Here is a 119,049-nt window from a genome sequence, read left to right as displayed (position 1 = left end):
AGATGGAACATGGAGGGGACTTAAAAAATGGGCATATTGCTATAGAAATCGCTGTCTGGTTACTATGGGCAACTTCTCCACTTCTAAACACCCGCACTTCAGTATATATACCCCTAGGTTGTGGGAAAGTTCACCGTAGGAGAGAGTTGTAGGGATGTAGGGCCTGATTCAGAGTTATATGAAAACCTGAAGGGGACCGTACAACTGCGATGGTTAACGATCAGCGCATGCTCAGGATCTGTACTGCGCATGTGCTGGTTAGTATCTGTGACGGCCAGCGCATGCTCGGGACCTGTACTGCGCATGTGCCGGTTAGTATCTGTGACGATGGTCGCAGTGACCCTTATGTTGCAGCATGATTGTTATGCTGTGACTTTGGGGGTGGAGGAGGTGCGGCAACATGGAGCATTTTCTAAGTGGGGGGGTGTCGCCCATTTTCAAGGAGCACGGAGGCCAGTGTCTACTTCACTGGCACCGGCTGCGTGAATTTCACGGCCATTCTGAGTAACATGAGGGTTACTGAGATGGCCGATGTTCACAGAGTGATCCCATGGCTGAGTCCTCGGACACAGCAGTGGATTGCAGAAGCCGCCAGGAGGTGTCTATTTACATAAGGCGCCTCCTGCAGCATTAGCATATTACTACACAGCGGCTGTGCAATAACCTACAACTCTGAATCAGGCCCGTAGTGTCGGAGGGTAAGCCAAGTTTCTGTAATGGAAATCAGTTGGAGAGATTTTGAAATGAATAGACCATGGATGGATGGAAGTTTGTTATAAATAGATTTTGCACAGGAGAAGTGATGGAGAGTAATGGAGAGATTTTAAGTATGAGGTGGATGGAACGTTTAGGGATGGACAAAAAGTGTGACAAGATAGTAGGAATTGCACCAGGCCCAGGGTCGAGTGTCGTCAGCAGCCATGAGAAAGTAAAAGAGCGAGAAAGAGTACATGCGAGGATAGTTTATGGGTGTGAGGTTTGTTTCTGCTTGTGTAGTTTAGTGCGTGTGGTGGATGCAGGAAATAAAACAGTTAAGGTAAACTAGTCAGGATGGATGCTGTGAGGAGTAAATAAAAATGGGGAGAGAAATAATATGCTGGACAGAGCCGTTTGGAGGGAAGTGTAGTAAAAGTAAGTAGGAGAAAGAGAAAACATTAGTTGATTAGTTGTGGTGGAGTCAGGAGCCGATTGGCCATAAGGTGAATCACAAATTTTCCCGGTGACTGGATGACCTGACAGTGCAGCTTGCCGGCTAGGGGGTATATTTACTAAAGAGAGAGAGTTTTTAGAAGTAGAGATGTTGCCCATAGCTATCAATCCGATTCTAGCTAATATATGCTAGAAGGTGCTAGTTAAATGATAAGTAGAATCTGGTTGCTGTGGGCAACAGCTCCACTTCTAAAAACTCTCACTTTAGTAAATATACCCCTAGGTGTGAGTTTTTATGTCATTTTACTTGCTGGGGGCACAGAGGGAGAATAGGGGTTGAGGCGACATTGGGGTGTGGTGTGAGTCCGGGGCTCTACGGACATGCTGGGGAACGGTCCCAGCACTGACATGTGACAGGCAGCCTGCCTATTATAGCAGAGGAGCTTGTGGAGCTCATAACCTCATGAGATGAGGCAGTCCGACTCCTTATCTTGCATTAATAATCTAAAATACAGTATCCCCAGTCTCTGAAATCTGGAGGTCTGGTCATTTTAAAACACAGGATCCCATTTATTTTTTTATACCTTTTGTACAAGAGAGAAGCAACTGGACATAGCAATAGCCAAATTAAATTAGACTGCTCATGAATGCCATTATAACTTCAGAGTTCTACAGACTTAGGATTCAGAGTACTTCTCACTTACCGCCCCCCCTGGGGATGGAAAGATATTTCTACAAGAATTTGTAGATATTGTTGCTGGACTAGTTCTGGAGCATCAAAGATGGCTGATCCTTGGGGATTTCAATGCTTGGGTTGATAATGAGCTCTCTCACCTTGGACGAGATTTCCTGTGCACAATGAATGCTCTGAGCCTCACACAAGTCATTCCTTCAGCTACTCATATAAGTGGTCACACTCTTGATCTTGTCTTCCAGATTGGATTAGAAGTCTCTGACCTAAATATAAACCCAGTCACGTGGTCAGACCACCACTCAATTCACTTCTCAGTTGCAACCCTCTCAAAATAGAACTTTACTCGTGGAGTTGACAAGGTATCGTCCAAGGAGTTGCATGACCCCCCAGGCTCTTGCAACAAACCTGGATCTTTTTGCGGTAATGGGGGTCTGTGAAATCCTTGTTCTCTAGTCCATTACTATAACAGAGAAGTGACAGCTGCAATGGATATTATCGTCCCTGTGCGTATACGACCCCGCATACCACACCATCAAGCCCCTTGGTTTGACAATAGTGTTAGTGAACTCAAGAAAAGGGGGCATAGACTTGAAAGACGATGGAGGAAGACTAATCTGGTAAAGGATAAGTTAACACTAATCAAACATATTGGAGAATAGCAATCACCCGTAAGAAAACGAGAGTTCCTTTCAAATCAGATCAAGGCAGCAAACAATTGGCCAGCTCAGCTTTTCCGTACAGTAGAGATGCTTTGCAAACCAGCATGCCTGCAGCTTGATCAAACCCTCTCCCAGTCAAGATGCAATGAGTTTGCAAAATTCTTTGCAGATAATGTATCCTCCATCCGAGCTGGAATCCCCACAGTGCCATCAAAGAATTGCCAAACTAACAAGCCTGCCAAGGTAAGACACCTGTCTCCCTGGAACAGCTTTGACATAATGGATGTAAAAGACATTGCCAAAATTATCAGAATGTTGCGACCCACCACCTGTGATCTGGACCCTGCCTCAACCAAGTTTCTCATAGGGTGTATGGACATGATTGGCCCTGTAATTGCAAAAATAGTTCAATGCTCTTTGCAAACAGGCATTTTTCCAGAACCACTAAAGGAAGCAATTGTTAGACCACTTCTTAAAAAACCTAATTTAGACCCCGACTGCATGACCAACTATAGACCTGTATCAAACCTTCCTTTTCTAGGAAAGGTCATTGAGAAAGTGGTGGCAATGCAACTGGAAACCCGCCTGTCTACCCATGATAATTATGATCCATTCCAGTCAGGATTCAGGAGAAGACATAGCACTGAAACAGCTCTGGTATGTGTGCTTAATTATCTTCTGATGGCAAGAGACAGAGGTGATTGTTCAATCTTAATCCTTCTGGATCTCTCAGCAGCATTTGATACTGTGGACCATGAGATTCTAATTGAGCGCCTGAAAAATTTCTGTGGACTGGATGGGACAGTCATTAGCTGGTTCAAATCATTTCTGACCGGCAGGTCACAGAGAGTTTCTTCTGAAGTAAACTCATCACCAGTGCCACTTCCATGCGGTGTCCCACAGAGTTCTATACTATCTCCCATGCTTTTTGCAGTCTACATGCTACCATTGGGTGAAATAATCAGATGTCATGGCCTGGTCTACTACTGCTATGCAGATGATACACAACTGTACCTGTTCTTTGCTCCAGGTACAAAGGACCCCATAACAACCCTAAATTGCTGCCTAGCTGAGCTTCAGGAGTGGATGAGTGCCAATTGGCTGCGACTGAATCCTGATAAAACAGAGGTCCTTATGATAGGTCACAAGTCAGGGCTACAGCATAGCCAACCAACAGGACTTACGCTTGGGGGATCAGAATTACAAAACACTGAACATGTGCGGAATCTTGGTATTGTCCTGGATAGTGGCTTGACACTTAGACATCAGGTATCAGCCACAATCAAATCCTCATTCTTTTATCTGAGGAACATAGCCAAAATCAAGCACTTAATTCCCTCAGAAGATCTGCCTAAAGTCATACATGCATTTATATCATGACGCCTAGACTACTGCAACGCCCTCTACTTTTGACTCCCATCAAAAGAATTGCACCGCTTGCAGATGGTACAAAACACAGCTGCCAGGCTATTAACCAACCAGCCCTGTTCCAGCCACATAACACCCATTCTCTACTCCCTTCACTGGCTGCCTGTCAGATGGCGAATTGTTTTCAAGATTGGCTTACTAACTTACAAAGCCCTACATGACCATAGCCCAAGGTACCTAAAGCAGCTTCTGATTCCGTACCGTCACACTCGATTACTGCGATCCGTTGACGAAGGACTATTAACAGTACCTAGAATCTCCCAGATCGAGCTTTCATTTTTTACGGCTCCAACCTTATGGAAATCGCTTCCCCGCACAGTTCGAGAGGCCTCCACTCTAGAAATCCTTCAAAAATAGACTCAAGACTTATCTCTTCACCCAAGCATTTCACTAATGTCCCTTGTTTAAGCTTATTTTGTACTGTAAAGGCAAATGTAAAGCACTTTGAGTCCTTTAGGAGAAAAGCGATATATAAATAACATTATTATCTCACAAGCTTTCCACCCAGACAGAGATCTGCTCTCTGCAGGTGATTATACATAAACTAGTTTTATGAAAAATGGCCTTGATAAATATGCTCCTAAATTACATCAGCATTGCAATGCAGCCCCTAAAGTACATCAGCATTGCAATGCAGCTTCCAAGTCTTTTTCACCAGCTAAACAAGAGGATTATATGTCACATGTATGTTGCAGTCCACGGTGGTCCTGAGTTGAATCCCTTACCTAACTCAGTTGCATTGGATGCGACTGTGCCATCCTGCTGCCTGCCCCTGTAGTGAATGAGGAAATCCATTGTGCAGATTGTATTTCATCCTCCTGCTCCGGCCCTCTGGCAGTTGATGCAGCTTTTCTGTGACTGTCGAAATCCCTGACAAAATCATGCCCCAGAATGTAGTGCGAAAGGCACTCTGGGGCATATATGCTGAAATTAAAAGGCTGAGATGGTGAACTTTGTTCTCCCTTGAGCACTATTTGACTGATCTGTGCAGGGGGATGGGTGATGCCCTTAAAAAAAAATTTATTGACCTTAGGGGGGCATTATATGCATAGTGACACGTGGTGGGGTGCTAACACAGTGGGGACATATGGAAGGGGGGTAATCAGGCTGATCTCTCCTTATAACACCCCTCCTCCCCTTTTTCCAGGCAGAGGAGTGTGGTGCGGGCCACGGAGGCAGCAACAGGAGTGATGGAGCCTTTGCTTCTGCTGCGGCATCCATGGCATGGGCCACATTACTCTGCCACTGGATTCGCTACTGTGTTAATGGATAGCTATCATAGGTTGGTGGCGTCACTGGGGTGTAATAATGCCAATGGGGATCTATCATCCCCCGAAATTGGTGGGGTGTGTAATGCCAATGGGGATCTGTTGCTGCCCTGGGATTTAAAGACAGTGGAGGGTGGGAGGTGATTTTACAATGGGGGCCTATGGACAGGAGAGAGGGGTGCAACCTGGGCATTTTTGTTTTCAAATAAAATATTAAAATATATATTTTAAAAAATATATTCTAAACTTAATTACAATTTTTTTTAAAAACGACAGTTTCTGAGTAGTTTTTGAAAAAAACAATTAGCCAGTTATGTGGTTACTGGTTAGGCAAGTCATTACATGAGCAATTCACGGTCAACTCAGTTCTCTCCACATGTGACCTACTCAGCAGCCTAGTTGTATAGGATGGTTGCTGCTGCTGTTGGTGGGAGTGAGTGAGTGAGATGCTCCAGTCCGTCGTACTAGTCGTAGATTAGAAATGGACCAGCGGCCGCTGTACTCCCAGCAGTCTGCTGCGCATGCTTACAATCCCGTGCCTGGCTGGGGCGTGGCTCTGTCAACCTGTCTTTCAAATCCGTTGCCCTGGAGACATGTGACGTCACCGCAACGGACCAATAACGCTGCAGAGCTTTCTCAGTTCGTACCAAATTTGAAAAGTGAGCAGCAGTAGTGCGGGGAGGAGGAAACGGTTGTACAGCGGCGGCTGAGTCCGGTACATACATTACAGACTACACGGAGGGAGCGGAGCGGCCGGCGCTATGAGGAGAAGGTGAGCGGTGATGACATCAGTAACATGGCTGACCCGTTGTAGCCCGCTAGGCACTGGCTGGGGGTGACCGGCATGCGGGAGCGGGCAATATCAAATGACTGACACTAATAATAATCTGTGTGACGTGTTATGTGGAGCGAGCAGTGCGGTAATGGTGGAGGGACGGATCGGGGGGTGCAGTGATTAGGCTGCTGGTCGATGACAGGGGGCCCGGGGTACTGGCAACCTGGTGGTTAAAAAAAAAATAAGAATAATAATAATAAAGAAATAAATAAAAAATATATATGTGCATGACGTACTGACTGAGGATTGCAGTAGTAACATGCTGCAGGACAGATCACTCGCTGCTCTCTCGATGTTGTGGAACTGCAAGTCTCAGCATGGCCTGCCAGTCTCCGTTGCTGCAGGGTTTCTGTCACAGCCTACCAGGCTGCATGGAGCTGGCAGCATGCCGCACCCCCAATGCCCTGCAATGAGTTTCTGTCGGGAATAAAGAAATGATTGTTTCTATACAAGGTGCAGAAAGCTGCGGGGCGAGGTCAGCTCTGACTATTCTGTGTAAATGAGCCAGTCCCAGGTTTCGGTGTGTCTGGCTATACCACTTCCATTTACCTATAATGGCATGCTGCACATTGTTATACTGAGTGATGGGCTCATCTCCTTACACCTTTTTCTTATACCCCTGTATGCATTGCATGTCACAATCCTTATATTTCATTTATCATCTGATTTAACATGTTTTGTCAAAGACTACTTTATGCTGGCTATAAAATAAGCACAGGAATTCTGGTTGCTGGCTAACTATTAACAGTAATTGCTCTTTGCAGTTATGTGGGGTTAAGGTAATTTGTTAATGTACATTGTGCTTTGCAGTGTTTGATGGCAAGTAGGCCCTCCCATTCTGATGTAACAGTATATTTACGTCATGCTTTTAGGACTGGATGTAGTCAGGAAGCCGACGGTCGAAATGCCGACTGTCTAATCCCGGCAGGGGTCTAATGACAGGTGTTGAAACCCCTACCCCTGTCATTTTAGCTACGTCAGGAGCCCAGCATACCGATCGAAGGAAAGCTAGCTGGGGGGGGAAGCTCCTGGGGAATACTTTCCCGGGAGGGTTAGGTTTAGGCTAGGGAAAGGGAGGGTTGGGGTTAGGCACCCCCTGGGAGACCTAAGTTTAGGTTGCAGGGAAGGGGTACTTAGGTTTAGGCACTTACAGGGGTGTAGGGGGGGTTAGGCACCCCTAAGGGAGGGTTGGGGTGGGGGGTTAGGTTAGTAATAAATATACTTACCTGTTGGGATTAGAACTGCCGTATATGCGTCCAGCGGTATTCCATACCGATACCTTTAGAACACTGGTTCTCAAACTCTGTCCTCAGGACCCCAAACAATGCATGTTTTCCTGATCACAGAATCACAAGGGAAATAATTAGCTCTACCTGTGGATCTTTTAAAATGTGTCAGTGAGTATTGAATACACCTGTGCACCTGCTGGTGAACTGTTTGGGGATCTGAAGGACATATGTATCAAGCTGATTTTTACATACAGTTTCTGCATAATTGTATGTATTGTTGATAAATCTTTGGCAAATGCTAATTAGTATTTCAGATTGCAGTCCCCATTATTATCAATGGGGACTACAATCTGACCCCTATGTACCAAAATTTCAAAAAGCAATGCTTTCCAGAGTTTAGCCCTGGTAGTTTACACTATCTTTCAGCCTATGGAGGCTTCATTAGCAGGAGAGAGTTCATTCTCTGGAAGCTGTGCGCATGCGCCGTGTCCGCTTCCACCGGAGAAGTCTTTCACTTTTGTGAAAGACTTCTACAATTCGCCAGTGATATAACTCGCCGGGACAGCGGTTAGCGCAAGTGCTGTCCCTGTGAGCACCCCTTGGTACAAAGCTGGGATATTTTCATTAAAAATGAAAATATCCCCTGTGAGATGGATACATAATTGTGGTAGTACAGCGATTATTAGTATATAGGGTATACAATCGGGAAGCCAGCTGCCTTAATACCGGCAACCGGCTTCCCGGCTGTCATATCCCGGCGAGGGATGAAATGCCGGGCGTCTAGATGCCCCAAATCCTCCCCCCCTGGGGGACTTGGGTTTAGGCAGCGGGGAAGGGGGGGCGGGGTTTAGGCACTTAGAGGGGGGATTAAGGTTAGGCACTTGGGGGAGAGGTTAGGGTTAGCCACCCCTAAGGAGGGTTAGGAGGTTAGGTTAGAGAATACTTACTTATCCACGATCAGGATTTCCAGCGCTGTCGGGCTTCCGCTGCTGGGAACTCTGCTGATGTTGGCCAGGCGCTGCCGGGAATCGAACCATGCGGCCGGCGGTATTTCATACCGATTCCGTATATAGACCCCAGAGATTGAGAACCACTGCTCTAGAAGTGTGAAATTAGATATCTTGCATGCTGAATGCCAAAAATTGAAATTGAAATTGTACTAATCTGGGAGAAGTGTGCCAATCAAATACATTGGGCTCGATTCAATTCAATGTGAATTGAATAGCGCCGAGAGGGAGCTCCTGGAGCTATTCAATTTGGTGCGCTGTATTGTAGGAGAATGCCGGTTCTTGAGCCTTAAACATGGTGTTTAGTCGCGAGAACTGGCATTCTCCAACTAAACTACCCGGCGCAATGCTGTTTCTGCGGCGCTAAGGGCAGAAAACAATATTGCTACTGTAGTTTTGTTCAATTTCTGCTTGCATCCCAGGAGGGATGTGAGAAGCGTGCTGAATGATACAGCTCCTGGAGCTCCCTCCTAGCGCTATTCAGTTCGCTTTGAATTGAATCGAGCTCGTTGAATACTAAGGGGTGCATTCTACTGTATGCATCCATATGGTACATAGGTAGCTCCTAAATTGCACATTTTAATTCTCATCCAAATGGAGCTGTAAACTAAAATTTTGAGATGTAATAGAGGTGATTTAGGAGCAATTGTACCTAATTAAATCTACTGCTGAATGTTTACTTTTCCTGGAAGAGTGCTACAAGGGGTAGTACAGTACATATAAGGGATCACCTGTTGGATTTTTACTGTGCTCCTTGTGTGGTCTGGGTTGCTTGTAAAATATCTAATCTGTATACTGCATGTATTTTCTTAAGAAATTAGCAGAGTATTAGTTATAGTCCAGTATTGCTCTAAATTTGTTTTATACACTTTTTAGAAATACTGTACTTTCTTGGGCATTGTGTTCTGAGCAGTAAATATCACAATACAGTAGCCTGGAACTGGACAAATGCCAGGCAGGTACTTATAATGCTGACCTCACCCATTATAGGCAGAATAGATCATAGTGGAAAGTAATCCACATACTCCCCTTTCATTCATTACGGTTTTCTATTCTTTCTGATGAAATAGACTGGCTTTAATATTATCAGATTCCAGTTTTTAGGACTGGGCCACATTGTTCAGTGATTGGCTGTATAAGTACAATAGGAGTTGGCTGAACAAACCAGCATATGTGGCTACTATGATGTGTTTTTAAGGTGTCCCTCCACTAGACTATTAAATTGAGCAATTGAACGACCGTTTGCAAAAATGTCTAAAACGACCAGCGATGCGCGTGCCCGCTGGTCGTTTACACATCCATCATCGTGCAAACATGCTGGTCAGCCTGACGATAACGTCAGGTTGAGGATGTTTGCAGATGATTGAGCCTGCACTGAACGACTGCTCATTCAGTGCAGGCTCATCACAGACTGATAAACGGCTGCGCGATTACAATGTCTTAATTGTGCAGTCGTTTTCATGTCTGCTAGTGGATGGGCACCATTAGATTTCAAGGAATTATCAATCTGCCTTATTCCACTTATTAAATCGTAAAACTTGCTATTTGACTTTTTTGTGGCTCATACGTTTGGCATGGTTTTTCTACCCCAATGTTACTGCAGTACATTTATTAAAAAAAATATATATATGGCAGAGTTAACATCAACTGGGGTTTGGCCTAGTTTACAGATAATTTTTCTTATTTTTAAATGAATGTGCGTAGTAACTTTTTATATTTTTTCGCACTCAATTTGTGGGAAACTACCTTTTATCATTTTTCTTTATTTCCCCCCTTTTTTAATTTGTAAGGAATAAACTTATTTGACAGCACTGACATGCACTCTATGTCAGAACTCCATGGGGCAGACTCGATTACCAGCGCGGAGCTATTCGATTATTAGGCAATTTCCCTGCACAGTTAAGGTGCCCACACACATACCGACTTTTCATCCAATTTGGCCGATTTTGACGAATCGTGACGACAGATCATGTAAAAAATGGCCAAATCAAGAGTTTCTACTCTTGATCACGATGCCAATGCTCGTCCCCGTTCGTCGTACCTCGCATCTTCAGATCTGCCGTGCTGTAGGGCAGATTAGCCAATCTGGGATACAATGCATTGGCTGCAAGATAGATCTTTAGTCAGATTGGACATTTTTAACTCAAAATCGTGAACACGACTGCCGGGGAGAGGTCAGAGGAAATCGTGTACATCGGCTGATTGGGAGCAAGTCGGTATGTGTGTGGGCACCATTATGTGCGTTAACACGTAGGTTACGGGTTATGTGCCCAGAATCTATGGGTTACTCTGTGCGGTAAGCCACCGTGGATACATTTAGCGCAGATATTCCCTCGCAGCTCCTGAGGCTGTGTGGAAAAATCCATGTTACGTGCCCCATCTAGGGCTAACCACGCGTGGTAGCAGCACTAATTGGATAGCTCAGGGCAGAAGTGTAGCCTGAATCTGCCCCCATGTAAGATGGGTACATTTCTGTTAACTCCTTCGCTGTGGGGGTTTTCCTCCCAACATCAGCTAGACTGCGGAAGACCAGTCCCACTTATCAGCAGTAGGTGTAGAACCCCCCAAAATAACTTCTCTGCTGGACCGATGCTAACTCCCTGCAGCAGCCGTGGATAATTCCAGAAGTGCCAGCGGAGCGTGCACTGTTTAAAAATAGAAAAATTAAAATGGTGGGCGAGGAGGTACCTCTATCTCCCCCACCATATAACAGAAAAATGTGGGTAGACCTGCCCCCTAACCTATCTACAAATAATTACGGGGCACCCACTTTAGAAAGGGGGTATTCCATAGATGGGGATCAACAGACAATGGCCCGTATTCAATTAGAAGCGAAAAGCCGAGATCCGCGAAAAAGTATCGCCGATTGCGACTTTTCGCCAGGTGCAAACTTATCTCCGTATTCCATCCCATCCGCTTTTCGTTTACGTGAAAACGCAGTGTAATAGGTGAAAAAGATTCGCCTATGAATAGGTGGAGAAAAAAAAGTGCAAATTCGCTATTTAGGGGTGCAAAGGTGGGGAAACCAGTCAGCAACCTTGGGACAGCCCCCCAAAGGATAACTGCGTAAAAAAAAGTGAGGAACACCCCAAAAAGGCGCTTTGAAAAAGGGGGTGAAAAAGTGCAAAGTGGGGGTACAAACTTAAAAGCTAGCGAACTAGACTTTTGGGGGGGTCTGCAAGTATGGGTGAGGGGTTTTTTTTATTTTTTTTATTGCATGTGTTTTTTACGTTTCTTATAACTTCACTTTGGCAAAGTGCTTGCACCCGTTTTCAAGTACCCTAAATTTGACAGGACTACTTATTTTCACCTAAGAATACCGCTTTATACCATTCTTCACCACTTGTGCAAAGACGCTAATTAGTGGCAATTGTGCGGACTTAAGTACCCCAAACTGTTTCATTGGGGCTAATCGGGCACTACTACATTGATCCCCAAAGTTTCAGCATCTTTTTGGGGGGTTCAGACTGATTTCCCTGATTCTGACATCACGAATCTCGGTCTTCGTGCCTTTTGGAATTGAATAAGGTGGATCGCGGGTAAGCGCACAATATGTTTCCGCGGATAAAATACCAGATGTAGGCAAAAATTCCGGCAGGCGGGAAAGTATCACGGGTGCGAGTCTAATTGAATACGGGCCAATAACTGAAACCGTAAACAACTAAAGCAAGAACCACAAAGTATTTTTCTGTGGTGTTTATAGGATGGTAAAAATGACATTTGCTTTAGGTTCCCTTTCTTGAAGTGGGGGGGAGGTTAGGTTAGTAAATAGAAAAAAATACTTGCCTGTCGGGATCTCACTGCCGGGCTTCCGCTGTCGGGATTTGAACCGCCGGCAGATCATACTGATCCCAGTTATTCTTCCCTAACATATTGCATTGTAATTTTATACAAGAGGTATATAATAGACTTACCAGACATTCTAGTAGTTTTAAAAAATAAAAAAAGATGAATTTTATCTTTGTAGCTGTAAGTAGTAAAATAAGCTAATTACACAGCATCAAGTAATTGCTCTGGGTTCCGGCCTTCCTGAGATCTGCAGACCAAGCCTGGTTCTGGGTTATATTCCGATGTGATCAGAACGCCTTTGGTTACTTTGCTATAGATATTTGAAAATGAACGCATCTGCATTCTGCAGTTTGGACGTGCATTGCTTAGTTACCTCCCTGGATTTTTTTATTTCCAAAGATATTAATTTCTTATGTATTTCCAGTTTCTAGGCGATTTGCATCTGTAGATCTGCATTTAGCACATTTTTTCCTTTGCAGTGGAACTTGAAAAACGAAGCATTTGTAATATAAGAAGTTGTGTTCTCACAGCAGCTGACTTTGAGCTTTCTTTCCAGACAGTAAAGGCAAATACGGAGTGATGTCATCTTGTCATACTAGTCCAGGCGGTCTTCGGGTGGGGCAGCAAACGCTCATAGATCTAGATTTAACCGTTTCATACCAATTTAATTTAGTCATGCATTTCTGAAGAAATATCCATGCTAGAAATACTAAATTCGTTCTGTTAAATTTCAACACATTAGCTTTCTAGCTAGAAATATCAGTTAGATAATTATTAAACTGTATGGTTAACCTTTCAATGCTGTCATTATTATGGAGCATACACAGGGTCAGATTTTTTTTTTTTAACGATTTGAACAATATTTCTTTTTTGAACGATTTTGCTAACTATTTACTCAACGATTTGAACGATATCTGAAGAAAAATGAACGAAATCTGACTGCAAACATGTCAGATAGCGTTCTCTAACAAGCGTGAACGCTCAACGTTCATCGTTCATGCTTGTACACATGAACGATTTTTTTCATCAGATTTGAACGATTGAACGATTTTTAAAATCGTTATCGTTTAAATCTGATGAAAAATCTGACCGTGTGTATGCACCATTAGTGTGCTTTCTTACAGCCTTGCATGTTTGGTATATTGTATTCTGTAAACAGATGACACATGTATGGTTTGTAGAGGTCTTATTGATTTTAAAATAGCTGTACTTGCAGTTATTGGACAAAACAAATTGGAAACTCTTAAGGGTTGAATAATTTCAGCGCGAGTTGAATAGCGCCGGGAAGTTTGTCCCAAAGCTACACAATTCCTCGTGCTCTTTAGTCCGACAGTTGCAAGTTAAGTCGGAGAATGCCGGTTCTTACAACTTACAGGGCAATTCAATTTGGAGCGAAAAGTCAGTTTTTGTGATAATTTTGCACCGACGACGTCATTTTCGCTGGTTTTGGTTTTACACCGTATTCAATTTCAAAGACTTTTCGCAGGTTCGAAAAGTCTTTGAAAAAAAAAACGGGGATAACTTTTCACCACTGAATAGGTGGCGAAAAAAAGTGCAGAATTTGTGTTTAGGGGTGCAGGCTTAAAAAAAATAGCCTGCATCCCTGGGAATGTCATTTTAAAATAAACTGTGTAAAAAATAAATATATATATATATAGGGACACCCCAAAAAATAATTGAAAATTTGGGGTGAAAAAAATTGTTTAAAAATAGGGAAATAGGTTCAGGGCTCTTCTGCAAGTATGCGGCAGATGTATTCTAGACTAGGCTTTTAGCGGCAGGTGTATATTAGCAGAATTTTTAAATAAAGACTTTAGGGACTTAAAAATATGCTAGTACCCATTTTCATGTACCCCAAATTTGATGGGACCACTTAAAAAAAAAAAAAAAAACCTCTTCTGCAACACTTCTACAATGTCGGGAAAACAGCACCTGCAGCCGCTATTTAAAACCCCAGGCTAAAATGGGGGTACCCATAGTGATCCCCCATGTTTTTACAGCTTTAGGGGGGTCCTACAATTTATTCCAGGAAAATTTCGTTTTTTTTCACAGGTTCCCGTTTTCGTAGCTTTTATATTGAATACGGGGATAAAGCAGGCGCGCCCCCAATACTTTATCCCTGGAAAATCTCCTATGTGGAGCGAAAAGTCCAGCACGGACTTTTCGCTCCCATTTTGAATACCCCTCTTAAACTGGGTGTTTAGATGCGAGAACCGGCATTCTCAGACTGAGATGCCGGCCGCGAGACTGTTAACGCCACGCTAAGCTGGAAAACAGTCTCGCGGCCGGCACTTTAGTCTGATTTCTTCTCGCATCCTCAGGTGGGTGTGAGGAGAAATCATTTAATCAACCTTACTGTGTGCAACATTGAATACCTCCGTGAGCTCCCTCCCGGTGCTAACAACAGCGAGCCGAATTGAATCTGCTCCATTGGGTTACTGAGGATCACATCGTGCTCTGTGTCATGGATAGAAATGCTGTACTACCCTGTTTTCCTTAGAATGATGGCTACAGCATGGCTGCAAAAGCAGACTTCTGTTCAAGGCAACTCAACTTGCAAATGTTTTACATATATTGGTGTCTGAGATGTCAGCATGGAGCTCTGAGGGGAGACTCACCATCAGTAAAGTGCAGATGTGCATACTCCACATTTTGTAATCTAGGCATTCTGTTAGGGTGCAGGGTAAATAGGAGCGCAAATGAAGATTGATTGCCTGCAAATTTCAACCAGTGGCACAAGCAGTGACTTTAGGCAAAACTGGTCTGACGAGAAATCTATATCCTAGTCAGGGTTGCGTTGCTTAAACTGCTCATCACACCTGGCACTGCACATTTGCCAGTGGTGCAAAGAGCGCAGGCTATGAACTACCAAGCAGTAAAGTAAGGTTATATGGCCAGCCCAATAATCTGTTGTACGCAAAGTGAAAAATAGACGTGTGGCATCATACTAAGAACTCTGCAGCCCTGAGTGATTCATTATTTATTTTTTTCTTTTCAATTGTGAATGGTTCTAGTGGCTCCATTATGATGTTGGGCGCATCTTCCTGGCCATGCTTTGCAAGTGGTCATTCACTTAGAGTACAAGCTTAATGCGTAATGCTACTTAAAGGTCATGAGAGATGGGAATGGTATGATATGTCGAACCCAACGCCGGAAGCCAGATCAGTGAAGCTCCAGACAAGTGCAGTAAGTACCATAACCTCTCCCCTTAGGGGGGGTTGGGGCTATCCCTAACCTCCCCCTCGGTGGTGGTTAACCCCCCCTCTCTGTAGCCTACCCCTACCTTGGGCTGCCTAAACCTACCACCCCCCCATCCCCGGAGAAACTAATACTTACCCGAGTCCTTACATTTGGGATGCCGATGCCGGTAGCCTGATCTCCTTCAGGATAGCGGCATCGGCATTTTGCCGGGTCTTGGGAATCCGTAGCTGGTATATCGGCCGGCATATTAGCTACTTCCCTGAGTGATTATTTTAATATGTTGCAGCATTTATTTTCTGGAGTGTCTTCCAGCGTATCAGTGCCCTCATCCACACAGCGTGCTTGGTCTTCTAGTGGTTTGAGCATGACTCTAAGATCCATATATCATTACCTTCTCAGTCATGGGGGGAAATTCAATTCAAAGCAATGTTGAATAGCTGCTGGAGGGAGCTCCTGAAGCTATTCAATTCAACACTGTGTTTGGGTGGGCTAAGGATTTCATCCCCTGGGGATGCAAGGAGAAATTGGACAAGAGTGCATTGCAGGATTTTCTGGAACAGTGTCTTGTGGGTCCCAGGGACCCCTCACTTTAGAAAGCCGGGGGGGGGGGGGGAGGGTCAGGTTAGGGGGCTCCCGGGGGGTACTTGGGGTTAGGCACCCCCACGGGAGACTTGGGTTTAGGCACCGTGGAAGGGGTGATTAGTGTTGGGCACTGGGGGGGGAGGTTAGGTTTAGGCACCCTTAAGGGGAGGGTTAGGGGGTGGAGGTTAGGTTAGTTTATACTTGCCTTAGTGCAGTCGGGATTTTCACCCATGTCGGGTTGCCGCTGTCGGGATTTGAACCATGCGGACGGCGGTAAATCATACCGAACCCGGCGAAGGTCATGGCATAGTCCATTGCGGCTCTGGCAAATGAGTTACGTGATGTCCGGAACCAATCGGAGCGAAATGCTTCAATTCCTATTGTTCCTCAGCCGGCTCTGCTTTCAATCTCCACCCAGTAGCTGACGACTAGATCCTGGGTTGGCCCTGCAGATGGATAGACTTGAAATCTTCTAGGGAGCAACATTTTTTTTTTTAATGTAGTTATCCATTCACAGAAGCACCAGGCTCCATCTGGTGTCAATTTCCTGCTCGATGAGTAATGAGAGGGGTCCTCTGGTGAGGAAGGGGAGATTTTAGACCAAGACTGGGTTGATCAGTATTTGGGAAGAGAGCCCTTCTGACAGACTGGTAGTTAGCGACTTGATAACTGCCATCCGCCAGACCTTGCAGATTGCGGTGGATGAGCCCCCTGCCTCCGTGGCTTCTTCAGACTTGAAGAAAAACAAGAAGCAGGTTATTACTTTCCTTTGCAGACGTGTTGGGGGAATCCTGGCTCAAGCCTAATCAGCGATTTAAACTTCCTGTAGGGTTCCAGTACACGTTCACTAATAAAGACAGTCTTTTGAGATTCCCCCTTAGTTAGGGGTCCCGGTTGCCTGGTTAGCAAAGGCCAAATTACTGCTACATTGAGCAATGCCACGGACAGTGAATGTGAGACTTTGCTTCACTTTTTTCTTTTGCAGGGACCACACTTCAGTCCATCTTGGCAGAGGCCTGGGCTACCAAGGCCATGGAAGATTGATCTGATAGGTTAGCACAGGCCATCCAAGCATTGTCTGATCTATTTGATCTTCTAGCCCTCCATCTGTGTTGTCGTGCTTCTTGGAATGTAACTTTTTTTTTAATTTGTCTGCTCTGGAAGTCACTGTGGCTGCGATACTGGCAGACGGACTTACTGTCATTCCAACCCGTACCAGGTCTCCCAGGTTTTGGCCCTTTCGTTTCCCAGGGCTGGCCTCTGCCCACTAGGGAATTCTTAGAGAGACACAGGGCTGGTCCTTTCCAAGTCCATGGAAGATTGATCTTATAGGTTGGCACAGGCCATCCAAGCATTGTTGGATCTATTTGATCTTCTAGCCCTCCATCTGTGTCGTCGTGCTTCTTGGAATGTAACTTTTTTTTTTTAATTTGTCTGCGCTGGAAGTCACTGTGGCTGCGATACTGGCAGACGGACTTACTGTCATTCCAACCCGTACCAGGTCTCCCAGTCTGTCAGGAGGGCTCTCTTCCCAAATACTGATCAACCCAGTCTTGGTCTAAAATCTCCCCTTCCTCACCAGAGGACCGCTCTCATTACTCATTGAGCAGGAAATTGACACCAGATGGAGCCTGGTGCTTCTGTGAATGGATAACTACATGAAATCTTCTAGGGAGCAACATTTTTTTTTTTTTTTAAGTCTATCCATCTGCAGGGCCAACCCAGGATCTAGTCGTCAGCTACTGGGTGGAGATTGAAAGCAGAGCCGGCTGAGGAACAATAGGAATTGAAGCATTTCGCTCCGATTGGTTCCGGACATCACGTAACTCATTTGCCAGAGCCGCAATGGACTGGGCCATGACCTTCGCCGGGTTCGGTATGATTTACCATGGCGTCCAGATGCTCAAGCAGTTGCTTTTTCTGGGTCTATCCCAGTATTAAGGGTGCAAGTGCTTGTCTGCTCTGTTGCCTGATCTGTTTTCTGTTTGTGGACCTCTGGAATGGGGTATCCTGTCTCAGAATATGTTCTGTATTTAGTTGGTCCTCATCCACATCAGTTATTTGTCACCCCTCTTCCACAATACCAGGTCAGACGGGCTGCATTACAGCGGGCAGAGCGTTCTCTTCTGGCCTCAGGAGTGGTGATACTGGTTCCTACACATCATAAAGTGTTGTGGTTTTACTCCAATCTTTTTCTGAAGTGGAAACTGGATGGAACTTTTTGGCCCATTCTAAACCTGATGATCTACGATTACTAAGTCGTGGGCCCTTCTGCATCCTGATTTGCCTTGGCTGGCTATGCCAGTGTGGCACTTGTTACTTGGATTTTGAGGTTGCAGCTGTTACGAGACTATGCTTCAGGCTCATAAGCTGGCCACGGCAGCTATGTACCGACAAGTGTATCAAGCTTACTTTGGGTGGTGTGAGTGTTGGGGGGTTTTGCTGCATCTCCTTTCCTTTTTACAGACCCCCATAGACCAGGGTCTGGTTGCCAGGAAACCCCCCTCCTAAGCACACACCATGACCATAATAGAAATAGTAATATAATATAATTTTACTAGTGCTGCATGTTCTCAGTATGACAAGTGAAATAATTAGCACAACCTGTGGATCTTTTAACATGTCAGCCAGTAATAAATACACCTGTGCACCAACTAGGAAATCTGGAAAACATGCACGGTTAGGCTTGCACTGCTATAGACCAATAGGGCTAATTATTATATATTAATACATTTTACAATGCATAACAAGACCGATATGTACATGTATGTCCAGGGCAGTGCTAGGCTATTCTGTTGCTCTACCAAACTTGCTCCAATGCTCTGGAATGGTGCCCACATATGTAATAAAAACATTCAGCTCAGGCAGGATGGCCCTACTGCCGCATTTAATGGCTTACTGTGATCACTGGTCCTGTGTATGCTAGAATTATGACACACAATACACTTTGTATGAGAAAATATTATAGCTGGTTAAGGGATAATTATGCCCTCTTCGTGGACTGGCCACATTTGCTCTAAAATCAAGCATATGGAACCTCCCCTCTAGAACATTTGCCACTTGACCTGGTTTTCTTAGGGTCTCCGGTTTTCTTTGCTACGGGGTTAGGTCATGTTACCGGCTTTTTGTCCTTCTAATTATTCTGATAGTCCACACCGCTTCTTGGATGTTGTCTGGGTTTCGAGGGTTTATGTAGACTGGATCACGCTTCTTCAGAAGTCGGACAATTTATTGGTCCTCTTTGATGCTAAACAAAAAAAGATGAGAGAAAATAACTCCCTGGATTCTATGCCCCATCCATGAGTTCTCTTCTTTCTTTGTTTTTCTCTTTTTTTTTTTTTTTTTAAATTCCCCACAAATTGTAATTGTATCTATTATTCGCCCTTTATCCGAATTTGCTTTCCTTTCGTATACTCCTCTTTGATGCTCATGGATGGGTCAGACCTGCCTCCAAGCAGTCAGTCACTTCTGCTATTAGACAGGCTTATGTTTCTTTGGGTGTTCCTGGCCGGTATGCAGTCGGGAAGCTGGCGGACCTAACCCCGACAGCCGGCTTCTCCACTGCTTAATCCTGGCGAGGGTTAAATGACAGGCGCCTGGCATCCCGATCGAAGTATAGCCGGGGGGGTTGGGTTTAGGGTTCCTTGGGGGTTGGGGTGCTTAGGGTTTGCCACCCCCGGAGGGGGGTAGGGGTTAGGCGGTGGGGAAGGGGGCGGTTAGGTTTAGGCACCCCTAAGGGAGAGTGTTAGGGGGTAGAATTAGGTTAGTCAATACTTAACTTAGGACGATCGGGATTTCCTCCTCTGCCGGGATGCCGCTGTTGGGATTCCAACCGCCGGGCAAAAAAATCCTCTTTGAGGATATCCATGATCTTTTCAGTCACATGGCTCTTGTTTATTGGGTGTTGCTGTGTGATGAACCATACATTGCTGCACAGAGGAACACTCAAGGCTCCAGGCAGGGGGATGAGCAAGTTATACCTCTTTCACACTGCCATCAAATAACCCGGGTTATTGCACATGAACGTGCAGCTGCCCAGGTTACTGCTCAGTGTGAAAGGGCCCAGTTGAAATAACCCGGGTCGAGCGACGCAGCATTTCAACTCTGGTAACGAGCGGGGTTGAACACTGGCATGGGTAGTTCTAGTGGTAATGCAGAAAAAAATTTTGTTGGCCACAGCCTGCTAAAGACTTATTTTAGGTATGGTCTGACAGAAAAAAGTATGTTACCTACATCACATTCTTACTATTCTTCCTTTTTAAAAGTGATTATTGCCTTGTACCAAAAGATTAAAATGTTTTTTGTAGGTAGTAAACTTTGGATTATAATAAAAATTAAATCTGACCGGGTATATGTCTCTTTCTTTAGTGAGGCAATCGCTGCTGAGTCTGTAGCATGCTTAAATTCTGCATTAGCCCGTCTTCGGGATATCTGGGAGGAAATTGGGATACCAGAAGACCAGCGACTGCAGAGGACTGATGCTGTCAAGAGACATGTAAATGTAAGTATGTAACGGGGATATTCGTTACAGAGCGATACATATTTCTAATTTTAAGATTGCTACATTTTAAAATTTTGTATATTATGGAAGTATATGTTTTGGCTTGGTTAGACAATGTTACTTTCTTCTAGCCTGTAATAAGTGGTAATACCTATGTCTTACAATAAACCCAGAGTTGGGAGCAAAGCGGAAAAAAAGTGCAAGTAACTTTGCACCTTGGTAATACCATGCTGCACTGCAGGTGGGGCAGATCTAAAATGTGCAGAGAGATTTAGGGAAACCTCTTCACTTCTAAAAACCCATACTTTAGTAAATATACCCCTTAGATTTGAGAGGGCCATGTGCTGTTTCTACTTCAGGGTCCATAGGGGGTCCACAGGGTTGACCTTGGGGTATAGGTTGGGAACCAAATCCGGGCACCACGCAGTTAAAGCTTTTAGCTCCCAGGATGCACTGGGTCCACTCTCCCTATAACCCCACCCCCAAGCCAGAGGCACCTCACCTCAGTTTAAGTTGGTGCCCGGCCGGAGTCGGGTCACCGTTAGCGCAGGGGGAGCTGATTAGCAGCCCCTAAGCTTATTTTATTTTTTTAGGGACAAAGTTTTTTCCATGGACTTTGGACTCTTCAGAGCGGCAGCGTCGGACTGTCCATAGGACGTCTAAGCTGCCGCTCCGTCACCCCGCTGGCGCTGAGACGCCAGTACAGATCTGGGGATCTCAGCGGGACCCCAGAGTCTGTACTAGCCGGACTCTGTGGGCGCCCAGGACTGCTGCCGGATCCACGGGGAGCAGGTAAGGTCGCGGATCACCGCTTGCGGTGATCCGCGCATTTCAAATGCAGTCCTGTGCCTCCGGTCTCAGGGGACAGACCGGAGGCGCCGGCAGTGGCGGCGGGCCCCCCATACCCCGTGTGTCCACTAGACCACCAGGGACTTAACGATCGGTGCAGGGAGCCGGCGTCCCGGGGGTTAATAGCCGGCCAGGGGAGGCAGCCTTCCCTGTTACAGCGGCTCCTCCCCTCAGCTCAGCGCGCCTTTCAGTATCCATAGTCTGGCGTCGCTGAGCTGCTTCCTCCGCGGGCCACGCTTCCTCTGAGGTCTCCAGCGGCCATTTTATCTCTGTGGTGCAGCAGAAATCTCTCAGGATGGCAGTGAGTCCAGTCCCCCTGCGTACCTCACCATCAGGTCAGTGTACACAGCACTGTAGCCTTCCCAGACACTGAATCTGGGCAGTTGAATGCAGTGTAATAGTGCAGTATATTATATGACATGTTTATGTATATATGTATATATCTGCATTGTATGTGACTTATGCTAGTGCTGACTGTACTTTATTCTCTCACCTGTCAGTGTATATCTATCCCTTTTCTTTATCTGCCCTAATACAGCTGTACTTAGGGTGGTTCTGAGACCTCACATTTATATACTTGTTAATATTTGTGTGGTTTGTCACATACTGTTGCGTGCTGCACGTTGCCATATTTTAGATGGAACTGTGTGTTGCATACGCTGAAAATGGGTCCCTGCAGCTAATTTTTGGCATCAGTCAGGACCAGTATAGCGCTGCTTAATATTTCCGCCAAGATTGGTCAGATATGTCTGACCAGGAGATAGAGCGTTATACTGCACCCATTTTTACTATCCTGCAAGTCATGTGCTGCAGGTGTTAGTGCGGAGGATTTGACTCATAAAGGGTTCTGTATGTGGCGTCATCTGGTGCCGGCCTCTTTCACGACCCCCTTGGGCGGTTTGTTTTCTCGGGATCCTCTCAATTGCGGATCGCCGGGCGGGCCCCATTGTTGTACCTCACTTGGGGTTACTTCACCATACTGCCCTTTTCATCTCAGGGTATCTCGCAGCTTCTTGCTCTCTTCCCCTGTGACACAGACTACCGCTCCCTGCAGGGGTTTTTCGCAGTATATGAATTCCCCCTGGTGCCACAATAGTCTGTCATTCCCCTTGCAGGGATTACCACAACAGCCACCCTGGGTGGATGTCGTTTTCTACGAAACGCTAATTGGCGTGGTTGACGCCCTGTGGTTACTTCCCAGTTGGCTCTGCCGTGAACTGGGTACTGTTCGGGGCTCTTTCCCTCTTACACGGGGGGAAGCCTATTTCAGGTATTATTATCCCTGCTTTAGGGCTGGTAGCAGGTCCATTCTGGTTAGAGTGAATGTTGACCTGCACCTGTATCATACACCCTCAGTATTGCGTGCCTTCGGGTTCCCTGTTGCTGACTAGCGGGTGGATCGCATAGCGGGACTCTGGCTGTTGCCAGATAGGAGGTGTTACAACAGTGTTTGGCCTCCTGTCCCAAATTCCCTGAGGGTCATCACGAGCCCCTCCTGGGGGGGATGGGCGTGTTACTCGTCTGATTACAGACGTTACTACGCCTCCCATTCCTGCGTGGTCGGATTCTTCGGATCCGTAGGTGGTAACTCTGCCTGAAATCAGTATACTTGCTTTCAGGAGTTGTTATCCATCCTACCATGGCTATAGCATGGTTGGTTAATACTATTGCATATTGGGTTGATGCATTTGTAACGTTTTTTCCCCTCCAACACGTCGGGGGTTCAAATGTATTTGGTCGCTCACGTAATATATGCTGTTGTCATAGGTGGAAATGCCTATATTGGATACCAGTCTCCTAACTTTCAGAGTTCCGGCTGCGACTGTATCCTCCGTAATACCCTATGGCTGCGCTCTGGGAATGCAGAGGTGCAGATACCATCTTTAGGGTTGATATTGGTTGGTCCTGACCTTGACAAGATTGTAGTAACATTGGCAGTATTACTAACGACAAGTTTACCGCTTTCAGCTATGCCCACTACAAGGCCTCAGACTAAGTCTGTTAAGTCTTTTTTGTCCTCTGGGTCAGCCTAAAGGTCTGTTTCTTCGTAGACTGTCGGCATCTACAAGGGCCGACATATCCAGTACCGAGCAGGCCTGGACTGCCAGCCGATCCTGCTTCTGAACCTACGGATATCTCTTCAGCCTGACGGGACAGGCCTACAACTGGGAGATACCGATTTTCTCAGTTCGCCCGGTATTAGTGTCAAGTTGCCGCGGCTACGTGGGTAGGAGGGTACGCCCTCTTTACAAGGGCCTTACAGATCCAGAAAGCTATGCAGTTGTTGCGGTAAGCGGAGCTAATTAGGCCATCCCCACTATCTCAGTGAGGGACTGGTTGTTCTGCTTTCTTTCTGGTGCGGTGGCTGAATGGTCCTCTTTGGCCTATTCTCTGTCTCAATTCCCTGAACCAGTTCCTAAAGCTACCTGGGCTCAGGAGGAAATCCCTATGCTCCATCATACGATGTTTGGAACCTGGGGACTTTATGGTATCACTGGATATACAGGACGCGTGCCTACGGGTACTTACAGAGACCTTTCCTCAGCATGGGCTGAGGTTTGCTGTATCACAGCAACACTTACAATTTTTCGGGCTCTGCCTGTTGGGACTGTCCTCAGCCCCACAGGGGTTTACCAGCGTTTTGGATTTTCTGACAGTTCTTCTGTTCAGTATATCCCAATGCTCCTGTACCTGGACGGCCTCCTGCTCTTAGCGGGATCACCGAGGTACTTTACGGCCAGGTCAGGATGACTGTGGCTTCTTCAGGGTGCAGACGTTTAATCAACGGGGAAAAAGTCCTCCCTGCATCCCTCTCTGGGTATTCTTCATCTAGGATCCCTGCTGGCTTCTCAGAATCTGAGAATTCTTCTGGCGTAAGACGGAATCTCCTCTCTTCCATTAGGAGTACATGGTTGTCTGCGCAGTCGACAGATGTCTTTACACTCTGGGATGCATGGTGGAATGGGCTCAGTTCCATTCCAGGCCTTTCCATAATTGGCTCATCTCCAGATGGAATGAGTTTTTTCTGTCGGATAACTGTTCAAACGATGATGCTCTCTCCGGAGGCAAGTCGGTCCCTGTCCGGGTGGCTATGGCCATCTCGTCCAGGGTTTTCTTTGCTATGGACAGTGTCTGGATCGAATCCTTTTCAGTGCAGTTGGACGTCTGTCGATTCCACCCTGTCAATTAACTTACTCTGGCATAACTCTTGTTTCCCGGTGAACCTGAAAAGGTTCAGTCCGACAGGGTCAGGACAGTGGCTTCCTTTTTAGCAACACTGTTCGTTGGGTGGCAATGACAGGTATGTCACATATTCGGACATAGTCCGAGGGTCTCCTCCCGACCATCTCGGCAGCGTTCATTTCAGGAGCTCTCCATTGGGAAGCGGGAGTCCTCAGCCGTCACGACGTGCATCCCGGGGACTAGTCTCTTCCCCAAGAGAGGTTTCATCTCCTGGTGAGCAGGGGGGGCCCCCCTGAGGTGACCCTCATGGCCTTCTGACTTTATCACACTATGGTGTTACAGTTCAGCTTTGGGGATTCTGAAGCAACCTTCAGCGACTCTTTGTCGGTGAAGTGGTCCTTCCACTTTGTGTACCTGTGTTCTCCGGTCTCCCTTCTTCCTCAAGGTCTTTGGAAGTGTTTTCAATCGAGACGGAGATGCTTTCCTGCTGGTGGCTCCTGATTGCCCCAGATGTCAGGGGTACTTGGATCTTCGGAGTCTCTACATCGATACTCCATCCCTGATGCTTCACTGCCCGGACCTGTTGTCTCAGGGTCTTTGGTTTTGCCTTGGACCTGGGTCGTTTGTCTTTGACTGTGTCCTTACAGTGGTCTTACGGCTTCCCTGGCTTTGTCATCGTTGGAATGATTAGAGCACATGGATCAGCTTTTGCTGGGACCTACCACAAACTGTGGCAGCCATAAATCTTATGGTATTGTACCTGTCGATACAATCCTCCGGTGTCCAGGATTTCCAGATATTCTGGCATTCCTTCCGGCTGGCTTGGGTTTCACACTTGGCCTGGTCTTCCTGACAGTGCGGATCTCTACACTGTCAGTATGGTTAAGATATGGAATTGCTCCACTCTGGTATCCAGTTCATCCTTTGGAGTGTTTTCTTGATTATGCCTCCATTTGTCCTCCCTAGGGACTCCTGGGGAGTAAGTAGTGGTTCTTCGTTACCTCCGGGGACAGTCAATGGAACCGCTGGTTGTGATAGCCATTACATGGTCTATTGCTTAGGCTCTCTCTTTCTCTCAGGGGGTTTATATCAACCAGGAGAGTGTCTGAATTGGGAGCGTTCTCATGTGGCTCCCTCTTCTGGAGGGCATCATGTCAGGGTGGGAGTTGCTCTCGCCCTGTGTTGCTTCTTAGTGGTTTTCAGGTTCCATATTGTTCTGGAACTTATGGTACGGCCATTCTGTCCCCAGTCCTCTCGGCTGGTGTGGCCTCATTGACTGTGGTCTGGCCTCTTTGGATTTTTGTGATCCGTTCAGGTTCCTTACGGAAATCGGACTCCTTATTGGTGGTCTGAGATTTCTGGTTTTCACAGGAAAGGATGGCCGGCCTATAACCAAATGTTGGCTGGATGGCCTCGTAGGTCTTCCTCAGGGGCCTACCCATGGGTAGGCCTTCCTGTTGTTGATGCTTGTTTTTTCTCGGGCCATGTGTGCGGCTCGCTGTGGCGCCTCGGCTGTTTTACCTTACTAGGTGGCCACGTGGTCTTCTGTCCACACCTTTTTAAGGTTCTAGGCATTGGTTTCCTTTGCCTCTCAGGATGCTTCCTTTTTGGCGACGGATTCTCCTCTCAGCACAGGAGCGTCCCCACCCTTGGTTGAACTGCTTTGGGACATCCCCAAGGTCAACCCTGTGGACCCCCTATGGACCCTGAAGTAGAAAACAAGAGATATGGTAAGAACTTACCTTTGTTATCTCTGTTTCTACGAAGTCCATAGGGTCCACAGGGCGCCCGCCCTGACGCACCTGGCTTCATATGGGCTGTGTGGCTGGTCACCGGTTTTCCGTCTCCCATTTCGGTGAGTATGGTTGAGTGTTCCAGTTTTCTCTCTCTTTTTCTCTCCTCCTCCGGCCTTTGGCTACTTACAAACTGAGGTGCCTCTGGCTTGGGGGTGGGGTTATAGGGAGAGTGGACCCAGTGCATCCTGGGAGCTAAAAGCTTTAACTGCGTGGTGCCCGGATTTGGTTCCCAACCTATACCCCAAGGTCAACCCTGTGGACCCTATGGACTTCGTAGAAACAGAGATAACAAAGGTAAGTTCTTACCATATCTCTTGTTATTGAAATTGGTTCCATCAAGTCACCACGTTCCCTTTAATGTTTTTTTTTTTCTTTTCTGTGAAAGTAATTGACAACTTGCGGTTTCTCTGTTGGTGAACCTCCTGCCTGAGAGCTCTGTGGGCCTTATTGAAGATAATTTCACTGGTATCTTGGTCAAGTAATCAATTAAATGTTAATACAACCACTAGGCCTTGTGGAAATTCTTGTAGTCCTCTGACGTGCTATTTTAAGGTGCATACACACGGTCAGATTTGTCAGATGAACCATTTGACCAACGACTTGACTACAAACGATTTTTTACTGCATTAAAATGAATGGAATTGCCCAAATCTGACTCCAAACACATCAGATGTCAGGGGCCAAATGTAATAGGGTGAGAGTTTAGAAAAGTGAGAGTTTCTGACACTTTTTAAACTTTGCCAATGTAATAGAGTCCAAAAACAAAGTAACAGAGTGAACTTGCATGTTTTTTTAGACTTAAAAACTCTCACGATTTAAAATCTCATTCAGATGTTTTCCCATTTTGAAGATAAAACTCAACCAATGTGAGAGTTTACTGTTAAACTCACATTTTCTAACCTCTCACCCTATTACATTTGGCCCCAGATATCGTTGTCTGACAAGTGGGAACGCTCATCGTTCATCTGACAAACATGTCATATATAGTGTTCACTCTAGCTCCGGCAGCAGGCATGGCGCCGGAGCTAGAGAGGGCAACGTTGTGCGTCCGGAAAAGGGGCGTGGCCATGAAAAGGGGGCGTGCCTATAAGACGCGTCCCCTTTTCGTCATCCTTGGGGGCGTGCCCGGCACTTGCGGACACACCGGGCAGCCCCCAAGCGCCGCAGACAGTGAGAATAGATGCCAGGCACATGCGCCCGGGGTCTATTCTCCGGCGGTGACCGGGTCTCCGCACATTTCTCCACCCGCGGGACACTGCGTCTCGCGGGTGAAGACGGCACCCGCAGGCTGTGAGGGCGAGGGCAGGGTGCCTTTTGCCCTCCTTCTGGAGGGCAGGGGGCCTTTTGCCCTCCTTCTGGAGGGCAGGGGGCCTTTTGCCCTCCTTCTGGAGGGCAGGGGGCCTTTTGCCCTCCTTCTGGAGGGCAGGGGGCCTTTTGCCCTCCTTCTGGAGGGCAGGGGGCCTTTTGCCCTCCTTCTGGAGGGCAGGGGGCCTTTTGCCCTCCTTCTGGAGGGCAGGGGGCCTTTTGCCCTCCAGAAGGAGGGCTGGGGGCCTTTTGCCCTCCAGAAGGAGGGCTGGGGGCCTTTTGCCCTCCAGAAGGAGGGCTGGGGGCCTTTTGCCCTCCAGAAGGAGGGCTGGGGGCCTTTTGCCCTCCAGAAGGAGGGCTGGGGGCCTTTTGCCCTCCAGAAGGAGGGCTGGGGGCCTTTTGCCCTCCAGAAGGAGGGCTGGGGGCCTTTTGCCCTCCAGAAGGAGGGCTGGGGGCCTTTTGCCCTGCTAAAACAGCCTAGCGGGAACGCTAATATAGGTCAGATTTTCCTTCAGATATCAACGATTTTTAAAATCGTTATCGTTCAGATCTGAAGAAAAATATGACCATGTGTATGCACTATTAGATAGAACAGTACCAGTCAATTTTGTGAGTTGCTGCTGAAAGCGGAATGGATGATGTATTATATGCTCTCGCTCTCATTTGTATCCACCACCGCCTGTCTTTTCTCCTTGGTCCCCTGTGATTGTATGAATAGGTTTTAGACAGGTCTTTATTTGCCTCTGAGGCGCATTTGTTTTCTCCCAAGGCAATATATGATTTTAGTAACCTTGCCTTCTAATTTAAAACTCCTTTTTATTTTTATGATAATGTCCGACTGTGTGTCCTCATTAGAGTGAGGTGGATAAAGCTGTACCCCATTTTCAAGACTTGGTCTAACTAGTTACTCATTTTATGGTAATTCTGCTCATCTCGTGTGCATTTCAGACGTTTAATGTCAGTATTTTTTTATACCTTACAGATGCTTTTAACAAGAATGATTGATGAAGAAGAAAGCTTGAAGGAACGTCTCCTAAAGAGTATTGATGTCTGTCGCCAGGAACTAAACACACTATGTGATGAACTACAACTTCCTCCATTTGAAGTAAGTGAATAATTCACTATGAATAGACAAACCGCTTCCCTGCAGCATTTAAAATTGTGATTGGATTATTACTGCCTTTAAGTGGTAAGTGGTACTACATTAAAGGGAAGTGAAAAGATTGTCATGTGTGGAGCACATTTACCAAACACAACTAAAACTTTTATTATAGTAAATATTTAAATAAAAAAAAAAATAGTTATGTATATTTGTGTAAAGAGAAAAACAGTAATTTCTAAAGCCAAAGAATGCTATGAACATGTACCTGTGTAACAGAAAGGTATAATACTAACACTTATATTTAGTGTTTTTGGTTTTAGAAAGAATAAAATGTCCCAATGGATCCACCTGTGCTATATGGCAAAACTTTTATAAATCAGGGCAGACGCCCCTCTAGAATGAAAATGGAAAGTAGAGTAGAAGGACCAACCCACCAATGGCTTTTAAGGGATAAGAGGGCAGTTACACCCATGCACCCTAAGGCTATGGTGCAGCCAGGAGCAAGGAGCCAACTTGAGTCTCCAGAATAACCGAATAAATAATTGAAATATCTTAAAGGATATTATTTGAACCTCTTTTGTGGCTCTGAAAAAAGATAAGTACATCCTATTTTTGACATGGATCTGCCTATTAAGAAGCAACCTCTTTTCTCACAGGCCGTAATGTCCATTGAATGTAAGCGGCCGGTGTCTGAAGGGAGGGGTGTAAATTTTAAGATGTCTCTTGGTGGACATTTCCTGTTTTATATAATTTTCTGAAAACTCCTTTTCTGTGCAAATGTGTGGAGTAATTTGCACTAGCTAATTTTAGTGGCGGTTATAGTGGCTCCCAGACTTTTTTTTTTTTTTAAATATTTTATAGAGATGACTGAGGGGGTGGGGTGTAATCTCTGTATTGATGCTGAAACAATACATATTGTGCAGTTGAAGTATTTCTTACCGCTTGGTTCTCTGTTTCTCAGGAGGATGATAGCACTATTCTGCAGCTGGAAAAGGATTTGCGAACACGAGTGGAAGTCATGTTGAAACAAAAAAAGGAAAGAATACAGGAACTCAAACTGTTAAAGCAACGTGATCAAGACTTGTGTGACATTCTGTGCACATCTCCTTACTATGTTGATGGGCAGCGTGTTCCAAGCCTGGATGAGTTAGATCAATTTAGGAGGCATTTGGCTACACTATCTGCGGAAAAGGTAATCATAGTTACTCCTTTTACACCAATCCTAATCCCTAAGCATTTATCTAAGCTGCAAATCTTAATGTGCTCTGATGATGCATATTCTTACAGCTTTTATTGTTCCCACCAACACTGTAGGAACGTCGTGAGGTAGAGTTTGTGAAAACGAAGAAACGGATCGTTCTGTGCATGGAGGAGCTGGATCACCTGCCTGATACTAGCTTTGAGAGGGATGTCGTTTGTGAAGAGGAAGAAGCTTTCTGTCTTTCAAAGGAAAATCTTGCAGCTTTACACCAGCTTCTTTTCCAGGTGAGGGAGGGCCTTATTTATAAATATGTTCCAATCTCTATTTTTTTATGGCAGCGTATGGAGTAACCATTGTCTGTATAATTGCAGTTAGAAGAACAGATTAGTCAAAATCAATCCCTATGCGAAGAATTACGTTCCAAAATTCTTGATCTCTGGGATAGGCTTCAGATCACTGAAGAAGAGCGGAATGCTTTGTCACTTCATATGACTGGATCAAAAGGAAAAACTATTAAAGCAGTAAGTGAAATATTTCCTAGAAGGTTGGCGTGTTTCGTGTGGACTGGAAGGGGCTTCAGTACAAAAGATGTAGAAGATATCTTTAACATAACTCCTGTTTTTCCCTAATCTGGTAACTCCTTTATTGACTTGTATATGACCTATTGCAATTCATGATGTATGGAGCCCCAACACATAATGTTGAGGGTTCATGTCCTATGCTATGTGATGAACATGCACCAATCCATGGTGTCCAGACTGGCACCTGTAATGGCGCAATAGCCAAAGTGTCAATTTTTGTTTGATTGCTAGACTGAAATGGAGGGGTTATGGTACTTGTTCTGTACATTGAAAGAGTTATTTTGAGCTATAACCTCCAACATAGGCTTTTTTAATTTTTTTAAACTCTTTATTTTGTTAGGTCTGGAGAACAAACAATCCAACTCTGTAAAAATAGAGCACAGTAGTCCTTGGAGTTTACCTTAACAATCAGTCTGAACAAATATAACACAATAAAGTATAAACTGACATAGCACACAAACTATAACTTGAAATTGATTATTTATCTTGTATACGTGGAAGTACCCCCTCCAGTTTTGGTATATCGATGGGGTATTCCCTTCTGCACTTCCTGAGGTACTTCGGTGTGCTCCTTATCTTCTGTGGGCTTACCTGCTGCTTTCTGTCCTCTCCGGGCGTGTCCCGTGCTTTGGTGCTCCTGGCTTCAGTGGCTGCCCTTCGGTCTTGTATCTGGCTGACTGCTCTTTCTTAATCCCTGGCGGTGATCTCTGTTGGTCAGGCTGCATTGCTTGTGTCCATTGCTCCTCTGATCTCATTTAGATTGTCAAAGTGGCGTGAGAGGAGTTTGGTGTAGTGGCCGCCATTTTGGGTCTTCTCTGCTTCGTGGCTGTTTCCTGAGATTCTCTGCTTGCATAGCTACGCTGGTGCTACGGCTGCACTTCTCGAATATCTCCTCATTCAAAGGCCATTCTGAGTTCTCTCCTGGTGATTCCCCAGCACAACTGCCACCTGGTGACTCACTTGCTTGTCTCCTTCTTGTTTCTGGTGGTGTGCTAGTTGCCGCCATCTTGCCGCAGAGGCTTTCTCTTTGCTGAAGTTCCTGCACTGTAACATTTACTGCTGTTAAATTGCTGGCTCCTGTGGTACAACTCCTATATTACATCTGTTTACAGTGAATCTAAAGTTGTCTGTAGCTGTGTATCTCAAACATGAATGGTTCTCTGAAACTAATCTTCCAGGCTATCCATGCCTCTACACAGAGACTTCTCAATAAGCTTGACACCATGCCAGTGGATAGAATTTCTCCCTGTTGTACCGCTCGGAAGTTTTGTGAATGGTTAAGCCGGATACTTGCCAGATTTCTGAATTTACAGTCATCACAGTTACTATGACCACCTGTGTCCTGGATTTGACGTAGCTGTGGGCCTTCAAAAGATTCACTTTGTAATTCTATTCGGTGTACTGAGATTACGGTGTTTGGTGTCAAAGTAGGCTATGTACAAGTAAGCTGGGACGCGACTGTTCCTTCCGACGCCTGGCCGGACTAATGATTTGCAGCCCATTATTAGGCCTTACTGATTGTTACTTTTTTTTTTTTTTTTTTGTGTGTGTGTGCATTTTTCATATCCTGTTCTTTTATTTTATTTCATAACATTTGTGTTATATGTATATCTGTAAAATTTCAATAATTAGCTATGGTAGGAACTCCAGTATTGTATAGTACAGGAGAGCTAGGTCTAGCATGTGGGTGGTACTCACTTAGTAGCCCCAGTCATTTTACCAACATTTAGAACCTTTACTTGGCTTGGGGGGGGGGGGGGGGGTTGGTTTGTTAGGTAAGTTTATATGTAGTGTAGTTAGGATGGGGGTAATATGGGGATCCAGGTGTATTTGTGTATGTTTATTTTGTAGGATAGGGTATATGGGGTGGGGGATTATAGGAGGGTGTTGTTTTAATATCCTGGTGGATGTGAATTATTCCTATTTCTTCTTCAGGGTCCACAGGGAGACAATGGGGTGTAGGTGGGACCTTGGAGGACCGGACACCAACAGCAAAGCTTTTCAATCCCAGGATGCTCCGGTCCTGCCCCCTATACCCCGCCCACAGCCTGAGGGCAACTCCGTTTCGTTGGTGTCCGGCAGGAGCTGGGTCACCATTTTTAACAGTGGGGCTACTTCATGCTGCCCAAGCTTATTTTTATGATTGAAATTTTTATTTCTAGTATTTTAAACTGAGCAGCTGCTCAATCACCCCTCCGTGGTGCCATGACACCAAGCCTCGGCTAGGTTCCCCCGGCGGTGCTTTGAAAGGAACTAGCTAGCAGGCTCCCCCAGACTGCAGCCCGGAATCCAGGGGACAGGTAAGGCGGGGGCCCGCATCTTTACGCAGTCTAGCCTCCAGTCTCAGGAGACGGACTGGAGGCGCTGATGTGGACACCGGTGCGCCCACGACTACACTAGACCATTGGGGCATTAATATACTGGTACAGAGGCATATTTACAGGCCAGGGGACCCGGTGGTTAACCTTGGCACAGAAAGAAGGCGCTTTCCCTGCAGCCCCGGCCCAGGGTGCCATACCACTGCGGTCTAGCCGTTCTCTGAGCCGCTCCTCTCTCACCCTCCGGGATGCAGTCAGGAAGCCGACGGTCGAAATGCCGACCGGCGGCTTCCCGATTGTGTAATGCCGGCAGGGGTCTAATGACAGGTGTCGAGATCCTGACGCCTGTCATTTTACCCACACCATGAGCCCAACGCCTGGTATACCGATCGAAGGTGGGAGGGTTAGGCTAGGGGAAGGGGGGGTTAGGCAACCCCCCCCTCCCCAGGAGACTTAGGTTTAGGCTGTTGGAGGGGTGGGTTAGGTTAGTGAATAGAGAAAATACGTGCCTGTCGGGATTTTAACTGCCGGTATTTCATTTCGATCCCCACCCTCCGCCCCCTCAGATGCGCAGCAGCCTTTTTCTGCTTCACAGGTCTCTGGGAACGCTGGGTTCAGTCTCCCTGTATACCTCTCCCACAGGCCAGGTAATACAGCGCTTTCTACTTCAGGGTCCATAGGGTATCCACAGGATACCTTGGGGTATAAGTGTGACGTCAGTCGCAGGGCACCAAAGAGTTAAGCTTTCAGCCTCCCAGGATGCACTAGGTCCCCCTCCTATACCCCGCCCCCGGGCCAAGGCACCTCAGTTTAGTTTGGTGCCCGGCCGGCGTCGGGTGCACCTGTCGGAGTGGGGGCTAGAAGAGCCCCTGAAGCTTTCTTCAGTGCAGCTGTGGCTGCACATCTGGATGTACAGCATGGACAGTCAGTTCTGACGTCCATGCTGTCTTCCCTACACCCCCGCCGGTACCAGAACGCCGGTACCGATCCGGGGATGCTGGTGAGCATCTGGGGTCACAGCTAGCGGTGGCCCCAGATGTTCCGGACCATGGCCGGATCCAAGGGGGACAAAGGTAAGCAGCGGGGTCCCGCGGTGGGTCCCCGCTGGTCACATGGTCCTAAGTCCCCAGGCAGGGGGCTCCCTGGGGACTGGCTGCAGCGTGGAGCCAGGTACTGAACCTGCGCTTTCCACTACCCCCTGGTACAGCGGACCGCAGCAGAGCGGTAGCGCTGCGGCGTCCCAGGGGTTAAATGCATGCCAGGGGAGCGCGCCTTCCCTGTCTCACAGCCGGCGCCTCTCCTGCTGCACACAGCCCTCTCTGCACTGTGCTGACTGGTCCTGTGTCAGCGCTCCTCCCCCAGGCCAGCTTCTCTCTGCTCCTCGGCGGCCATCTTCTCTGCAACGCATGGTGAACGCTGCTGGAAGTCTGGAAGGAAGCATCGTGGTCTGGGTCCCCCCGCATACCTCTCCTCCGCTGTGGCTCAGGTCTGTGTATGCAGCGCTGTGTCCTACCAGGCCCTGTGTCTGTAGTTGAGTGATCAGCGCTGTTAGTGCAGGAATTGTTATTTCTCTGCATTGTATGTGACTGTGCTAGCGCTGCCTGTAACTTTTCTTCTCTAAACTGTCAGCTTTATTACTGTCCCTGTTCTTTCTGCTAAAGCCCTTGCGGTGCGGTGCTGCAGGGTGGTCTCTCGCCTATTTAATACTTAATTGGTGAGAGAGGTCACATACGTGGTGCCATCATGTCTGAAAGTGATTTTCCCCTCCGTCTACAGTGTACCACGTGCAAAGTACCGTTAGCGGAGGGGGAGGGTAGCGCGGAGGGCCTTTGCCGGCAGTGTTTGTCCATGGCGCGGCCTATTACGGTTACAGCACCGGTACAGGAGCCGCCCTGGGCTTGTTTCGCTCAGGCGTTAACAGCTTTAGTGGGCCAGTTAGCTCCGCAGCCCGCGTTTACTCCGATGGGTTTGTCCCAGCAGTCTGTGGTGTCGTCACCCATGCAGGGGTTCCCACGACAATTGGTGGTACCCCACAGTCTCCCTATTTCCCCGCTCCCGGGTTCTCAGGAGCCAGCGTGGGTTAACTCCCTGACGAGTTCTGTACAGCACTTGTCGGATGTGTTGCAAGGGGAGTCTGTGATGCGGCCTCATAAAAGGCCGGTGGCGTCTCTGTCCGCTCCTTATGAGGATGACGAAGGGACGTCTGATGATGGGGAGATTCTGGATCCTTACGATCAGGAACCTCTCCATACTAAGGACGCTGATGCTAAGTCCAAAGTATATATTCCTGGACTTATTCGGGCGGTCCGCACAGCCTTGGTGATTGAGGACGAAGTTCCCCCAGCGGCTAAATCTAAGTATGCCTTTTTCAAAGATGTGAAGGGCGATGCCACGGTCCACCAACTGACCCGAAAGAGGAAAGACTATTTAGAGGAGGCGTGGAAACAACCTGGCAAAAGATACCAGCCGTAGAAACGTCTGGCGGTGGCTTATCCGTTCGCGGATAATTATTTTGCTAAGTGGGAATCCCCTCCACAGGTGGATTCTCACGTGACCCGTCTTGTCCGTAGTGCCACATTGCCGATGCCATCCATGTCCTCCCTTAAGGATGCTACGGACCGCAAGGTAGAAATCTGCCTGAAGTCCGCTTATTCCCTTGCAGGGGGGGCAGCACGGCCGGCTATGGCCATTTGCTGGGTTGCCGGAGCGCTGGGCGGATTCATTAGAGGCTTCTTTTGAATCCGACTGTCCGGCCGAACAGGCGGAGTTGATTGGCAATCTCCGTGATTCGGCCACCTACATCAACGAGGCGGCTCTAGACATTAGTACTCTGGTGTCTAGAATTTCTTCAGCAGCGGTAGCTGCTCGTCGCACCTTGTGGCTGCGATCCTGGAAGGCGGACGCAGATTCCAAGAAATGTCTGGAAGCGTTGCCGTTTACCGGAGAAGTTCTCTTCGGTCCGGATCTGGATAAGATTGTGGCCACGCTGGCGGCAGCCAAATCTGCTTGTCTCCCGTCGGCCGCTGCTCCTTCTGGTTCTGGACCATCGTCCTTTCGGTCATCTAGGGCCCAGGGCAGGCCCAAACCACAGTCGTTTCCTCGACAGGCTGGCCCTAAGAAATCGGTCAAGCCCCGGAAACAGGCATGGAGTACCAGACGTCCGGCCCCCAAGCCAGATGACAAGCCTGCGGCCTGACGGTCCGGGTCTCCCCTTGGGGGATCCCAGGGTGGGAGGCCGCCTGCTGCAGTTCTCCCGGTGTTGGTCGTTCACTACGACAGACACTTGGGTTCTGGAGGTGGTCTCCCACGGGTACGCCCTCTCCTTCCGGCACAGACCCCCGGCTCGATTCTTCACCACGGGTCTACCATCAGACCGGAACACGGCTACGGAGCTGCGGAAGGTATTGCACACCATGCTCCAGGCTGGAGTTATAGTGCCTGTTCCATTCTCCCAGAGGGGCCAGGGTTTCTATTCAAATCTATTTTTGGTACAGAAACCCAATGGGTCATATATCGTCCGATTCTCAACCTCAAAGCACTCAACAAGTCTTTGCGGGTCCCGAAGTTTCGGATGGAGACCCTACGGTCCATCATTCTGGTGCTGGAACCTGGGGACTACATGGTGTCATTGGACATACAGGACGCTTACCTGCATGTCCCTATTCTTTTGCGCCATCAAGAGTTCCTTCGGTTTGCAATCCGCAGCGACCACTTCCAGTTTCGGGCGTTACCTTTTGGCCTGGCGACAGCACCACGTGTTTTCACCAAGGTGATGGCGGTCATGGCGGCTTCTCTGCGGCTGCAGGGAGTCCGCATGTTGCCGTACTTGGACGACCTGTTATTGGTGGCAGGATCTCCAGAGCTCCTGTTACACCACTTGGACCTGACCATTGCACTGCTGCAACGGCACGGCTGGCTAATTAACTGGCAGAAGTCCACTCTAATCCCGTCTCGGAGGATTCTGCATCTTGGAGCCTTATTGGACTCGGGACAGCAAAGGATCTTCGTGACGGAGGACAAGATCTCTGCTTTACAGTCAAGGGTGCGCAGTTGCCTGCACAGCCGCCGGGTGTCCTTACACTCGGCGATGAGGTTACTGGGCTCCATAGTGTCGGTGTTCGACATGGTGGAATATACGCCCAGTTTCACTCCAGACCTCTGCAGCACCTGATCCTGTCCAAGTGGAACGGGCTGCCTCAGTCTCTGAAGTTCCAGACGATTGTGCTCACCCCGGAGGTTCGCCTGTCCCTTGCGTGGTGGTTAAAGACGACCCACCTCAACAAGGGACGTCCGTTCTGGGTTCCAAATTGGGTCCTGTTGACAACGGACGCCAGTCTTCGGGGCTGGGGAGCAGTTTCGGGTCCACACTTGTTCCAGGGCAGGTGGACGCCGACAGAAGCGGAGCTTCCAATAAATATCTTGGTACTCCGTGCGGTCTTCAATGCTCTCCTGCAGGCACAGCGGTTTCTCCAGGGTCACCCGGTGCAGGTCCAGTCGGACAATGCTACCACCGTGGCCTACATAAACAGGCAAGGAGGAACTCGCAGTCGGGTGGCTCTCGTAGAGGTCTCTCGGATCCTGGTTTGGGCGGAGCGCAATCTTCCGGCCATATCAGCGGTCTTCATCCCGGGAGTGCTAAATTGGGAGGCGGACTTTCTAAGTCGCCAGGACGTTCATCCAGGGGAATGGTCCCTGCACCCGGACGTTTTTCAACTACTGGTGGACAGGTGGGGTCTTCCAGAAATCGACCTCATGGCGTCCCGGCACAACAACAAGTTGCCAGTGTACGGGTCTCGCACAAGAGACGAAGGGGCGTCTCTGGTGGATGCTCTGTCTGTCCGGTGGACGTTCAGGTTCGCATACCTGTTCCCTCCGGTCTCCCTTCTTCCACGGGTAATCCGGAAATTCAAACAGGAAGGAGGGACGCTCCTGTTGATAGCTCCCGCGTGGCCCAGACGGCACTGGTTCTCAGACCTTCAGGGTCTGTCCGTGGACAGTCCTCTGCGGTTGCCGCTACGACCGGACCTTCTGTCTCAGGGTCCTTGTCTTCACCCGGTCCTGACTCGGCTGTCTTTGACGGCGTGGCTGTTGAGACGGCCATGCTGAGGTCCCGGGGGTTTTCCAGCTCTGTGGTGTGTACCATGTTACGAGCTCGGAAACCGTCTTCCGCGAGGATATACCATCGCGTGTGGCATACGTTCTTCCAGTGGTGTCGACCGAGAGGTTATGCACCGCGGGAGTTTCGTCTGTCTCGGATTCTCGCCTTCCTGCAAGCGGGACTAGATCATGGGCTTCGCCTTGCTTCTTTGAAGGTACAGGTTTCGGCCCTATCTGTCTGGTTTCACCGTAGGATTGCTACAATCCCGGATGTGCGCACCTTTATGCAAGGTGTTCTCCGTATTCAGCCGCCCTTTGTTCCACCTGTGGCGCCTTGGGATTTGGCTGTGGTCCTGAGGGCTCTCCAAGGACCGCCGTTTGAACCACTGGGCTCAGTGGATATTAAATGGCTAACAGCTAAGACTGTTTTCCTTCTGGCCATTGCTTCGGCCAGACGTGTTTCTGAGTTAGGGGCTCTTTCTTGTAGACCCCCTTTCTTGGTTTTTCATGGGAACAGGGCAGTGCTCCGCACTCGGCCCGAGTTTCTTCCCAAAGTTGTTTCCCAGTTTCATGTTAACGAGGAAATAGTTGTTCCGGCCTTTAACTCACCGGGTCTTTCCGTGGGTGAGGCCTCTTTGGATGTTGTGCGGGCCTTAAGGACTTATGTTGACCGCACTTCTTCGTTTAGGAAGTCGGACGCTTTGTTTGTCCTCTATGGCTTCTGTAAAAAGGGTTGGCCTGCTTCAAAGCAAACTTTGGCAGCCTGGATCCGTATGGCTATTTCTGAAGCTTATCTTCATGAAGGCCTACCGGTCCCTCCTTCTCTGAAGGCTCATTCCACTAGGTCTGTGGGTCCTTCGTGGGCAGCTCGACGTGGTGCCTCGGCAGTTCAGATCTGCAAGGCTGCTACGTGGTCTTCTGTCCATACCTTCGTGAGGTATTACAGGTTTGACACCTTCGCCTCTCAGGATGCTTCCTTCGGGCGGCGGATTCTCCTTTCTGCACAGGAGCGTCCCCACCCTTAAAGGATACTGCTTTGGGACATCCCCAAGGTATCCTGTGGATACCCTATGGACCCTGAAGTAGAAAATATGAGATATGGTAAGAACTTACCCTTGTTATCTCTATTTCTACGAAGTCCATAGGGTTCCACAGGACTCCCGCCCTGTCGCACCTGTGCTGCAGATGGGCTTTGCTCTGGTCACCGGTTTTCCGTCTCCCTCTGGTGAGAATGTGATTCTTGTATGTGTCCAGATCTTTGTTCTCTCTCTTCCTTCTCCTCCTCCGGCCTATGGCTTGGTAACTAACTGAGGTGCCTTGGCCCGGGGGCGGGGTATAGGAGGGGGACCTAGTGCATCCTGGGAGGCTGAAAGCTTAACTCTTTGGTGCCCTGCGACTGACGTCACACCTATACCCCAAGGTATCCTGTGGAACCCTATGGACTTCGTAGAAATAGAGATAACAAGGGTAAGTTCTTACCATATCTCATATTATTTCCTTCTAGCCACTGCGGTCTGTGTAGTTGATTGTAAACATGTAATGTTTTTCTGCATTTGTATGTGACTTGTGCTAGCGATAATCTCTATTTTCTATACTGTCAGCTTACACCTTTCCCTTTATTCTGATTTACCCTGACATACTAAGGTATATGGGGTTAACTGTACCTCACATCTCCTATATATTTGTGAGGGCTGTCACATACTATATAGCGCGGTTGCACATTACACTGTGCCATATTACACGTACTGCTGGGTGATCACCCCACTGTATCCAGCTGTGTATTTTATTATTCTTGTGGCTGGCAGAGGAAAGAATAACAACAAGCAGGCTGATGCTCCTTCTCTGGTGTCTTGTAAATACTGCTCAGCGGGCTTAGCCCCAGAGGACCTCATTCAGGATGGTCTTTGTACTAATTGTTGCACAGACTCAGGCCCCTCAGCCCCGGTGTCTCCTCCTCTGCACCCACCCTGGGCTGATTTTTTTCAGGTGCTGACAAAGATTGCGGACCACTTGGCAGTCCCCGTGGTAACCCTCCCTGTGGGATGGCCACAGCAGGTACTTCCTGCAAATCCTTTGCATCCCCCATGGGTAGACGTACAGAGTTTGGCTAATACCTCTACAGTTTTTCAGCAAATGATGCAGAAGGCCCACCCAGTTATCTGATTCTGATATATCATCTGGGGAGGCAGAAGAAGCAGACCTCTCTCTCTGACTCAGTCTCAGGAGACGAGGAACCACCCTCTAAATTAAATATACCTGCTTGTGAGAGCTGTAAAATCTATTTTACAAATGGAAGAGGAAGAACCCGCTCCTAAGAAGAAAACAACCACTTTTTAAACGACACAACATAGTTTTACTAGCGTTCCCTCACTCTGATCAGCTATCTCATCACATGAGTGAAGCATGGAATATGACTGGTAAACTGTTTCAAATTCCAAAACGTTTAAGTTCCTTTTACCCTCTTCCAGCTATGAATTGCACAAAATGGGAAGTTTCCCCAGCAGTGTATTCTCATGTAACACGTCTGGTTAAGAATTCCCCCTTACTAATACATACTGCCACCTCCTTTACGTAGATTAGATAGGCGTATAGAAGCTTGTCACAAATCCTTATACTCTTGTTTCAGGAACTATTTCTCGTCCTGCTAGGGCTACGGCCTGGGTGGCAAAAGCCATTGATCATTGGGCTGAAGCCCTAGAAGATACATTTTCCCCCTGATGCTTCAAGGGAACAACTATCCTACAGATCTCACATTAGAGATGCAGCCTCCTACTTGGGAGAAGCAGCTATGGATACAGTTTTCCTGGCCTACAGGATATCTGCCATTTCGAAGTGGCCCGTCATATTGTTTGGCTCAGTTTCTGGAAAGCAGACTCCGGCTCAAAAGGGCTCTGGAAACTCTTCCTTATTCTGGAGATATCCTATTTGGTCCAGAATTAGATAAAATTGTGACTACTTTGGCAGATTCCAAGACGGCGTTCCTGCCCTCTTACATATAATCCAAAGCCTCGGACGTCATCCTTTCGGTTCTTTCACTCTCAAGGAAAAGCTAAAGGTTAGTCCTTTCCACGGCAGCAGGCAACAGCCAAGGCCTCCAAGCCTAGGGCCACCAAGCCTGGGCTACTAGACCTCCACTTGCCAAGTCTGAAGACAACCCTACAGCCTGATGGGGCGGGCCCTCTCCCTTCTTCAATTTGCTCATGTTTGGCCTCCGATCACATCAGACGCCTGGGTAAGAGAAGTGGTCTCCCACGGGTATGCTCTATCCTTCCTAAGGCGACCCCTCAAAGCAGTACTTTTGCACAGGGCCACCATCTGACCCAAGCAAGGCCCTGCTGCTCCTAAAAACATTCAGTCCTTACTGAATTCAGCAGTAATAAATCTGGGCCCCTCCTCACGAGGCAAGGGCTATTATTCCACCCTTTTCCTGGTTCAGAAGCCCTGCTGGTCTCATCAGCCAATCCTCAACATCAAATCTCTGAACAAGTTTATCAGGGTGCCCAGGTTTCGTATGGAAACCCTCCGCTCTATTATCCTGGCTATGGAGCCTGGGGATTTTATGGTGTCTCTGGACATTCAGGGCGCTTGCCTACATGTACCTATAGCGCCTTCTCATCAACAATATCTCCAGTTTTCTATCCTGCATCAGCATTACCAATTTCAAACTCTACCATTTGGCCTCTCAACGGCCCCTCGGGTCTTTACCAAAATTATGGCAGTTATGGCGGCCTTCCTTCGTCAAGGGATCGGACTACTCCCGCACTTGGATGACCTCTTGCTGTTGGCCAGCTCCCCAGAGATTCTTCACCGCCATTTGCAGATAACAATGGCCTTCCTACAAACACATGGTTGGCTGATCAACTGGAAAGTCTTCCCTGACACCTTCTCAAAGAATGGTACATTTAGGTGCCCTCTTGGACTCTGAGGTTCAGAGAATCTTTCTAACAGACAAGATCTCCTTAATACAACATTTGAGTGTGCAGACTGATCCGCAGTTGCTGAGTGTTAATTCACGCTGCAGTGCAGTCATTGGGATTTATTGTGTCCACCTTCGACATGGTGGAGTTCCCTCAGTTTCACTACAGGCCCCGTAAACACCTGATCCTCTCCAGGTGGAACGGACTACCCCATCTACTTCGATCCCAGACGATTGGCCTCCCCCTGGAGGTTCGCCTGTCCCAGGCCAGTTGGCTACAGACATTCCATTTAGACAGGGGTCGACACTTTTGGAACCCGGACTGGGCTCTCCTCACCACGGACGCAAGCCTCTGAGGGTGGGGGGCAGTGACCGGCCAACATTCCTTCAGGGCCGCTGTACTCCAGTCGAGGCGGAGTTACCAATCAATGTCTTGGAACTTCGAGCCACCTACAGAGCTCTCACTCTGGCTCAGGATATTCTTCAGGGCAGGCCAGTACAAGTACAGTCTGACAACGCCACAGCAGTGGCCTACCTCAATCACCAAGGAGGCACTGAGTCAGGCAGCAATGGCAGAAGTGTCCCACATTCTCACATGGACCGAACGCCATCTCCTACTAATCTCTGCGGTATTCATCCCGGGAGTTCTCAATTGCGAAGCTGATTTCCTCAGCCGTCACGACGTGCATGCAGGAGAGTGGTCTCTACATCCAGAAGTCTTTCAGCTCCTGGTGGACAAATGGGGTCTGCCGGATGTGGATCTCATGGCCTCAAGACACAACAACAAACTTCCAGTATATGGAAAGGGACCCAGACACAGCCTTCATGGACGCCTTGTCAGTGAAATGGACCTTCCACTGGGCATACCCCTTTCCCCAATATCACTGCTTCCTCGAGTTCTTTGCAAGTTCAAACAGGAAGGGGGTACAGTTCTGTTGATAGCTCCGGCTTGGCCCAGGTGCCTTGGGTACTCCGATCTTCAGTCTCTCCATAGACTTTCCTCTTCAACTTCCTCTTTCAGTATACCGGTTTTCTCAGGGTCCATGTCTACATCCGGACCCAGCCTGTCTGTCTTTAACTATTTGGCTCTTGAGACATCCCTCCTAACGGTGGTCCAGACTATGCTTGGAGCACGTAAACCGACCTCAGCCAAAATTTATCACTGCATATGGCATACATATTTCCAATGGTGTGCTCCTAGAAACATGACCTTCAAATTTTTAAGGCTTCTAGAATACATGCCTTTCTGCAGGCTGGATTAGATCTAGGCCTCCGTCTAGCATCTCTGAAAGTACACGTCTCTGCTTTGTCCATCTGCTTTCAGCGCAGATGTTCACACCTTCCTGCAAGGTGTTCTACGTATACAACCTCCCTTTGTCCCTCTTATGGCTCCATGGGATTTGTCAGCGGTGCTTCACACACTTCAGGAACCTCCATTCCCCATATCCTATTTCGGACGAAATAGGATATTTCTCCCAAAACTCGTAGGATCCATGAGAAGCTCAACGACCTGTGTTTTTGCCATTTCAGCTGTTAAAAAGAAAAAAAAAAAAAATGGCACTCTTCATGAGTTATTTTTTGGGACACATCAGGTCCCGAAAAAAATCCATGATAAGTGCCGGCGTCGGGCGGCACTTCGCGGCTAATTGGATAGCCCCACGCCAATCCATTAGCAGCATCACTTTAGCGCTGTTAATTGGGTACCGCCTTTTGACTCCATTTGTGTGTGTAGGTTTGTCCTGTGTGGTGTTTTCTGCCTAAACTTTGCATTATAAATTAAGAGCCCCTGCCCACAGTTTCTCTCCTACCAGTACTCTTGACTATATTAAACTCTAGGAGAAGCATCACCAGTTCATCATATGGAAGTCATTATACCCTAACCTAGAATACTGGTTTCTCTACTATTGTTCAGACCTTGTTTCAATGTCAACACTAAGATATTGGGAGAGAGAAAAGGGGAGTGGGGGAAAGAAAATCCCAGCACAGGACTGTGGTCCAGAGTTATCAACGAGTGATATTCTATATTTCTACTTCAGGGTACATAGGGGGTCCACAGGGTTGACCTTGGGGTATAGCTGGATCTGGATCCACGGGCACCACGCAGTTAAAGCTTTTGCTGTTGCTCCCAGGATGCACTTAGGTCCATCCTCCTCTCTACCCTGCCCCCGAGCCACAGGCACCTCAGTTTGAGTTGGTGCCCGGCCGGAGTCGGGTCACCCTGCGCAGGGGGGCTGCAGGAGCAGCCCCCAAAAGCTTTTTATTTTAAAAAAAAAAAAAGCCTGTTTTTTTTTTTTTTTTTTTTAACTTTTAACAGGGGCTCTTCGGTGTGGCAGCGAAGGGCTGTCTGTACAGACTCCCACGCTGCCGCTCTTACTCCCCACTGGCGCCGCGACGCCAGTATCGCACTGGGAATCGCGGCGGGAGGCCAGAGTCCGTACTAGCCGGACTCTAGGGACCTCCCTGGACTGCTGGCGGGGAGAAGGTAAGCCGCGAGTCGCTGATTAGCGGCGGGTCTTACTATAAAGGCAGTCCTTTGCCCCCGGTTCTAGGGGGCAGTCCGGGGGCTGCTAGCGGTGGCGGCGGCGGGCTCCACCTCTGCGGAGGTATACCCCGTGAGACCACTAGACCACCAGGGATTTCACATGGCAAGCTAGCCAGGGGGAGGAAGCCTTACCTATTTAGCGGCTCCTCAGCTCAGCGCGCCTTTCAGCTCATAGTCTGGCATCGCTGAGCTGCAGTTACTCGGCCACTCCTCCTCTGAGGTCTTTGGGGGCCATTTTCTCTGGGGCAGCACAGATCTCTCAGGGAGCACACGGACCGTTCCCCCAGTGTACCTGTCCCCCGATCAAGGACAGTGTACACAGCACTATAGCCCTCCCAGACACTGAATCTGGGCAGGTTGATTGTAGTGGAAAGGTGCAGTGAGTATATCTTCCTGCATGGTATGTGACTTTTGCTAGTGCTGCCTGTCTGTGCTAATTTCTACTTACTGTCAGCTTATTCCAATCCCTTTCCTTCTCCTACAAGCCCTACAGGTGTGCGGGGGAAGGGTGTTTCTACTGACCTCCCTTATATAGATCACGTATTTGTGAGGTCCGTCACATACGGTTGTGTGCTACACAGTACCATATTGTGGGCTGTTGTCCAGCACACTGGTGAGTGCGCACGTTTTCTTCCTGTGTCATAACTGTATATTTAATTATATAGTCGGTCATGTCTGATGAGGAGATTGAGCACTCCGTGGCTCCGGTATTGTTCTCCTGCAGGCGCTGTTCTGCAGGAGTGGATAGGGAGGATTTGTCGCAGGACGGCCTGTGCGGACGGTGCCAGGCGATCCCTGGTACGTCTAAACCTCCCTATGTCGCAGGAGCCACCATGGGCGATGTTTTCCCAGGTGCTGGTGTCCATCGCGGACCGTCTGTCGGTCCCGACTGCCGTCCCTACTAGGGCGTTGCCCCAGCCTACCATCCCCCATTCCCCGGGTGTCCACAATTATTGCAGACTCCCCCGGGGTCTCAGCCTGTTGGTCCCTATGCGGGGTTGCCAATGTATATACAGTCCACCCCGGTGGCGCAGCAGGCTGTGGTGCCGTTTCAGGCTCCTGTGGCAGCTCCTCCACCCTGGGTGGATGCGCTTTCCCACACTGTCCAAGATTTGGCGGCAGCATCTTCGGCTTTTCAGTCGATGTTGCGCAGCGACGTGCCCTCCAGGGCATCTAAACGCACAGTTATGGCGCAAGCTTCGGACTCTGAGGGGTCCTCGGATGATGGCGAGGTGCAGGATGACTCAGCCTCAGATGCCTCAGTCCAGGAGGTAGACACTAAGTCTTCCATCAATGTGCGGGCTCTGGTTAGGGCGGTGCGGGCCATTCTTCTGATTGAGGATGAGGCTCCCGCTCCCAAGTCGAGGTATCCTAGTTTTAAAAAAGCTAAGGTTACTTCTGCAGCGTTCCCTTTGTCTGATCAGTTGACTGATCACATGGCGGTGGCCTGGCAGACGCCCAGTAAGCGATTCTTGCCACAGAAGCGGTTGGCGTCCAACTATCCGTTTCCGGAGGCACATTGTAAGAAATGGGAAACTCCGCCTGCGGTTGATTCCCATGTAACACGCCTCATCAGGAGTGCTACTTTGCCATTGCCGTCTATATCCTCGTTGAAGGATCCTACGGACAGGAAGGTGGAGACTTGTCTAAAGTCTATTCTCTCTCAGGGGCTGTGGCCCGGCCGTCCATGGCCATCTCCTGGGTGACCAAGGCCATTGAGGGTTGGGCCAACGCCTTGGAGGATACGTTTACGGATGAAGCTCCGGAGGTCCAGAGGGCGTTGTTAGGACAGATGAGAGATGCCGCTTCCTACATTGGAGAAGCATCTTTGGATGCTAGCTTGCTGACCTCTAGGGTTTTGGCGGCAGCAGTGTCTGCTCGCAGATCCTTGTGGTTGAGGTCTTGGAGAGCAGACGCTGATTCAAAGAAAGGCTTGGAGGCCTTACCTTTTAATGGAGAGTTACTATTTGGTCCAGACCTGGACAAAATAGTAGATACCCTGGCAAAGTCCAAGTCAGCCTTCCTCCCTTCAGCTACAACACCTGCTAAGGTCCGGAGCTCGGCCTTTCGCTCCTTTCGGGTTCAGGGCAAGGCAAAAGGTCAGTCTTTCCCGAGGCAGTCCGCAACCAAGACCGCCTCAAAGCCAAAGAAGCAAGCCTGGAGTGCTAGGCGCCCTTCTTCCAAGCAAGAAGATAAGCCTTCGGCATGATGGGGTGGGCCTCCCTCTGGGGGACCTCAGAGTGGGAGGCCGACTTCTTCAATTCGCCCAGTGCTGGCACAATACCACCACGGATGCCTGGGTGCGAGAAGTGGTCTCCCAGGGGTACGCCCTGTCTTTTCGGCACAGGCCACCTCGCCAGTTTTTTTTGCACGAGTCCTTCTCAGGACAAAACCAAGGCCTTGCAGGTCCAGGAAGCCATAGAGGCCTTGCTGACGGCGGGGGTCATTATACCCATGCCACAATCTCAACGTGGGATGGGGTATTACTCTACGCTGTTTCTGGTGCAGAAACCCAATGGCTGTCATCACCCCATCCTCAATTTGAAGTCCCTGAACAGATTTCTCAGGGTTCCCAATTCAGGATGGAAACTTTGCGTTCCATCATTCTGGCGATGGAACCGGGGGATTATATGGTCTCCCTGGATATCCAGGACTCCTACCTCCATGTGCCTATAGCAACTTCGCACCAACGGTTTCTGCGGTTTGCTATTCTTCACAACCACTACCAATTCAGGGCTCTACCCTTTGGCCTCTCCACGGCACCAAGGGTATTTACCAAGGTGATGGCGGTCATGGCGGCTCACCTTCGGAGCCAGGGGATACGGTTGCTACCGTATCTAGACGACCTCCTCTTGCTGGCAAGCTCCCCGGAGGTACTGATCCAGCATCTCCACCTGACTGTCGCTTGTCTACAGGCGCACGGGTGGTTGATCAACTGGAAGAAGTCCTCCATCATCCCATCTCAGCGGATGGTTCATTTGGGGGCCCTTCTGGACTCTCGTCAACAACGGATTTTTCTGACTCCAGAGAAGGTCTCCTCCTTACAGCTGCGGATTCACAGTTGTCTGAGCAGGGGCAGAGTGTCGCTGCACTCAGCGATGAGAGTTTTGCGGTCCATGGTGTCGGCATTCGACATGGTGGAGTTTGGCCAGTTCCATTCCAGACCCCTGCAGAGGCTGATTCTTTCGGAATGGAACGGATTGCCACACAGGATCCGCTCTCAGATGCTGGTGTTGTCCTCGGAGGTGCGTCTGTCCCTGGCCTGGTGGCTACAGACGGCTCATCTCCTCGAGGGGCGCCCCTTTTGGATCCCGGAGTGGGTTCTGCTCACGACAGATGCCAGTCTCCGGGGTTGGGGGGCGGTGACAGGCTCCTTGTCACTTCAGGGTCGTTGGTCGGTGGAGGAAGCGATTCTTCCCATCAACATCCTGGAACTGCGGGCAGTGTACAGAGCCCTGCAGTCGTCCGGCACCGCTCTTCACGGAAGGGCCGTTCAGGTGCAGTCGGACAACGCCACCACGGTGGCGTACATCAATCACCAGGGAGGGACTCGCAGTCGAGCTGCGATGTCGGAGGTTTCCCGCGTCCTGGCTTGGGCGGAGCGCTATCTTCCAGCTCTCTCGGCAGTCTTCATCCCGGGAGTCCTCAATTGGGAGGCGGACTTCCTCAGCCGTTACGACGTGCATCCCAGGGAATGGTCGCTTCATCCAGAGGTATTCCAACTACTCGTGGACAAGTGGGAGCTGCCAGAACTGGACCTGATGGCGTCCCGTCACAATCACAAGCTGCGCGTTTACGGGTCAAGGACAAGGGACACAGGTCGGTGAAATGGTTGTTTCGCCTGGCTTACTTGTTCCCTCCGATATCTCTGCTGCCTCGGGTCCTGCGCAAGTTCAAGCAGGACGGAGGCACACTGATCCTGGTGGCCCAGAAGGCCGTGGTACTCCGATCTGCGGAGCCTGTCCATCGACGCTCCGTACCTCCTACCTCAACGATGGGACCTGTTGCCTCAGGGGCCCTGTCTTCACCCGGATCTGGGTCGACTATCTTTGACGGCGTGGCTCTTGAGACAGCCGTCCTGAGGTCTCGGGGCTTTTCTAGCTCCGTTATTACTACCATGCTGAGGGCGCGCAAGCCTGCTTCCGCGAGGATCTACCACAGAGTGTGGCACACTTACTTTCAGTGGTGCGAGGCCAGAAGATATGATCCCCAGGTGTTCCGGGTTTCGCGTATTCTGGCTTTCCTTCAGTCGGGTTTGGACTTAGGATTACGTCTTTCCTCACTGAAGGTGCACGTGTCTGCTCTGTCGGTGTGGTTCCAGCGCAGGATTGCTGCTATGCCGGATGTACACACCTTTTTCCATGGTGTTTTAAGATTCCAGCCTCCCTTTGTGCCACCTGTGGCCCCGTGGGATTTGGCGGTGGTTCTTCGGGCCTTACAGGGTCCTCCTTTTGAGCCCTTGGAGTCAGTAGAGCTCAAGTGGCTAACTTTTAAGACTGTTTTCCTCTTGGCAATTGCTTCTGCCAGGAGGGTTTCGGATTTGGGGGCGCTTTCCTGTCGTCCCCCTTTTCTGGTTTTTCATCAGACAGAGCGGTGCTTCGCACTCGTCCTGATTTTCTGCCTAAGGTGGTTTCCAGGTTCCACATTAATCAGGAAATTGTTGTACCAGCCTTTCAGTCGTCTGATCTTTCGGCTGGGGAGGCTTCCTTAGACGTTGTCCGTGCACTCCAGGTTTATGTGGCCCGGACTAGTTCGGTGAGGAAGTCGGATTCTTTGTTTATCCTCTTTGGTTTCACAAGAGGGGTTGGCCTGCCAACAAGCAGACTCTAGCCCGTTGGCTTTGTTCTGTTATTATTGAGGCTTATATGCAGGAGGGTTTACCTGTTCCAGCCTCTGTTAAGGCTCATTCCACTCGGTCTGTGGGCCCTTCTTGGGTTGCTAGCCGTGGCGCCTCTGCTGTTCAGCTGTGTAAGGTGGCCACCTGGTCTTCCATTCAGACGTTTTTGAGGTTCTATGCGTTTTGACACCTTTGCTTCTCAGGATGCATCCTTTGGGCGCCGGGTTCTCCTATCGGCACAGGAGCGTCCCCGCCCTTAGTTGGACTGCTTTGGGACATCCCCAAGGTCACCCTGTGGACCCCTATGGACCCTGAAGTAGAAAACAAGAGATATGGTAAGAACTTAACTTTATCTCTGTTTCTACGAAGTCCATAGGGTCCACAGGGCACCCGCCCTGACGCACCTGGCTTCATATGGGCTCTGTGACTGGTCACCGATTTTCCGTCTCCCATTTCTGTGAGTATGGTTCTTGTGTGTTCCAGTCTTCCTTCTCTCTGTTTCGTCTCCTCCTCCGGCCTGGGCTGCTTACCAACTGAGGTGCCTGTGGCTCGGGGGCGGGGTATAGGGGAGGATGGACCCAAGTGCATCCTGGGAGCAGCTGAAAGCTTTAACTGCGTGGTGCCCAAGGATCCAGGATCCAGCTATACCCTATATTTTGTCATGTCGGACGAGGAGATTGAGCACTCCGTGGCTCCGGTTTTTGTCTCCTGCGGACGCTGTTCTGCAGGAGTGGATAGGGAGGATTTGTCACAGGATGGCCTATGTAGATGGTGCCAGGTGGTTCCTGGCCCATCAAAACCTCCTATGACGCAGTAACCACCATGGGCGATGTTTTCTCAGGTGCTGGTGTCTATTGCGGACCGTCTGTCGGTCCCTAGTAGAGTGTTGCTCCAGCCGGCCGTCCCCCATTCCCCGGGTGTCCCGCAATTATTGCGGAGCCCCCCCGGGTCAAAGTCTATTGGTCCTTATGCGGGGTTACCTATGTATATACAGGCTTCCCCTGTGACGCAGCAGTCTGTGGTGCCCTTCCAGGCCCCTGTGGCGACTCCTCCACCCTGGGTGGATGTGCTCTCCAACTCCGTACAAAATTTGGCGGCCGCGTCTTCTGCTTTTCAGTTAATGTTGCAGAATGACATGCCTTCTAGGGCGTCAAAACGCACACTAATGGCGCAGGCGGCGCATGTATCGGACTCCGAGGGGTCCTCAGATGATGGGGAGGTTCGTGATGACACTTACTCGGACACATCGGTCCACGAAGTGGATACCAAGTCGTCCATTAATGTGCGAGCGCTGGTTAGGGCGGTGCGAGCCATTCTCCTAATAGGAGCTGGTGCTTCATCCTCGAAGTCGAAGTATCTTAGTTTCAAAAAAACTAAGGTGGCTTCTGCGGTGTTTCCCCTGTCTGTCAGTTGACTGATCATATGGCGGTGGCTTGGCAGGTGCCCAGTAAGAGATTCCTACCACAGAAGCGATTGGCTTCTAATACTCTTTTCCTGAGGCACATTGTAAAAAATGGGGAACTCCACTGGCGGTAGATTCCCACGTCACCCGTTTTAATAAGGAGCGCTATTTTGCCATTACCGTCTATATCCTCACTGAAGGATCCCACGGACAGAAAAGTTGACTTACTTTTAAAGTCCATTTACTTCCTCTCAGGGGCAATGGCCCGACCGTCCATGGCAAGGCCATTGAGGGTTGAGCCAACGCATTAGAGGATACCTTTCCGGACGACGCTCCGGATGTCCAGAGGGCGTTGTTAGGACAGATGAGAGACGCTGCTTCCTACATTGGAAAAGTCTCTTTGGATGCTAGTCTGCTGACCTCTTGAGTATCGGCTGCAGCAGTGTCTGCCCGCCAATCCTTTTGACTGAGGTCCTGGACAGCGGACTCCGATTCAAAAAAAGGCCTTACCTTTCAATAGAGAATTGCTATTTGGTCCGGACTTGGATTTAGCCAGGGTATCCACTATTTTGTCCAAGTCAGCTTTCCTCCCTTCAGCGGCAACGCCTGCCAAGGTCTGGAGCTCAGCCTTTCGTTCCTTTCGGGTTCAGGGTAAGGCAAAAGGTCAGTCCTTCCCGAGGCAGTCGGCGGCTAAGACCGCCTCTAAACCCAAGAAGAAGCCTGGAGTGCTCGGCGCCCTTCTTCCAAGCAGGAGGATAAACCTGCAGCCTAATGGGACGGGTCTCCCTCTGGGGGACCTCAGAGTGGGAGGCCGACTTCTCCAATTCGCCCAGTGTTGGCACAATACCACCACGGATGCCTGGGTTCGAGAAGTAGTCTCTCAGGGGTACGCCCTGTCTTTTCGAGTCAGGCTGCCCCACCAGTTTTATTTTTTTTGCACGAGTCCTTCTCTGGACAAGACCAAAGCTTCCCAGATTCAGGTGGCTATACAATCCTTGCTACAAGCAGGGGTCATTGTTCCCGTTCCGCAGTCTCAACGTGGGACGGGGTACTATTCTACTGTTTCTGGTACAGAAGCCCAATGGTTCTCATCGCCCTATCCTGAATTTGAAGTCTCTGAACAAATACCTCAGAGTTCCCAAGTTCAGGATGGAAACGTTACGTTCCGTCATTCTGGCGATGGAACCCGGGGATTACATGGTCTCCCTGGATATCCAGGACGCCATCTCCACCTGACCATTGCTTGTCTTCACGCAAACGGGTAGTTGATAAATTGGAAGAAGTCCTCTCTGATCCCATCACAACGGATGGTTCATTTGGGAGCCCTTCTGGATTCTCGTCAGCAAAAGATTTTCCTGACTCCGGAAAAGGTGTCCTCCCTACAACTGCGGATACACAGTTGCCTGAGCAGTGCCAGGGTGTCTGTACACTCTGCCATGAGAGTCCTAGGGTCCATGGTGTCGGCATTCGACATGGTGGAATTTGCCCAGTTCCATTCCAGGCCCCTGCAGGGGAAGATTCTATCGGAATGGAACGGGTTACCTCACCGGATCCGATCCCAGACACTGGTCTTGTCCTCGGAAGTGCGCCAGTCTCTAGCTTTGTGGCTGCAGCCAGCTCATCTCGAGGGTCGCCCCTTTTGGATCCCGGACTGGGTTCTGCTCACAACAGATGCCAGTCTTCGGGGTTGGGGGGCAGTGACCAGCTCGTTGTCTCTTCAGGGCAGTTTGTCTGTGGAGGAAGCAGTTCTTCCCATAAACGTGCTGGAACTGTGGGCCCTGTACAGGGCTCTGCTGTCGTCAGGTACCGCTCTTCACAAAAGGGCAGTTCAGGTGCAATCCGACAACTCCACCACGGTGGCATACATCAATCACCAGGGAGGAACTCTCAGTCGACCTGCGAAGTCGGAAGTGTCTCAGATCCTGGCTTGGGCGGAGTGCCACCTTCCAGCAATCTCGGCAGTCTTCATCCCGGGAGTCCTCAATTGGGAGGCAGACTTCCTCACGACGTGCATCCCGGGGAATGGTCGCTTCACCCAGAGGTGTTTTTCAACTTCTCGTGGACAAATGAGGTCACAATTACAAGTTACCCGTGTACGGCTCAAGGACAAGGGACGCAGGCGCAAGCCTGGTGGACGCGCTGTCGGTGAAATGGACATTTCACCTAGCGTACCTGTTCCCTCCGATCTCCCTGCTACCTCAGGTACTAAGAAAAATTAAACAGGACGGGGGCACGTTTCTGCTGGTGGCTCCAGCGTGGCCCAGACGTCCTTGGTACTCTGATCTCAGGAGCTTGTCCGTCGATGCCCCGTTCCTTCTACCTCAGCGTCAGGACCTGCTGTCTCAGGGGCCTTGCCTTTACCCAGAGCTGGGTCGGCTGTCTTTGATGGCGTGGCTCTTGAGACAGCCGTCTTAAGGTCCCGGGGCTTTTCAAGCTCTGTGGTAAATCAGTGCCGAGGCAGGTTTACGCACCCTCAGCATGGTACTGATGACAGAGTGTGGCACACTTACTTTCAGTGGTGTGAGTCCAGAAACTTTGATCCTCAGGTGTTCAGGGTTTCTAGGATTTTGGCATTTCTGCAGTCAGGTCTTGACCTGGGCTTACATCTTGCTTCCCTGAAGGTTCATGTATCGGCTCTGTCTGTGTGGTTCCAACGTAGAATCGCTACACTGCCTGACGTTCACACCTTTTTCCAGGGTGTTCTTAGAATCCAGCCTCCCTTTGTGGCTCCGTGGGACTTGGCGGTGGTTCTTCGGGTCCTGCAGGGACCTCCTTTTTGAACCTCTTGAGTCGGTTGACCTCAAGTGTTTAACACTTAAGACTGTGTTTCTCCTGGCAATTGCTTCGGCCAGGAGGGTATCCGAGTTGGGGGCACTTTCCTGTAGTCCCCCCTTCTTAATTTTTCACCAGGACAGAGCAGTGCTTCGCACTCGTCCTGAGTTTTTGCCTAAAGTTGTGTCTAAGTTCCACATCAATCAGGAACTGGTGGTGCCAGCTTTCAGTCCCCTGATCTTACAGCTGGTGAGGCTTCGTTGGACGTTGTCCGTGCTCTCAGAATTTATGTGGACCGGACTGCTTCCTTTAGGAAGTCTGATTCTTTGTTTGTCCTCTTTGCTTTTCATAAGAGGGGTTGGCCTGCCAACAAACAAATCTTGGCCCGTTTGCTTTGTTCTGTTACTAGGGAGGCTTATGTACAGGAAGGTTTACCTGTTCCAGCCTCTGTTAAGGCTCATTCCACTCGGTCTGTGGGTCCTTCTTGGGCTGCTAGACGTGGTGCCTCCGCTGTTCAGCTGTGCAAGGCAGCCACTTTGTCTTCCATTCAGACGTTTTTGAGGTTTTATGCGTTTGACACCTTTTGCTTCTCAGGATGCATCCTTTGGGCGCAGGATTCTCCCTTCTGCACAGGAGCGTCCCCGCCCTTAGTTGAACTGCTGTGAGACATCCCCAAGGTCAACCCTGTGGACCCTGAAGTAGAAAACAAGAGATATGGTAAGAACTTACCTTTGTTATTTCTGTTTCTACGAAGTCCATAGGGTCCACAGGGCGCCCGTCCTGACACACCTGGCTTCAAATGGGCTGTGTTGCTGGTCACAGGTTTTCTGTCTCCCATTTCTGTGAGTATGGTTTCTTGTGTGTTCCAGTCTTCCTTCTCTCTGTTTAGTCTCCTCCTCCGGCCTGGGCTGCTTACCAACTGAGGTGCCTGTGGCTCGGGGACGGGGTATAGAGGAGGATGGACCCAAGTGCATCCTGGGAGCAGCAGCAAAAGCTTTAACTGCGTGGTGCGCGTGGATCCAGATCCAGCTATACCCCAAGGTCAACCCTGTGGACTTCTTAGAAACAGAGATAACGAGGGTAAGTTCTTACCATATCTCTTGTTTATCACTTGTTACGAACCTTAAATGGTGCTCCTAACTGTCATTATTCAGACACCTAACAGGAGCTGATCGTTGGAGCAGCATTTAAGATTAGTAGCTAGTGATAACAAGAATATCACTCGTTGATGATAAACCTGGACCACAGTCCTGTGCTGGGATTTTCTTTCTCCCCCCCCCTACACTGCCATTAAAGTAGATCTGTAATTTAAACTCCTGGAGGCTGCTGTTTTTATAAGCTGAATAAATACTTGTGACCTCTCTGAGTCAAAGTTCCTAGTGGAGTGATTGGCTGAATATTGATTCAGCCCACAAAATTAAGCTCTTGCATTATTATTTTATTCCATTGTTTCCATATTTTTTAGTTACAAGATGAATTGGATCGTCTTCAAGAGCTAAAGCTGCAGAATATAAAAAAATTTATTGAAGCAATCCGAACAGAACTATCAGCCTACTGGGACAAGTGTTTTTATAGCAATGAGCAAAGGCAAGCTTTTGCTCCATTTTATGATGGTGAGTCATATTAAGATCTTTTTTTTCATTACCAGTATATAAGTCTAGCTATTGTCTGCAGTATTATGCAATGTTGACATCACTAATGGCAGCCTAATTAGAACCTAAATGTCTCTCGTCAGGTGACTACAGTGAAAATCTTCTCGCTCTCCATGATGCTGAAATCAACCGCATTAAGCAGTACTATGAGGAGCACACAGAGATGTTTGAAGGAGTACAGAAGTGGCAAGAGAACTGGAATCTCTTTCTAGAGCATGATGTAAGCAAATCATAACATTGTAATGTGCAAACTTCTGCCTGCTCCTCACCTTAATTGAAACTATTAAATGCGCACAGCAGGGGGTGAGGCCAGGATGAGCATGTAGTAGCACATATCTGCACAAGATTCCCAGCTCCATCATCTTATTTATACATTCTACTTTACTCTGGTGCCTCATACCTCGGCTATCCCTAACTGCATTTGGGAGTTCTGGTGCCTGGCTGGCCGGCTGTTTGTTGCAGTCTACTGGAGCGATTCTGCAAGTGGGGCCTGTGTTGGCCTGACTTGCCCCTAATACTCCCGCGTGGCAGGCAGTGCTGCTACAAGTGTAGACTCTGTCCTCATGGGGTCTCGGGGGATCACCTGCTCCTGGTGGCTTGCAGTTTCTCCTTTGTCCTGGTGGCCCTTGCTTCGGCTGGAGCTCCTTTTGGCCATGGTCCCTGGTGCTCTTGTGCAGTCTCCTGGCAGGCCCTGGTGTCTGCTGACCAGGTGCCGTGTCTGACCTGCTACTCTGCTGCTAGACTGTTACTTATCTATCCAGTCACCACCTGCTGTTCTATGAGTTTGGTACTGTCCCACTTGTCTTTGGGGGTAACCGTTGCCTCTGCTACCTGCATAAGTGAGATGTGTGCATCTAGCTGCTGGTGGGAACTACTGTTGCTACACACAGTTTCTAGTGGGACATCTAAAGCAGTGCTGCCCTGCTTCTGACACAGACACCACTGTTTTCAGCTGATGATCTATAGCCCCGGTGTATTTTACAGTGTGATCTCCAGTTGCTTTCTGGGTCAGCACCACCATGTTAAAACCCCTTTCTCTGTCATATTGTATCTAACAAAAAAGGATCCTCTCATTTAGGGTGGTAGGCATCTGTAACCGGTGGAATTTAAGTTGTTCTGGATACAAAACCATTCAAGACAGTTGTTCCAATTAAAGGTTATTTATTATTCAAAGGTGTAAGTAAAGCATTATTAACAAATGATATGAAAAGAAGTAACACACTGAATATTATGAAGTATAACTTAAAACAGAATATAAATCAACTTCTCTAACAATTTGTGTATGAATAATATTAATATAGAATATTAGTAACCACACTAAACATATTGTAAAGATATTAGTAAAGTTCAAACAAACACAAACCTTGAGTTAATATGGATATTTATCTGAATCTAAAATCTACAACAATGCCCAAAACACTTGGCTGCAATTATACTTCTATGCTCTTCTCTGGATATGGCAAATCACACCCTAGGTGCCCTTCTCTTCATATAAGACCAGAGATTTCAGGCAGGAGACACGCTGTGCACTCACTCTCTCCCCAAAGGGCACTAACAATTACTCTAGGGGCCCCTGTTCCTGGCAATGAGCTAGAGATTCCAATGAAAAACACGCATTCTGACTACGCTCTTCCCACAAGGCCAAGTCCATTGCACCTGTAAGCCTAGTTTATACCCTGTGTAGTGGGCATGGCAGAGATGAGCTTCCTAAAAATGGCCCATGTGTTGGTACCATACCTTAATATCAATAGGAGGCAGCACTGACTAATTGATTAAAGGAAAAACACATTGGATTCTAGATCTTTCTGTATGATCTACAATGAACAACAATGTGTAAAAGGTTTGTTCTCTCTGCACGAGAATGTGTGAATAGCAACATATCTAATATTACAAGTATGTATGTATATGTGTGTATATATAATATATATGTGTGTATGTATATGTGTGTGTATATATATTTATTAAGAAAAATTGATATATATTTTTTCAAAACAATAGCACAGTGTTGGATTATACAAATGTATGGTGAGGATGTGGGCCAAAGGACACATTCCCTCGCTGGTGCAATTGATTTATGTATAATGCTTCTGAATGCTGACACTTGCATAAAAAGCTAATACAAATATGGTTCATTGGCAGCCTAGTTTAAAAATGGTAGGCCTTGTTTGGCTGCGATATTCATACACTTGGTTACCCTTATTAATCGAGACTATGAAAATTTGCTAAATTTTTGTGAAAATACAGTCTTTAAACATGTGAGCACTGCATAAAAACCCATTGATATTTGAATGATGTGTGTGAACCTGGAGAAATGGCCTTCACACAGGAGTGAGAGAAATCCTGAGCATCAAAGGGGTTATGGTCTTCTAATAGATGGTTCCTACAGCTATACTTTGAGAACTTAGGTTAATTAGTTTCCATTGTTGTCAAGTACAGTAGCTGGTTGTTAGGTAGTAAGTTGTGCTTGGTATATAGGGGTGGGGGTATTGTATTGCTATAAAGGTAGTAGTTTAGTGATACAGGTATATTGTAATTGTGGTATGGTATACAGGGTGGGGGGTTGTATGGATATATAGGTAGTAGTAGCTGGTTGCTAGTGATCTAGTAATATTGTAGTTGACGTATGGTAGTACGGGGTGGGGGCAAATAATTATTGGGGTTCAATTCTTCTGTAGTCACAGCACTTATTTTGTGTATGATGGCACAGTATTGGGATGTGTTGCTTGATCTGGCGACTGGTGCTTGAGTAGTGTTTGGTTCCTTTTGTGGTAGGTGTTGGTCTGTTCATATAAATTTGATGTAAGATCTCTGTGTTTTCCTTAGTGGGATACCCAGGTCCTCTACATTATGATCCAGTTCTTGCTGACATTATGGTTCTAATGTCTGTTTGGGTAGCTACAGCTTGGCTTTGAATGCCGCTGCCTTGCTCTGGTTTTGCAGCCTGGGTGTCATTGGTTACTATCTCTACTGGGCTTGTATATGAATTCTGCTATATTCTTTTAATATTCATATCTTTTATAATGAGCTTGGACCATATTCCTTGTTGCCTCTACTTGTACGGTCTAACTGTTTAATATGCGGCTCCATGCCCTGATGTCAGTGAGCCACGTCCTTTTCTTGTGTTGTTTGAGATGTTTTTGCTGTGCATGAGCTTCACTTTAATGTGAAAAGTTACTGCATGCACATGTTCTCCTAAATTTTATTTAATGGTTTTTTTTTTTTTAAACTTGCCTATAAATAAATGCAATTAAAATAAAAATGCACACAGCAACATTGTCATATGCCACTTTGTGTATATGCCGAACTGCCATATTATATCACATGGGTGCATGGCGATATATAAGAAGGAGAAACTCTTTGAATGCTGCAGCAAGTATTGAAAGGATAGAGCATTTGTAAAAGTGACTGGAGCAGATAAAAAAATTAATTGTACTAGAAGAGCAGTAACTTAAGTATTTTGGATCAAGACTTTTGAACCCTTTTTCCCATCTGTAGTGGTAAATTATAAACCTATTTATAAACTTTTAGTAACTGTTTTAAGAGCCTTACGTTACAGAACCTTTTATTTTTGTTTACTCTTATTTTATTCTTTTGTCCTTAGAGAAAGGCAACAGATCCCAATAGGTTCACAAACCGTGGAGGCAATCTCTTGAAAGAGGAAAAGCAGCGAGCAAAGTTGCAAAAAATGCTACCAAAGGTATCGAAGTACTAATAAATATGTTGGCAGGAGTGAATGTATGTGTGGCTTTATTTATACCATCTTACAAAACGAAAAGATTTATTTCTCCTTCATCCACTAGGGGACACTGGAGCTTCATGACAGTGGGGTATAGACGGTGGGTTGAGTAGAGCCTGGCACTTTAAAAATCTACAAGTGTGACTGGCTCCTCCCCCTCTATGCCCCATCAGCCCCAGTTTTTAGAATGTGCCCGAGTAGAGCCGGTGCACAGGGGGCTGTCTCCAGCCCTTTAATTAATATTAATAACGAAAAAAGAAAATCAAGCAAGAGGACAGGCAGACTGTTGGCTGTGACAGTCTGCCTGCAACGGGGGAGCCGCCAGAGAGGGTACCACACGGCTACTGCAGCCTGTGTCTGGTCACCCTATGGAGGGGAGGCTGCTCTTTGTCAGTTAAGGAGTCATCCGACTCAGCGGGGCCCGCCACAGCTAACACTGGCTTGTGTCCGGGTCCCCGCTCTCCCCTCACTGCCCAGCGCTCTGGCTGCAGCAGCCCTGTAAGTATGCACACCTCTCCTGACTAGCATGAGAGGTGAAAATAATCTGCTGGGCTTTTAACAGCGCGCGGCGGTCAGTGCCACGCTGGTGTTTACGGAAAAACACTGGCGCAGGCTGTTAGGTAGGCGCGCTCTGAATCAGTGGGTCCTACCTCTGCGTGCCGGTGCTTGTGTGAAGGCACCGGCGTGTTCATCACTTGCGGCGGTCGTGCCGCTGGCCCCCGCAGTTCAGCGCGGCTCTGTCTGCTTCTTGAGTAGCATTATTATTGAAATTCTGCTCCTCCCTATATTGCTCTGTCTGCTCCCATACTTGAGTAGCATTATTATTGAAATTCTGCTTCTCCCTATACTCCTTCTGCATTACTGAGTTGTATGTGGTGTCTGTCTGTGAGTAAATGATGACATCCAGAACAGAAAAAGCTGCTTCACCAAAGCTGTTTGCCTGCACTAAGTGCAGGAAAAAATGTACCCATGCTCGCTCTGAAGGGTCTTCCCTGTGCGAGACGTGTGAAGCAGAGAGTGCTAGCACGCATTCTGTCACTCCTTCCTTCATAAATAGTTTGGCAGGGGTCATGGCGGATCTTTCTTCTGATTTAGCCGCTTCCCGTAGGGAACGGGAGGCCGCCAGAGATCTACCTAGCACATCTCACCCTTCTTTTCTAGCAACAGAACCAGCGTGGGCTCAGAATTTAGTCCGCTCGCTGAATAGCCTTGCTAAGGTTATGGGTTCTGCGTCTAAAGCTCCTGAAGCTACGGTAAGTCGCCCACCTAAGAAGAGGGCTCTTCCGGCGGTTCTCCAGTCAGATGAGGATTCTGCAGCGGATCACTCGTCTTAGGAGGAAGGGGAGATGCTGGACGAATCAGACGTAGAGACTTACTCACAAGAACCTGAGGCAATGCAAGGTATTGATGCACTCATCCTAGCGGTGAGGGAAGTTCTTAAGATTTCTGTCCCGGAAGCTCCAGAATCGTTAGAAGACTCCTTATTTGCCAGGTCACAGAAGATTGCTGTCACATTCCCTGTTTCTCTCCAGTTGGATGAACAGATGACGGCAGTCTGGCAGAATCCGGACCGTAAATTCCAGATTCCTAAACGTTTTTTCTCTCTTTACAAGTTTCCTGCGGAAAATAAAGAGGTGGGAGACCCCGCCACCTGTGGATTCTTCGGTTTCTCGGTTGTCAGAGAAGACCACGTTACCTGTTCCAGGAGCTACTACATTGAAGGAAACCTCAGAGCGGAGATTAGAAACCACTTTGAAATCCATTTATACGGCTGCAGGTGCACTTCTCCGGCCGGCCTTGGTAGGATCTTGGGTCAACAAGGCTGTGGAAAAATCGGCAGAACAATTGACTGAGGGTCTTAAATCCAACACTCCGCGGGCAGATCTGATTACCTTGGCAGAACATATTCAGGAATCTGCAGTATCCCTAGGAGACGCCTCCAGAGATATCGGCCAGGTAGGCGCTAGGATTTCTGCTTCGGCGGTCTCTGCTCGCCGGGCACTTTGGCTTTGTGCCTGGCAAGCGGATGCTGAGTCAAAAAGAGCGGTGGAAGCTCTTCCTTTCACAGGCGATATTTTATTTGGTCTAGAGCTGGACAAGTGGATCTCGCCGGCCACTGGAGGTAAGAGTACTTTTCTACCTTCATTAGCATCTCCTCCGTGTCGATTGTTTAGGGGACCTTCCTTTCGTTCCTTTCGAGCATCTGCAAGATTTCAGGGACGACCGTGAGGTTCGTCTTCAGTGGGACGAGGAGGCCATGCTAGAGGACGTCAAGCGACTAATGCTCGTCTCCAGCGTTTCTCGGAGGTTTGGAGACTGACTTCTCCAGACACTTGGGTTCGGAATCTGGTATCTCAAGGATACAAGATCGAGTTCGCTTTCACTCCTCCTGTGCGTTATTTTACAACAGGTTTTCCCCTAGATCCCTTGAAGCAACTAATTTTGCGTCAAGCGTCTCATTGCGGTTCCCACTGCACAAAGACAACAAGGGTTTTACTCAAACCTTTATGTGGTTCCGAAACCGGATGGGTCAGTCAGACCCATTCTGAATCTGAAATCCTTGAACCAGTATCTTTCATTTCACTGGTTCAAGATGGAGTCTCTCCATTCTGTTATTGCGGGACTAGAGGCAGGAGAGTTTCTGGTGTCGATAGACATCAAGGACGCCTATCTGCATGTCCCAATTTGGGTTCCTCACCAGGCTTTCCTCAGATTTGCCATCAAGGAAGCTCATTACCAGTTTCAGGCCCTGCCGTTCGGTCTCTTGTCAGCTCCCAGGGTATTCACCAAAGTGATGGCCGTCATGGTGTCTCACTTGCGCTCTCGGGGGGTGACGATAGTTCCGTACCTAGACGATTTACTCATCAAGGCTCCGACGGCAGAAGTCCTTTTACACCAGGTGTCCCTTGCACATCAGATTCTCATTCAACACGGATGGATTGTGAACTTCCAGAAGTCTCAGTTGATGCTGTCGCAGAGACTTCAGTTCCTAGGAATTATTCTAGACACTGTTCTGCTTCGTATATAGCCATACAGGAGCTGGTTCGTTTGGTGCTCAGACCCAGGAAAGTGTCTGTGCATCTTTGCATCCGTCTCCTGGGAAAAATGGTGGCTTCCTTCGAGGCCATCCAATTCGGCAGATTTCGCTCCTGAATTTTTCAACTGGATCTTCTGTCTCAATGGTCCCACTTACAGATGCATCGGCTGGTGCATCTATCTCCCGGACCCGCATATCCTTGCTCTAGTGGCTTCGGACGGAGCATCTGTTAGCGAGTCGGCGCTTCGGAATTTGGAATTGGATCTTGGTCACCACAGACGCCAGCTTCTGCGGATGGGGAGCTGTGGTTCTGGACAATCACTTCCAGGGGCTTTGGTCGCAGCAGGAATCCCTCTTACCAATCAATGTTCTCGAACTGCAGGCAGTCTACAGAGCTTTGATACAGGCTGCTCCTCTGTTACGAGGACTTCCGATTCGGATACAATCGCCATGGCAGTGGCATACATAAATCGCCAAGGAGGAACCCGCAGTCGTCTGCCAATGAGAGAAGCCAGTTGCATCCTTCTGTGGGCAGAAAAATACATAGAGGTAATTTCCGCAGTATTTATTCCGGGAGTCGACAACTGGGAAGCGGACTACCTCAGTCGTCAGGATCTTCATTCCGGGGAGTGGTCCCTTCATCCCGAGGTCTTCCGTCAACTTGTTTGCAGATGGGGGAAACCACAGTTAGATCTGATGGCATCACGGATAAATCATCAACTACCCCTTTACTGCTCCAGGACCATGGATCCGGCAGCGGTGGGAGCAGATGCTTTCCTGATGCCTTGGCCGTACAGCCTTGTGTACCTATTCCCATCGTTTCCGCTTCTCCCTGGGATTCTCAAGCGGATCAAACGAGAGTCGTCCACAGTCATCCTAGTGGCTCCAGAATGGCCTCGTCGGGTTTGGTACTCCGATCTATTAATCCTTTTGGCAGACGAACCTTGGCCTCTTCCGCTACGATCGGACCTTCTACAACAGGGTCCATGTGTGTACCCGGATTTACGGCTGCTTCGTTTGACGGCGTGGCTATTGAGACCGCCATCCTAAGAAGCCACGGTGTTCCTAGGTCGGTCATTCCTACCATGCTTAGGGCTAGAAAACCGGTAACATCAGCGCATTATCGCATTTGGAGGGCTTATATCTCCTGGTGTGAAGGTCGTGGATCTTCCACTTCCTCTTTTCATTTACCGCGTCTAATTCTTTTTCTTCAAAAAGGCCTGATGCGGGCCTACGCTTGGGATCGCTTAAAGTGGAGATTTCTGCTCTCTTTTTTTTCCAGCGTCGCCTAGCTCTGATTCCGGAGGTTCAGACCTTTTTTTCAAGGGGTACTTAGAATTCAGCCCCCCTTTGTGCCACCCACGTCTCCTTGGGACCTGAATCTTGTTTTATCTTTTCTTCAGTCATCCACCTTTTGAGCCTTTGCAGGATGTGGAATTGAAGTATTTGACTTGGAATATGATCCTTTTATTGGCCCTGGCTTCGGCCAGACGAATGTCTGAACTTGGAGCTTTGTCCTGCCGCTCCCCTTACTTGATTTTTCAAGAAGATCGGGCGGAACTTCGTACCCACCCTTCCTATTTGCCCGAGGTGGTCTTGGAGTTTCATCTGAATCAGCGATTGTAGTGCCAGCGTTTTCGGACGCTTCCGGGGATTCTCACTCCTTGGATGTGGTTCGGGCACTTCGCATTTATGTGGCCCGTACTGAGGGACTACGTAAATCAGAGGCTCTGTTCGTCCTTTATGATGCCAATCGGCATGGCTGGCCAGCGTCTAAGCAGACTTTGGCCAGGTGGATTTGTCTGACTATTTGTCAGGCATATGTTGCTTCTGCTCGACCACCGCCGGTATCCATTTCTGCGCATTCTACGCGCTCTGTGGGAACTTCTTGGGCGGCACGTAGAGGTGTCTCAGCTTCACAGCTTTGTAGAGCAGCTACGTGGTCTTCGGTTCATACTTTTGTACGTTTCTACAGATTTGACACTTTTGCGGCTTCTGCTTCAAGTTTTTCTCGCAGTGTCTTGCAGGGCGTTCAGCACTCTCTCCCCCCCCCCAGGAGGGTAGCTTTGGGACGTCCCCACTGTCATGAAGCTCCAGTGTCCCCTAGTGGATGAAGGAGAAAACAGGATTTTGGTACTTACCGTTAAAGCCATTTCTCCGATTCCACAGGGGACACTGGATGCCCACCCAGTGCTGCTTGCCTGTTTATCAGTTACTTGTTCTGCTTCAGTTCTGTTGCAGTTTTGTCTGTTTTCATTGTGTGACTGTTTATCCCTGCAGCCTGCTGTGTTCTTGCAGTGTGTCAGTATGTTGGATTGTTTCTTTTCCTGTTCTCCTTCTCTGTTCAGTCTGTTCTCAGTCTCCTCTCGGGCTCAGTTCTTTAAAACTGGGGCTGATGGGACATAGAGGGGGAGGAGCCAGTCACACTTGTAGATTTTTAAAGTGCCAGGCACAACTCAACCCACAGTCTATACCCCACTGTCATAAAGCTCCAGTGTCCCCTGTGGAATCGGAGAAATGGATTTAACGGTAAGTACCAAAATCCTGTTTTATTATATTACATGACCTCTAACTACTTCTATATCACACACCTACACACAGAGATATACTGGTAATGGCAGATGGTTGTGCTCAACGTGATCAATTAAAACATCACCTTCATTTGTGCATTTAAAGAGTATCAATGTTGTTGTTTTTTTTTTTTTTTCCTAAACTCTACTTAAAAAAAATCTGGACGGAGATTAAAGCCCAAATGAATGTATAAAATAAAAGATACATTTTGTAGTGGAGTACAGCGTTTTCTTGATGTAAATTTACATTGGTGATTCTACCTTGTTGAATTGAATCTGCAGTTGTTTGTTTATCATTATAAATAATTTTGGAATTTTTTTTTTTTTGTTCTAGCTGGAGGAGGAATTAAGAGTATGCATTGCAGCATGGGAAGGAGAACAAGAGCAGGAGTTCTTTGTGGATGGGAAGAAATTTATGGACTATGTTGCAGAGCAATGGAACCAGTTTAACTTGGATAAAGAAAAGGAGAAACAAGAGCGGGTAAGATGCTCGAACATTTATTGTGCATTTGCTATGGAGATCTAGTTCTGTTTTTCAACAAACCACATTTTGTTTTCTCTGGAGTTTTGGTGATGGATTTTCAAACTTTCTTTCCTTTTTAATGCAGTTAATGAAGAAGACTCGCCAGCTGGAGGAGGAAATGTATTATGGAACTGCTCCTAGAACTCCTAATAAGCGAAGAGTGCTTGGCACTACTACACCTAGTAAACTGCGCAAGGTTTGCTCTACCTTACCTATGTGCAATTGTTTTGTTTCTCTCCCTCAGTAATGTAGACTGTTGGTATGTCTGTTTATGGAATGCTCCACTATACTCTACCATTCACTGAGAACACTTTGCGTGATGAATGTAGTGTACTCACAGCACCCCCACTCCCTCATGTGCTCTGTGAAGATGACTGTGCTAGATTGATATGGAGTATTGATGTCACAAGAGACTGAGGTGAAAGTGATCTGTGCTTACACTACATCAGGCATGGTTCTCCAGAAATGCCCTTCTATCCCATTTCTTCAATAGGAGGGTCTGTTAATAAATCAGACTTGTTTGAATCTATATAGCTACGGGGTAATACTACCATGCATGTGCATTTTTTTGTCTCCCTGTTCTCTGCACTAACTTGCTTGCCTTTTCCCCTCAGCTTAATGGCACAACTGTTTCCAGTTCCAACAACAACACATTACGCTCTGCATTCAGTGGGACACTCTGCCACTCTCCTGTGTCACGTCCACCCCCTAGTGGTGGCAAGGTTAGTTAATGGCGGCAGATTTGTAACCGATGCATGAATAATACAGCTGCTTCATAACCTATCTTTTGCAACTTCAACAAGTCTTCGTTCCATGGGGTTCATCACATTTGACATGTTACAAATTAACCCTTAAGAATTGTGGCAGTCTTATGGTTGTCAACTAATTTTATTAGTATACACTCCTGCCAAGTTTTATAGTGAAAGCAAAAAGATTAATAGAGCAAAATGAAATGCTACCGGTGATTAATGCAGTTTAATCATATTTTGGTGGCATGTTTACCTTGTGAGAACTGTTGCTTCCCTCCTTAGGTGCTGTAGCGCCTTTTGAAGCTTTCAATTTCTTTCATAAAGGAATGTACACTCCAGTTATATAAGCTACTTCCAGATTACACCTTTTATTATAGGTTCTTAAATGCACAAATGATTTGTGTTTATGAGATTAGAAATTGCCATATCCATTTCTCCACATTGGAGCAGAATAGTATGACGTTCCTGTTTTTCTTTTTCCATTAATATGATTTAATATTCATTCTGACTCATTTGTCAATCTCCTTTATTACTTCCCTCAGCCTGGTCTGCCTATCCGGACTCCAACAAGAGTCTTCAAAACTCCGCAGTCAAGGAGGCTGGAGAAAAACAAAGAGAACATGTCGCAATTAAATGGAACCGCTATGAGCGGTGGGTGCCACCTCACAATTCCTGCCCAGCGTAACCTCAGCGTTAACTCTGTTGCCAGCACCTATTCTGAGTTTGCGGTAATTCATCTTTTCTAAGACCGATGCAAAAAGCAGCAACACATAGTCAGGAAGATGGGGAAGTTTTATAAACTGTATAGAGAATATAATGTAGGTGGCTGACGAGGAGAACTATTTCCTATCGGATTCCTGTCCCATAAGAATTCTCCATGGAATCTATTTAACTTTATAAAAATGCAGAATTGAAAAGCTGCATCATAAAATCTGCAATTGGCATCATGATTTGTAGAAGAGAAGCCACAACGTTCAGCTTTCTGCTGCCTGATCCAACTCTGCCTGCAGGTGCTGCTCTCCCGTGCACTTATGGGACACTTATCCCTACGTTCCTATGCCAGGTGATGGGATGCATCGGTTCCCATGAGCTGCATTGGAAAAGGAGATACCAGATGGATATGAGATCAGGGTGCATTGCTGTACAGAAACACAACATACATGTAGCAATAGTAAATCTCATACACAAGAAAAGATTGTCACAAAACGTTTACGGTGTTCATAGTGCACCCTTTAAGTTCTAGTAAGCAACATAGAATACTTGAGGGGTGTGCCTATGGCAGAGGTTCCCATACTGTCTTCAAGGCACCTTAACAGTCCAGGTTTTAAGGCTATCCATGCTTGACCACAGGTGACTTTTATTAGTGCCTCAGTCAATTTTATTTAACTACCTGTGCTCAACCATGGATATCTCTAAAACCTAAACTGTTGGGGTGCCTTGAGGACTGTTTGGCAACCTATGGATAGACATGGAGCTGCTGGCTAATGGGCACTTACTGTGTTCTATGTCCTGTATACTTGTGTGATGGACACATAATTGTTCGCTGCCATCTGCTTCTACAGTGTCTGATTCAGAGTTGGGACCGAATAAAAAGGAGCAGACCATGTTGTAATGGAAAGTACTGGTTGCTTTAGCATGAAGCGAAAAAATACTGGACAGCTTTGTTTTCACACTGAAATCTAGAATAAAGCTAGGAGACACCTCAACAATAAATGTCCCTGCATATTTTATATCCACCCATCTGCAGTGCATGGTTCTGTGCAATTTTTATTTTATTTTTTTTAAAGGAAAAAATTAATTTGCTCTTAACTCTGAATCAGCAACCTTAAAAGCATCAGGACCTAATGCCTGACCTTTTTCCTGAAGCATAGTCTATACACACTGCTCAGACCTGCATGGGTTTTTATGGGTAACACAGAATACATATTTAATGAGTTCACAATTAGATTTGGCTAATTGCTCTATGTTTTCCCTCGTATTCTGTATTTATAGAGGGAATCCACACATATTGACTCCACATCCATATATTCCAGGTCTGTATTCACCACATAACCAATAACTGGTGCATGCATTTGGGATTCATCTTAGGTGTGCTCTGCTTCTCCAAGCTACTATTTTCTACAAACTGTTGGGTGTGGTGTAAGTTCACTCAGCTGTATATGTAGCTACACGGTGCATGGTGACAGCAGAGTCATGGTCCCTATACATCTACGTCTCGTTTGGGGCAATTCCCCATTCTGCTGCTCGCGGTGTTGGGAAATTGGGAATATTCAACATATTGAAAGATCTCGGTTTCCCGATTATAACCCAAAATATCCTGTTATCTTTTTCATCCACTAGGAGACACTGGAGTACAAGACACTGGGGTATAGACGGTGGTAGAGTACTCCAGTGTTCCCTAGTGGATGAAGGAGAAATAGGGCCATATTCAATTTGAGGTGAAAAGTCCGAGGTCAGACTTTTCGCCATCATTCCCGTTTTTTGCAGGGATAAAGTATCGGGCGTGTGGCCGCTTATCCCCGTATTCAATTAGGAATCGTCGAAAACGCGACCCAACGGAAAACTAAGTATCAAAGTCCTATCACTTTTGGAGTAATCGGCCTGTCACCCCTAGAAGATGGTCTGACATGGGGGATCACTATGGGTACCCCTGATTTGGCCTGCTGAAAGTAATTGGGGTATTTAAATAGCCGCGGCAGGTGCATAAATGCGGCTTTGAAGAAGTGGTGAAGAATAGCACTTTAGTTATTTTTGTAATTAAAAAAAACAAAAAACCTATCCCATCAAATTTGAGGTACATGAAAATGGGTGCAAGCATATTAAGTCCCTAATGTGATTTTTCAAAATTCTTCAAATTCCACCCGTAGTCTAGAAAACACCTGCCGCATACTTGGGGACCCCCCTGAGTCTTTCGTTAGTTTTAAAGTTTGTCCCCCAATTTATTTATTTTTGCCCCCAAAACAAAACCTCTTTTTTGGGGGGTGTCCTATTGAACTTTTTTTTTTTACACCTTTTAAGGGACATTCCAAGGGATGCAGGCTACTTTTTAAAAGTCTGCACCCTGAAACCCCTATTCGGCACTTTTTTTTTCACCACCTAAACAGTGGTGAAAACTTATCCCTGTTTTTTTACAAAGACTTTCTACTTCAGGGTCCATAGGGGGTCCACAGGGTTGACCTTGGGGTATAGGTTGGGAACCAAATCCGGGCACCACGCAGTTAAAGCTTTTAGCTCCCAGGATGCACTTGGGTCCACTCTCCCTATAACCCCGCCCCCCAGCCAGAGGCACCTCAGTTTAAGTTGGTGCCCGGCCGGAGTCGGGTCACCGTTACTGCAGGGGGGCTGCTTAGCAGCCTCTAAGCTTAAGAGTTTTGTTTTATTATTTTTTACTACTCTTCAGAGCGGCAGCATCAGACTGTCCAATGGACGTCTGAGCTGCCGCTCCTACACCCCGCCGGCGCTGCGACGCCAGTACAGATCTGGGGATCGCAGCGGGACCCCAGAGTCTGTACTAGCCGGGCTCTGGAGGAATCCCTGGGCTGCTGCCGGATCGACGGGGACAGGTAAGTCGCGTGGTCACCGCTTGCGGTGATCCACGTGTGAATATGCAGCCTTATGCCTCCGGTCTCTGGGGACAGACCGGAGGCGCTAGCGGTGGCGGCGGGCTCCCCCTCCATGGAGGCATACCCCGCGTGTCCACAGCCCACCAGGGATTATAGCGGCAGCGGGAGCCGGCATCCCGGGGGGTCAATTGCTAGCCAGGGGAGGAAGCCTTCCCTGTCTAGCGGCTCCTCCCCTCAGCTCAGCGCGCCTTTCAATAATACAGTCTGGCGTCGCTGAGCTGCTTCCTCCGGGGGCCACGCTTCTTCTGAGGTCTCCAGTGGCCATTTTCTCTCTGTGGTGCTGCAGAACTCTTAGGATGTCAGTGAGCCCAGTCCCCCTGCGTACCTGACCATTTGGGTGAGTGTACACAGCGCTATAGCCTTCCCAGACACTGAATCTGGGCAGTTGAATGTAGCGACATTGTGCAGTATATTATATGTCATGCTTATGTATGTATATATGTTTTTCTGCATTGTATGTGACTTTTGCTAGTGCTGACTGTCTGCTTTTTCTCTCACCTGTCAGTGTATATCTATCCCTTTTCTTTATCTGCCCTAATACAGGTGTACCTGGGGTGGTTCTGAGACCTCACATATATATATTTGTTAATATCTGTGAGGTTTGTCACATACTGTTGCGTGCTGCACGTTGCCATATTTTAGATGGAACTGTGAGTTGCATACGCTGATAATGGGTTCCTGCAGCTAATCTTAGCGTCAGTCAGGACCGGTATGGCGCTGCTTAATATTTCCGTCAAGATAGTCAGATATATCTGACCAGGAGATTGCACACGATACTGCACCCATTATTGCTATCCTGCAAGTTATAGTCTGCAGGAATTAGTGCGGAGGATTTTAACTCAGAAAGGTTTACGTATGCGGCACCATCTGGTGCCGGGCCCCTTGCACGACCCCCTTAAAGGGCGTTGTTTCTCAGGATCCTCTCCTTTGAGGATCGCCGGGCGGGCCCCATTGTCGTCACTCGCTTGGAGTTACTTCACCATACTGCCCTTTTGAACTCGGGGTATCTCGCAATTTCTTGCAATTTACCCCTGTGCAACAGACTGTCGCTCCCCGCCGGGGTTTTTCACAGTACATGAATTACCTACGATACCACATCGGTCTGTCATTCCCCTTGCAGGGATTACCACAACGGCCACCCTGGTGGATGTCGTTTTATACGAAATACTAATTGGTGTGATATACGCCCTGTGGTTACTGACCAGTGGCTCTGCCGTGAACTGGATGGTATATTCGGCTCTTTCCCTCTCACATGGGGGGAGCCGATCTCAAGTATTATTATCCCTGCTTTGGGGCTGGTAGCCAGGCTCATTCTGGATATAGAGAATGTCGATCCTGCACCAGTATCATACATCTCCCGTTTTCTGCCCAGCGGGTGGATCTCATAGCGGGAGTCTGGCTGTCCCCAGATACGAGGAGTCACAAAGGCCTCCTGTTTCCCATTCCCTGAGGGTCCTCACAAGTAATGGAAATCCCCTTCTGGGATGGATTTGTATGTTAATCATCGGGTTACAGGCATTAATACGCCTCCCATCCCGGCCTGGACGAATTTTACGGATCCGTAGGTGGTAACTTTGCCTGAAATCAATGTACTCGTTTTCAGGGCCTGTTGCCCGTCCTACCATGGCCATCGCATGGTGATGCTTTTGTGACGTTTTTCCCCTCCAACACGTCTGAGGTTCAAATATCTTTTTGCCGCTCACAAAATATGCAGTGGTCATATGTGGGATTACCTCATGGGATGCCGGTCTTCTAACTTTCAGGGTTTCGGCGGCGTCTGTATCCGCCGCAGTACCCTATGGCTGCGTTATGGGAAAGCAGAGGTGCACACTCCTTCCAGGGGGAAGTTCTTGTTTGGTCCTGACCTTGACAAGATCGTTGCATCATTGGCGGTATCACTAATGGGGAGATACCGTCTTTAGCTACTCCCACTACATTCGGACTAACTCTGTTAAGTCTTTTTGTCCTCAGGGTCAGCCTAAAGGCCTGTTTTTTCCTAGGCTGTCGGCCTCCACGGGGGCCACCATATCCAGTACCGAGCAGTCCTGGACTTCCGGACGACCCTGTTTCTACACCTGAGGATATACCCTCAGCCTGACGGGACAGGTCTACATCTGGGGAATTTCCAGAGTGAGGTACTGATTCTCAACGGCCTCTCATTGCTCATGCAGCCTCCTCACAGGCATTGTTACACGGGCCCTTCTTCAGAACTGATCAGGGCCTTACAATCCCAGAAAGCTATACAGTCTTTGTGGTAAGCAGAGCTATTTCGGCCAACCTCACTATCTCAGTGAGGGACTGGTTGTTCTACTTTCTTTTTGGGGCGGTGACCGACTGGTCCTCCTTTGCCTATACTCTGTCTCAAATCCCTGAATCAGATTCCAACGGTGCCTTGACTCAGGTGGAATCGTCCATGCTCCATCATCCGATGTTTGGAACCTGGGGATTTTATGGTATATCCGAGTATTCAGGATACGTACCTACGGGTACATACAGAGCCCTCTCATCAGCATGGGTTCAGGTTTGCTGTGCCACAGCAACACTTGTAAGTTTCGGGCTCTGCCTTTTGGGGCTGTCCTCAACTCCACCGGGGTTTACCAGCTTTATGGATTTTCTGACAGTTCACCTGTTCAGTGTATCCGAATGCTCCTTTCTCTGGACGGTCTCCTGCTTTTAGCAGGATCACCAAGGTACTTTACCGCCAGGTCAGGATAACCGGGGCTTCTTCTCGGCACAGATAATTAGCCAACGGAGGAAAAGTCCTCCCTGCATCCCTCACAGGGTTTTCTTCATCTGGGAGCACTGCTGGATTCTCAGAATCTGAGAATTTTTCTGGCGTAAGACAAGATCTCCACTCTTCAACTTCGAGTGTGCGGATATCTACGCAGTCGACATATGTCATTACTCTTTGTGATGCGCGGTCTACCAGTGTGTCTACCTTTTGGTAGGGTGGAATGTGCTCAGTTCCATTCCAGGCCTTGCCATAATTGACTCCCCTCCAGATGGATCGAGTTTTTTCCATCGGATCGCTGTTCGAACGATGATACTTTCTCCGGAGGCGAGTTGGTCTCTGTCCGGGTGGCTATGGCCATCTCGTCCAGGGTGTTCTTTGCTAAAGACAGTGTCTGGTCCGCATTCGTTTCGGGGCAGTTGGACGTCTGTCGCTTCTGCCCTGCCACTTAACTTGTTGATACTTTAAGCTGTCTTGGACTTTCACTCTGGCCTAACCCATTTGTCACGGTAAACCTGAATAGGTTCAGTCCGACAGTGTCACAACAGTGGCTTCCATCTAGGCAACACTGGTAGTTGGGTGGCAATGTTAGGAATGTCACCCATTCTGACATAGTCCAAGGGTCTTCTCCTGGCCAACTCTGCGGTGTTTATTCCCGGAGCTCTCCATTGGGAAGCGGGCTTCCTCAGCCGTCACGGCGTGCATCCCGGGGACTAGTCTCTTCTCCAAGAGAGGTTTCAACTCCTGGTGAGCAGAGGGGGCCTCCCTGAGGGGATTGATCCCCATGGCCTTCTGACTCGATCACACATTACCGGTGTTACAGTCCAGCTCTAGGAGTACTGAAGCTACCTTCAGTGACTCTTTGTCAGTGAAGTGGTCCTTCCACTTTGTGTACCTGTGTCCTCCGGTCTCCCTTCTTCCTCGAGGTCTTCGGAAGTTTAATTCGAGACGGAGGGGCTTTCCTTCTGGGGGCTCCAGGTCGTCCCAGATATCACTGGTACTAAGATTTTCGGAGTCTCCTCCTCGATGCTCCGTTTCTACTGATTCACTATCTGGACCTGTTGTCTCAGGGTCCTTGTTTTTCCCTGGATCTGGATCGCTTGTCTTTAACTGCGCCCCTACTGTGGTCCTCGGGCTTCCCTGGCTCTGTCTTCATTGAGATGTTTAGAGCAGATAGGCCAGACTTTGCTGGGATCTGCCACGGACTGTGGCATACTTAATTCTTATGGTATCGTACCTGTCGATACGATCCTCCGGTGTCCAGGATTTCCAGATATTCTGGCATTCCTTCCAGCTGGCTTGGGTTTCACCCTTGGCCTGGCCTTCCTGACAGTGCGGATCTCTACACTGTCGGTGTGGTTAAGATATGGAATTGCTCCGCTCTGGTATCCAGTTCATCCTTTGGAGTGTTTTCTGGATTATGTCTCCACTTGTCCTCCCTAGGGACTCCTGGGGAGTTAGTAGTGGTTCTTTGTTCCCTCCGGGGACAGTCAATGGAACCGCTGGTTGTGATAGCCATTACATGGTCTATTGTTTAAGCTCTCTCTCTCTCTCTCTCAGGGTGTTTAAATCAACCAGGAGAGTGTCTGAATGGGGAGCGTTCTCATGTGGCTCCCTCTTCTGGAGGGCATCATGTCAGGGTGTGAGTTGCTCTCGCCCTGTGTTTCTTCTTAAAGTGGTTTTTAGGTTCCATATTATTCTGGAACTTATGGTATGGCCATTCAGTTCCCAGTCCTCTCGGCTGTTGTGGCCTCATGGACTGTGGTCCGGCCTCTTTGGCTTTATGTGATCCGTTCAAGTTCCTTATGGTAATCGGACTCCTTATTGGTGGTCTGCGGTTTCTGGTTTTAACAGGAAACGATGGCCGGCCTATAATGAAATGTTGGCTGGATGGCCTCGTATGTCTTCCTCAGGGGCCTACCCATGGGTGGGCATTTCTGTCGTTGAGGCTTGTTTTTTTCTCGGGCCGTGTAACCCTCGTGGGCGGCTCGTCGTGGCGCCTCGGCTGTTTTGCCTTACTAGGTGTCCACGTGGTCTTCTGTCCATACCTTTTTAAGGTTCTAGGCATTGGTTTCCTTTGCCTCTCAGGATGCTTCCTTTTTGGCGACGGATTCTCCTCTCAGCACAGGAGCGTCCCCACCCTTGGTTGAACTGCTTTGGGACATCCCCAAGGTCAACCCTGTGGACCCCCTATGGACCCTGAAGTAGAAAACAAGAGATATGGTAAGAACTTACCTTTGTTATCTCTGTTTCTACGAAGTCCATAGGGTCCACAGGGCGCCCGCCCTGACGCACCTGGCTTCATATGGGCTGTGTTACTGGTCACCGGTTTCCCGTCTCCTTTTCTGTGAGTATGGTTCTAGAGTGTTCCAGTTTTCTCTCTTTTTCTCTCCTCCTCCGGCCTTTGGCTACTTACAATCTGAGGTGCCTCTGGCTGGGGGGCGGGGTTATAGGGAGAGTGGACCCAAGTGCATCCTGGGAGCTAAAAGCTTTAACTGCGTGGTGCCCGGATTTGGTTCCCAACCTATACCCCAAGGTCAACCCTGTGGACCCTATGGACTTCGTAGAAACAGAGATAACAAAGGTAAGTTCTTACCATATCTCTTGTTTTTCGCACCTGTGAAAAGTCTTTGAAATTGAACATGGGGATAAGTGAAAATGACGTAATCTGCGATAAATTATTGCGGATAACTGACTTTTCGCCTCAAATTGAAATGGCCCATAGTCTGAAACGGTGATTTTTAACATGCAGAATTTTCCTGATGGATCACCGAACATTGATGGCCTCAGATTGGGGAAATGCACCTCAGATGTACGGGCCCCTTCTTTTTTTTTTTTTAAGTTTTTTCTTTTTCAGTGAAAACTGTATAACAATTCCATAACTTAGACCCCCAGACATTCAGGGGCGAATTCAGTTGTTGGCATCCACTTCTGCTACTAATAGGCACCCGACTGAGCAATTCAATTGTTGCTCCATTGGCCGTGAAGAGCAGCGGGAGCACACCTTTCTGCCACACCCTCCTTAGGTGGTGATCAAAAATTTGGGACAAGTCTGGTTTGGGCGACAAAACAGGACTTTAAACGGGTTTAGATTTATTCAAGGCTAAACACTGTCTAATTGGATGCAACAAGCGCAAAAAATTAATGGGTGCCCAAAAACAAGTGTATTGCTACATTGGGCGCCCATTATTTAGCGTGGCTGAAAAAAACATTGAATTGCCCCCTCAGTGTCTAAAGCAACACACAGATATCAGCCACTTGTTCATTGAAAGCACGTTTCACAAGAAAGATACACGATGCACTTTTTATGTGGTAGTTTCCACTGAAATATTTCTCACCATCTGTGTAGGCAGAGACCAGGTATACAGAATCACTTTGGACCTGACTTTGTTGCTGTTTTTAACGACTTTTCTTTTGCTTGCTGATTATTTGCTGTGGCATTCTAACAATGTATGTGCAGTCACACTTTTAACACTATATTACTATTTGGCTTGGTCTTTAACAGTTTTTGCTTGTGATAGTTGTTTTTGTTTTTTCCCATAATAAATTACCAACTTGTCTAAAGGAGAAACTAAATAAAACACTGCAACAAAATGCTCCATGCCGCTAACCTCATCCTTACTGGAGAGGTATTATAGAGACCCAGGCTTGAGAATATATATATATATATATATATATATATATATATATATATATATATATAATATATATATCTCTATTTTTCGCTTTATTTTTTACATATAGTGCCTTCGGCATTATGTGCCAGATTTATTAAAGCAGCGATGCCTAGAAAACTATGTGTAGTATACTGTATACATAGTTTATGTGCGCTGATGTGGTGACTCTGCTTGGTAGTCAATTTGCTCTATCCACATTCCTGGGTGGCGTCTGTCTATTAGCAGCCTGGCTGTAGTGGCTTGTGAACAAGGCAGGGAGGCTGAAGGACATCATATCCCCAAGTTGCACTAATTACTCGGTTCCTCTAGGAGCTAATGACACAGGGCATATCTTTAGAGGGGTATGCCATCTAATTCCGACTGTAGTGTACACATACAATTTAGTGGCTACGTATCTTGATATTCTCTACAAAGTTTGGACTTTAAAGAAAGAAATATCCTGTGATTTACGCAATTTCCAATGTTGTGTGTTTTATATACTTTCTCATGTGCTTTCTAACCTCATGTGTTGCCGGACTGTACATTATTTAATTTTTTGCAGAAAATTATCGGGGAGCTTCAAGCTATCCCTGGATTTGCGCTGTAACATTGGACGTTATTTACTGACCTTGCCGAAGGTGTATGACGGCACTAAAACAATAGCAACTAATCCATGTTTAAATGCCTAGTGCACATTATATGATTAAGATCAAAGTCCTGTACGATTCCTGTAGTTTTATTGAATCTTTTGAGCACAAATGGTAAATGCCTTCCTATGTCCTAAAACAAAAGGATAAGTAGAATTGCATATTAGAAAAATATGGTTAATATTTCTTCTTGTGTTCACCTCTTCTCGCGTTCACCTCTTCTCGTGCACATCTTGTTCACCTCTTGCTATTGTTTTCTTCACCTTTGCAAAGATAGGAAATAACCATTTTACTTTTACTGTAAGCCTGACCTTTAGGGGGAGATTCAATTAAGTGCAAGGATCCAATAGCTGTACACATGGTGTGAAATTAAGGGAGGAGAACCTAGCTTATACCTCTAAAGGATGCAAGAAATGATCAAGATTTTCCCATGGGATAGACAGCATTTTATGATCTCTAATTGAATCTCCCCCTTCCTATTGTTGGGTTTATTTGTTGCATCTAAAGATGCCAGGTTTGGATGTAAGGTTCTATTCTTGGCAACTTCTGAGCAAACCCTCCCTTAATGACTACTTTGGGACATCCCCAGTGTTCCCATAGGATGAATAAGAATGTGTTTTTGTTTTTTTTTCCTTTTATTGTCCATCTGGGGGATGCCATTACTCTGGGTTATGCGTAGTGTGGTTTGGAGTCTGACTCTAGCTTAATTGAAACTGGCTTCCACCCTCTATATAACACCTTCCCTTCAACCCTAAGCTCAGTCTCATTTTTAGTGCCTTTGGAGTAAGGCACTGGCTAAGTAAGTCCTAGCTTTTTTTTTTAGTTCGGTTTTATTTAATGTTTAATCATTGGGTGCTTAGTTCTGTTCAACAGGTAACAAGCGCTAGCAGAGTGGTAGTTAGATAGAGGATTTGTGTGAATCCAGTTCCCACTCTAAAGGACAACACCCTGAGAGAGACTCCACACTCCAAATGTCCCTGGGTTTCTCTCCCAAAGCTTGGTATCTTCTTCCAAAAACAGATATAGATACTTAAACGTTTTTGGAAACTGAAATTTCTTATCAGGCTTTCTACTTCAGGGGTTCATAGGGGGTCCACAGGATTGACCTTGGGGTATAGCTGATCTGGATCCATCCTTCTCTATACCCCGAGCCACAGGCACCTTAGTTTTAGTTGGTGCCCGGTCGGAGTTGGGTCACCCTTTTGCAGTGGGGCTGCAGGAGCAGCCCCTAAGCTTATTTAAAGAAGAAAAGTTTAATTTTTTTCTTGTTTTACACTGATTTGAGCGGCAACATCAGACTGTCCTTTAGGATGTTCACGCTGCCACTCCTATTCTCCGCTAGTGCTGCGACGCCAGTACAGATCTAGGGATCGCGGCGGGACCCCAAAGTCTGTACTAGCCGGGCTCTGGGGAGTCCCTTCGACTGCTACCGGAAGCGACGGGGATCAGGTAAGCTGCGGGTCGCCGCGTGCGGTGGTCCGCGGGTACTAAAAATGCAGTCAAATACCTCCGGTGTCTGGGGACAGACTGGAGGCGCTGGCAGCGGCGGCGGGCTCCCCCTCTAAGAGGCGTGACCGCTAGACCACCAGGTTGACAGGCTGGCTGCGGGAATTGGCAACCCTGGGGTTAATTGCTAGCCAGGGGAGGCAGCCTTCCCTGTCTAGCGGCTCCTCCCCTCCTGGCGTCGCTGAGCTGCTCTTATCTTGCGGCCACTCCTCCTCTGAGGTCTCCGGCGGCCATCTTCTTTTGGCAAGCATTGCAGATCTCCCAGGCGTTACAAGTCGACCGGTCCCCCTGTGTACCTCTCCCCTGCTAAAGGACAGTGTACACAGCGCTATAGCCCTCCCAGACACTGAATCTGGGTGGTTGATTGGAGCGAAAAGGTGCAGTGAGTATATCTTCTCTGCATGGTGTGTGACTTTTGCTAGTGCTGCCTGTCTGAGACTTATTTTTACTGACTGTCAGCTTATACCTTTCCTTTTCCTACGGCCCGGCAGTTGTGTGGGGAAGGGCATTTTCTGTGGACCTCACTTACTTTTTTTTATATATTTGTGAGGTCAGTCATATACAGTTGTGTGCTACACAGTACCATATTGTGGGCTGTTCGTGTTGCATACTGGTGAGTGCGCGGGTGTTAACACCATAATTCTTCTGGTGATACGTATTCATTAAGTATTTACTGTATCATGTCTGATGAGGAGACTGAGCACTCCGTGGCTCCTGTGTTGCTTTCCTGCAGACGCTGTTCTGCGGGAGTGGATAGGGAGGATTTATCTCAGGATGGTCTGTGCGGGCGGTGCCAGCTGGTACCTAGCCCATCTAAACCCCCTATGTCGCAGGATCCTCCTTGGGCAATGTTTTCCCAGATGCTGGCGTCAATTGTGGACCGTTTAGTGGTCCTGACAACGGTCCCTTCTAGGGCGTTGCCCCAGCCTACCATCCCCCATTCCCCAGGTATTCCGCAGCTATTGCAGTCTCCTCCCCGGGTCCCAGACTGTGGGGCCTTATACGGGGCTGTCTGTGTATGTCCAGTCTCCCCCTGTGACGCAGCAGTCTGTGATGCCTTTTCAGAGTTTTCCTCAGGCGGCTTCTCCAGCCTGGGTGGATGTTTTCTCCAGCTCTGTACAGAGTCTGGCGGCCTCATCTTTGGTTTTTCAGTCGATGTTACAAAGTGATGTGCCCTCCAAGGGGTCCAAGCGCCCTGTTACGGCTTCACTGGCTGCGCAGTTAACTGACACAGATGTGTTTTCAAATGACGGAGAAGTACATGAGGACTCTGACGCCATGGTCCAGGAAGTGGAGACCAAGTCCTCCATTAATGTGCCGGCATTGGTTAGGGCGGTGTGGGCCATACTTCACTTAGAGGAGGATGCATCGGCTCCTAGGTCGAAATATCCTAATTTTAAAAAGGCTAAGGTAACGTCGAATGTTTTTCCCCTGTCTGACCAATTGACTGATCATATGGCGGGGGCCTGGCAGTCACCCAATAAGAGATTCCAACCACAGAAACGGATGGCATCCAATTATCCTTTTCCTGAGGCTCATTGCAGGAAATGGGAAACCCCACCAGCGGTGGATTCCCATGTCACCCGCTTATTTAAAAGCGCTACATTGCCCTTGCCGTCTATTTCTTCTCTGAAGGATCCCACGGATAGGAAAGTGGAGACTTGTTTAAAGTCTATCTACTCTCCGGGGCAGTGTCCTGTCCGTCCATGGCCATCTCTTGGGTGGTTAAAGCCGTTGAGAGCTGGGCCAATGCTTCAGAGGTTACCTTTCCGGACGATGCTCCGGGTATCCAGAGGGCATTAATAGGGCAGATGAGAGATGCGGCTTCCTATATTGGGGAAGCATCGTTAGATGCCAGCCTGCTGACCTCTAGGGTTTCGGCTGCAGCAGTGTCTGCGCGTCGGTCCTTGTGGCTGCGGTCCTGGAGAGCGGATGCAGACTCTAAAAAGGGCCTGGAGGCCTTACCTTTTAATGGGGAGTTGCTATTTGGTCCAGACTTGGACAAAATAGTGGATACTCTGGGTAAATCCAAATCAGCCTTCCTCCCTTCGGCTTCAGCACCTGCTAAGGTGCGGAACTCTGCTTTTCGGTCCTTTCGGGTTCAGGGCAAGGCCAAAGATCAGTCCTTCCCGAGGCAGGTCGGCGACCAAGACCGCCTCTAAGCCCAGGAAGCTATAGAGTCCTTGCTGAAATCAGGGGTCATTGTTCCCGTTCCTCAATCACAACGAGGGACGGGGTACTACTCTACTGTTTCTGGTGCAGAAACCCAATGGTTCTCATCGCCCTATCCTCAATTTGAAGTGTCTGAAGAAATTCCTCAGAGTTCCCAAATTCAGGATGGAAACGTTACGTTCCATCATTCTGGCGATGGAACCTGGGGATTACATGGTCTCCCTGGATATCCAGGACTCCTACCTCCATGTTCCGATAGCACCTTCGCACCAGCGGTATCTGAGGTTCGCTATCCTGCAGCATCACTATCAGTTTCGGGCGCTACCCTTTGCCCTCTCCACGGCACCAAGGGTATTCACCAAAGTGATGGCGATCATGGCCGCACATCTTCGGAGCCAGAATGTACGGCTGCTACCGTATCTAGACGACCTCCTTTTGCTGGCGAGCTCTCCGGAGATACTGCTTCAACATCTCCACCTGACGTTCGCTTGTCTGCAAGCGCATGGGTGGTTGATAAATTGGAAAAAGTCCTCCCTGATTCCATCACAGCGGATGGTTCATTTGGGAGCCCTGCTAGATTCTCGTCAGCAAAGGATCTTCCTGACTCCGGAAATGGTCTCCTCCCTACAGCTGCGGATACACAGTTGCCTGAGCAGTTGCCGCATGTTGGTCCATTCGGCAATGAGACTTCTGGGGTCCATGGTGTCAGCATTTGACATGGTGGAATTTGCCCAGTTCCATTCACTGCCCCTGCAGGGGCTGATTCTATCAGAATGAAACGGGTTACCTCACCGGATCCGCGCTCAGATGCTGGTGTTGTCCCCGGAGGTTCGGCAGTCTTTGGCTTGGTGGCTTCAGACAGCTCATCTGGTCGAGAGGTGCCCCTTTTGGATCTCGGACTGGGTCCTGCTCACAACAGATGCCAGTCTCTGGGGTTGGGGGGCAGTGACAGGCTCGTTGTCACTTTAGGGACGTTGGACTGCTGAAGAAGCACTTCTCCCCATCAACATCCTGGAACTGCAGGCGGGGTACAGGGCCCTGCAGTCATCCGGCACCGCTCTTCAAGGAAGGGTGGTTCAAGTTCAGTCCGACAACGCCACCACGGTGACGTAAATCATCAACCAGGGAGGAACTCGCAGTCTGGCTGCGATGTCGGAGGTGTCTCGTATCCTTGCTTGGGCGGAGTGCCACATTCCAGCAATCTCGGCGGTCTTTATCCCCGGAGTCCTCAATTGGGAGGCGGACTTCCCCAGCCGTCACGACGTGCATCCCGGGGAATGGTCGTTTCACTCAGAGGTGTTTCAGCTACTCGTGGACAGATGGGGGCTGCTGGAGCTGGACTTGATGGCCTCCCGTCACAATCACAAGTTGCCCGTTTACGGGTCAAGGACGAGATGCAGGCGCAAGTTTGGTAGACGCGCTGTCGGTGAAATGGACGTTTCACCTGGCGTATCTGTTGCCTCCGATATCCCTGCTACCTCGGGTCCTGCAGAAATTCAAGCAGGATGGCGGCACGCTCGTGCTGGTGGCTACAGCGTGGCCCAGACGTCCTTGGTACTCCGATCTGAGGAGCCTCTCCATCGACGCTCCGTACCTTCTTCCTCAGCGTCGGGACATATTGTCTCACTGGCCCTGCCTTTACACTGATCTGGGTCGGCTGTCTTTGACGGCGTGGCTCTTGAGACAGCTGTCTTAAGGTCTCGGGGCTTCTCGGGTTCGGTTATTAGTACCAATGCTCAGGGCACGCAAGCCTGCTTCCGCATGGATTTACCACAGGGTTTGGCGCACTTACTTTCAGTGAGTGAGAGTCCAGAAACCATGATCCTCAGGTGTTCCGAGTTTCTAGGATCTTTGAATTTCTTCAGTCAGGTTTGGACCTGGACTTACGCCTTGCCTCCCTGAAGGTGCATGTGTCCGTGTGGTTCCAATGAAGGATCGCTACACTGCCAGATGTTCACACTTTTTTCCAAGGTGTTCTCCGAATCCAGCCTCCCTTCGTGGCTCCTTGGGACTTGGCGGTGGTTCTTCGGGTCCTGCAGGGTCCTCTTTTTGAGCCTCTTGAGTCGGTGGAACTCAAGTGGTTAATGTTTAAGACCGTTTTTCTCATGGCAATTGCTTCTGCCTGGAGGGTGTCAGAATTGGGGGCGCTTTCCTGTCGTCCCCCTTTTCTGATTTTTCATCAGGACAAAGCGGTGCTTCGCACTCGTCCTGAGTTTTTGCCTAAAGTGGTCTCTAAGTTCCACATCAATCAGGAACTTGTTGTGCCAGCTTTTCAGTCACCTGATCTTTCAGCTGGTGAGGCTTCCTTGGATGTAGTCCGTGCTCTCAGAATTTATGTGGACCGGACTGCTTCCTTTAGGAAGTCTGATTCCTTGTTTGTCCTCTTTGGTTTTCACAGGAGGGGTTGGCCTGCCAACAAACAAACGTTAGCCCGTTGGCTTTTGTTCTGTTATTTGTGAGGCTTATGCACAGGAGGGTTTACCTGTGCCAGCCTCTGTTAAGCCTCATTCCACTTGTTCTGTGGGTCCCTCTTGGGCTGCTAGATGTGGCGCCTCTGCGGTTCAGCTATGTAAGGCGGCCACCTGGTCTTCCATTCAGACATTTTTGAGGTTCTATGTGTTTGACACCTTTGCCTCTCAGGATGCATCCTTCGGGCGCCGGGTTCTACTTTCTGCACAGGAGCGTCCCCGTCCTTAGTTGAACTGCTTTGGGATATCCCCAAGGTCAACCCTGTGGACCCCCTATGGACCCTGAAGTGAAAGAAGAGATATGGTAAGAACTTACCTTTATCTGTTTCTATGAAGTCCATAGGGTCCACATGGCGCCCGCCCTGACGCACCTGGCTTCATATGGGCTGTGTGGCTGGTCACCGGTTTTCCGTCTCCCATTTCTGTGAGTATGGTTTCTTGTGTGTTCCAGTCTTCCTTCTCTCTGTTTCGTCTCCTCCTCCGGCCTTGGCTGCTTACCAACTGAGGTGCCTGTGGCTCGGGGGCGGGGTGTAGAGGAGGATGGACCAAAGTGCATCCTGGGAGCAGCAAAAGCTTTAACTGCGTGGTGCCCGTGGATCCAGATCCAGCTATACCCCAAGGTCAACCCTATGGACTTTGTAGAAACAGAGATAACAAAGGTAAGTTCTTACCATATCTCTTGTTTTAACTGTGTCTGGCCCTCTTTTTGGTGCATCAATCAATACCAACAGTGAATCCGTATGCCTAAAAGATGCAGTACGGTCCAAATAAAAGCGTAACGCACGTACCACATCCAACAATGCTAATGAAGAGGTAGAGGAAATTTTCAGGCCTACCTGGGTGGACCTTGGGGTTTCCGAAGAGGAACCCATAGGGGAAATAAGGTCATGGGCACCAGTCAGCCTGCTAATAAACCATCAGGTCAATTCGCATGACTATCACTGGTCTGGGACCCGTTCTCTGGTGGGACACTCCGGGCCAGGCACAGTTAAAGCCTGATGAACATTTTTGGAATCTGAAATTTCTTAGGTAGGTATCTGTTTTTAGAAGAAGATACCAAGCTTTGGGATGTTCCACCCACGGTGGATGCTCCTATTGCTAGGTTAGTAAGCCATACGGTTATTCCTACTACACAATCTGTAACTTCAAAAGACCCCTATGGATAGGAAAAGTGAGACTGTATTAAAAGCTTTATTGACTTTGTCAGGAGCATCACTGCGTCTAACATTGGCCAGTGCCTTGGTGAATCAGATTACTGGTTAATCTGAAGCTAGTTCCTTAGCTGATCAGATTTTAGAAGCTTTTACCTATATAGGTGACTCTTTGATAGATTACTATTCAGGTACAGTGTCAAATTTCTGCATTGGCCATTTCAGCCATGCATTCGCTGTGGCTTAAATCTTGGAAGGCAGATGTAGAACCTAAGCATGCTTTAGAGGCATTGCCTTTTGAAGGTTGATTCTGGACCAAACAAAACTCTTCCAAGATTATTACTCAGATTACAAGAGGAAATAGTCCATATCTTCCTGTAACTACTCCAAAAGTTAAAACTCCTAGGTTTCGGTATCTGGGTAGAGGAAATTTTCAGGCCTACCTGGGTGCACCTTGGGGTTCCCGAAGAGGAACCTTTAGGGGACGTAAGGTCACGGGCACCAGTCAGCCTGCTAATAAACCATCGGGTCAATCCGCATGACTATCACGGGTCTGGGACCCGTCCTCTGGTGGGAGGTCGTTTACTCAGATTCTGGGAACATTGGATTTGTTCCAATCTGGATTTTTGGGTAAATCGAATAGTCGCCACGGGTTACATGCTGGATTTGGAAGGTCCGGTTCCAGTTGGCTTCTTTTCCACCCCTCTCCCAGTAGATTGTTGCAGGAAGGTGGCTCTTATGCAAGCAATTTCTGTGATCTCCGATTCCGGAGTAATTATTCCAATCCCAGTACTACAACAGGGCTAGGGTTTTTACTCCAACCTCTTCTTGGTAAGCAACAAGATGGGTCGTTTCAGCCCATTCTCAACCTCAGGAGGTTAAATGGTTATCTTCACTTGGAAAAGTTCAAGATGGAGTCTAAGGTCAGTCATTTGTTCCATGGAGGAAGAAGAATTTCTAGCGTCCATAGAGATTAGCATCTTCTGCGGTTTGCAGTTGACCATCAGCATTTTTAATTTCAGACTCTACCCTTCGATTTAGCCTCCACTCCCAGAGTTTTTACGAAGGATATGGCACACATGATTTCTCTACTCAGGAGTGGGGGGAAAAATGTGTTTGCCTATCTGGACGATTTGTTGCTAAAGTCACATTTACGGGTCCTATTGCAACAAAATCTTCAGGTTACCTTAGACCTGCTCCAGAGATTTGGCTGGATCATCAATTTTTTAAAGTCAAACTTAAATTTTATTCCGTCTCAGGGCGGTATGTTTGGGCCTTCTCCATTCAGTGTCAGTGTTTCTTCCACAAGCAAACATTCAGGATCTGCAATCCAAAATAAGGACTATTTGACAACCATCTCATATCTTGGTGCTCAGAGCTAGGCAGGTACTGTGAAAAATGGTAGCTTCATTTGAAGTAGTTCCTTTTGCCATATTTCACACCCGACCTCTACAGAACCAATTGCTTCATCGATGGGTAAAAACAAACCCTCAATTAAACAGATGTTCAGATTATCTCGACAGACCCGGCAGTCTCTCAGGTGGTAGCTACGAGATACAAATCTGAACAAGGGTTGCCCATTGTCAAGAAAAGACTGGATCATTGTCACCACAGATGCCAGCCTTACAGGCTGGGAAGCGCTGATTCTAGACACACTTACAAGGTCTTTGGTCTTTTCAGGAAACCGCTCTTCCCATCAATATACTAGAATTAAGGGCGATTCGATATGCATTGATTCAGGCCCAGTGCTATCTAAAGAATTTACCAGTGTGAATCCAATCAGACAGTGCCACAGCAGTTGCTTACATAAACAAGCAGGGTGGCACATGCAGCTGGCTGGCAGTGAGGGAGGTTTCTCACATCCTTCATTGGGCAGAAAATTGGGTCCCAACTATTTCAGCATTCCAGAGGTGGACAACTGGGAGGTGGACTTCTTAAGTTGCCACAGTGTGCATCCAGGGGAATAGGAATTACACAAGGAGGTGTTTGCGGAAATAGTGGCCAGATGAGAAGCTCCAGATATAGATCTAATGGCTTCTCGTTTTACCAGGAAACTTTCAAGGTACGGATCTTGGTCCCGGGATCCTCAGACATCTCTGGTGGATGCCATGACCGCACCTTGGGTGTTTCAACTATGATACATCTTTCCTCTGGTAGTGTTACTTAAGTTAATCCAGCGGATTCGACTGGTGGCACGGCCGGTCATTCTGGTAGCTCCAGACTGGCCACACTGTCATTGGTACACAGTTCTTCGGAACATGCTGGCAGACTTTCCGTTTTGTCTGCCACTGCGTCCAGATCTGTTACTTAGGGGTCCATGCCGTCACCCAGATTTGCTTCGATTGGCTTTGACTGCATGGTTCTTGACTCTGGGTTTTTGAGAGCCAAAGGGTTTTCAGAGTCTGTGGTGAAAACAATGATACAGGCTGGTAAACAAGTTACATCCTGATTATATCATCGAACTTGGAAGATATGTATTTCCTGGTGTGAACAGAACAAGTTCAAACCAGAAAAGTTCAGAGTGTGTCGCCTCTTGCCATTTTTACAAGAGGGGTTAGTTGAGGGTTTGGAATGGTCTCCTCTTAAAGAACAAATTTCGGCTCTATCAATTCTGTTTCAGAAGAAGTTGGCCAACGTTCCAGAGGTTCAGACCTTCTTTCAGGGGGTTCTTCGCAAACTGCCTCTTTATGTCCCACCGGTTCCTCCTTGGGACTTGAGCCTTTTGAAGTGCCTCCAAAACTAAATTCAATTCGAGCCTTTGAAATCTATAGAATTGCGATGCCTCACTCTGAAGGTTGTTTTCCTTTTGGCCTTTGCTTCGGCCAGAAGGGTATCTGAATTAGCGGCTCTTTTCTGTAAAGATCCACTTATCGTTTTTCACGAGGATAGGGTAGTGATACGCACTAAACCTTCCTTTCTGCCAAATGTGGTATCGGCTTTTCACATTAACCAGGTTATTGTAGTTCAGGCTTTTCGCCAGAATTCAGTGGCTACTGAAGGTTTTTCATTAGCATTGTTGGATGTGGTACGTGCGTTGCGCATTTATTTGGACCGTACTGCGTCTTTTAGGCATATGGATTCACTGTTGGTATTGATGCACCAAAAAGAGGCTGGCCTGCCTCAAAAGGGTCCATCGATAGATGGGTTACTTCTGCCATTAGGCAAGCGTATTTGTCCTCAAATGTGACTGTTTCGGCCTCAATGCGGGCTCTTTTGACTCATGCGGTCGAGCCTCTTGGGCGGTACGACATGGTACCTCAGTGGAGCAGCTCTGCAAAGCGGCTACCTGGGCATCCGTACACACTTTTTTACAAAGTTTTTTACTGCTTCCATACATTTGGCGCAAAGGATGCAAGTGTTGGGGGGATAATTGAGAGCGACCAGTTCTGACGCTCCCCAACTCCCTTTTAATTGGCTTGCTTTGGTATATCACCCAGAGTTTTGGCATTCCCCAGATGGACGAAAAAGGAAATATGATTTTTTTTACCTACTGTAAAATCTCTTCGTATTTTTTTTTTTTTTTACTTAACTGATCTTATTCTCTGAGTACTATGGTGGACACTGTATGCCCCGCTGCATCCCTCTTTACGCACTGTTCTATATAATTCTTTTCCGTTCTGTCATGATCTTTTTAGAGAACATTTGAACGTTTTGCTTTCTTTTCTCCCTCTTGTACTTTATTCCTTGTTCAATCCTTTAAGGCATTGTTATGGGTGTATAAGGAGGGAGGACCTTAAATATTCTATGAATTTCTTATAAACCTGTCAGTATATCGCTATGGTGCATTTGGCATGACCCCTTAGCAAAATTTTATTTTTATATTCCTGCCTGCCCTCCTTCCTAATTGGTAGCCACCAGTAGTAATGTATGTTTTTCCTTTACAGCGAGAACTTTCAAAAGCTACAAGAGCTAACACCAACCCCCGAATCCTGAACTCTACCATAACCAACATTTGATAACCTGTCCACAAGCATGGACTGAAATGGACATGAAAGCAGATGTGCCTTTTGCATCAGTTGCCACTCTGTGGTATATGTACTCTGGGTGCGCTCCGAGGACTCTGCTTAGATGGGGGAATGCCCATGCTAATTTTGCACTGTAATGTCATCTCTCTCTAGCATATATTAATAAAATCTTAGTTCGCTTCAAGATATAAAGTATTGGTTATAAAGTATCTCTGAAGGTCTGCATCTGATGGTTTGCATTTATCCATTCTGAAATGTTCCTTGTACTGTATAATAGCTATAGAATCGGATGTTCTAACTACCGTTCACTTTGCAAGGTTTGATGTTTTATTTGTATATATACGGTTTTTAGATAATCATGAACACTTTTTGCACATTTATTTCTAATGTCACTACAGCTATTCCACACAATGTTTGTTTAAATTCTTTGTTTTTGATGACATCGCCACAAACTACTTTAGCATTTTTATGGACTTTTATACCTGTATTGTACTATATTCTGTGGGCAACGTGACCTCAAAACAAATGTAACCGTGATGAAGTAGAAGTAACCTGATTTTATATATTCTAGTCATACAGAAAAATACATGTTACACATTTATGAACATTTTCAGAATAGGAAAACACTACAAAAAATAGTCCAATTCTTTTTTAAAAGTAAATCTATTCATGAAAGCGTTTCTGCTAAATCGATTAGATCTCTTCCTATCACTATTCCAGTATGTAAAAGTACAACAGATTACACACAGCTTGTCCAGACACAAGTACTTCCTAATAATGATAGGATCAGTGATGTCACTGTTGCCACACACTTCAACCACGCGGTCAGTGTTCTGTAACCGGGCCACAGAGACAACACCAGTTACTTAGGGGGATGACTACCAAAAACTGGTGTATTCTAATGAAATGCTTAATTCTTTTTTTTATTAAATACGTATTCTCACCTTTGTAGGTAGCTAATCCTTATATGGATACGTGATCACACCAAAGACCAAGGAGAATATTGCACTGTATAAATGAGGTACTATAAAATATCCAAATAAATTACAGTGCTTATCTAAGTGACACCCTAAACCATATACAGTATGGGTTAATAAAAACCCAGTTATTGCATATTAATGTAACTGCCACAACATGGGTCTTTCTGTACAGGCTGTGAACTTTGGCCTCTTATCCTTTTACAGATTTCTCTGTACGGATACTTGTACATGTGCAAATAGTGGTAGATTCTTTATGGCTTTAAAGGTCCAGTCCGTGACGCAGTTTGAGAAGAAAATTAATTTGTGGTAATGCACCCCAATGCTTTTGACATTTTGTACAGTTCTTGTATAGTAAATTAAAAGTCTACCTTGTAACTACTGCCTGTCTGCTTGTACTTTGTTTTCTTTAGGCCCAACAATATGGACTTCTCCTGGTTAAGCTTAGGAGGTGACGTGGGTGTTAGAGTAGACTTGGTGGCAGTGTCAGTTTTTAGAAAAATGGCTGCAATGTTCTCAGTTCTGGAGATGTGCAGGTGTCTGTTTCATGTTGTGTGTTTGTAACAGAGGCTACTATGATGGGAAACAATTGGCTTTCAAGTGAAAACTCTAAGACACTGTAGTGGTTCAATAAGACTGAAAATTGGCATGTAACCTGGAGTCATGGGCAGAATTCAACCCCCTCTTCTGTGCATGTGTGGGGGTCTGATCCATGCACTTGACCCATTTAGTTCTTATAGCTCAGATGGGGGAGCTTCACTGTGTATGCTTAATAGCATAGCCAGTGATGGACATGTATGAAAGCCTTCCTCACATTTTGCTATGAGCCCCAGTGATTGTGTTATGACCCTGTATTATTCACATCCTATCAATAAGCTAATACAGATTACAATATATTTGAACCTTTCAAACTAGTTTGAAAGCATCAGACAATCGCGGAGATTGCATATTTAATATATAAAATTTCTTTCTACTTCAGGGTCCATAGGGGGTCCACAGGGTTGACCTTGGGGTATATCTGGATCCACGGGCACCACGCAGTTAAAGCTTCTGCTGCTCCCAGGATGCACTTGGGTCTATCCTCCCCTATACCCCGAGCCACAGGCACCTCAGTTTTAGTTGGTGCCCGGCCGGAGTCGGGTCACCCTTGCGCAGTGGGGCTGGGCAGGAGCAGCCCCTAAGCTTATTTTTAAAGAAGAAAAGAAGTGTTTTATTTTTCTCTCTTCAGAGCGGCAGCATCAGACTGTCCATTAGGACGTCCACGCTGCCGCTTCTACACCCCGCTGGCGCCACGACGCCAGTACAGATCTGGGGATCGCGGCGGGACCCCAGAGTCTGTACTAGCCGGGCTCTGGGGACTCCCTATGACTGCTGCCGGAAGTGACGGGGAACAGGTAAGCCGTGAGTCGTCACGTGTGCCGGCCCGCGGGTATAATGCAGTCTGCTGCCTCCGGTCTCTGGGGACAGACCGGAGGCGCTAGCAGCGGCGGCAGGCTCCCCCTCTGTAGAGGCATAGCACGCGTGATCGCTAGACCACCAGGGTGATATGCCGGCAGCGGGAACCGGCAAACCTGGGGTTAATTGCTAGCCAGGGGAGGCAGCCTTCAATGTCTAGTGGCTCCTCCCCTCAGTGCGCCTTTTCTCACGTGTATTGAGGTCTCCGGCGGCCATCTTCTACTGGCAGCATCGCAGATCTCCAAGGCGGTGCGTGGACCGGTTCCTCTGTGTACCTCTCCCCTGCTAAAGGACAGTGTACATGGCACTATAGCCCTCCCAGACACTGAATCTGGACAGGTTGATTGTAGTGAAAGGTGTAGTGAGTATTACTTTTCTGCATGGTATGTGACTTTTGCTAGTGCTGCCAGTCTGTGCTATTTTTTTCTACTTACTGTCAGCTTATACCTATCCCTTTCCTCCTATGGCCTGACAGGTGTGTGGGGGAAGGGTGTTTTCTGTGGACCTCACGTATATAAATCACGTATTTGTGAGGTCAGTCACATAGTTGGGTGCTACACAGTACCATATTGTGGGCTGTTGTGATGCATACTTGTGAGTGCGCAGGTGTTAAACACCATACTTCTCTATTGTGTTTTATATTTATATATATATATATATATATATATCTCTATCTATGTGTGTGTATGTATATGTGTGTGTATATATATATATATATATATATGTATATATATATATATATATATATATATATATACACACATATACATCTCCTCATCAGACATACATTGACTATATATTTTGTCATGTGTGTATATGTGTGTGTGTGTATATATATATATATATATATATACACACACACACACATACATACATACATACATACATACATACATGACAAAATATATAGTCAATGTATGTCTGATGAGGAGATTGAGCGCTCTGGCTCCTGTGTTCTCCTGCAGATGCTGTTCTGCAGGAGTGGAGAGGGAGGATTTTTCACAGGACTGTCTGTGCGTGCGGTGCCAGCTATTACCTGGTCCCTCTCAATCCCCTATGTCGCAGGACCCTCCTTGGGCGATGTTTTCACAGTTGCTGGTGTCCATCGCGGACCGTCTGGCGGTACCGACTGCTTTCCCTAGCCGACCATTCCCCGGGTATTCCGCAGTTATTGCTGTCTCCCCCCGGGTCTCAGACTGTTGGTCAGTGTACAGGTACAGTACAGTACAATACAGGTTGGTCAGTATACAGGTACTATGTACAGTCAGGTGCATAAATATTGGGACATTGGCAAATGCCCCAAGAACAAGCAGGAACTGAAGACATTTGCAGTAGAGGCCTGGTAGAGCATCACCATGGATGAAACCCAGCGTCTGGTGATGTCTATGCATTCCAGACTTTAGGCTGTAATTGCCTGCAAAGGATTTGCAACAAAGTATTAAAAACTGAAAGTTAGATTTAGGATTGTTTAGTTTGTCCCATTACTTTTGGCCCCTTAAAAAGTGGGAGGCACATATAGAAACCGTTGTAATTCCTACACCGTTCGCCTGATTTTGAATGTAATTACCCTCAAATTAAATCTGAAAGTCTGCAGTTAAAGCACATCTTGTTTGTTTCATTTCAAAGCCATTGTGGTGTTGAATAGAGGCCAAAATATGAAAATTCTGTCAATGTCCCAATATTTATGCACCTGACTGTATGTTCAGTCTACCCCAGTGACGCAGCAGTCTGTGGTGCCTTTTCAGGGTTTTCCTCAGGCGGCTCCTACACCCTGGGTGGATGTACTCTCCAGCTCTGTCCAGAGTTTGGCAGCCTCGTCTTCAGCTTTTCAGTCAATGTTACAGGGTGACATGCCTTCAAAGGCGTCTAAGCGTCCAGTGCAGGCTGCGCATTTAACGGACACTGATGTGTCTTCAGATGACTGGGAGGTACATGAGGACTCTTACTCGGACGCCATGGCTCAAGAGGTAGAGACTAAGTCCTCCATTAATGTGCCGGCTTTGGTTAGGGCGGTGCGGGCCATCCTGCATATAGAGGAGGATGCATCGGCCCTTAGGTCAAAGTATCCTAATTTTAAGAAGGCTAAGGTGACTTCGGTTTTTCCCGTCTGACCAGTTGACGGATCATATGACGGGGGCCTGGCAGTTGCCCAGTAAGAGATTCCAGCCACAAAAACGACTGGAATCCAATTATCAGTTTCCTGAGGCTCATTGCAGGAAATGGGAAACCCCACTGGCGGTGGATTCCCATGTCACCCGCTTAATCAAAAGCGCTACGTTGCCCTTACAGTCTATCTTCTCCTTCAAGGATCCCACAGACAGGAAGGGGAGACTTGTTTAAAGTCTATCTACTCTCTCTCAGGGGCAGTGGCCTGTCCACCTATGGCCATCTCCAGAGTGGCTAAAGCCATTGAGAGCTGGGCCAACGCATTGGAGGATACCTTTCCAGACGAGGCTCCGGAGGTCCAGAGAGCGTTAATTGGACAGATGAGAGATGCGGCGTCCTATATTGGGGAAGCGTCGTTGGATGCAAGTCTGCTGACCTCTAGAATTTCAGCGGCAGCAGTGTCTGCTCGTCGGTCCTTGTGGCTGAGGTCCTGGAGAGCAGATGCAGATTCTAAGAAGGGCCTGGAGGCCTTACCATTTAATGGGGAGTTATGTCCAGACTTGGACAAAATAGTGGATACTCTGGCTAAATCCAAGTCCGCTTTCCTCCGACTACAACGCATCCTAAGGTCAGGAGCTCTGCCTTTCGGGTTCAGGGTAAGGCTAAAGGTCAGTCCTTCCCGAGGCAGTCGGCGACCAAAGCTGCCTCTAAGCCCAAGAAGCAGGCCTGGAGTGCTAGGCGCCCTTCTTCCAAGCAGGAAGACAAACCTTCTGCCTGATGGGCCGCGCCTCCCTCTGGGGGACCCCAGAGTGGGAGGCCGACTTTTTTCAATTTGCCCAGTGCTGACACAATACCACCATGGATGCCTGGGTTCGAGAAGCGGTCTCCCAGGGGTACGTCCTGTCTTTTGGGCACAGACCGCCCCACCAGTTTTTTGGACTGAGAAGCGGTTCTCCCCATCAACATACTAGAACTACGGGCAATGTACAGGGCCCTGCAGTCGTCCGGCACCGCTCTTCACGGAAGGGCGGTTCAAGTTCAATCCGACAACGCCACCACGGTGACATAGATCAACCACCAGGGAGGAACACGCAGTTGTGCTGCGATGTCAGAGGTCTCTCGCATCCTTGCTTGGGCGGAGTGCCACATTCCAGCAATCTCTGCGGTCTTCATCCCAGGAGTCCTCAATTGGGAGTCGGACTTCCTCAGCCGTCACGACGTGCATCCTGGGGATTGGTCGCTTCACCCAGAGGTATTTCAACTACTCATGGACAAATGGGGCCAGCCGGAGCTGGACCTGATGGCCTCCCGTCACAATCACAAGTTGCCCGTGTACGGGTCATGAACAAGAGACGCAAGCACAAGTCTGGTGGACGCACTGTCTGTTAAATGGACATTTCAACTGGCGTATCTGTTTCCTCCGATATCCCTGCTGCCTCGGGTCCTGTGGAAATTCAAGCAGGACGGCGGCACGCTTCTGCTGGTGGCTCCTGCGTGGCCCAGACGTCCTTGGTACTCAGATCTGAGGAGCCTCTCCATCAACCCTCCGTATAGTCTTCCTCAGCGTTGGGACCGGTTTACTCAAGGACCCTGCCTTTACCCGGATCTGGGTCGTCTGTCTTTGACGGCGTGGCTCTTGAGACAGCCGTCTTAAGGTCTCGGGGCTTCTCTGGTTCGGTTATTAGTGCCATGCTCAGGGCACGCAAGCCTGCTTCCGTACAGATTTACCACAGTGTGGCACACTTACTTTCAGTTTTGTGAGTCCAGAAACTATGATCCTCAGGTGTTCTGAGTTTCTAGGATTTTGCCTTTCCTTCAGTCAAGTTTGGACCTAGGCTTACGTCTTGCCTCCCTGAAGGTTCATATGTCCGTGCTGTCTGTGTGGTTCCAATGTAGGATCGCTACACTGCCAGATGTTCACCCTTTTTTCTAAGGTGTTCTTCGAATCCAGCCTCCCTTTGTGGCTCCTTGGGACTCAAGTGGTTAACGTTTAAGACTGTGTGTTTGTTTTTCTCCTGGCTATTGCTTCTGCCAGGAGTGTGTCAGAATTGGGGGCGCTTTCCTGTCGCTCCCCTTTTCTGATTTTTCACCAGGACAGAGTGGTGCTTCGCACTCGTCCTGAGTTTTTGCCTAAAGTGGTCTCTAAGTTCCACTGCAATCAGGAACTTGTTGTGTCAGATTGTCAGTCACCTGATCTTTCAGCTGGTGAGGCTTCCTAGGATGTAGTCCGTGCTCTCAGAATTTATGTGGACTGGACTGATTCCGTTAGGAAGTCTGATTCCTTGTTTGTCCTCTTTGTTGGCAGGCCAACCCCTCCTGTGAAAACCAAACAAACTAGCCCGTTGGCTTTATTTGTGAGGCTTATACACAGGAGGGTTTACCTGTTCCAGCCTCCGTTAAGGCTCATTCCACTCGGTCTGTGGGTCCTTTTTTGGGCTCCTAGACGTGGCGCCTCTGCTTTTCAGCCATGTAAGGCGGCCACCTGGTCTTCCATTCAGACATTTTTGAGGTTTTATGCATTTGACACCTTTGCCTCTCAGGATGCATCCTTCGGGCGCTGGATTCTCCCTTCTGCACAGGAGCGTCCCCGTCCTTAGTTGAACTGCTTTGGGACATCCCCAAGGTCAACCCTGTGGACCCTGAAGTAGAAAACGAGTTATGGTAAGAACTTACCTTTGTTACCTCTGTTTCTATGAAGTCCATAGGGTCCACAGGGCACCTGCCCTGATGCACCTGGCTTCCTATGGGCTGTATGCCTGGTCACTGGTTTTTCCGTCTCCCATTTCTGTGAGTATGGTTTCTTGTGTGTTCCAGTCTTCCTTCTCTCTGTTTCGTCTCCTCCTCCTCCTCCGGCCTTGGCTGCTTACCAACTGAGATGCCTGTGGCTCGGGGGCGGGGGCATAGAGGATGGACCAAAGTGCATCCTGGGAGCAGCAAAAGCTTTAACTGTGTGGTGCCCGTGGATCCAGATCCAGCTATACCCCAAGGTCAACCCTATGGACTTTGTAGAAACAAAGATAACAAAGGTAAGTTCTTACCATATCTCTTGTTATATACAGTGTGTGAGTGTGTATATATATTTTTTTATTATTTTCTCTCCAGAATCTGACACTCTAGGGCCTGCTGGTGCCCATTCAATACAACTTGCTTGGGTGCCTTCTGAACGGGTGCTCCAAATAGTAACAGCAGTCAAGCGGCACTCCAGGCTTATATCCAAGTGAAAACAGCATTTCTTCTTCAGGGTCCATAGGGATCCACAGGGATACAATGGGGAGAAAATGTGGTTGGGGTGATCCAGGCACCAATCAATTAAGCTGTCTGCTCCCAGGATGCCTCAGGTCCTCCTCCACATATATCCTGGCCACAGGCATTTAGTTTTGAGTTTGGTGCAGCAGGATTCAGACGCACAGTTATAACTGGGACTCATGCAGTCCCAAGCTTTTTATTAAAAAAAAAAAAAAAAAACAAGCAGCGCTAAGCATCCTAAAGGACCCCTATGCTGCTACTCCACCTACCCCCTGCCGGTGCTGCAACACCAGTAACCAGACTGGTTATTTAGGCAGAGCTTGGTTAGCGCTGCAGCTGGGACTGCAACCGGAAGCACGGGGATGCAGGTAAGGTGGTTCCCTGTACCTCCGCCGGTTGGAGACATGCTGGAGGTTGCTATAGTGGGGCGACATATATTGTGAAGGCAGTCACATTTGCACTTCTTATGTCTAAGAATAAGGGTAAAAAGGAAACCGAGGGTCCCGGTGCTGGTTTCATGTAAAAGTTGTTTGGCGGGCTTGTACTCTCAGGACTTTAGACAGGATGCTTTGTTTGCTGTTTATTATAAAGAACCACCTCACCAGCCCCTGTACAGGAGCCATCTTGGGTATCCTTGTCTCAGGTTATGACGCAGCTAGTGGACAGTTTGGCTACTCCCACACCGCCTCCCTTAGATACCCACAACAGGTCCAGCCTGCTATGTTTGTTCCCCCTGTACATCCTTCCTGGATGGATGTTTATGCCCACTCAAGTCAGATTATGGCTCAATCAGCTGCTGCGTTTTAACAAATGTTGCAGGTGAACAGACCTGTGGTCACTAAAGCGCCTAAGCGGACGATATCATTTGATCAGTCTGCTCAGCATGTAGATTCAGACTTATCATTGGAGGAATCAGATGATACGCCGGGTTTTTCTCCAGGGTCTATCTCAGGAGAGGATGACCATCCTGCTACAGTGGGTGTCCCTTCTTTGGTGGGAGTGGTCAAATCAATCCTAAATATACAGGATGATGAGCCAGCTCCTAGACCTAAGGCTCCAGTGTTTAAACACCAGAAGCTGAGTTTTAGTCTGAGTAGCTCACTGAACTTATGGAAATGGCATGCAGTAACCTGTTCCATGTTACAAAATGATTGGCATCTTTGTATCCTTTCCCATCTACTGAATGTACTAAGTGCCCAGTGTTGGTGGCATACCACAACAGAGACTTTGGTAAGGGAAGTGGTATCAAGGGTACGCCCTCTCCTTCCAATACAAACCATCAATTCTTCCCTACGGGACTTCAGATGGATCAGGAAAAGGCTTTGGAACTGCAGAAAGTTATACGATTATACTCCTAAAGGGATTTATAGTTCCGGTACCTACTCCGCAGAGGGGAATGGGCTATTATTCCACTCTTTTTGGTTCCAAAACTGAATGGTGCATACAGGTCTATCCTAAACGTCAAGTCCCTAAACAAGTTCCACCGAGTGCCTCGGTTCAAAATGGAAACCCATTTTGAACCGAGGCCATGCCGTTTGGACTGTCCACGGCACCCAGGGTGTTCACCAATGTTACGGCAGCAATGGCGGCACAACTGCGGCTGCAATGGCGGCCTAACTGCCTTCTGTTGCCCTACCTGGACGACCTATTGCTAGCCAGGTCTCCCGGAATTATTTCTTCAGCATCTACAGCTGACAATAACGGTGCTACAAAGCCATGGTTGGTTGATCAACTGGAAGAAGTCCTCGCCGATGCCCTCACAGAGGATGCTACATCTTGGGGCATTGTTGGATTCTCAACATCGTGCCTTAAACAGGGTGTTTAGGTGTGATAACGGGCATTCCCCGACCTAACTTCCCGGCACGAAGCGATTTTCCAGGCGCGAAGGGCAGAAAACAGCCTGGCGCCAGGACTTTTGTCGGATTTCTGCTCTCATCCCGGGAGGGATGAGAGAAGAAATCATTAGTCTGACTTGGCAGCGCGGTGTATTGAATAGCTCCGGGAGCTCGCTCCCGGCGCTATTTACATCGCGTTGAATCGAATCGTGCCCCATGTACTCCCTGCTGCGGGCAGGTGTGAATCCCAGTTCCTGTGGTTCAACAAGGATTATTCCAGTCTGTTTTTGGTTCAGAAACCAAATTTCGTCTCATCGCCCTCAATCTGAAAACCCTCAACAAGTTTATCTGTGTACTCAAGTTCCGTATGGAGACTCTTCGGTCAATTATTTTGGCAATCGAACCTGGAGATTTTATGGCTTCCCTGGACATTCAGGATGCGTATCTGCATGTGCCTATTATGCCATCCCACAAACAATTTCTACGGTTTGCTGTCCTGTAACATTACCAATTTCAGGCACTGCCCTTTAGTCTGTCAACGGCACCTCGGGTCATCACCAAAATAATGGCGGTTATGACTACCTACCTCCCAGGTGTCAGGGAATCAAAATACTGCCATACCTGGACGATCTTCTGATATATCCACCATCTCCAACTGACCATTACCTGCTTACAGACGCACGGCGGGATCATCAATTGGAAGAAATCCTTTCTTTATCCAAGACAGCGAATGGTACATCTGGAGGGTACTTCTGGATTCTCAGGCACAAAGGGTGTTTCTGTCAGAGGACAAGATTTCGACCCTATTATTGCGAGTACGCAAATTGCTCCGCAAGGGAAGGGTATCCATGCTATCAGTGATGCAGGTCCTGGGATCAATGGTATCCACCTTCGACATGGTGGTATACGCTCAGTTCCACTCTAGGCTTCTGCAACAACTGATACTGCCCGTTCCACCGGGAGAGAATCCTTCTCACGCCAGCAGTTCGGCTCTTTCGTGGTGGTTACAAAAGGCTCATGTCTTCCATTCTGGATTCCACGCCAGGGAAGATGGACAAATCAGGAAAGTGATTTGCCCATAAACATCCTGGAGCTTTGCGCAGTATACAAAGCGCTCATCCTCCCACAGGACCTACTCCAAGGCAGGCCGGTCCAGATCCGATCCGACAATGCTACCACAGTAGCCTATTTTCTGCAGCCAATCCTTTTCCGCCAAAAGTTTGTTTGGATACAGGAAGTTCCTTGGGGAATAAGTTCCCCCTTGTGCGGGATGCATCATTCCTGCCACACAGTTCCGTAAAGTGCATATGCAAAACACGTTATGTTCTCGGAACCGGAGGTGACGCGGGAGGGTTATTCATCACTTCTGGTCTTCGTGGTGTCCGGCCTCTGCTTAAAAAGTGTCCCTGTATTCCCCGTTTCCTGTTCATTTTCATTATTTTTTAATTTGTTCAATTTTTTGAGAGTCTGCTTTCTTAAAAACGTCTCTAAATTGACATAAGTGTCAAATTGTTAAATTTTCTTCGATGGTGCAAACTTTAATCCCTTTTCAAGGAGAGAGATTTCATCCTTCAAAAGAATAATGATCACTTAAGTTGAAAATCTTTATTTTTTTTCTGTTTTTTCCTGTTCATTTATTGCCTTATGTTGTGTGTTTTTTTTTATTTATTTATTTGTTTTATTTTCTTTCCTTTTCTTGTTGTTTTTTTTTATTTTTCTCACCCCTGCACCCACTGACTCTAAAGCCTATATTAATAAAACAAGTTGTCATTACAATAATTGGCTAGATACAATCCCTTTGGGCCAATTTAAAAGGATGAAAAGGAACTGTACAGATCAGAATGTCTTCCAGGCCCTGGAATTGAAGAAAACTTTTAAATCCTCAGGATACAAAAAGAAACATGTGGATAATGCCTTTTAAAGAAAGTAATTCCGATAGTTAGGACAGAACTTAAGGGTAAAAAAAAGAAGAAAGATTGAATGAAGATGAGGGTGAATTCCAAAGGGCTTTTGTGACTAGCTTCTCATCACAATATAGAAAGAATATCAAAGAATCACTGGAACCTGCTGAAAAGGGATCCCATTATTGGGAAGGCTTTACCAGAGGTTCCGGTGTCTATACTGTATAAAGAAAAGTCCCTAACCTTAGGTCAAACCTTGTTAGGAGCATATGTCCTTCGTCACCAAAAGTATTGATAAACAAATCAACCGGTTTCCATAGATGCGGTTGTTGTAAAGGGTGTAAAAAATATTTATAACAATTTGTCAAAAAATTCCAGAAATTGCCATTAACGGAAAAAAATGTATCATAAGGGATTTTATTCCTTGTCACATCTAATGTCATTTATGCAGTTAAATGCCAATGTGGGATGTTCTACATTGGGAGAACCAGCAGATCCCTTAAGATAAGGATAGGGGATCATCTTGGCAACATTAAAAAGGGTTTAGAAACACACGCCTTATCATTACATTTTAAAGAGAACCATCAGTGTGATTTTAGGAATATTAAAATATTTTATGGTTTAAATAGAGTTTTAGGCAATAATAGAATGAAGGAAACATCAGTAAAATTAGCTAAAACGGAAATTAAAATGATCTTTGACTTTGAGACCCTGCACCCTAAGGGGTTAAACAAGGACTTCGAAGTAAAATGGTTTTTATAAATTTTTATTAAATATCTTTTAGACTGGTCACCTTCATATACAAATGTTTTGTATGTTTTTTTTTTTTATGTTTTGCGTCTTATGTGTAAATTAAATTATTTGGTCCTCTTATATTTTGTTTTTCGAGTTTCAGAAAATTAAACAATCCACACCAAAATGGCCCACATGTTTATAAAAGAATCTTCTAGAAAATGTCCGCAACCGGAAGTACGAATACGATGTCCGGTGATCACTAACTTCCTCCCTGTAAAAGTAAAAAAAAGAGGAAAGGTTTTCCGGATACACCTACAGGCGATAAACCTTAGAACGGCAAGAGCGAAGGCCGAAGATGATGAGGTACCTGCCCGCGTCACTTCTGGTTCCGAGGCCGGACACCACGAAGACCGGAAGGGACGAATTACTCTCCCACGTCATTTACGGTTTCGAGAGCATAATGTGGTTTTGCATATGCACTTTCTGGAACTGGCAGGAATGATGTATTCCGCACAAGGGGAAGCTTCTTCCCCAAGGAACTTCCTGTATCCAAACAAACTTTTGGTGGGAAAGGATTGGCCGTAGAAACTAATATGTGGAGTAATGGAAGGGGAGCCTTTAGCATGGATTGTATGAGAATTTAGGAGTGGGATTATTTGGCAGATATTCTTTGTCTGGAATTAGGTTAAGCCCCATGTAAATGAGCATGGGTATATATAGTTGATTAGTTGAGCATCACATCACACTTTGAGAAAGACACAGGAAATGTCAAAACGCGTCGGTGTGGTGCTCCAGTGAAATGTACATTCTGGGTGGACCTGCCTTCCTATTTGTGCTGAATATAGAGGTGGTTGCTGGGGACGCCTGGATACCTGTATTTTATGCCTTTTTGTCTATTATTGTATAATAGACCACAATATCTGGTAGGAGTCCATCCTTATTATTGCTGCTTCTTGCATCTTTGCACATGATTTTATATGTTTTGCCTTGAATTAAAACTTTAATACACTATTAGAGGCTCTCTTCCCCTTTATTTACACTTGGGGAAGTGTTGTTTTTTTTTCTACATCCATTATAGAAATCGTGGAGGAACTATGAGAAAAAGATCCAAAGTGGGTATCCCTTTCCTGATATTGCATCTTTAGGCTACCTAACCAGTAGGTACAATATTGCTCCAGCTTGATATATATCAAAATGTATTAATTACGAAGACGGTGTTGCACTATTGTATTTTTTTTCTTCTCTTTTATGCATTGAGAGACAAAGAGTCAAAAATTTCTCTCTCCACTCTTATGAACCTGAAGAACATCTACCTTAAAAGGAAAGTAATCAAGTCAGCGCTCAGCTGTTACTTATTGTGAATTTTTTTAGTTTATTTCTTGTTTTGAAAGTGTGGGCAACATTTTCTTCACTGATTTGTCTTTTGAGCTGCTGACACTTGCGCACCTTGACTTGTCTATAAAATACATATCTGTTGATTATTACCCCTCTACAATTTGTCTCAGGTCTGCAGCTCCTAATGACACCGTTGCCTGTAATTATTTTATGTGCAATTGTATACTGTACATAGTATTTAATAGCTAAAGTACCTGGCGTTGCCCTGGTTAAAATCTTCAAGTTAAGTTTTATTATGTGATGTCATCCAAATCCATCCAGTGGAAGGCCCAGAACAGGCACCCCAGGTCAAAGTTCTGCCCAGCGTACACCAATAGGAGGTCCGTTCAGGACCTCAACTCTCAGGTACGTCTTCTAGAATCCAGTGTTACCACTCTGAAGTTTTCATCCAAATCCATTCTGTGTCAAGCTCTGAACAGGCACCACGGCTCAAAGTTCTGCCCCGTGTACACCAGCGGGAGGGCCGACCTGGCCAGGATCCAACTGGACCACCTCACATTGGTTTCATCCCAATCGGTGCAAGATTTTCCTTATGCATAACCGGACAAACAAAATAATTTTATATATAAGATTTGTCACTCTGTCGTCTAATAGTTGTTTATTATTGAAAATGTAAGTTTTGGCAGCTTTACCTTGAGAGCAGTGGAAGATATTCACATACATAAGAAAACTGCTCAGCACTCTCAATAACTTTTAAATGCAACACCCCGAGTACCCTTCAATGAAAATCGCATAGAATACATCGGCAGATGGTAGTACTCAGGCTTTTCAATCTCTCAGGAAAAATACCAGTAGACCCGGCAATGCAGTAATTTAAATTTATCAGCATATATTTTCATCAGGTTCTGATGAAAGTTTACGCTGATGAATGTAAAAGTTGACAGCATTGCCAGGCCTACTGGTATTTTTTTCTGAGAGATTGAAAAGCCTGAGTGCCGCCATCCGTGTATAAAAAAAAGAACAGTTCAGGTGGCACTCCCATGTAATAAAAATTCTCCAGGTGCCCTCCGTAGAAACACCACAGCGGGGCCTCAATACAGATCGGCGGCACTCTGTAATCAACGGTAATGCAGCAGGATGATATATATATTCTGATGATGGAATAAACATCGAAAAGTTAATATATCATCCTACTGCATTACCTTTGATTAGAGTACCGCCGATCTGTAACACACACACACACACACACACACACTATATATATATATTAACAGCAGTCAACAACAATCGGCACTCCAAAGCTTATATCCAAGTGAAGACTGTATTGAAGACGTGGTCACATACCCCAAAACGATGACATAAAGGCAAGAAGAATTATGGTAGACTTACCTTTGTCAACTCTTTTTCTTCGAAGTCCATAGGACCCACAGGGATACCATGAAGATGTCCTAAAGCAGTTCCCCCAAGGGTGGTCTCCTGAGCAGAAAGGAGAACCCGCTGCCCAAAGGAAGCATCCTGAGAGGCAAAAATGTCAATGGCGTAGAACCTAAGAAAAGTGTGGACTGAAGACTACCTGGCTGCCTTGCACAATTGTTCAGCAGAGGCACCACAATGTGAATTTTATTTGTTTTATAAATTGTAGAGGGGGTCCGGCTTGTGAGTTTAGTTTATACTTGCCAAAAACAATTAAGATGTGATTATTCTAACAACCTGACAAATGACACAACCGGTGTTTACTTGTGAAATGTATTAATTGAATAAATAATGACCAGTAAGAAGCTGTGTGTACATCCAAGGAATGCAGCAGCTTAATAACTTGGAAGTAATTGTTGTTTTTTTGCTACCAGTTTGTTTCATGTCATATGTGAGGAATTTTGCCAACTTCTTACAACACTGCTTCAAATCATTGATGGCTTTAGGGACCTTATGCAGCATCTCAATGGGACTGATTGTCAGAACAAGGACAGAATCAGTGTTTTTGAAGTTGCCAAGTCATTCAGTTGTAGATTTGCTAGTGTGCTTATTATGATCTTTGTCGCGTTGCATGATCCAGGGTTCACATTTATGTGCTATAGAGTATATTTTATGTGGCCATAACAGCTGGAGACTGTGACCAGGTTAACTATTCATGGCAGAGGGAGGGCTAATTGCTTTGAGGCAGGGACGAACTGGGGCTATATATCAGCCCTGGCAGTCCGCCCCGTGCGTGCCCCTTAGGAGTGCTTGCTCGTGAAGGGGGTGTGGTTGTTTCAAGGGGGCATGCTGTGAATTAGGGAGGGGGCCTGGCCTTGCGGCATGCCCCCTCTTCCTGGCCGAGGACAGCCTCCATCACTGCTGCCACCCCTTCCGTCTCCCTGAGCTCATATAGTGAATCCGGAGGCCATCGGACCTGCTTTGAGGAGTGGGTGAGCTGAAGAGAGGCTGTTGGTCTTAAGCTGGCCACACATCTAAAGATTATCTGTCCAACCAGCCAACTAGTTGATTGGTTGGAATGAAAATCTGGTAAGGAATACAATCAGCAATTTGCTCCCAAACACTGGAAAATGGACCAAAACTGTTGTTTGAACAAATAGTTTAGATCAACCATTAAACAAACTTGTTTGAATTACCATTTTCATCTGTTTTCTGGCATTTAGGAGCAAATTGCTGATCATTATTTACTCCCATACGTTACCAGATTTTCATTCCAACCAATCAACAAGTTGGCTGGTTGGATGTAAGTTGGTCTAGTGTGTGGCCAGCTTTAGGGGTGAGGGGCATGTTTTTCTTGTCCGAGAGGTGGCAGCATACTGTATGTGTACTTTAAATCTTAATCCCTGGGCGTGGCCTGACTGTGCTACTGGCAAGACGTGCCTGTCCAAGCTCTCTTCCAGGGCTTAATTAAAGGCACAGAAAACACCCATCTCTGCCCCTTCTGTCCGCACAGTACCTCACAAGTCTCTCCCCCACCTCCGGTGGTCGGCCTGTGGTGACCGCGGCACCGTTAACTGGCGATACCCATTGAGGCCTACATCGCGCCAAGCAGCCATGGGCTAAATTTCCAGCCGACGCGCCCTCGCGAGTGCTCCCCTGCCGCTAACGGTGGTCTATCAACCCCGCGCCACCGCTCCAGTCTCTCTCCCACTCTTGAGGACTGACCTGCAGGGATCGTTGAGCTCCTTGCCGCCAACCTCCATTGGGGCACACCTCTGTAGTCGCGGCCGCCGCTGGACGGAGCCACGGCACCTCTGGACCCTCGCTGACTGCTGGGATTCAAGGTGAGGCCACTCATAGCCCCAGGAGACCTCCACACACACCCGCAAAAAGACCTGCGAATCGCGAGAGGCCACCATCTTGCCACAATCTCCCCAACCTTGTAATCTCACTGCAGCTACCTCCCTCCACAATACTGACAAAGGACCCAGAAACCAGCAAGGCATACTTAGATTGTTGTGACCGGACGCCTTTCGCCTAGGCCGTCCCTGGTCACGGGTTAGCGCTTTTGGACTCCCACTCACAGTCAGTGACCGCCTGTCACCAACTCCGTCCACTGCGCCGTGGGCGTGTAATGATGCTGCCACCACCAAACTCTACCATCGGCGTTTGGAACCGCTTATTAGGTACAATCAGGCTCCTACCTCGGCACCTGGAACCGCTTCTGCTGCGTATGCATTTGATTAGCTGCGGACACACCTCCTGCTTGGTGTCGGCTGTTCCCACCTGATCCCTCACAATGGACCAGGTCTGCACGGTAGCTTGGCAGAGGGCTTGAACTTGGAGACACGGAGCTCTTACCCAGAACAGCAGGAGAACGGAATAGCGTTTGGCGCAATTCTGATGGTTGCAGGATTGAGATCCAATTGAAGTAAAGACAAAAGGGTGTTTATTTGCTCAATGTCTTAAAGAAGACCCTCCCTTCCGTCTGAAGGGGAATATCACACAGAAATCAAACAGCAATTCTCCACAAAGGATTTTCAAAGATGTACCACAAAACAGAGGCTCACAGGCCCTGTATATATAGTCAGAACACATAATACAGCATGGTGAAATCCACCCACAGTTGGTCTTGTAACCCAATCAGACCATCTATCCCAAATGTGATTACAACTCACATTCCACAGGAACTGGTAATTTACTTTCATCCTTTGATACATTTATCACACAGTGACAAAATATCTATGTAGAATAACCAGCAATAATATTCGCTTTGGTCTTCCTGCAATAATCATGAAAAAACAAACACTTTTTCCCCAGAAGTGCACACACACACACACACAGGAGATTGACATTTGACTCTCTTCATACCTTTACATAGAGAACTTCCAGTCAAGCCTATTCATCAGACCTCCTGCTAAGGGAATGAGAATTAGCATCTAGTTTCCTGCAGCCACAGAGGCTGGTAATGTCATATACAAAAAGTGCATTTTCTCTAATAAACATACATTTAAACCATATAGTGCATAGCCTATTAAATATACATTGCTTCATGCACTAATGCATTGCAGATCAGCTGCAGTGCATTACAGCAATACATATATACTTTAATACAGTTTATTATAAACCATGTGCAGTGTGCTTTTACACTGTCCTTTTAAAAATGGCGCAATGGCATGAGGGTTAATCTCTTCAGTGCCGTGGTAGCTATTTTAATCACGTGTGGTCGGCCTCCGGCCACACTTCTCCCCTCCTCCCTCAAGCGGGCTACCAGAGGGCCATGTACCAACGATTTGGCTTCTGGTCCCGCAGTCTCTTGGGGGGTTCGGCTCAGGCCTTGACAGGTCATCCATATTGCAGTGGGCATTTCCTTGTACGTGCACAATGTCCAAATAGTCACACTGAAGTCCAAGGCTCCACCACAACAGTTTGTAAGTTTCCCTTTTGGGGGGCCGGTCGCACACATAGTGCCGAAGGTGGTCCAATGCCCAAACAATTGCCAACCACTGTGTTCCAATTGTGGCATTTCCCACCTCCCACCATATCAGTATACGGCTCAAACAAGCCAAAGGGTGCTCCTGCCCATATGGCTCCTCCTGGCTCCGTACTGCTCCCAGTCCATGCAATGACGCATTCGTTGTTACCACAATGTCCTGGTCCTGAAATTGCGCCATCTGCACTGGAGCTGGTATCAGAGCCTCCTCCAATGACTGGAATGCCAACTCACAAGCAGTTATCCAGTCGACTGACTTGGGAAGTCCCTCCCTGGTCAACTCTGTAAGGGGTTTCACTGCAGCACTAAAGTCAGGGACAACTCGTCCGTAGGGCCTTACAGTTTCTAAGGTCAGTACCTGCCTTGTGGTTGTGGGCGGGGGACATTCTCTGGTTGCCTCCACCACCACTGGTCTGAGCCTACCACTGTCTCCCCCACTCTATACCCTGGGCACTGCACCTCTGTCATCTCCACCGGGCATCTGTCTGCACTACCTGTCAGACCTGCCCTACCATCTTCCTCCAACGACCTATGACTAGGGGAACCTACCCTGTCACCTAGGCCTTTTCTAACCACCTCATCCGCTACCTGGTCCATAGTGATGGTGGACAGATCACCAGCCTCCGAACTCCGTGTGACATCCACCACGGGTAGGCTGCGTGTCTTCCCCAATCTACTTGGCACAAGCAGGGGACCTTGCTCCCTAACTGGCCTATCCCCTTTTACCTTCCTGGCTACCCTGTATCTTAACCCTTCCCGAGAGGTCACACTCACTGCCACTATCCCTGAAAGGCCGCTGCCAGCTTGGCACGATATGCCTTTCAGATGTGGATCAGCAAGCTGAGCTTCCCTGAACTTCTGTCGGTGGCCCTCACTTCTTTCTAAGTAGGGACAGTCTACAGGGGGATATGGGTTGGGATCGCTATGGTCAGTCAAAGGGAAGTCAGTGTGGTCACTCATACTCACCGCTGGAGTTAGCAAACCACTAGGGACATGAGCATCACTAGGCACCCTCACAGGATCCAATGAGCCAGAACCAACATCCTCTGCATTGCTAGGGGACGTAGGCATACCGGAGGCAAAAGGCATGCTGGTTAGATGTGCTGATCTAGCCGCTGTAATCTTTTCCTCTGGGCTGGTTGATGCTGTGGTAAGCTGCGTGGGCAGTTGTCTAGCCGCTGTGGTCTTCCTCTGGGTTGGGCTGTTCTGGTGCAGTTGATGTAGACTGTGATCCGGAAACTTGACTCCGGGCGATGGCGTAAGCAAACGTGGTAACGATTCCACCACCAAGGTCATTCCCCAGGACCACATCTGTTGGAAGGCCATCCATGATGGCAACATCCCTCAACTCTGGGACAGCTCCCCAGTCCAGGTAGACTCTCGCCACAGGTACCTCTTGCTCTATTCCGCCTGCCACGGTCACTTTGGCAGTGCGACCTGGCAGTACTGTGGCAGGATCAATAAGTTGGGGGCTCACAACAGTGATTGAGGCCCCAGAGTCTCTTAATCCTTGTCCCTGCAGGGGTCCCACTTGGACCATCTGCAGGTGCCACCACATATTTTGGGGTGGCCCCTTGGCCATGCAGGTGACTCTGCAGAGTCCACCTGATTCTCCCCACACTCCTTTGGGCTGGCTGGAGTAGGAACAGTCTCTTTGGGCTCACCTCCCCGGGTCAGGCAAGCAAGCCGGGCTCCAGCACTCAGATTTGGGGCATGAGTCTGGGGTGCTTGGGGTGTGGGACAGTTCATCCTCAAATGTCCGATTTTCCCACAGTCATAACACTTCTTGTCCAGTCAGGGCCCCGGTGGTCTCTGATGATTTGCAGGGACAGGGCGGTTGCTGGCCAAGAGCACCCGGGTTGGAGGATGCCCGCTTTGGGGGGTGATGAGCAGAAGAGGGGTGTTCCCCTGGCTGTACAACAGTCCATTGGGGTTGGCTGCTAGTCGGGCGCTTCTACCCTTGTGGCTGAATTGCCACATACTTGTCTGCTAACTGGGCTGCCATCTTCAAGCTGGGTGGCTCCCGGTCTAGCACCCACTCCCTCACCTCTGGGGCGCACCTGCGGTAGAACTGCTCTTGGCATAGCAGATCAATCAGTGCGTCCCAGGTAGTGGCACCAGATCCCTTCACCCACTTCACCATGTACTGCCTCAGCTGGGTGGCGAACTGCTCATGGGTGCTGGTAGGGTTCTTGGGCAAGTCCCGGAACTTTTCCCTGTAGGACTCAGGAGTGACAAAGTATCGCTGTAGGAGGGCCCTTACAACTTCGTCATAGTCACCACAGTCCTCGGTGGCCACTCCTCGATAGGCCTCCAGGGCCTCTCCGTGCAGTGTGGGCACCAGGTGTCTGACCCACGCCTGCTTGGGTAAATCGTGTAGTTTACAAGTCCTTTCAAATACTTGCAAATGTCCATCAGCAAGGCATACTTAGATCGTTGTGACTGGATGCCTTTCGCCTAGGCCATCCCTGGTCACGGGTTAGCGCTTTTGGACTCCCACTCACCGTCAGTGACCGCCTGTCACTGACTCTGCCCACTGTGCTGTGGGCGTGTAACTTTGCTGCCACCACCAAACTCGATCATCAGCATTTGGAACCACTTATTAGGTACAATCAGTCTCCTACCTCGGCACCTGGAACCGCTTCTGCTGCGTATGTGTTTGATTAGCTGCGGACACAGCTGATCCCTCGCAATGGACCAGGTCTGCACGGTAGCTTGGCAGAAGGCTTGAACTTGGAGACACGGAGCTCTTACCCAGACAAGCAGGTGAACGGAATAGCGTTTGGCGCAATTCTGATGGTCACAGGACTGAGGTCCAATTGAAGTAAAGGCAAAAAGGTGTTTATTTGCTCAATGTCTTAAAGAAGACCCTCCCTTCCGTCTGAAGGGGAATATCACACAGAAATCAAACAGCAATTCTCCACAAAGGATTTTCAAAGATGTACCACAAAACAGAGGCTCACAGGCCCTGTCAGAACACATAATACAGCATGGTGAAATCCACCCACAGTTGGTCTTGTAACCCAATCAGACCATCTATCCCAAATGTGATTACAACTCACATTCCACAGGAACTGGTAATTTACTTTCATCCTTAGATATTTTGTCACTGTGTGATAAATGTATCAATGTAGCAATAATATTCGCTTTGGTCTTCCTGCAAACACTTTTTCCCCAGAAGTGCACACACACAGGAGATTGACATTTGACTCTCTTCACACCTTTACACAGAGAACTTCCAGTCAAGCCTATTCATCAGACCTCCTGCTAAGGGAATGAGAATTAGCATCTAGTTTCCTGCAGCCACAGAGGCTGGTCACGTCATATACAAAAAGTGCATCTTCTCTACAAAACATACATTTAAAACATATAGTGCATAGCCTATTAAATATACGTTGCTTCATGCACTAATGCATTGCAGATCAGCTGCAGTGCATTACAGCAATACATATATACTTTAATACAGTTTATTATAAACCATGTGCAGTGTGCTTTTACACTGTCCTTTTAAAAATTGCGCAATGGCATGAGGGTTAATCTCTTCAGTGCCGTGGTAGCTATTTTAATCACGTGTGGTCGGCCACAATTGTTATTAACCTTGTGTAAAGGTCAGCCTACGCTCCAGGATACACTAGCTTCTTATTACCTATGCTGGCTGCCTCCCTCCTGCTGGAATTGGTCCTCCACTGACGGGCGACTCTCTCTCCATTTGCTGTGGCTGGAACTTTGTTGCTACTCACACAGAGGCCTCTATAACTTACCAGCAACTGGGCCCCTTGATGCCCCTGTGAATCTCCCTGAATGGGACATCCCTCTTGTCGTTTAAACGGCACCCACCACACCAATCTACAAACCTGTTGTGCCACACCTCACTCATCACCTATTTCTGAGTTGGCTGCGTGCCCCTACAACTTGTACTTACTGAAACCTCACCCCCCTCCCACCCCTAATTAGTATACGTGGAGTTCTTTCCATTCCTTTACCCCATTTTTAGATGCCCACATTCATAATGCCTAGAATGAAGAAACCCCCTGTTGGAGATCTTACACAATACCTCACGAAACCTAAACCCCTGTCTGATCCTAAAGATATTGCACCAGAATCTGCTCCTGACCACTCTACTTCAGAATCGGAAGAAGATGACCTCTCTCCTATTACCCACAGGGACTTTCTTCTACTGTTCAAAGAACTCAAAGATGTGAAAAAGTCTGTCCAGGCTCTTCATACCATGCAAGCGGAAATTTCTGCTACTGGTTCCAGAAAAGACTAACTAGAATGTAGAGTTGAGGAGGTGGTTACATCTCAGCAATCTTACAACACCGACCTCACACAGTTACATTAAGATGTTGCTCAGCTTCATGAAGGCCAAGATAATAGGGCCCGACGTAACAACAGCCGCATCAGAGGTATTCCTGAAGATGTCGAGCTCCCCCACCTTGAGCTCTATCTCAAAAGCCTGTTCATGCAACTCTCTCCCTCTACTCAGGAAGATCACCTGTTCACTAAAACCGCGCTCTCAATCTTCTCAACCCCGAGATGTCATCCTACGTATGCATTACTTTACAGCCAAGGAGACTATAATGAGAGAAGTTTGCAAGCTCTCTTCAGTCACCTTTCGGAATGCTACTCTCCAGATCTTTCAGGATGTTTCCCCTCTGACTCCTGCTAAACGTAGGGACTTTAAACCTCTTACCCCTTTCGCATTCTAATATGGCACCAGAACCAACTGCATACGGCTCGGTCTCTCCTCGAAGCTCAACCTCTTTCTTTCAACACTGGGTACATCCAAAGAACTTGTTCCTACATCCTCCGCCCCCCTCCCTCAAAGGTCTCGACAACCGACTCAACGCACCCCTCCATCTGAATGGTCTACTGTTCCTGCGTCTTCCACTCTGATCTCTGAAACCTATGACCTTCTAAAAGGTTCATTGTTGCATTATTTTTGTGATTTCATGATGGGGCCCCTCCACTTGTGAGGACATCCCCCCATTGCGAATATTTTATATTATAGTCTCACTATATGTATCTGGAATTCATCTAGCCTACTTTTGATATTTTTATAGAAGTTTATGTAATTATGTTTTGATGAAGCTCCATTACAATAAATATAAGATATCTATATATGTTTATATATTAGCTGTTCGCTTATTGCAACCTTACTGAGACTCTGTTGAATTATCTATATATAAGTTCATAAATATACAAATTTTGTTTATTAGTTGGTATTTCAGTTGTGCCTGTGATGAATTATCCCTCGATTCATTGCTATTTCTTGTTTATTCATTTTTTTTCCCCTTTTATATGTTCCCCTCTTTATATTGTTTTCCATTTTTGCACAATACCAGCTTATCTATGTTTTTCTCCTACCTTTTGTGATCTCCTTCCCTTTTTTGTTTCTTTTATTCTCTTTCCATATACTCCATTTGTACGATCTTGCATAATTTTTGTTCCGTATATTTATTACGTATATTTATTTATTTTTTCCTCTCTATAACATCACTATGGATAAGCGGCCTACTTCTGCCGCACCCCCACAGGGTCTTGTACCCATCTGCGGACCTATGTGCTTTATTAGTGCATAGTTCCCCTCCCCTCTGTCAGCACCCTTGGCCTTGGACTTCTGTGCCATTTGGCCGACCTACCTTCCTTTTCCCTCACTGGTTTTCCTTCCTTCTCAAACAGGACAACCCCCTCCTTCCTATATGCCTGATGACGTGTCACCTTTGCTTACCTCTCCATCTTCAATTGTTTTTTCTTTTCTAGCTTTTCTCTCGACCATCACGCATGGGTCTTAAGGTACTCTCCTTCAACGTGAAAGGCCTCAATAGCCCCCAAAAGCATAGCAAACTTTTTACCACTCTTAATTTATTTAAAGATTTAGTATTCCTCCAAGAAACCAATTTCCTGCGAAATCTCCATCCAGAACATTGCTCTAAATCCTATCCCACCACATATCATGCCTGCGACTCTAGGCAGAAAAAATGAGGAGTTGCTATCCTTTTTGCCCGCCACCTCACTTTTGATATGATCGACTCCTACGAAGATAAAGAGGGTCGCTTCCTTATCCTTGTGAGTACTCTTAACAATACTCTCTGCACCATTGTTAATATATATGCCCCTAACCAAGCCCAACCAGCTTTTTTCACTAGACTAGACACCCTCCTCTCTCGTAAACGGCAGGGCTCTCATCGTATCTGGTGACTTTAATACAGTACTGAACCCTTCACTAGATAGATCTAGCTCAGGAGCTACTAACTCCAGCCGGGCAGATCTCCGTAATTCCAAGGCGCTGCTTGATCTCATGAAATCCCAGCTTCTCTATGATTCCTGGCTGTTCGAAAGCCCCTTATTCGAGACTATACTTTCTTCTCCACTGTCCACAACTCCTATTCCCATATAGACATGATCCTGCTCAGCCACGACCTAGCCCTACAACTTGTGGATGTTCGTGTCCATCCTTTGATATGGTCTGATCACGCTCCTGTGTCAGCTGACCTCTCTTGTATTACTGAACGTCCTCGTCCAATGACATGACGCTTAAATGACACTATCCTTCATTCTGGCGATACGATACCCTACTTACGGATTATTTTCAATTAAATACTCTCCCAGACACTTCTCCCTCCACTCTCTGGTTGGCCCATAAAGCTGTTCTACGGGGACATCTGATTAGTATAGCTTCCAAAGCTAAAAAAGATTTTTAAACCCGTACTAACTCCCTCTCCATTCACCTTCAACAACTAGAGTCATAACATAAACAGTTCCCTAGCCCTTCCTTCCAACAAGAGCTTCTTGCTGTTCGACACTCCCTCGCTCTCCTTTTTTCCCAACACACAGCTAAATGTCTAAAATGGTTGCGCCAAACCTTTTATGAAAAGGGAGATAAGGCTGATAAGATTTTCGCATCTAGGCTCCCTACGGCACGAACCCATAGAAATATCTTCATGATTAAAAATTCCAATAATTATCTTCTCCACGACCCGGCAGCTATTCGTTCTGAATTTCAGAGCTTCTACAATAATTTGTACAACCTACACTCTGCCTCATCCCCTTCTTCTATCCCACCTACTGAGACGGCAATTCAAGAATTTATTTGCACTGCCAATCTTCCTCAGCTGTGTCATGAAGCACTCCGGGGTTTGAGTGAGGAGATCTCAGAAGAGGAAATCATAATTTCCATTAAACAGAAGTCTGGCAAGTCCCCTGGACCTGACGGCTTTACAGCTGCATACTATAAAAAATTCATGGAGCATCTGGTTCCCCACCTGCACTCCCTTTTTAATACTGTTTTACAGGGGGGGCTCCTTCCCTGCGTATATGTTAGAAGCCAGAATTGTCATGATACCTAAGGAGGGTAAGGACCCGCACAATTGTGCTAGTTATAGGCTTATCTCCCTCCTCAATCTAGATATTAAAATATATGCTAACATTTTAGCCATTAGACTCAACCAGGTCCTTCCCTCCTTGGTCCATTATGATCAGGTCGGCTTTGTGCCGGGTCGTCAGGCTCAGGATACCTGTAGGACCATAGATTTAATTCATACCATAAACTCCAGGAGGTCTCCAGCTGTTGTTCTTTCTCTCGATGCTGAAAAAGCATTCGATAGGATCTCCTGGACCTTTATGTCCCAAACCCTATGATCGTTTGGGATATCGAGAGACTTCCCTGACTGTTGTCATGGCCCTCTATTCCACTCCCTCTGCTACCGTTTCCAGCAACGGAATCCCCTCCAACCATTTCCTTATCTCAAATGGCACCAGGCAGGGATGCCCTCTGTCCCCTCTGATCTTCACCCTAGTGATAGAACCCCTGGCCTCCCTCATCCGAATTCATCTTCCAAAATCGCCCTCTTCGCCGACGACATTCTACTTACCCTCACTCAGCCCTGGATATCTTTATCCAACCTTTACAAATTATTAGACCATTATGGTGTCCTCTCTGGATATAAAATACATTTTTAAAAATCTGAGGCTATGCCCCTCCATATCCCCCACCAGGATGTTGAGGCCCTTAAATCCTCCTACAGTTTTAAGTGGCAACATAGAAAAATGAAATACCTTGGGGTCTTTCTGACATCCCGTTATGATCTTTTATATCAGGAAAATTTTCCCAAGTTTTTACTAAATTACAAGAGGATCTGACTTCCTGGAAGAGGCTTATACTCTTGTGGCTGGGCAGGATCATTGCAGTAAATATGAATATTGTCCCCAAATGGCTCTACCTTTTTCAAACCCTCCCAGGGGCGGTTCCCCTTACCTTCCTTCAAATCCTTCAGAAATCAGTCAACCGTTTTATTTGGAATAGTAAACCCCCTCGGTTATCTTCGTCCATCCTCAAAAAACCTATTTCCAAAGGGAGTAGAGGTCTCTCGGATTTAAGCTCTACTATCTAGCCTCACACTTTTCCCAAATAGTGTCGTCCTACTCCCCCCACGGAGCGTCCTCCTGGCTTGATATTGAATCTAGCTATATCAATTCCCCAGACCTATCTTCCCTATGGGGCCTACAAAAGAAACACCGTCCTCCTCCCTCTAACCTTCCTCCAACACTCAAATTCCTCCTACTCATATGGGTCTTATACTCACTTAAATTTAATATTACCACTCCTATATCTCCTCTTACCCCCATATGGTGTAACCCCAATTTCCCACCAGGTTTACATGCGGCCCGCATTAAATCGTGGAAAACAGCATCCCTCAAATTTCCTGCTGATTTTTGTTCACAAGGGCTCTGGCTCTCTCTCAGATCTACAACGGCAATGTCCAACTCAATCTCTAAATCCCTTTGAATACTTCCAAATACAAAATTTTTAGGATCCCTACCACAGACCCCACTTCTCCGCGACCCCACTCCTTTTGAACGACTTGATAACGCGAGGTGTTTTGGATATTATTTTTAAACCTTACTTATTATTAGAAGAAATAGAATAATTCACACCAATACCAACTTTAAAATAAATGACAATGTTTTACTTAAAAAGCAAATTAATTATACATGTATTATGGTATTATTGTCAAAGCAAACTTACAACATAAAAAACATTAAGTTCAGCAACAGTGACAAAATGATTATTTGCAATGCCTAGCATAGACTCCCAAGGTGACAGTCAGCCCATGTTTATACTTACAGCCCAGCGCCCCGCGACTCTCTCGACCTACGATCTCTCCTGCTCAGCCCGACTGCCCGACCCCTCCCCTTTTTGATCAATCTTTTATACTTTTTCCTCTTTGCTACTGACATATTCTAAAATGATGAATATTAATTAATTAATTCAGTATTCATGCGCACTAAACATTTCACTAATTTTATATTTTAATCATAACAAAAACCTATAATCTCCTTTCTATGTTCTCAAAATACTGGTGACCGCTTATAGGCCAAGGCTGTTCTGATTAGCTCCCTCCTTGTTTATACGGATCTGGGACCTACTGTCTCCTAGTCTGTTCATACTCAACTAACCCATTATTCTGTCTTGCTAGAGAAGAAATGGTTTTGATCAGTTCTAATTTATACCTATTTCTGTAATAACATTTATACCTTTAGATTATACAATATTAAACAATAATAACTGTTGCTTCAGACACACACCTGCCTACTTTAGAGAGAAGGTAGACCTCATCTCTAGGCCTGAGGCCATTCGACACATGTCGGTCCTCCGCAACTTACAACTAATATATATTCTGAATCATTTCTATGTACTCTTAATTGCAATGAAAATAATGAAAGACATAAGCATGCATATATTCGTGAATTGCTGAAGGAATATGTACGGTCACATATTCCGGCGTTATCAGACTCTGTAAATATTGCTCTATGTGCAAGGGGATGATCTCTCATATATATGGCATCCTCATCGATGCTGCTCTGCCTACTAATAATCCCCATGAATCCTCGTGGGAGATAGATCTTGGCCCTCCACCTGACGAAGAGGCTTGGGAAGACATGAGGCTGGCAATTTCCAAAACCTCTATCACTACCCGCCTTAAAGAAACTTCTTATAAATTGTATTACCGTTGGTACTATACCCCAGTACGGCTCTCCCATATGTTCCCTTCTGCTTCACCCCTCTGCTGGAGAAACTGTGGCCTCCAAGGTACCTTAACCCAAATCTGGTGGACCTGCCTGTCTTGAGCCTTTTTGGACCTCGGTTCATGCTCTTCTGAACACGGTCTTTGGAGACCCGATCTCAAAAGACCCATGGATCTTCCTTTTAAGTTACCCCCCTCCTGATCTCAGCAACCGCTCTGTTGAGTTGTTCTCCCACATTTTAGTTGCTGCTAGAAGTTTGATTGCCCGTAACTGGAAAAACCCTCTTCCACCGACCCTCTCTGCCCTAAAATCACAAATCCGACATATAGCGGAAATGGAAAATATTTCCTACTATCTTCATGATGGAGGCCATATATTTTCTCAAGTTTGGGCTCCGTGGCTCTCATACGACAACACCTCGCTACCTCTGCTCCCACTACCCATATGTGATTCATGCGCGGTGGTTGAGTTTGATCCCCCTAATCCGACTTCCCTATGCAAACCTCCCTAACTGAGTGAATATTTTATTTCTACCTTATAACACTTCTTGCCCAGCATTTGGCTTTTTCTATAATATTTTGTTTCTCTTGATAGTCCTGTTCCCATCCCCCCAAATACCCTCACACCCCACATGCTTATTGCTATTTATTTTATTTTTTTTAAAATGGCTCATGTACACTGTTCATTATATTTGTGTTTTTCTATGTTACTCTTTTATGAGCTTTCTAAATAAAGAATTTTAAAAACAAAAGTCTTAATCCCTGCTAGATTTGCTTCTATTATTCAGTAATTCAATCTACTCACTAGAGCATGTTTTTTACGATCAATAGCTGGTGAGGAAATATCGGCCAATATATGTGCCAGTGTGTACCCAGCATTACTTTGATACTGTGTGTTGTTTTTCACATATCGGAAATGTTTACACTTGCTACTGTATGATCCCAGAGGCTTATACACCACTGGGTGTAGCTTTGTGATTACTCTGCTAGTCTAGTCTAGGGGAATATTCTGGGACTCCCACTCATGAGAATATACAACAATATCTATTACTGTGGAATGATAGACTTCAACTTCACTTTGATCCAGCTACAAATATAATAAATCCTTAGGGGTAGATTGGGCATTGAGAATTATGGCAAAAATATTGATGGCAGGAAACCAAATTTCTTCAACTGAAAGCAAAATGAAACTTGTGAGTGTAGAAAGGCCTGCTGTACATGTCGTCTAATGGTGTGTACACACTGGGCGATTAAAGTGGACGACTGAACGATAACGATATCGTTCAGTCGTCCACTTTATCGTCCATTTTTAACACAAAAAAGATGAACAATGACGACGACGCGCGTTCCCGCGGGTCGTTCGTCATCATCGTTCATCGCGCTGACATGCAGGCCAACCTGACGACCTCGTCAGGTTGCTGCATGTCAGGGAATGGGTGAGAGAGCCCGGCGCTGAACGATATCGCTAATGATATCGTTCAGCGGCTGTGCTCAATGTCATGAACGACATTGAGCACAGCCTGCCGGGGACACACTAGACGATATCGCTCAGGGAGCATATCGTCTAGTGTGTATGCACCTCAAGTCTCAGAAGCCGATGTTTTCACCCATAAACATTGATGGTCTTGAAGCCGCTGGTTTTTTTGGTCAATGGTAACATCAATATTAATCCACTGATGTCACATCCCTATTACTATATCTACCCCATCTTAAACCTTGCTTCGCTGGTTTTGGATTATAAACCCTAGTGAACAGGGCTTTCTTACTTTATTATATTATCCATCCATTAGGTAGGATTAAACCCCCTGCAGCTCCTATTGCAATCTTATGACTGCTTTACATATCTTTTTTCTTGCCCACCAATAACATGTGTTCCCATAATGTTCTTTGCTCACATGAATATATGACTCCATACATATTGAACGGTTTACGTATTTATTTGTTTCAGCAAGCGCAACCCTACTTTAATGAGACACATAGAAGACCTTGCTTACCACCCAAACAAACCTGTAATTATTAAAATCAATATATAGGTCAATATATACACTCACAAACTTTACAGCATACCTGGGCAAACAGTTGGTCGCGATCTACAGGTAGTTAGCGGGGCATTCACCAGTAGATCGAGACCAGCTTAACAAAAATAAAACCGCTGGTGGCTTCTGGGGCCCTGTTCCTGGTAGTACAGGTGATGTCACACGCATGCTGTGAGGAGCTTGCAAATGGCCCATGGAAGCCCAGCACCCAGCTGTGCAACACATGGGTGATGTCATGTGCGCTGTGAGAAGCCAGAAATCTACGCTGCAGATCCAGTCAGCCAGCCCAAGCAGTCACAGAGTGGGATTGAAGATTTGTCAGATAAGTGGGCATAATTATTAGGGTTATTATTTGAGGTGGAAATTATTATTGGTGCAATTATTAAACAATAGCACCAAAAACAATGCTCACATCACATAATAGCACCAATATTAATGCTAATTTCTCTTCTTGAAAGTTAAAGGTTTTAGGAATGGGGAACAGAAATAAATAGAATAGAAAACAAGATTGCACTGTGACTGAGTACTGTGGGAATGGGCTTGTCTAATGTTAGCTGCTCTGGTGCCAACATGCTGGGTTTGCGTTATTCACTTAGGAACCAACTTTTGGCACTCTGTTTTATTATATTTAGAGGGAGTAAAGAAAAAGTCAAACTAGTTCACAGTGGTATTTCAGCCATAGGAGACCTCCACATTTGCTGCTTCTCAAATGGAATTGAGATTCATGTGGACATAAGAGAAAAAATATAGAATGACAGCATTTTGTGTTTGCAATTAGTCACAGCTGCACGGATCCCTCTGAGCTGTGCTACAATATTCTTTATAAAACAAACATGAGTGTCATCCACCCTTCTAAAAGTACAACCCGTGGTACGCAATAATGGTCTCTACTGCCAACAATCCCGTATGCAAATACCATCACACAGTAAAGCTAGGCACACACTACACAACTATCTGATCAGTCTGGCTGGTTGGACTGACAATCTAGTAATGTATGGGAGCAAATGACAATCGACTATTTGCTCCCAAACACAGATAATTGTGTAGTGTGTACCTAGCT

The 119,049-nt window shown here is 47.3% G+C and overlaps 1 protein-coding gene across 4 annotated transcripts; it reads left to right on the top strand.

Moving 5' to 3' along the window:
- Positions 1-5,816: 5,816 nt before the first annotated feature.
- PRC1 (protein regulator of cytokinesis 1) lies at positions 5,817-88,771 on the top strand. 4 transcript variants are annotated; one of them, XM_088472920.1, is made up of 15 exons: positions 5,817-5,970; positions 20,210-20,342; positions 28,458-28,580; positions 29,539-29,769; positions 29,892-30,062; positions 30,150-30,299; positions 54,709-54,856; positions 54,979-55,115; positions 58,497-58,592; positions 64,573-64,719; positions 64,847-64,957; positions 65,376-65,483; positions 66,053-66,238; positions 67,503-67,543; positions 87,349-88,771. In XM_088472920.1, the coding sequence occupies exons 1-15, from the start codon at positions 5,960-5,962 to the stop codon at positions 87,395-87,397; spliced, it is 1,842 nt and encodes a 613-aa protein (XP_088329046.1). In that variant the 5' UTR covers positions 5,817-5,959; the 3' UTR covers positions 87,398-88,771. The 4 variants fall into 4 exon arrangements, with proteins under 4 accessions (XP_088329046.1, XP_088329049.1, XP_088329048.1 ...); XM_088472923.1 differs by having other exon boundaries at positions 66,053-66,161; positions 87,349-87,429; XM_088472922.1 differs by lacking the exon at positions 67,503-67,543 and having other exon boundaries at positions 66,053-66,161.
- The last annotated feature ends 30,278 nt before the right edge of the window (positions 88,772-119,049 follow it).

This window comes from Taudactylus pleione, unplaced genomic scaffold (assembly GCF_031769625.1).
Source record: "Taudactylus pleione unplaced genomic scaffold, aTauple2 ptg000129l, whole genome shotgun sequence".
Lineage (NCBI taxonomy): Eukaryota > Metazoa > Chordata > Amphibia > Anura > Myobatrachidae > Taudactylus > Taudactylus pleione.
This window is presented reverse-complemented; position numbering and strand designations above follow the sequence as displayed.

Excerpts from the sequence above, each read along its gene's own strand:
- PRC1 (XM_088472920.1), top strand. Across the intron at positions 29,770-29,891 it reads CTACACTATCTGCGGAAAAG|GAACGTCGTGAGGTAGAGTT; the intron begins GTAATCATAGTT and ends CCAACACTGTAG. Across the intron at positions 55,116-58,496 it reads ATCTCTTTCTAGAGCATGAT|AGAAAGGCAACAGATCCCAA; the intron begins GTAAGCAAATCA and ends TTTTGTCCTTAG.